Source organism: Peromyscus leucopus, chromosome 23 (genome assembly GCF_004664715.2).
Source record: "Peromyscus leucopus breed LL Stock chromosome 23, UCI_PerLeu_2.1, whole genome shotgun sequence".
NCBI lineage: Eukaryota > Metazoa > Chordata > Mammalia > Rodentia > Cricetidae > Peromyscus > Peromyscus leucopus.
This window is the reverse complement of record NC_051082.1, coordinates 38065518-38207986: the sequence shown is the minus strand read 5'-3', so window position 1 is coordinate 38207986 and position 142469 is coordinate 38065518. Positions and strand designations below refer to the sequence as shown.

The following is a 142469-nucleotide window of genomic DNA, read 5'->3' as shown; positions in this document are numbered from 1 at the left end:
CGGGAATTAGACAGAATACAGAGAAAGCCAGGCTCGAAGGGTTACACTCTATATTATTCCATTTGTATAACATCCTTTAAATGGCAAAATTGTGAGGCTGGAAAATAGATTATAGGTGGAGTGAGGAATTGAGGGTGGAGACCTGTGAAGTCAAATAGAACAGCATAAAGTTGAATCTTGGGGTACTTTGTAACTTGGTGCGTGGGATTTTTGTTTTGAAGTGTGTGTGTGTGTGTGTGTGTGTGTGTGTGTGTGTGTGTGTGTACATATACACTGTTGGGAATGAATTCAGGGTCTCATGCATGCTAGCAGAAACTCTACCACTGACCCACACTCCAGCCCCTCACTGGGGGATTCTAGGCAGGGGCTCTACCACTGAGCCACACCCCAGCCCCTCACTGGGGGATTCTAGGCAGGAACTCTACCACTGAGCCACACCTCAGAGCCTCACTGGGAGATTCTAGAAAAGCAATGTACTGCTGAACTATGCTTCCAACTTGGTAAATTCTGATATTTTGTCCTCCATGTGTCCCGAGACTGAGACAACAATAATTAAGAGAGGTAGTCCTTGCCAACACCCTGGAACTCTTTTCTTTAAGTACCACACATGTCTCATGGCCTGGCACAGGGGAAGACAGAGCTCTTCGTAGACACTACAAAGGCCCAGAGCACAAGGTCATCCAACACACCCACAACTGGAGGCTGGTGGGAGCCCTGCAAATCAGCACAATATGAACACACAAGGACAATACAAGGGCAATCTCTGGTGGCACAAAGCCAGACAGCAAAATAGCCATGTAGAGACGGGACACTTGGGGGTCACCCTTAACCACATCTTTCCCATATTTGCAAAGGGAGCATTGTGACTTCACACACAGCTGATTCCCAACAGTGCACAGTCCACTGGTGAAGTCACCATGGGGTGTGTCCCCAGCAGGAATCCCACTGTTGACCTGATGAGACTCGGAATCATCTGGGAGGCACAGCACTGGGCTTGTCTATCACGGTGTTTCCAGGGAGGCTCATCTGATGTGGGAAGATCCACCCTGAATGTAGGCAGCACACTTCCCTGGGCTGGGATTCCGGACTGAACAGAAAGAAAAAAAGCAGGCTCAACACCAGCATCCATCTCTCTCTGCTTCCTGACTATGGATGCCAGCTGCCTCATGTTCCAGCTGCCATGACTTCCTCACCATAAAAGACAGCTCCCAAACTGGCCCAAACAAACCCTTCCTTCCTTGAGTGGCATTTGTCAAGTATTTTGTCATAGCCAATTAAAAAAAAAAAAACCTAATACACCTTTCCTACTCAGAACAGACCCCATTATACCCACTTCTCTCTACAGAAATACATGGGGGCCATCTTTGAGATGACACATTCTGTGGGACTAGTGTCGACCATCCCCACCCATTACCTGCATACCACTGCCCACCTAGGGTGCCTACAGCTGAGCTGAGGTTGGCAGAGTCCCACACCTTCTAATAGTTCCTTTTCTCAGAATAGCTGAAGGGCACACGACCGCCATCAAGTCTCACCTCCTTGTCCCTCCAGCAGTCTTCAGTAAAAACGTACAGGTCCCTGAGGTCATCTCTCAGTGGGATGACAGCACACGGGAGATACGGGGAAGCTGTTGTGCTGCGTGAGCAGCAGGGAAGAATCTGACTTACGGCTAGTGGCCCCACTGGGTCAAGCAGCTCTAATCCTTGGTGGCCACTGAACATACTGTGTACTGAGGACACTATGGACACAAGCCATTGTGTCTTCCAGTATGTTAGGTGGGTCATTGTCCTTAGGTGATAAAGACTGGCTGCCACCTACCACATAATAATACCCCTCCTCATCTTCACCACCATGGTGCCTGAGGTCTCACCAAAGCCCTCGTCTAGAATCCCCCAGGGAGTGGCTATGGCGTGGCTCTGTGGAAGGGTGTCTACCTGGAATCCCTCAGGATGTGGCTTGCAGGAGATGGACAGGTGTGACCCTCTTGCTTTGGTTGACAGTGTCCAGCACTTGTGCTGGATTCTTCATCCTGTCTAGGCTGTCTGACTTGCCTCATCCTAATTGCTCTGTAGTGGGTTTCACTGCTTGCTAAAGGCATAGGCTAGTGGTTCTCAGCAGTCAGCACCAACTAGTAGGAAGAGGCCCCACCCCTTCAGCTCCCCAAACCTCACTTCTCACTACTCACTTTCTAGCTCCCCCAGCACTTGTACCTGAGTACCTGTAGGGAGCCCTGGACCTTCTGGTAGGTGGTACATGCTACAGGGGAGAAGCCTTTGCCATCCCCACTCCCTGTTGGAAACAAACAGAGAAGTCACAGCCAGGAAAAGAATGGTGTTGTGGGAGCCTCTCCTAGACCACCTTGGATGCTCATTTGATGGCTGGCACTTCAGCAGCCTTCATAACCATATGAGGATGGAAGTTGTACACTGAGTACTCAGATTGACACAGAGGCACTTGCCTAGTGTTCTTAATCCCTGGAGAGAGGGTTGGGGGAGAGGTAGAAACAGGGAGATACAGAGAGAGGAAGATGGACAAAGGTATCATATCTCAAGAGGTAAGAAACAAGGGCTGGAGAGATGGCTCAGCAATTAAGACGACACACTGCTCTTGTAGAGGACCCAAGTTTGGTTCTCAGCACTCATGTTAGACAGATCACAACTGCCTGAAACTCCAGCTCCAGGAGATCCAACACCCTCTTCCGGCTTCTTTGGACACCCCCACACAAATGCTGATACACACATATACATAAATGAAAATTTTAAATGTTAAAGACTTTATATAAAACCGGAGCTAGAGAGATGACTCAGTAGGTCAGAGTCCTTGTTCTGCAAGTATGAGGACCTGTGTTCAAATCCCAAGCACCCACTTACAAAGCTGGGCATGAAATAAAAGCAGGACACAGTCATGTATGTTTGGTAACTCCAGCATTGGGGGTGGAGACAGGTGGATCCCAGGACCTCCCTGGCTAGCCAGCCTATCCAAAATGGTGAGCTGGTCTCTTCCACCTTGGGAGAGACCCTGCCTCAAGAGACCCATTCTCAAGATGAAGACATTTGATATCCTCCTCTGGCTTCTGCAAGTGTGCATATATATGAGTGTGTACACCTACACACACATGGGGGAGGGGCGGGGAGGAAGAGGAAGAGAAAGAAGAAGAAACCAAAACTATACTCACCGAGTCATCTTGATCATAAGGCATCTCTCCTGAGTACCATGGTTGTGATCAGTCAGTGGTGCTGAAGGCAAGTCACACCCTTGCTACAGATTAGAACTAGGAGAAAGAATGTACAAGTCTGGAACATTCCTTTTAGAAGTCTCTGCTTGGAGGGTGTGCCAGCTCCTTGCTCTGTCCTGACTCCAAAGAGAAGTTGCCCTTTTGGTCACATAACCAGGAGCAATGGCTGTGTGTTCTCCATCACACAGTCCCCTGTACAAACTGGATACTGTGGGGTTCCCTGGCATCCACACACCCTGCCAACTCATATAGGTCCCTGACATTGACACTGGCAATGAGGTCCACCTCAGGCACGGAGCAGGAAGAACTACGGACCTACTCACCTCTGGCTGTAGTGTCTGATAGACAATAAACAGGAGTAGATTCATCTGGAACCCTGGCATTTCCATCATGTTGTCGTTTTCAAAACCCGAAGTATGGAGCTGGGGAGATGGCTCAGCGTATAAAGCATTCATCATTCAGTCATGAGGACATGAGTTCAGACACCCAGCGACCATAAAAAGCTGGACATGGCGGGGCACACATGTGTCATCCTGGCGCTCCCACAAGGAGATGGAAACAGAGATAGGAAAACTCTGTGAGGCTTGTGGGCCACCAAGTCTGATAGCGTGTTCTGATCCCCCCAGGAACCACCCTATGGAAGGAGGGAACCTATTCCCACAAGTTCTCTGACACCCCATTCGCACGCCAAGAAACACACGTGAATGCACACAAATAATGAAATGTTTAAAATAAAAAGTCCTTTTCACTTTTGGAAACCAAGCATGGAGGTATGTGCCTGTAATCTTAGCTCTGAAGACACGGAGACAGGACCATCAGAAGTTCAAAGCCCTCCTCAATCACAGAGCATATTTGAAAGCAGCCTGGAATACACAGGACCCTGCAAAAAACAAAGAAGAAAGTTTTTTGGAGATAAAGTCTTGCTATATAGCCCAGTCTGGCCTCCAACTGAGGACCTTCCTGTCTCAGCTTCCCTAGTGAGAAGGCTTTCTGTGAACACCATTTATGCTAAACTAAAACATCATTTTAGATCTATTAACTTTATTTTACATGTGTGAATGTTTTGACCACATGCACAGAGGTCAAAAGAGGGTGTTGGACTCCCAGGAACCCAAGTCAAGATTGTGGTGAGCCACCATGGAGGTGCTGGGAATCAAACCTGGATCATCTGCAAATTACACTTAACTGCTGAGCCATCTTTACAGTCGATGGGCAAAAACTCAAAAATACCAGAGCAGGTCCTAGTGGCAAAAGCCTGTCATCCCAGATTTTTAGGAGGCTGAAGTAGAAAGATCTCAAGATAAAAGCCTGCTTGAGCTACAGTGTGAGTTCAAGGCCAGCCTGGACCACTTAGTGAGACAGTCTCAAAATAAAAAATAAGAAAAGGGTTAGGAATGTAGCTCCTAACTACATTGAGAACTTGTTTAGACTACCCCAGTGAGGGGCTGGGGTGTGGTCAGTGGTAGAGTTTCTGCCTAGAATCCCCCAGTGAGGGGCTGGGGTGTGGCTCAGTGGTAGAGCACCTGCCTAGTTATGTGTCAGGCCCTGGATTCCATCTCTAGTGTCACAAAGAAAGGAAAGAAGGAGGGAGAGGAGGTGGGGGACTGGAATTCCATATAGATAAGATTATGCTAAACTAGTATATCCCTCCTTTGAAAGAATCCAAGTGTCTGAGTCCAGAACAGTTCTTCCCTGCAGTCCACCTAAACAATAGTAACAATCCTCCTGGGTCACATAGTGATGAATGGAATAGTCCCTGGTGTAGAAGAGTGGGTTCTAGAGACAGAGAAGCCATTCATACAAAGACAGGTCAAAGCCATTAAGGTAATGAACCTAAGGATCGTGGGAGAATTGAGAACAACTTACTAACTTGACTCTCAAGATGACAGTTGACAGCCGCAAAGATGGCTCAGTCACACTTTGGAGCACTTGTCTCGAAAGTGTGGGGACCACACCAAGAACCATGTACCATGTCATGTGCCATAATTCCAGGGATGGTGAGCTGGGAGGTGGAAACAGGCAGGTCCCTGCAAGCTCATGGGCCAGCTAGCCTTGTCTCAAACAAAAGGAAACAAAAGGGTGTTCTCTGACTTCACATGTGTCACACATACACACACACACACACACACACACACACACACACACACACGGAGGAAAATAGGGTCAGAGCCGATGTTCTGCAGAAAGTGACATTGCAGTGGGTGACCATGAAGACGGATTTAGACCAAATGGCAGAGCACTGTGAATGCCCCAACGAATTTTTGTCTGTGTGATTTTTGAGGCTTTTCAGTAGAGCAATAACATGTTTTTATCTCAGCCACAGAGCGGTGAGTAGATTGCCCCAGCGGGAGAGATTAAAGACTAGGAGACCATCGACATTTTCTGTAATCGTTCACTGGGATATGGGCTACTTTCAAGTTCGAGAAGTCAGGGACATGATGACAAAGCACGTTCCAGGGAACTACACCAGGCAGGTCTTGGTGAGTAAAAGAAACTTAGGGCTTTAAAGGAAGCTAAGGGACTTGGGAGATGGTCAGTGGGTGAGAGCTCTTGCTGAGCAAACCTGAGGACCTGAGTTCAAATTCCAGCATCCATGGAAGAAGCTGGAATCCCAGTTCTGTGAAGGGACAGGGACAGGCCGGGGCTTCTGGCTACCAGCCTCCTAGCTCCAGGTTTCAGGAGACACCGTGTCTCATGAGAATGAGGAGGCCAGTGTTTACAACTACTTGGAACTCTGACCTCAAAATGAAGGAAGAAGCAGGTGTGGTGGCACACCCCATCATCCCAGTGCTGGGAAGATGGAGGCAGGATGATTGTGAGTTCAAGGTCAGTCTGGGCTACATATCAATACCTTATCTCAAAAATTAAGAATAGGGCTGAGGAGATGGCTCAGTTTGGAAAGGTGCTTCCCACTAGACCTAACAACCCGCACAGAGGGAAGGGAAAGATGAATCCTTCAGGTTGTTCTCTGACCATTGTATGCATACCATAGCACATGTGCATCCTCACACACAGAGGGAGAAGGGGTAGAATACATATTTTTAAACCCTCTAAGAGTCATTAATTGAGTTAAATTTTAAACAGAAATGGAGACCAGGGGTGCATCTCAGTTGGTAGAGTACTTACCTAGCATGCACAAAGCTCTGGTTCCATCCTCACTATTTTGTAAAATCAGGTGTGAGGGTGCACTCTTCAATCCCAACCTTCAGGAGGAGGAGGCATGAGGATCTGTTCAAGGTCATCTTTTGATACATCTCAAGTTTGAGGCCAGCCTGGGCTACATGAGACCTTGTCTCAAAAATAATAAATAAGAGGCTGGTAAAATACCTATGGAGGAAAAGCACCTGCCACCAAGTTTGACAGCCTGGGTTTGATTCCCAGTGCCCACCTGGTAAAAGGAGTGAATCAATTCCTACAAATTGTCCTTAGGCCTCCACATGCACACCATGGCACATGCATTTGGGCATAAGCACACACATATACACACTAAATAAATTAATGTGATTTATAATATGTATATATAAATAGACCCAGGAAGATGATTCAGTGGCACACGTGTGCAGACCCAAGTTCAAATCCTCAAAACTCACATAAAAGCCAGATGTGGTAGTTCACATCTGTAATCCAAGTGCTCCTAACGGGGAGCAAGGTGGCAAGTAGAGGATCCCTGGGGCTTGCAAGCCAGTCAGTCTAGCCTACTTCTCCAGTGAGAGATCCCGCCTCAAAAGAACAGGGTGGATGGCTTCTGAGAAACAATACACAAGGTTGTCCTCTGACATCTACATGCATATGCACACACATGCACATATAAACATGTAACTGGATACACATGAAGGCACACACACACACACCCTCAGATAGGAGACATAGGTCTGTGGGTGGAGCATGCAGAAAGTACTGTGTATTAGTTATTGTTCTGTTGCTGTGATAAAACACCATGACCAAGGCAACTTATAATAGAAAGCATTTGACTGGGCTTATGGGTTCATGGTGGCAGAGCTCACATCTCAAACTGCAAGCAGAAGGCTTGCACTGGGGATGGCATGAGTCTTTGGAAACTTCACAGCCTGCCCCAGAGACACACTTCCTCCAGAAAGGCCACACCTCCTAATCCTCCCCAAACAGCCACTAACTGAGGACCAAGTATTCAAATGTCTGAGACTTATGGGAACATCTCATCAAATCACCACACTGCGGTTTTCATTTCCTGGCCATATAAGATCAAATGTAGTGGCACACACCTGTAAATCCAAGACTCAGGGGGTAGAGTAAGCAGGAGGGATCAGGGGTTCAAAGTCACCCTGAGCTACACAGTTAGTTTGAAGCCAGCTTTGGCTATAGCAGACTCTGTCTTTAAAATAAGCAAACAGGCAAACACACACACAAAACACCAATACAGTTCAAGAGCAGAGCACTTGCTTGGCGTGTATGAGACTCTGGGCTCAATCCCCATCACTCCCCAGTACTGCAAAAGACAAAGGAGAGAAAAAAGAAAAAAAAAAAAAAAACCTTGTCAGCCAGGGTAATAGCTAATGCTTGTAATCCCAGCACCTGGAAGCTGAGGCAGGAGGATTGGTGTGAGTTTGAGGTAGCCTGGACTACACAATAAGACCCTGACTCAAAAACAGTATGTGGGGAGAGGGAAGAGACAGCTCAGTGGGCCAAGCATGTACTTTGGTAAGCACAAAGATTTGGGTTCAATCCCCAAAACTAGATTTTAAAAGCCCGTGTGGTGATGAACATGTGAGCCCCGTGCTGGGGAGATGAAGACAGGCAGGCATCTGGGGTGCATTGGCCAGGGAATTGCTCAGCCAACTTGTTGAGTTTCAAGCTAGTGAGACACTCTATCTCAAAACATAAGGCAGAGGACTCCTGAATGACCCAGGAGGCTGTCCTCTGGCTTCCACATGCATACACACACAAGTGCCTACCTACACACACACACACACACACACACACACACAACCATCCTGCGATGGTTAAGAATGCTTGCTTCTCTTTGAGTTTGGTTCCCAGCACCTATAGCAGACAGCTCACAACTGTCTGTGACTCTAACCCAGGGGATCTGGGGACCTCTTCTGACCTCCATGGGCACCTGTGTTCATGAGCACATACTCCACCCACATATACACAATTAAAAGTGAAAATCCCATTGTTGAAAGGGATGAGGCAGAAAATGTTTCTGAGTTTGAGGCCAGCCTGGACTACAGAGCAAGACCTTGTCTCTAAAGAAAAAGAAGGAGAAACCTTTCTTAGATCTGTTCCTGGCCCTTGGAGGTAGTTCTTAATGGTGACCTCCCCTATCTGGGCAATGCTTAGTCACTATTTGTTTTCTGCATTGATTCTGTGTCCCCGGCACTTAGCAAACTGCCTGTCACACAGCAGGAGGTGATCAATAAGTGTTGATCCCCATGATCAAATGATTAAATGAGTGTTCTCCCTCTCCAGCCCACAACACCAGCATCCCCATCATATCCCTCCAAGCCAAGCTCAGAGGAGAATCCCTCAGGACCAGCCTTCCTCTGGATCCTCTTTCCTGTCTACCCTGGGAGCTGGAGGTCAGGACAGAAGCCTAGAGGATGCAGGCCCACTGCCTAGGAGAACTGCAGCTGGACAGGGTGGGACTCAAGAGAGGAGCTGATGAGGGGTCCTGCTTTGCTCCCTCCAGGACACCAGAGCCTCTTCAGAGCAAGCAAAGCTGCTGCAGACTCAGCTTACAGAGGTAGGGCACTACGGTCCTAACCAGGCCTTGGATCTGGATGGAGACAACCAATAGCTTATAGACAGACTACATTAGCTCATAGACAGACTACCATTAGCTCATAGACAGACAACCATTAGCTTATAGACAGACAACCATTAGCTTATAGACAGACAACCATTAGCTTATAGACAGACAACCATTAGCTTATAAACAGACAACCATTAGCTTATAGACAGACTACATTAGCTTATAGACAAGACAACCATTAGCTCATAGACAGACAACCATTAGCTCATAGACAACCATTAGCTTATAGACAGACTACCAATAGCTTATAGACAGACTACATTAGCTTATAGACAAGACAACCATTAGCTCATAGACAAACAACCATTAGCTTACAGACAGACAACCATTAGCTTATAACTATTCTCTCTTGCTGTAGCAAAAAGAAGGGAAACACCAGCTCCCAAAGCCACCAGAGACAGAGGTCCGAAGCCCAGGTGCCCACTCATGACTAGTCTCATGTGCTAGCAGCTGGAGAGACAGAGGGAAGCCTCACCTAGTGTGGGGGAGGCATTGGATCCTGAATTGTGTGGATCCCAGCACAGGATGCCACTGACGTGGCCTGTGGAACTTGAAAAAACATCATCCTGAGGCAACCCAGAAAAAAGACAAGCATGGTCTTGTACTCACTTATAAGTGGATATTAGCTACAAACTAAATGATAACCAGGCTATAATCCACAGACCCAAAGGCCAAGTAACAAGGAGGACTTAAGTGGGGACACAAGGATCTCCCTGGGGAGGGAAAATAGAATAAATTTTGAGAGTGGACTAGGGGAGGGTGGGATTGGGAATAGGAGGGATCAAGTGTGGAGGGGGATAAATACTGGGAGAAACAACTGAAATTGGAGAGGTGTTTTGGAGGGGGTGAAAACCTAATGTAATGGAAACTCAACGGAATCTATGAGAGCAATGCTAGCAAAGACTCCTAGCAATGGAGGGCACGGAGCCTGAACCGCCATCTTCTGTAACCAGGCAAAGCCTCAGTGGAGGAACTGGGACACCAACCCAGCTACAAAACCTTCGACCTACAGCTTGTCCCGCCTGCAGAGTGTTCTGGGACTGGAGGAGCCTAGCAGAATCCTCATCAAAGAGACCAGAGGGACTTCATCCAGCAACTGATGGGAGCAGATGCAGCCAAACATTAGGCAGAGTTCAGGGAGTCCTGAAGAGGACGGGGAGGAAGGTAGGAGGAACCAGAGAGGTCAGGGACACCAAGAGAACATGGCCCAGAGAATCAACTGAGTGGGACCTCATGGGAGCTTGCAGAAATCAGGGAGCCTGCAGGGGTCTGACCTACGTCCTCTGCATATATATAATGGCTGAGTACCCTGGCATTCTTGTGGGATTCCTAACAGTGGGAGCAGGGGACAGCCACCGACTCTTTTGTCTGCTTATGTGGCCCTTTTCCTCCTACTGGGTTGCCTCATCCGCCTTGATGTGGTAGTATGTGTCTGGTCTTTTTTTTTTTTTTTTTTTTAAGATTTATTTATTTATTATGTATACAGCATATATGACTACAGGTCAGAAGAGGGCACCAGATCTCATTACAGATGTTTGTGAGCCACCATGTGGTTGCTGGGAATTGAACTCGGGACCTCAGTGCTCTTAACCTCTGAGCCATCTCTCCAGCCCGTGTCTGGTCTTATAATAGCATATTATGCCATGTTTAGTTGATGTCCTGGGAAGCCTGATGTTTTCTGAGGGAGGGTGGATCTGGGAGAGAGGGGAAGTGGGAGGAGAAACTGGGGAGAGGGGAAGAAGGGGAAACCGGTCAGGATGCAATACATGAGAGAATAAACAGAAAAAAGAAAGAAAAAAGAAAATCCCTCACAGGTGTGCCCAACAGCTCAGGGTTTAGTTGATTCCAGGTGTAGTCAAGTTGACAACCAAGAATAGCCACCACAAGTCCACCGATTGTCAACTTGACACATAATCACATCTCCTTATGTTGTGATTAATTTCCAAATGAAAACAATAACCAGGTCATATTTCTGCCTAACATAACTATCTCACATACAACTGCAAAGGATTATGTTTTAGAATAGATGGCAACGTCCTTTGAGGAGTCCTTAATCTTTTAGTGTCTCATAACTTAAATGTGGTAACTACTGATACTTTCTCAATCGATATTACATTATGTGATAAGGGAAAGAAAATGTAAACATCAGTTTACTGTATGTGTACATATGCACAAACATGTTCATGGTGCTTTACCATAGCAATGGAAAGCAAATTAAGATGCACCCTCCTCAATCACTCTCCACCTTTTTGCTGAGACGAGGTCTCTCTCACTTGAACCCAGAGCTTAGTGGTTATAGCTTGTCAGCTTTCTCCAGGGATCGGCATGGCTCCCCAACACTGGATTTTGTTGGTTTTTTGTTTTGTTCTGAGACAGATTATCACCATCTAGCCCCGAATGGCCTTAAAGTCAAGGTCCTCCCTTCTCAGCCTCCAAAGTAGCTGGTATGACAGGCATGCACTATTACACCTACCAGCCAGGTTATGAGTCCTAGGATCCCACAGGAGCAATCCCTGGCCGTCACCCTGTTTCATGTGACTTGTCCCCTTGCCAACAGAGTTCTGCACCTGGCAGAGTCCCTGCCTCCCTCATCATAAGTGTACCACAAAGATCTTGTGAGACATGTTCAGCCAAACGGATAATTACAGGATCTCAGGCTTGCAAGCAATTTTTTTTTTTTTTTTTTTGCCATGGAATAAATGATTAGGCGAGCAATGTCATGTGACATCAGCAGGCATGAAGAGGTGATATCTTAATTGAAACATCTTACTTGTGAAAACTTAGTCTTACAATTCATAGTATATTCAGGATTCCTAAAACTTATTTGGGGGGACTAGAGAAACTGCCTCCTCTGGAAGGCAGAGATCAACATTGACTCTTGTTCCTTAAGCAGTGTTCCCATTGTGCATTGAGACAGGGTCTCGCTGAACTGGAGCTCATCCACGAGGCTAGGCTAGCCAACTGGTCGGTGAGCCACAAGACTCTGCCTGCAGCTTCTTCCTGGGGCTGGGATCACAAGCGTGCACCATCATGCCTGGCATTCTTCTGTAGGTTCTGGGGGTTAAGCTTGGGTTCCCAGTGTTTACATGGCAAGCACTTTACCAACTGAGCCATCTCCCCACTCCAACACCTACAGTGAGCCACTGTGCCCTGCTCATTCTGGTTTATTTGAGACAGTGTCTCATATATCCCAGGCTGACCTGGGGTATATGGCTGTGAACTCCTGATCCCCTTGCCTCTATCTCCCAAGCACTGAAATTACAGGCATGCTGCAAGGCTAGGGATGGAATGCAAGGCTCTGTGCATGCTAGGCAAGCATTCTACTGACTGAGCTACAGCCTCAGCCCAATCTTACCCCAGTGCTTTTTGTCACCTGCCATCATGAGGCTGCTTAGCCACCTGTGGATATGAGTTCTGTTTCGATAATTTTTCACAACTGAACACTACCTCTGACGAGTGACAAGTCAGGCACAGGAGAGCAGAGGGTCATCATCAGCAAAACCCAACCCTACCCAAGCCTCTCCCCATGAACCTCTAGCTCCTCTCTGTGAAACAGGTCTAAGGGACACTGCAGAGAACCCTGGGAACTTCCACAAAGCTCCTTGCATATGCTCCGCAAGCAGCTGTTTAAGAATACTGAGCCTGTGGAATGGATTCCTCATTAAATCTATTACTCACCAGTACCTCAAGCACTTACTGAGTGATGTCTGGAGGCCAGGGCCTTCACTGGATGCTGCAAATTTAACCATGAATACAGCCAGGCCCAATGGTGGGGACCAATCATCCCTGCTATTGGAGGGAGCTGAAGCAGGAAAACTGAAAGTCCGAGGCCCAGGCTGCACAACTCAGTGAGATCCTATTCTAAAACAGAAAGCAGAGAAAGGGACTAGGAGATGGCTCATTTAGTTAAACACTTGCTGCTCAAGCATGAGGCCCTGAGTTCAATTCCCAGCATCCATGTAAAGTACAGCTGGACACTAGAGAGACTGAAATGGTGGGATCCCTGGAGCTCACTGCTGTGGGATGTTCTGTATGGCAAATGTGTTGCTCTGACTGGTTAATAAATAAAACACAGGACGTATAGGTAGGACTAACAGAGAGGAAAATTAAGGGACAGGAAGGCAAAGGGGAAGACTGCAGCCGCCACCAGGACAAGGACGATGTAGAGTACCAATAAGCCACGAGCCACGTGGCAAAGTATAGATTAATAGAAATGGGCTAGACAATGATAGGCCTGAGCTAATGGCCAAGCAGTTTAAATAATATTAGTGTCTGTATGTTTATTTTATAAGTGTGCTAAGGGACTGCCAGGGCTTGGCGGGACCCAGAGAGAAAACTCCAGCTACAGCTCACTGACCAGCCAGCCTACCCAGACAATGGGGTAGTTCTCTCCTGGTCAATGAGAGAACCTCGCTCAAAAACTAAGGTGGAGAGAGAATAAGGAAGACATCAGCTTCCACCTCTAGCAAGCACACACACACACACACACACACACACACACACACACACATACACACACACACACAGCATGGGAGGAGATAAAGCAGTCTAACCACTAAGACTGCTACTCTGGAAAAGTCACAGGGACACCTTCCTGACATCCCTTCTAGTGCCCCATAGACAACCAGCACCACCAGCCAACCACAGGAAGGCACCATCTTGGAGGCCTAGCCCTATCCAGCCTTCAAACGCCTACAACATCTAATAACCATTATAGAAGACTCCTAAGAAACCCCCCAGCCGTAAACTTGTGACTCAAACAGAGTGACTGTGATTTTAACCTATTACACTGGGGTGATTTGTCACACAAATATGACAAGAGGCATGCCTGCACATTTCCTCACATGCCTCCACTTGACCTTTTTGTCTGTCCCTCAGACTCACAGGTGATCCCAGCCCTAGAGCTTTGTATATTGCTTGCTTTCTCTCTCCATGGAAACCCCCAGGAAAAACTCCAGCCCTCCCTCCACTGTCTCCTTGTGACACATGACACAGGTGTCAGCTCAAAGGAACAGACTCAGCAGATTCTTCACCATCTCCTGATCAAGGTCAGATCACAGGCCAGTGAGATGCTCAGCAGATAGGGACGATGATGACCTGAGTTCAATCCCTGAGACTCACCTGATGGAAGGAAAGAACTGACTTTTCCAAGTTGTCCTCTGATCTTCATACATGCATTATGACACATGTGTCCATACACACACAGACACACACATACTCATTGGAAGTAGGACTAGAGAAAGCAAAGTTGATGTTTAATGGAAACAGAGTAACTTCTCGGGAAGATGCACACATACAAAATGAGTCAATGTATATGCTGTAGTTGTATAACTTGATGTTTTTGTGGGACTCCTAACGGGGAGGAAGGAAAGCTGTTTCTGGTGGTTTTGCCTGCTTTGGGGACCCTTTTCCTCCTACCGGTACCTAGTCTTATTGCAACTTGACATACCATGTTTGGTTGATATTCCTGGGAGGCCTGAGGAAATGGAGGAATAGATAGGGAGGGGAGAAGGACTGGGAGGTGAGGAGGGAGGAGAAACTGCATTCAGGATGTAATATGTGAGAAAATAAACTAATTTTTTAATCTACAAAAAGAATGAAAATTTTAATTAAAATCACCCTTTCTGCCAGCAGTCACCACTTGACATTTTTCTGTCTTCATCAACAATGGCCTCTAGCAGAGTAGAAAGTCCCTGCAGGAAAGAGTCCTTATGTAACTGTATGGGTCACTTACCTCCTTGCATAATACCTAGTGTTTAGTAAGCAGGAACACAATGAATACAAACCAGAGATGGTAGAGTGGGGGCTGCTGCCCCTAGCTGGTGCTAGGGAGGTAAAAGACTGACCTAAGAAGGGCTGAAACTGGGTATTGTTTAGGGCTGGGGGGATTCAGACTGACACAGGTGAGAACCCAGCGCCAGCCTCTTAGCTCAAAAAAAGCATCATATTGTCCTTTTCCCAGTGCGACTGCACAGGCATCCGACCTGACCTACAAAACCCATGTAAGAAACTTCAGAACAGCTCTCTTTTGCTATAGTGCAAAGTAGCCTTCAACTTAGGATCCTTCTGCCTCCCTCCCCCAAATGATGGGAATACAGGCAAGCACCACCATGCCTGGCTTATGTGTTCGTGGGGTGTAATACTAAGCAAGACTCCACCTACTATGCCACAGCCCGGATACCTTAACCGTTTCTAAGAACAGTCTTGCGACACCAAGTACATTCACACTGTTCACCACCACCCATGCCCAGAACTTTTCTAACTTCCCGAGAAGGTACTCTGCGGTAACAAACACTTTCGTTTTCCCCTCCCTACTCCCTTAAGCCACCTTTCTACTTCCTATGACTGTTACTATTCCAGAGACCTCTTATAAGCAGACTCATGCAGCCTATGGCTGGTCTCGAACTCGTCATCCTGCCTCAGCATCCGAGCTGCTGAGATTTACAGATATGCGTCACCTTTTGCACAACGTCCTCGAGGCTCACATATAGTGTTCATTTCCTCCCACTTTTTAAATAAAACATGTAATATACGCGTGTTGTACTGATTCTTCAGGGTCCTTAGCCTCCAGGTTCGCTGTGGCCACTGGGACACTATGGTCAAGGGAAGTGGGCAGGATTCTGGCTCACGCGTGATCAATATTTAACCTCCCGGGCCCCACTTCCCGGAAGAGTCGCCCGGTACTGCGCAAGGACGCACTGGGCGGAGACAGCCACCGGCGCCGGGCCTCCATGCGCATGCGCGGGTGTAGCGACGGTGCGCATGTGCGGAAGCTCCGTTCCCTTGGGTGTGAATCCAGCGATCCGGGGTTTCGCGGCCACCGGGAGTTCTGTTTATAAACACACCGCGCGGCCGGCTGCGAGGGGTAACCCTAAGGCAGTGAGGTCGGAGGTCAGAGGTCAGCGGGCGCGGGGGAGCAGACGGGGAGAACGGCTTCCGCCACCCACGCGGGCTGTGGGGTGGCCAACCGGGCGACCCTGCCACGGCCCCCGGGCTGCCGGGCGCCACGTGGTGCGCACGTGGTCCCGTGCGGCGGCGCGCCCCTCCCCCACGGCATCCGCAGCGCCCCCTGGTGGTGCCCGCTGCCCTCCGCGCGTGCGCAGAGCGCCGTGCTCGGCGCCTTCCGGTGTCCGGGGCTGAGCATGCTTGCCGTTTCCTGACCCACGCGGGGAGAGGGAACAGTAGTCCGCGATCACGTGTGCGGCGGTAGCCGCGGGGTGGGCGGGGCCTCGGAGATAACCCTGCCAAGCCCGGGATGAATGGGTGGAGCCGCGCGCACTCTGCGGGTGGGTTCTGTGCCGAGCGCCGCCTGTGCAGCCAGCTACCTGCGGGTTCCGGGCCGCCACCTCGCAGTCAGCATCCGTATTCCGCGCTCAGTACACACTCAATCTTAAATGACCGGTTCGAAGAGGAAGTTATTAAAATATTACAGGCGCTTTATTATAGCACTTAGTCTTCGCGATTGTGTTTATGAGATCCGACTGAAGACTCGGCTGCTGTCCAAGTGCTCAGTGTAATTGTTAAATAGCTTATTGGTTCTTCTGTTGCTGCCTTTTTAAACTTTATGCACTATCCTAGTATTTTAACCATTTATTTATTAGTTACTGTGGATGTGGAGGTCAGAAAACAACTTGCTGGAATCTGTTCTCTCCTACCGTGTGAGTCCTGAAGTTTCAACTCAGAGCAGCAGGCACTTTTACCAACAGCCTTCTTCTCACTGGCCCTATGTACCCTATTCTGAAAAGATCTGAAGTTTACAGAGTAGATAAGCAAGTATTCCAGGCTTGGTAACACACCTGTAATCCCAGCACTTGGGAGGCTGAGGCGGGAGGATCTTGAGTTCCAAGCTGGATTGAAACCCTCTGAAACAAAGCAACAAGCCATGGTACACACCTCTAATCTCAGCATTTGGGAGGCTGAGACAAGGAGGATCAGAAGTACAAGGTTATTCTCAGCTTCCCAGCAAGAGAGGCCAGGCTTGGGATATATGAGACCATGGCTCAAAATAAAATAAACACGCGCACAGTTGTAACTTTGTATGGCCTATCCTAAGTGTGGGCCTGTGACATCTTTGTAACAAGAGAAGGGCCTGGTGGCTTGACCTTGATTGAATAACACCATATGGAATGGGTGGGAGGCCCTCACTCCCACACCTCTCCTAAGTAGTCGTGAGACTCACTCTTGGCTGGCTGGCTCCAGACCTGGGTGCTTAAACACAGGATCTTGCTATGTAACCCCCTGCTGGCTTCTAACTCACAATCCTCCTGCCTCCATCTCCTGGGTACTGGAGTTACAGGTATGTGCTGCCACGCCCAGCTTTCCTATTTAACTCCATCTAACTTCGCCACTTCTGTGTCCCTTGCATGACGATTGGTGTGCCATGTCCTACAGCGGTATCCTCCAGGAGGGAGGTAAGGATTATAAGATTCCGGAGGTAGAACAGTGTCACATGTTTGGTGAGTCGGAAGATTGTAGAAGGCCCTTCCTCAGCTTTATAGTAGCAGGAAACAGCTGGTGGGGGAGGGGACGGATCAGCCAAACTGCAAGATTTCTCAGACGGTGGAGCTGCCTGCCAGTCATCTTCTAGTTGGAGTGTGCTTTCAAAGTGACCCAGCTGCTTTTGAGTCACCCCTGCTTCTGCTCCTGCTCCTCATCCAGGCTGCTGTTAGTGGCCCCAATAAAAAACTCATTGGTTCACTAAGTTGAACTTTGGTATGCTTCTTACTTTGGTCTGTTGTGAGTTCTCTTTCTGGGATGTGGGGTGAGTAAAGTGTGTGTGTGTGTGTGTGTGTGTGTGTGTGTGTGTGTGTGTTGCATCTCTCCAGAAAATGTCTGTCGGATGTATAGTGCTATAAAGCCCCTATGTGGATCCATCCACCAGAAATCAAATGATTCCACACTGGGTCACAGATGGAGAGGCAACCATGGCTTGCATTTTGTCATGGCTGAATCCCATGAGATCTCCCTACACTGGCCTCAGTTGCTTTTCACTTAATCCTCAGAAGTGCTTTCAGTGGATGCTGTGGTCCCCAGGAACACTGTGACCAACACCACAGACATTTTTCTCTTCCCTGTTTTGCAGGCCAGAAGTCTACAGTCTAGAGAGTTGGCCCCACTGAAGCAAGGCACTCTAATGATGTCACCCTCCCTGAATCACTTCTATGGCGACCCTGTCTCCAGTTGCACTCATAGTAAACCAGGAGTCGGGGCTTCAGCATGCAGAATTTGAGCCAGTCTCAGTGGCACACTAGCTACTCTGGAGGCTGAGACAGGAGGGTCACCTGAGTCCAGGAGTTCTGGGCTGTACTGATGGGGTACCCACACTAAGTTCAACATCAGCATGGTGACTTCCCAGGAGCAGGGAACCATGAGGTTTTTCTAAGGAGGGGTGAATGGCCCAGGTTGGAAACAGCAAGTCAAAACTCCTGTACTGATCAGTGTGCAAATTTGGGGCTGAGGAGATAGGTCAGTTGATAAAATGCTTACCTTACAAGCTTGAAGACCTGAGTTCAATCACCAGAATCAGCCCACCTTCAGACAGCTTCCTGGTGTTGTGAATCATGCTTTTAATCCCAGAGCTACACAGACAGGAGCAGGCAGGTCCCTAAGGCTCCCTGGCTGGTCAACCTAGTTCCAGGCCAATGGAGAGACACTGCCTCAAAATGAAAAATAGGTGGACAGCACCTGAGGAAGGACATGAGACTTGAGGCTGTCCTTTTGTCTTTATTACACATTGTGCTGTCTAGTTTTATTTGGCACAGCTAGAGTCGTCAGAATGGAGAAGGCCTCAATTTAAAAAATGCCTCAGGTTATAGGCAAGCCTCAAGGGTATTTTCTTGGTGATTGATGGGGCAGGGCCCAGCCCATGATGGGTGGTGCCATCCCTGGGTTGATGGTTCCAGGTTCAATAAGAAAGCAGGCTGCGCAAGCCATGAGAAGAAAGCCAGTTGTTCAGAATATTTGTTTAACTGTGTAAAGATGTGTTGTATTTGTTTACTTATGTAAAGATGTGTTGCTGTTTTACCTTGCCTGCCTACGGCACCCTGATTGGTCTAATAAAAAGCTGAACGGCCAGTAGCAGAACAGCCAATAGCCAGGGGGGAGGTATAGGCGGGACTTCCAGGCAAGGAGAGTAAATACGAGGATTTAGGCTCAGGGAAGAAAGAAGAGAAACACCAGGGAGACATCAGGGAGACACCAGGGGCCAGACAGGCAGACACAGAGGAAGCAGGAAAGTAGGACATACAGGATGAAAGGTAAAAAGCCCTGAGGTAAAATGTAGATGAATAGAAACAGGTTAAATTAAGTTAAAAGAACTAGTAAGACAAGCCTAAGCTAAGGCTGAGCATTCATAATTAACAAGTCTCTGTGTCTTTATTTGGGAGCTGGTTGGTGGCCCAAAGAAAATTCCAAATACAGCCGGTAACTAGCTTCCATGGCCTCTGCATCAGCTCCTGCCTCCAGGTCCCTGCTCTGTTTGAGTTCCTGTGCTGACTTCCTTAGATAATGAACAGAACAGCACTGTGGAAGTGTAAGACAAGTAAAGTAAACCCTTTCCTCTCCAACTTGCTGCGATCATGGTGTTTTATCCCCACAATAGTAACCTTAACTAGGACACACGTACACACATTTGTAAATTCACGTGTACCCACACACAAGAACACACACATACTAAAAGGGTGCAAATACTGAGATACTTAGGAGATGAGTGAAGTATACTTCTGTGAGAGTATTCCCAGAGGACATATGGGAAAACAGCTGAGGTGGGGACCCATCCTGGCCACAGATGACAGTATTCTCTGATAGTCTACATGCCAACATGGAACCAAAGTGAAAGAAGGAGCTGGGGCTGGTGGTACAGGTCTAACATCTCAGCTCCTCAGGAGGTTGATACAAATTCAAGGTGACAGAGTGAGTTCAAGGCCTGCCCAGGTAACTCAGTGAGACCTTTACTCAAAAGCAAAATAAAAAGAGGATAAGGGTAGTTGCTAAGCAGTAGAGCACCTGCCTAGAATCCCCCAGTGAGGGGCTGGGGTGTGGCTCAGTGGTAAAGCACCTGCCTAGAATCCCCCAGTGAGGGGCTGGGAGTGTGGCTCAGTGGTAGAGCACCTGCCTAGAATCCCCCAGTGAGGGGCTGGGGTGTGGCTCAGGGGAGAGCATACCTGGCATGTGGATGCCCTGGGTTTAATCCTCAGCACTACAAAAAGAAGAAAAAAGAAAAAGAGAGAATTTAAAAATGTTCCATTTGATCTTTGCTTTCGTGGGGCCATAATAACCTTCTAGTGGCCCCTGTTCAATCGCATTTTACAGCCCCCCATGGGACCATCCCACTTACTGATTAATGTCCCCTTCCGGTCATAGGCCATCCAATCTCATCACTTCCCATGAGCCCCAAAGTCCCCACAGCTTCTACTGTGGTGTTAGGCCGACCTCATACCCTGTCTAAGGTTAGCAGTGGTCGAACTCTGTGTCTTGCATCCCATTCAGAGGCCTTCATCTTTTCTGGCACACTTCTATCACAGAAGCCCAGGGAAGGAGCCTCCAGTCTCCTTTACCTAAGACTCACATGGCGATCAGCCCCGCCCTCACCCATGATCTTCCCTCTGCGGGGTCTCACAAAAGAAATCCAGGATCTCGGTGCCCCAGCTCCAGCCCTGACCTTCCCAAGCTGCTCAGGTCGTGAGATTGGCCTGGCACAGACAGAATGAGGACCTTGGATTGCAAGTAGGCAGCCACCAAGGCTTTATCGCAGATTTCTGCGGAACAAAGGCCCTGCCGGCCCTGGGAGCTCACGCTGCGGCCCTATTGAAATCTCGAGGTAGCCTTCTATTAATCACTCCCCTGGTGCCTCAGAGGCCAAAAAAGGGGGAGGGGGACAAAAACCTCTTTTCTAAGCAGGAAGAGCTCCGCAGAGACCCAAGCAGAAAGATTTCAGCCCCACAAGTCCTTGCCAACAGGATAGATGCCGGGGCCTCCCAGACTCACACAAACAAACAAGAGAAGCCTAGCTGGAAGGAAGGGGGTGGGAGCAGGGGATGGGGGGGACGTGACCAGCAGCCCTGGGAACGCCAGGAAAGCAATGTGGATGAGCTAGGGCCCTCGCCTGCATACAACCCCTCCCTTATCCTTTTAGGAACCAAAAAGACCTGGTTGAATGATTTTTTTTAAGGTCCACAATGGGCAAAAAGAAACAAAAAAGTCCCACTTCCTAAAGAAATGAAGAAGAGAGAGGAAAATTTAAAGAAAGGCAAAATAAAGAAATAAAAATTCCATTCCTTTCTTCTTCGGATATGACCTTAAGTCACAGCTTGTTTTCGGCTCCCCTAGTGTTCAGTGTTAACTAATAACTAATGTTACATTGTCCAGTCATGAATAAATGTTATGTTTGGCTTCTGGAGGGTTATGGGGAAATGAGGTGAGTCTCTGTGTATGTATGTGGAGACCAGAGGCCAACATCTGGTATCTCCCCTGTTCTTCACCTTATTTGTCTTTTAGATTTGTTTTATGCTTAATTCATGTACATATGTTTATGTCTACATGTGAGTTTGTGCACCTGAGTACAAGGCCCGCAGAGTCCAGAAGAGGGTGTTGGGTTCCTAGATCTGGAAGGTAGGCTGCAAGCCTCCCAGTGTGGGTGTTAGGACTCAGGTCCTTGGTAAGAGGCATCTCTCCACCCCGCCATCATTTCCCTTTTAGCGCTGGAGCCAACCCTGGCCAGCTCCTTTCATTTTGCCAGAGGAGAGGCTGAGACTGGAGAAGAAAGAGGAGCCAGGCTCTTGCCCTGAACATATCACAGCGTATGCAGAGTCCTGGGCCGAATCCCTTCTCACTGACTGTGTCTCTCATATATAAGTGGGATTGCTCCAAAGTCTCCAATTCCTGGGAAATACATTTCACGATGGTCTCATGAGCCAATGAGGTAGTGTTTGCTCAGCTTCCCACGGGCTTGCTGGCCTATGGCTTTCTTGAGAGCCTGCTGCTACTATCCCCCACTGTGGCGGACTCATATCCCTCTGGAACTATAAGACAAATAAGCCCTTTCTTCTGTATGTTGCCTTGGTGATGGTGTTTCATCTCAATAGAAAAGTAACTAATACACTCATAGATGAACGCTGCTCTCAGCCTTGGCCAGGGAAGCCCCTTTCTGCAGTGGGCAGCCGTCGATTCAGAGACTAAGAACTGGTCCAAGCACTGAGATCAGCAGCTGTTGAGTACTCAGCCCTAAATGGGACATCCACATCAACCTCCTTAAGGCTTAAGGAGCATCACAGATGAGGAGGGAGAAAGAATGTGGGAGGCAGAGGACAAGGAGGGAGTGTGAGATGCTCTTTTCCAGACATGCCATGCCTATTGTGCTCGTGAACTCACTTCAGCTGTGGTCTCCTTCATAAGCCCTACACAAGCTCAAGTTCAAACCAACTAGATCAGTCAGCATTCCAGCTGGCAACAATAATTAGAGTCAGTGGGTGTCTTAGTCGATGTCCTATTGCTGTGCAGAGACACCATGACAACCGCAACTTTTATAAAAGAAAGCATTTAATTGGGCTTGCTTATAGTTCAGAGGTTGATTTCAGTATCGCCATGGCAGGGAGCACAGCAGGGGGTAGGCAAACATGGTGCTGGAGAAGTAGCTGAGAGTTCTATATCTCAGGCACAGACAGGAGGAAGAGAGAGAGCCACTGGGTCCAACTTGGGCTTCTGAGCCCTCAAAGCCCTCCCCCAGTGACACACTTCCTCCAACAAGGCCACACCTACTCCAACAAGGCCACACCTCCTAATCCTTCTCAAACAGTGCTACTCCCTGATGACTAAGCATTCCAATCTATCAGCCTATCAGGACCATTCTTATTCAGACCACCACAGTGGGTTACAAAAACATAGGAAAAGGACATGAAGGAGGGGGATGAAGTTGGGAAGGGTTTGTTGCAGGGATTTGGGGAGAGTAGTAGGGGAGCTGGAATGGAGAGGATGTATTGAATATATTTATGATTTGTTTAAAACAGTGCCTCACTATGTGTCTCTGTCTGGCATGGAATTCACTATGTAGCCCAGGCTGGCCCTGAACTCACAGAGATCTACTGCCTCTGTCTCCCAAGTACTGGGATTAAAGGAGTAAGCCATCATGCCCAGCACATATATAAAATGCTCAAAGAACAAATAAAAGATATTTTTAAACACTGATCAATTCTAGAAAGACACTCAGAAATTGTTTTACTAGCTAACAGGGCTGTGGAGTTGGCACACAAATTAACCAACCCAGGTGTGTGAATGGGCTGTCCTAGCATGTGCTGGGTCAAACAGCAGGTGAACACCCAGCCACGCTCATCCAGAAGTCCCCAAGCTGCCACCATGGAGGCTGGAGATTCATTTCTCTTTGTGTCTACTCCCTGCCTCTCTACAGTGAACATATGCTGATTCTCACTGAGAGAAGTGAAGTATTTTAAGGTGAAATTACACAGAAACCAGAACGGCTCTCAAACGTCGTTCCTCCCCATCTAAGCTCCTTTTATTCCATCCTTGACGTCCCAGCTGTTGCTTGGTAACAACCGTCTTTAATAAGGCCTTTTCCTCACTGGTCCACTTCAGTAAGGCCACATCTCAGAGCAAGCTGGCATCGCATGACTTCAGTCAAAACAATCACGCCTTCCGAATGACTGTACAAGACATGGGTGTGACTGCCCACTTCCCCAAACATCACATGTAATCACTGTACCAGAAAGAACGGCAACTTAAGACTTGGTGTCTCCTTACCTTTGGCCTGTACACCCATCTGAAGAAATCTCTCCTTCCACTGTTCCCAAACACCTACCGTTCTTAGCTTTTTGCACGTTACTCTGTATGTTGCTCCAACACAGAGAATCCAATAAAGTGCTCAGTGCACAAGCATGAGGACCTGAGTTTGATCCCAAGCACCCCACTTTAAAAAAAAAGTGGGGCACAGTGGTCCATATTTGCTGTCTTAGCACTGGGCAGATGGAAATAGATGGATCCCTGGAGCTTGCTGGCCAGCCCACCTAGCCTAAGCAAGTGCCAGGTCCCACACATTCTGTCAGTTACTTTGACCTTGACAGGAGCAGCTTAGGAAAGGAGGGGCTTATTCTGACTCACAGTAGGACACTATAGTCCCCCATGGTGGGGCAGGGACGGGGAGGAGGGGAGGCATTGAAGCAGGAGCATGACGCAGCTGGTCACAAGGCTTCCAAAGTCAGAGAGATGAACACTGGTGCTCAATTCTGCTTCCTGACAACCACAAAGCCAAGAAATTCCCCTACCACATGCTCTCAGAATATCTCCATGATATTCTGTTTAAGTGTCTGCAACCAAGCAACCATGGACAGGGCCCTTCAAGCCGAAAGCCCAAATAATCAGTAACTCCTCCCTGAAGCTGTTCCCTTATGTATTTTGGTCACAGTGGTATAAAAGACAGGTGGGTCCATCTGACAGAGGACTGATCTCCAAAGTATATAAAGAACTCAAGAAACTAGACATCAAAATACTGAACAGTCCAATTAAAAAATGGGCTAAAGAGCTAAACAGAGAATTCTCAAAACAAGAATCACAAATGGCTGAAAGATGTTTAAAGAAATGCTCAACATCCTTAATCATCAGAGAAATGCAAATCAGAATGACTCTGAGATACAACCTTATACCTGTCAGAATGGCTAAGATCAAAAACACTAATGACAGTCTATGCTGGATAGGATGCAGAGCAAAGGGAACACTCCTCCACTGTTGGTGGGAATGCAAACTTGTACAACCACTGTGGAAATCAGTATGGCAGTTTCTCAGAAAATTGGGAATCAATCTGTCTCAAAACCCAGCCATCCCACTCTTGGGCAGATACCCAAGGAATGCTCAATCATATCACAAAGATACATGCTCAACTATGTTCCTGTCCTGTAGGAAAGGAATTTATACTGTATCAAGCTGATAATAGAAAAATAAATAAATAAATGGAAAAAAAAAAAAAAAGACAGGTGGGTCCCTGGGACTCACTGGCCAGCCACCCTAGCCTAATCAAGTGCAAATGCCCAGTAAGAGTCTTTCTCAAAAACAAAGTGTGGGGGGCTGGAGAGGTGGCTCAGAGGTTAAGAGTGCTAGCTGTTCTTCCAGAGGTCCTGAGTTCAATTCCCAGCAACCACATGGTGGCTTCACAACCATCTGTAATGAGATCTGGCGCCCTCTTCTGGCCTGCAGGGATACATGCAGACAGAACACTGTGTACATGATAAATAAAATAAATCTTTAAAAAAAAAAAAAAAAAAAAAAAAAAAAAACAAAGTGTGACGCTGGAGAGATGGCTTAGCAGTTAAGAGCACTGACTGCTCTTCCAGAGGACCCAGGTTCAATTCTCAACACCCACATGGTGGCTCACAATTGTCTGTAACTCCAAGATCTGACCCTCACACAGACATACATTCAGGCAAAACACCAGTACACATAAAATAAAAATAAATAAATTATTTTTTTAAAAAACACAGAACGGACAGCTCTTGAGGAAGAATATCTGGAGTGACTCTAGCCTCCACATACACAGGCACACATGTGCACCCACATACACATATTCGAATGTGTGCATACACATGCACACAATAAAATAAATAACTTTTAAAGATCTTTCATGACAGTACAGCAACCAAAATTGAAAATTAAACCCATGGAGTGGCAGAATTCACAGCACATTATTACCGACAAGGAGCAGTCTTCCAATTCTTCAAATAACGCCCCTAAGAAAACATCATCACATCAAACCACAGCAAGTCCAGGACCCCAGGCTCCATCCTCAGCTTTGCCTGGTAAAAACAGCAGTAACATCAAAATACCCTGCAAGACCCAATAGAAAATCAGGCCAAATCCTGGAATAAACACTTTATAAAACATATATCCAAATGCAAAGCGATTAAACAACAATAGAATCATGAAAATATTCAAGAAAACCAGCATGACATGTGTTTAGAGCCCCGGGGGGGGGGGGTTAATAGACAGATAGAGAGCAAGGGGGACTTTGAAGGACCACAGCCAGGTGCAGGTCAGCTTGCACCTTGAGGATTAGTGTGTCCAAGTGTTCTTACCTGGTGTGTCCAAAAAAATGAACCCCAGCATAGAGTATGACCCAGCGGACCTGCTTCTAGACATGTGATCTAGAACAGTGGGCCAGCTTACAGCCAAGCCTGACCACCTGAGTGTGATTCTTGGGACCTCCATGATGGAAGGGGAAAACAGAAAACAAAAAACAAACAAACAAACAAAAAAACTCTTACAAGTTGCTGTCTGACCTCCACATGCGCATGCATGCCACTCACAAAGTTTAAAAGACAAAATCAAACATCATCTTGGTTGCATGGTAAGGATGCTAAGGAAAGAACCACAAATATTGGCAAGGTGATTCGTCCAGTGCAGAGAGTCAGAATCACGCCAGTGTGTTAGTTAGAGCCTCTCCCAGCTCCAAACATGCTGCTCTGTTGCAGCTCTCCCTTCCCTGGAGCTGAGCTTACACTCTTTATCTTTGTTCAGCCAATTAACTCTCTTTGGTCCTTCCAGTGGCACTAGAGAAAGGTAGGAAGGCTGAATAGAAAGGAAAGCCTTTCTGTTTCCTGCTTCCTCCCTTTGACTCTCTACCTGTTTCCTGTCTCTCAAAATTTGACATCCTCACAAAACTTTACCCTTGCCTCATCAGTTCCTTTATGTAGCAGCAACTCAATCTCGCCTGTCATTTTTCTTTATTTTGGGGAAAACAATCCTCTTGTGGCCCTTCACAATCAGCAGCAGCAGGCAGACCCCTTTCCCCTAAGAAATCCAGGTACTTAACTTTGTCCACTCCTGCTATCCATACCTAAAGAACACTGTCTGCTTCATCCAATTGCTATGCCCAACATACAGGAAGTGTTCTTACCTGGTGAGCCATCTCTCCAGCTCTTGGAATGGTCTTCTGGCTGAGCCCTTTACAACTCTGGGCGAAATAAGAGTTCCATTAACTAGGGAGAAGGGCAGGATTCATTCTGCCCTTGCAGCTCCCATCCACTATCCACGCCACAACATACCTAAGATCACACAGCCATCATCAGAGTTCTGACCAGAGGACAGGGTGTCTCGGGTGGCGGCCTTCCTTGGGACAAGCTTCCTGTATTTGTCATTTGAACAACGATTCGTATCCAGGAGGAGCATCAGATAAACTCTGCAGGTAAATGATCTGTGTGCCTGTGGGTCATATTTGCTGATGTGCTGGAGTAAGTGGAACTACTGATTAAGTGACATTTTCTGGGGAGGCACAATGACAACCAAAGAAACAGTTTCACCAGAGTCTCGTAAGAGAACTGATGAGTTGAGTTCATGGGGCTCCTCCCAGGGCATGGAGACTCAAAGGAAAGGCAGCTGCATCACTGAAAAGTCACCCCAGCACAGGTGACTCAAAAACTGAGTGCCTGGAGCTAAACCCTGTGCACCTTTCAGGCAGCTCGCTGAAGAGTCTTTTCGCCGATGAAGAGTCTTTTCTGTCACAATTTTTTACCACTTATCTAATCTCAGGGAGGAGCCTCATGAATACTGTAAGTTTCTTGATCATCCTGAGTCATACAAGTTTCCTGTGAGTTTTTTGAGCCTTCTTGGCCCCTGCCCCTTCTCTCTACAAGAGAATATTTCAATTCAGAGGAAACAACTACAGAATGTTGTAGGAGGGAAAAGCTAGGAAGGGAGGTTTCAGAGCCAATGAAGCTGTATAACTCCCTTTTGCTTTGCCAGCTACAGCTGAGGGAGTAAATTTGGTAATAGTTGCCTAGCAAGCACAGAATTTTGAGTTTGAGCCCTACCAATGCCCCCTCACATCAACAGCTGTTTTAGTTTCATAGCATTGACATAGATTTAAAAAGGAGGTTGGCGGGGGCTGGGGCGGGACTTGGGAGGTAGCTCAGTGGATAAAAATGCTCACCGGACATAAGGACTTGAGTTTGAATCCTGAGCACCCACCTAGAAAAGCCACATGTGCCTGTAACTCCTGTGCTACTGAGGATGGAGCAGGAGGATCCCTAGAACTTGCTAGCTATCACTGTCAGAGTTTGCTTTCTATTGCTGTGATAAAACTCAATGACCCAAAGTAACTTGGGGAGGGAAAGGTTTAGTTGGCTTACAGCTTACAGTTTATTATGGAGAGAGCTCGGGACAACACTGGAGGCAGGAACTGAAGCAGAGACCCTGGAGGGACACTGCTTAATGGCTTGTTCCTCCTGCAGGACTACCTGCCCAGGAGTGGCATCACCCCCCTTATCAATCATTAATCAAGAAAATGCTAGCAGGGTGTGACGGTGCTTGCTTTTGATCCCAGTACTTAGGAGGAGGCAGAGCAGGTCTCTGAGTATGAGGCCAGCCTGGTCTATAAGTGAGTTCCAAGTCAGAGCTGGATAGGGTGACCTTGTCTCAAAAAGAAAAAGAAAAGGAGAGGAGGGAGGGAGGGAGGGAGGGAGGAGGGAGGAGGGAGGGAGGGACAGACGGATGGACGGACAGGGGGAGGGCGGGAGAGAGAGAATGCCCCCACAGCCTTGCTTACAGGCCAATCTGGTGGAGGAGGCATTTTCTCAGTTGAGCTCCCTCTTCCCATCCGAGGTCTCTGCTTATGCCCATGCACACACTTGTGTGTTTATAGCCTCACACTCCCCAAAAAGAGATATTAAATGATGTCATCTAGAGTTCATCTTTTAAATTAAACCTTATGAGACTCTTAGCCAGCTTGTCCTCCCCCTCCCTGAAGCATTAATAGGCTACATAGCAGGAAAAAATAGTACCCATAGGTACAAGACATCCTTGGCAAACCTCGCCCGCCTAGCACAGCTTCCCCACACCACATGGTTGTTACAGGCTGCATTTTGTAAGGAACAGTCAAAGCAAGAGGCTGCACCTCATCTGTTTCCAATTATCTCAGTGCTCTATGTGTTTAGCACAGCTCTGCTGTTTCTAAATGGCCAGAAGCCAGGCTGGAGACCAGGCCATCACAGATTCCACTTCCTTCCCAAGGTGACATGTTTCTTTCCAGAAGTGGGCAATTCTGTGGACTTTCTGCTCACTCCAAAACAGGGCAATATGTGTGGTGTTCACATCTGCAATCCCCACATTCAGGGGAGAAAAGGGAGCTGAGGCTTCAGATTCAAAGCCAACCTGGGCTGCATGGTAGAACCTGTGGAGGCCCAAATTACTCAGGGTCAGAAAATCAGACTTGCTTTACCCAACAGGGCTGCATAAGGAGATGATTTGACCACAGGTGTGTTTACCAGTTGTTTGGAAGGGTCTGCACTTGGCTGTATGGTGCGTTTTGATCTCACAAGGGGGAAGTCTCTTGCCTCTCCCCTTGGCATGTTATAAAAAAACTTTTGAATAAACCTTCGAGGCCGTTGGGTATTGACCCAGGCCTTCCCCGAAGCCATCCTGTGTTTCTGTCTTTCTTCTCGTCATCTAGGTCTCTCTATCTGATATTTTCTTATCCCTCTCTCCTCCTCCTAAGAATCCTAGAAAGGTGGGAAAGGTAGGAGCTGGATTCCCACAGTCTCCCACAAGGACACTTTCTCAAAAATACAAAAGGAAATAGTAAGAAAAAAGGTGTTGCTGCCCTTGGCATGGAATCCACTAGCCTCTAACTCCATCTTCCCACTGTCTTTAAAGCTGCCTTTCCTGTTCCCAGTTCTGAAGGTTCGTCATTGAATTCTCCCTTGGGTCCTGTTCTTTTCATGTTTAATTTATTTTAAATTTTTATTACTTTGCTTATTTATTTTATGTGGTAGTGGTAGCACACATGCCAAGGGACATGGATAGAAGTCTGAGGACAACTTGTGGGAATTGGCTTTCTCCTCCCCTGTGGGCTCCAGGAATCAAACTCAGGTTGTCAGATTTGGTGGCAAGTTCCCTTAACCACTCAGCCATCTAGATGACCCTTCCATTTTTCTAAAACTGAAGTTTTGGTTATAACTTTGGGTTAAATCATTTGAAATTAATGCAGAATAGCCACATCTGACCAATGTTGCTGTTGCTGTTGTTTTGATACAGGGTCTTTCTGGATAGCTCAGCCTGGTCTCCTCTCACTATTACTCAATAATGGTCTTGAACTCACAATCTTCCTGCCTCAGCCTCCCAGGTGCTGGGATCACAGGCAAATGTTATCATTCCTGGAGAATTTCCCATAGTTGGACAACAGTTGTTTCAGTTTTAAATGAATAAATAATATGTATATCGTGAACTTACATACACTGGGATACTTCAGCTTCCTAGTCACATGACATCATTACATGAAATTGAGAATCTGGGATGTGCAGAAGACTAAGTAACATTTTTTTAAAGATATACTTATTTATTATGTATACAGTGTTCTACCTGCATGTGTGCCTGCAATGCAGACCAGAAGAGGGTACCTGAATGCATTATAGATGGTTGTGACCCACCATGTGGTTGCTGGGAATTGAACTCATGACCTCTGGAAAAGGTCATGCTCCTAACCTCTGAACCATCTCTCCAGCCCTGACTAAGTAACTTATGCATGGTTATATAGGTAGGGAGCCACTGGAACCCCAGGGGTCTGTTCCCAGACTCTGTCTTGTATCCCTACACCAGCACATGAGCAGCCACATTTACCCCAAAGATAGACCTCTGTGATCCACTGTGTGCATCACAAAGCATCAAGCCAAAAAGTACTATGATTACAGGCTTGTGATCCCCAAGACCCAGGATGCTGAGACAGGAGAATAGATCACAAGTTCAAGACCTGCCTAGGCCACAGAACAATTTCAAGACCAGGCTAGGTAATTTAGTGAAACCCTGTATCAAAATTAAAAAAAAAAAAAAAAATAACAAAAGGGCTGAGGATGTAGTTCAGTGGTAGAGCTCCTGCCTAGAATCCCCCAGTGAGGGGCTGAAGTGTGGCTCAGTGGTAGAGCACCTGCCTAGAATCCTCCAGCGAGGGGCTGGGGTGTGACTCAGTGGTAGAGCACCTGCCTAGAATCCCCTAGTGAGGGGCTGGGGTGTGGCTCAGTGGTAGGGCCCCTGCCTAGAATCCCCAGTGAGGGGCTGGGGTGTGACTCAGTGGTAGATCACCTGCCTAGAATCCCCCAGTGAGGTGCTGGGTGTGGCTCAGTGGTAAAGCATTTGTGCTGTGAGTTCCCTCTCTAGTGCTAAAAACAACTAGTATGTTGCAGGACTTGTTCACATATAAATGGCTCTCTCTTTCTCTTGGTGTCTATTTTTGGAAGTGACCTGAGCCCCTTTGTTCTGTTGTGTTGGGGAGCCTAGGATGCAGGCCTGAAAGAACAAGTTTTAACTGAGAGAGTCACTCAGGTGGGAGAAGTTCCCAGGAACTGTGGCTTCCAGCCCCAAGGGAAAGGTCACAGACAGGGACCTATGTTCTGCTCTTTTTTTCCTTTTAAGATTTATTTTAGGAGACTGCAGAGAGCACTGGTTGTTCTCACAGAGGACATGAATTGGATTCCCAGTGTCCACTTGGTGGCTCACAGCTATCAGTAACACCAGTCTTAGGGTGTCTGGCACCCTCTTCTGGCCTCTGCAGACACTTCACACTTGTAGTACATAGACTTAAATGCAGATAAAACATCTATTTAAAAAACGGAAAAATTGCATAGGCTATGTATATATTTATGTGAGTGCAGGTACCCATGGAGGCCAGAAGAGGGTATTGGATCTCCTTGGAGCTGGAGCTATAGGTAGCTATGTTTTATCCCATGTGGATGCTGGGAACTGAACTTGGATCTTCTGAAAAAGCAGTAAGAGCTCTCAAGCACTAAGTCATCCTTCCAGCCCCAGGACCTGCTTTCTTAAAGGGCCTCTCAGAGGGACTAGATAGATGGCTCAGCCATTAAGAGTGTTTGTTGCACAAGCATGGGTACAAGAGCTTGGATCCCAGCACTCACATAACAAGCCAGGCCTGTAACCCCAGCATCAAAGGTAGGGCAGAGACAGGAGGAGCCCTAGGCCTTATTGCCTTCCAGCCCTGCTGAAGAGCATAAGCTCCAGGTTCAAAAAGAGACCATGCCTCAAAAGTTAAGGTGGAGAACAATAAAAGAAAACAATGATGCTCTCCTTTTCATCTCCACATTCGAGAACAGGTGCGTGCACACACACACAAGTGTGCATACACCATACTCACGAATAATACACAAATGAGCCTCTCAAAGCAGGACAGGCAAGGATCATGAGATGGCTCAGTGGGCAAAGGCACTGATTGCCAAGCCTGATGACCTGAGTTCAATCCCTGATATCCACATGGTGAAAGGAGAGACATGTCTCCAGCAAGCTGTCTTCTGACCACTACATTTGCACTGAGACATCTATTATCAAAAGACTATTGTGGTTCATCCCCTAATAGTCTTTTCCCAGAGTCTGTGGAAGAATCTAACAACCAGCTGCAGATCTAATCTTAGCTATATGAAATGAATCTAAAGCACACTGAGCTCTTTAGTCCATTCACTTTATTCTTCTAAGTCAAAAATCTAGCTACAAATTCATTTCTGTTCTCATACTTAGCTCCTCTCTGTCCCTTCTTCTACTGTTCTCTCATTGTTCTATCTAAGTTTTTTCCATCTTCGTCCTTATAAGACAAATTCTCTCTGTGCTGTTGGGGCACTGGTATAATATACACTTAGAGGCAGTAATACTTTGACGATGCAATGCAAAGCATTCAGGATCATAAAGAGAGGTGAAAAGATCCACACAAAGAGCAGTGATTGTCCACTTCATTTACAACCCAAAAGGGGAGCGATTAAAGGAGGTGGGGTCAACTAAAGGCTAAAATCAGTTAAAAGGTCTAAAGGAGAATTTGTGTGCTCAAACTATATTCTTAGAAGTGGTTAGGTAAAATGTTAGGAGTTTTATGTCATTATAAGTCACGAGTAAAATAAAATTGACCTTCCCTTTGGAGCCTTATCTGTCTCAGTTTATCTTGGTTGTGCCATTTTCTGGCAGAGCAGGGGAAGTGTACTCAGTAGCTAGGTAGCCTGTGTCACAGCTTGATGTACCTGTTATGTAAAAGCCCTTTTGTTCTGAGTTAATTGTTAAAGGGGGACTTGGGCTATTAGAGAAAGGAAGGCTTAAGCTTAATTTGCACAAGAACAAAGCTTTGTACCTCACATCTACCTGGCCTTGGCAGTTGTCTCAGTATGGATATTTACCTTATTTCAGGAGACTAGCAACTCTGAATGCTTATCTATCTGCAGTCTGTCCTTGGACATTTGAGAAGTATCTCAGATTTAAAAAAAAAAATGCTTTTGTCTGGAGATGCCCCTGGTCAGATGCTTGCTAATGGAGATAATTACAGAAAGGTAGACTTCTGAGTCTAAAGCCAAACAGGGGGATCAAAAGCCTGAAAAAAGGAGGTCTTGACTGTGACTGTTGTCAACACAGTTGGGGGATGTTATCCAAATACTCCAATTGTATAGGGGAAATTGTGCCCAATAAATGATCAATCACACTGTTAGAAGTTCTTGAGAAAAGAATCAAATGAGAAAACTATATTAGCATACAAGTAATTCATTGCAGGAAACAGCTAGTATTCAAAAGCCAGAACCACCAATACTCCTTGAGTTTTGGCTTTATCCTCTGGAAGAGCCCTGCTCTGTCAGGTATTAGCTTTTGCCATTGTCAGCTGAATTCCTACTTCATATTTCTGCGACTTGCAGCAATGTACACACACACACACACACACACACACACACACACACACACAAACACAACACACACAAATATAAATAAATGTACAAAAAGGGAAAGGGGAAGAAAAAAAAGAGAAAATCCTGCATTTCACAAAGACTACAAATTCATCCTCAAGCATCCATCCAACAAAGCTTTCTGAGTGCCCACTGTGATCCAAGGTCACAGTTCAGGGGCTCTGGAACTATAGAGCTGGAAAGATAACTCAGTGGATAAGAACACTTGCTGCTCTTACAGAGGACCTGAGAGGGTAGCTCACAACTCTCTAAAACTCCAGCGGATCTATCGTCCTCTTCTGGCCTCTATGGACCCTGCATTCATGTGCACAGATACATGTATACTGGTTTTTTGAGACTGGGTTCCTCCATTTTTGAGCTGTTCCTCCAGGACAGCTCTGACTGTCCTGGAACTTGCTCTGTAGACCAGGCTGGCCCCAAACTCACAGAGATCCACCTGCCTCCGCCTCCCAAGTTCTGGGATTAAAGGTATGTGCCACCTCCACCTGGCAAGAAAATAAATCTTAAATAGAAAGAAAGAAAGAAAGAAAGGAAGAAAGGAAGGAAGGAAGGAAGGAAGGAAGGAAGGAAGGAAGGAAGGAAGGAAGAAAGAAAGAAAGAAAGAAAGAAAGAAAGAAAGAAAGAAAGAAAGAAAGAAAGAAAGGAAGAAAGAAAGAAAGAAAGAAAGAAAGAAAGAAGGAAGGAAAGGTTTCTTTATGAAGTCAAGGCTGGCCTCAAATGTACTTTGTAGCTCAGGCAGGCCTGGAACTTACTCTGTATCCTAAACTGGTCTTGACCTCTGCATCCTCCTGTTATGGCCTTCCAAGTGCTGGGAATCCAGGTATACATCACCATAACTGGGATGGAACAAACATTTGCTCTTTTTAAATTGTTTTATTTTATTACATTTTATTTATTTATGGAGGCTTTTGACATGTGTCATGTGTGGTAGTCAGAGGACATCTTTTGGGAGGTGGTTTTCTTCTTCCAGCATGTGATCAAACTCAGGTCATCACACTTCCCAGAAGGCACATTTACCCACTGAGCCCATCTTGCCAGCCCAAATATTTGCTCTTATTCAGTGTCCTTCCTCAGTACAGAAATAAAAGACATAGTGGATATAAGAAAAGAACAATGTTGATAGCCAGGCAGTGGTGGTGCATGCCTTTAATCCCAGCACTCAGGAGGCAGAGGCAGGTGAATCTCTGAGTTTGCAGTCAGCCTGGTCTACAGAGCTACAGTTCTGGGACAGCCAAGACTACACACAGAAACCCTGTGTCAAAAAGCAAAGAACAAAAACAAAGCTGGAAATAAACTATGGGACAAATATTTGGCACAAAAGATGTGGCTTCATCGCATCCAATTCTGCTCTGGTTTGTTTTTATTAGGACAAGACCTGGCTATGTAGCCCAGGCTGATCTGGAAGTCAGCATGTAACACAGGATGACTTTGAACCTCTGATCTTCCCATATCTATCTCCTCAGCAGTGAGGATCCCAGGCCCACAATTAACAGACAGAACTCATCATGTTTTTATGTTGGGGGCAATGAATATGGTTGTGGAGGTTCTCCCTCCTTTGTTTGGGCTCAGAACTATAATAGCTGAATTTGTCCAGAGGCTTTGGAGGTTATGTTTTGTGCTGATTTTATCCACAGAGTAATTCTAGTGTTTTCAGTCATTATTTACAAGTTATCCAATTTCCTTTTACTAAGCCTACTTTTATTTTGTTTCATGCATAGGTCTGAGTAAATTACCAGAAACCTTTTGTGTGCGTGTGTAGCTTAGTTGAACTCAGACACTGTGACATAACACCGAAGTCAGACTGTGGGAAACTCTTAATGAACAAATGACCCAGTTTCTTAAATAAATTGAAAAAAGGGGGATGGAAAATAGAAGAGAAACAGACTCAAAGGGATTAAGAGAATGTCGGTCCTCCATGGCTGAGAATGTCACAGCTTGCAGCCACTGGGGAAAACAGTCTGGTTATTTCTTTAATGTTAAGCATATACTTTGCATGTAACCTAGCATTCCCACTCCCTAGGAGTCTGCTAGAGAGAAACAAAACCACATGTGAAAGGCTCCACACCGTGACTCACAAAGTCAATGTTGGAAAGCAATCCATGTGTCCATCAGCAGTGGGTGGATGTTTTAGAAATCCGTGCAAGGCCAGGGAGACTGTCCAGCGGCTAAAAGCACTAGTGTAAGCCAGTGGGTCTGAGTTTGATCCTTGGAACCCACCAAACAAGCTGGACGCAGTGGTGTGCATCCTTAATCCCAACACTCCTGAGATGAGCTGAAAGACAGACAGCAGAATCACCGGGAAGCTCCAGGATTGCCTGGAGCATGCATCGTAGCAGCAGAGGCAAGCTGTGCACGTACTGTCTGCTGGACATCACGACTGCACTCACAAACTTACAGCAGCTGTGGTTTCTTGCACAAGACCTGAACAAGATGGGAGAAGGGCTCATGAGGTCCCTTCTTCCCTCAGGGGCTATTGGCAGTTAATAGTTGCTGGGGCTGGGTTGAGGGTGGTGGTGGCCATATTTCTCTGTGGTGTAGACATGGTAAGTTGTCTTTGCTGAATCAACTAACCGACCCCCACCCCCACGGCACTCCCAGCCCATGCTTAGGTCAGTAGTCCTAATTAAATGCAGTGAGCCAAAATGAAAATCAGAAAGTAGAAACAGAAGTAGGAGAGAGATTTGAGGAGATGGAAGTGTTTAGTGGAAGGGGAGGAAGGAAGAGAAGCTAACAGGAGGTGAGATTAAAGTGTGTTATATCTGCATGAAATTGTGAAAAGCACCAGTTTTTAATCTGTGGAATATTCACCCAGTAAAGTATTCTCAGCCACATAACGGATTAATTGCTAACACATGCAACATGTACGAACTCCCAAAACTTGTTCTTAGAAAGCAGCCAACAGGGACTGGGGAAATGGCTCATAAGCATGGGGAACTGAGTTCGATCCCCAGCACCCATGTAAAAACCAGGCAAGGTGGCACACATCTGTAACCCCATCACTGGAATGGGGATGGAGACAGGCAGATCCCAGGGACTCTCTGGCCAGCTAGTCTGGCTGATAAGTGAGCTCCAGGTTCAGCGAGAGGCATTGTTTCAAATGAAGAGCATGTACCACCTTTCCTTCACTGTTATGTGGGTTACAGGGATGGAGTTCAGGTCATGAGGCTGGCACAGCAAGTGCCTGTACCCACTGAGCCATCTTGTTGGCCCTCTGATATATATGTGTGTGATGTCTGTGTATTGTGTGTGTCCATGGCAGGTGTGGAGGCCGCAGATCAGTAGCGTGTCTTCTTCACTCACTTCTGGCTTCCTCACCCCACCTTGTTTTGTTTTTGTTTGTTTGTTTGTTGATACACTGTTGCTCTCTGAGCCCCCATCCGACAAGGATGCTGGCCAGTGAACTCCAGGGATCCGCCAGCCCCTTCCTCCTAGTGCCTGGTACAGACACACACCACACATACCTACCTGGCTTTTGTGTGAATACTGAGAGTCTAAACTCATCCTCAGGGGTGCCGACAGAGCCATCCTGGTCCCTACTCCTTTGGTCTCCTGTAGCACAGGTTGGCCTCTGATTGGCTGCACAGCTGAAGGAAACCTTGAATTCCAGCATCCCTGCCTCCACATCTCCAGTGTTAAGATTACAGGCCTGAGCCACCTCACTGGGCTCTTTTGTGTATTTTAAATGTTCCCACCGCTAAAGGTTTTAAAAGATGAAAAGAAGACAAAAGACGCCCTGCCAGAGCTCTCCACAGGTCACCAAGGGAATCGTCAGAACAAGGCTGTGGCCAGCCTTTCCTTTTGCCTGCTCAGCACCCCCTCCTCCTTCAGCTAACAGCAACCAGACTTTGCTTCGAGCCTGGGCCAGCCCTCTGTGGGTAGCCCGGAGGGGCTGCGTGCTAAAGCGCCTGTCCACTTTCCACCTTTGGAGGGGTCCTGTCTCAGAACCTCCACTGAGAAAAGCGGCCTCTCCCCACTGGAGACTGATGCAAGGAACGGAAACCTCGGAGCTGATTAATCCCAGAAGGGCATCCTCAGTGGCCGGCTGTGGGAATTGCTGCTGAAAATCTCACAGCAACCTTGGCTCCAGCCTCTTCCAGAGCCTGGATGTTGGCTCTTCTGTGACTACCCAGTATCAGGCCAATGAATTCCCCTTTTGTTTAAATTGGCTGGGCTGGATTTCCATGGCCCCAAACCAAAGCACCCTCAGCCATCCCCAGTTCCATGTTACCTTCCCTGTCTAGGACTCCTATAAACTCAGAACCCCTGGTGGGGGTGGGGTGGGGGCGTTCACACAAGGCAGAGAGTCTGGGAATGTGGCTTGGTTGGTAGAGCACTTGCTCAACATGTAGCACATCCCTGAGTTCAATCCCCAGCACCTATAAATCAGGCATGCCAATGGAGACTTGTAATCCCAGCTCTCAGGGAGATGAGAACAGGAAGATCCGAAGCTCACCTTCAAGCTCAAAGCCAGTCTGGGCTACACAAAACCCTGCCTCAACAAAACAAAATACAGAATAAAATGGACACAGATCAACCTGATTCACCCCCAAAGTGGGAACATATACAATGGGAGGAAGCAAGCAGCCACCTCTTAGACCCCACTCTGATAAAACACAAACGGAGAGGTGAACAAGACAGAAGCATGGATCAGCACAGAGAACCCTCATTGACTTATACCCCACTGCCCATTAGAGATAGACTGGACTGGAGAGATGGCTCAATGGTTAAGAGCACTGGCTGCTCTTCCAGAGGACCTGGGTTCAATTTTTAGCACCACAGGGTGGCTCACAACCATCTATCTGTAACTCCAGTTCTAGGGGATTCCATGCCCTCTTCTGGCTTCGGCAGGCATTGCACAAACATAGTGTATAGACACACGTGCAGGTAAGGCAGCCATAGACATTTTTAAAAAGGCAGGAGTGGTTTAAAAGAAATCAGTTGACAGGACTGATGAGATGGTGAGATGGGTAGAGGACATTGATTGTTGCCAAGCTTGATGACCTGACTTCCACCCCTGGGATCCACATGATGGAAGGAGAGAACTGACTCCCACAAGTTGTTCTCTGTTCTCTACATGTTCATGTCATGGCACGAAACAAACAAACAAACAAATAATGTAATTTAAAAAGCAAATAGCAGAAATTTCTCACTTAAAACAATAGGAACATGCCACGTGGTAGTGATGGCACATGCCTCTACAGGAAGATCTCTGTGAGTTCGAGGCCAGCCTGGTCTACAGAGTGAATTCGAGGACAGGCTCCAAAGCTACACAGAGAAACCCTGTCTTGGAAAACAAAACAAAACAAAACAGGAATATAGGGGCTGGAGAGATTCAGCAGTTAAGAGCAATGGCTACTCTTCCAGAGGACCCAAGTTCAATTCCCAGCACCCACATGGCAGCTCACAAGTGTCTGTAATTCCAATTCCAGAGAATCCATCACCCCCACACAGACATACATGCAGGCAAAACATCAATGAATATACAAATAAATAAATGCACATAAAAATAAATAAATCTTAGGATAACAATCACAGTTGGATGCCACTGACTTTTCATTTTTTTCTTTGTTTTTTTCTTAGTTTTATTTGTGCATGTGTGTGTGTGTGTGTGTGAGAGAGAGAGAGAGAGAGAGAGAGAGAGAGAGAGAGAGAGACTACGAATGAATACCACATACATACTGGAATCCACAAAGCCCTGCAGAGGCATTAGATCTCCTGGAACTGCTGATGGGGAGTCCTTGCTCCTAAAACTTCCAGCTCAGTAGCACTAGGAGCCATTCTGCAGCTGGGTCCTTCCCACTGCACCGCTGTGCCTGTGGGGTCTGCACCAACCCGGGCAGCCCAGGATACTTTGCTTCACATCTCCATCTAAGCTGAGTGTAGACTTCCTCGGGTTGCTTCCACGGTCACCATCAGTAGCATATAGTCTGGGTGCTGAGCGAGAGCATGAAACATGAACCCTGCCTTGACTCCCCTCCTGGAATCCCTGTGTTATCCCATAATGAGTTGGGCTGGACTCCTACGGTACCACAACATGGCAGAGTCCAATTTCTACATGCCCCTCCCTTCCCCGAGGTAGGATCTCACTCCTTAGCCCTAGCTACACTGAAACTTACTATGTATCTCAAACTCATGGATGACCTTCCAGTTCACCGTCCCAAGAGCGTTTTAAAATGACAAGCCCAAGTCACTAAGCTCAGTACGGAACCTGACTTCTGAGGCTGTGTCATAAAAGACCTGTGGCCCCTCTTCACTCACTTCACTACCCAATCTCTCTCTGAACGTGTGCGTGTGCGTGTGTGTGTGTGTGTGTGTGTGTGTGTGTGTGTGATATTATATAGGTATATGTTTGTGTATAATGGTAGGAACACATGTGGCATGGCAGAGTTGTGGCAGTCAGGGGACAACCTAGTGCACTGGTCCTCACCTTTCACCTTGTTTGCGACAAAGTCTCCTTGTTTTCACTGGTGCATATGGCAGGATGGCTGGTCTTCAAGCTTCTTGGGAGGCTCCTGTCTCATCTCCTATCTTGCCGTACCAGCACCGGGTTTACAGATGCACCCTATCAGATCTGGCTTTACAGAATTCTGGGGATTTGAACTCAGGTCCTCACACTTGTGTGGCAAACATGTTACCCACTGAGCCATTTCTATAGTCTCCCTCTTCACTCTTGCTTGCATTTTTCACTCAGGAGTCAGCAGCTGGCTGCCACAGTGGAGAGATCACATGGCCTCCTTCTGAAAACAACACAGCCTGTAGACCAAGCCTCCACGGTCAAGCAAACTTTAGAAGTGGGGAGCCCTGGCCAATATGCTGATTCAACTTATTGCCAAACCCACCTACCAAGGTCATTCCTGAATCCCTGACTCTTAGGGACAGTGAGATGAGCTATACTTATTGCTTAAGATTTTTGGAGCTGAATGAGGTGGCTCATGCTTATAATCCTGGCACTTGGTAGAGGCAGGAGGAGTGGACTTTAGGACAGCCATGGCCCCCATCCTGAAGTATGAGAAGGAAAAGGGAGAGGAGGATGGGAAGGGAAGAAAGTATTATTATTGGTTTTTTTTTTTTTTTTTTTTTTTTAAGACTCATTGTGTAGCATTGGCTGGTCTGAGCAAACCATGTAGATCAAGCTGACATCAAACTCACAGAGATCCACCTGCTTCTGCCTCCTGAGTGCTGGGATTAAAGGTGTGTGCTACCGTGCCTGGCAAACTTGGTGTGGTGACATGTACCTACTCTCCCACCACTCAAGATGCATAGGCAGGTGCATTGAGAGTTTCAGGCTAGCCTGTGCTATAGATCAAGACCCAGTCTCAAAAAGGAAAAAAAAAAAAAAAAAAAAAAAAAAGGAGGCTGGAGAAATGGCTCAGTGGTTAAGAAAAGGGACTGCTCTTGCAGAGGACCCAAGTTCAGTTCCTAGCACCCACATCAGACAGCTCACAACAGCCTGCAACTCCAGTTCCATGAATCCAATGAGCACATGCATAAACACACACACACACACACACACACACACACACACACACACACACACACACGGGGGGGGGGTGGCAGGGGGAGGGAGAGAGAAGAGAGGAGAGAAAAGAAGAGGAGAGGAGAGGAGAAGGGAGGGGAAGGGAGGAAGGAGGAGAGGAGGAGGATTTTGAAGTCTTGCATGGTATGGAGGGGTTGAGGTAGGAGGGTTGAGATTTTGAAGCTAAAAAGCAGAAGAAAGGGAAAAATAATTTTGAAGATAACTGTCACACAAAAACACCGACACCCAGTTCTCCCTTTGTCTGAGTTCCAACATATTCTGGCAAGGGTATTTTCCCCTCGTGCCTTGGTTTGAACACGTGTCCTGTAGCACTGGAGTCAGACATCTCTTGAGCCAGTGTTTCAAACATTCATTTGAGTTCTAAATGCAGGGTAACTTTAAAGGAACACAAGTGAGCAGCAATGAGGAACGAGCTGAATAGGATTTTCAGGCTGTTCTCTAACAGGTAAGGAGTGTTTCTGCAGTGGGTTTTTCTGTGTCTCACACATGGGGGCAGTGCACACACACCTGGGGGGGCACATGTATATGTACATGGGGGAAACATGTGCACACACTTTGACCTCTGTCTTTTTAGTAACACATTTGTCAATTCTTTACAGAAATTATTTCCCTCTGGTTTTTGTGTGATGTAACATCCTAGGGTCTCCCTGAACAGTCAGGAAGTAACACCGTACATGCCAGAAGGTTCTGAAAAGCAGGACATGACATCTAGCAGACAGGAAAAGGAGGGGTCAACAAGAAGGTTGAAGCATGGCTTCAGCTCCCCATTTTAGGGTGAGAGTATGGAGTGGTGGTTTCTAAACATGGAGGGCTCAAGCTGAGGGTGCAGCTCATTGGCAAGGTTTTTGTCCAGCATGCACAGGGCTCTGGGTCTCATCCCTAGCAACACACCATACATACACACACACACACAAACACACACACACACACACACACACACATGCGTGCACATACACACATACAACCATGTATGCACACATAAAAAATTAAAAAGCTAAAAAAAAATTAAAAAGCTGAGTGTGGCATTCTAGCACTTAGAGGCTGAGGCAGGGGGATTCTGGATTCCAAACCATCCAGGGCTAAACTCAAAGAGCCAAAAATAGAGCACTGACAACAAACTGAAGAAACCATTTTATCCAAGTCTGCCTTAGTGAGACAATGAGTTCATTGGGGTTTCCATAGGAGTACGGGTGAGAGGGGGGTCCCTTCCAAGAGCCTGGGTAAGGGGGTTCTCACAGAAACATGAGCCCTCATAAGTGTCTGGGTGGCTCAGGAAGCTGTGTCATGGAAGGCCCATCCCAGTCCATCTCTGGGCTCCCAGTGCTACACCTCTGAAGTGTGTCCTCTTCCCCAGGGAGGACTCGATGCTTATGTAACCTCTGTCAGGGAAAGGTGATGTTGGGGAGTCTGGTACCACACCACTGAGTTCTGTGAGTCTCCCCACTGCCCCCTACAAGGGACGTTTCCTTCTGAAGAAAACAGCTTTGCAACTCAGAGACTGGAGGCCTCTGAGCTGCAGGCCAGCCTGCCAGATGCAGACAGAAAATAAGGAAGAGAACCAGTCATGGTGACATATGCCTTTAATCCCAGCACTCAGGAGACAGAGGCAGAGGCAAGCAGATTTCTGGGAGATCGAAGCCAGCCTGGTCTACATAATGAGCTCTAGACCAGCCAGGGGCAACACAGTGAGACCCTGTCTAAAAAACAAAAACAAAACAAAAAAAAAAAAAAAATGGGGAGCGGGATGGATGTGGCTTACTTTGTAGAATGCTTGCCTAGCACACACAAACTATTGGTTGGATCCTCGGCACTATGTAAATTTTATGGTGGGCATGCCTGCCATCTTAGCAAGAGGGTCAGAGGTTCAGGGCTATCCTTTGCTACATAACAAGCTGGAACCTACCTAGCCTGGGCTATACAAGACTTTCTCTCAAATATGAAAGAAGAAAAGGAACATAGGTATTGAAGACGAGAATAAGGAGGAAAGGAGGGGGGAGGGTCGCAGGGCCTGGTGGGACTTGGTACAGTGACATACTCTTCATTTGTCCTGACCACGTGGCCACTAGTCACAGGTGTCTGCTGGGCCTTTGAAGTGTGGCTCATGCCATGGAAAGGTGGAATTGTTTTTGTTTTTTTTAAAAAGATTTATTTATTTATTATGTATACAGTATTATGCCTGCATGTATGCCTGCAGGCCAGACGAGGGCACCAGATCTCATTACAGATGGTTGTGAGCCACCATGTGGTTGCTGGGAATTGAACTCAGGACCTTTGGAAGAACAGCCAGTGCTCTTAACCTCTGAGCCATCTCTCCAGCCCAAAAAGTGGAATTGTATTCCATTTCCATTACAATGTCATTTTAAGCAGCGCTTTGTGGCTAGTGACGTCCGAACTTGATAGCATAGCTCTTAAGCCGTATTTGGGGTTTATCAACACATATGCTCCAGGTTCTTAAAAAGAAAAATGTTAAGTGAAGGTGAGATTTAAGTAAAGTTATTTGTGTGTGTGAGAGAGTTTTTGTTTGTTCCCCCGCCCCCACTTCCTTCCTTTCTCCTTCTGCCTCCTCTCTCTTCTTTCCTCCAGACAGGATTTCATGTAGCTTGGCTTATGCTGTTCTGGGGGAGGAACTCGGGATTTCATGCATGCCAAGCAAGCACTCTACCCTCTGAGTCTCATCCTCAGCCCCAGTAAAATTCCTTTTAGTGCAAAGCTCTGTGTGTGTTGGGGGAGGGGTGTAGTGCTGGACTTGAACTCAGAACCTTGTGCATGCCTGGCAAATGTTCTACCACTGAGCTACATCTCCAACCCCGTTCTCCCTCCTTTTGACAACTATACAAAGGTGTAAATTGTCATGGTGAATATCTCTCTAGCCCTTCCTGCCAGTTCCTAAGTGTCACTTTGTGGTCAGCTTGTCCCTAGACCTCCAGCTGATGCCAGCTGCTGCCAGCCACTCCTCTATGTCATATTGTTGTGCTTCTACCTGAAGGTCACAGAAACCACATGGAGTGCCCCGGGATTCAGCCATGCAGTTCTGAGGTTCTGTGAATCCATATTTGCTACAGTATACTCCTTTGCGTAATATGGTGCTACACTTTGTTTTTTTTGTTTGTTTGTTTTTTGTTTTTTTGTTTTTCGAGACAGGGTTTCTCTGTGTAGCTTTGCGCCTTTCCTCGAACTCACTTGGTAGCCTAGGCTGGCCTCGAACTCACAGAGATCCACCTGGCTCTGCCTCCCGAGTGCTGGGATTAAAGGCGTGCGCCACCACCGCCGGCGGTGCTACACTTTGTTAATTCAGATGTGGTTGGGTTGCTTCCTGCTTGGGGTGATTATGAATTAATAGTAATTGCAATATTTGCCTGCAGGTTGTTGGGTCAACAACACAACTTGTTTTCTTTTCTTTCTTTTTTTTCTCTTTTTGTAGTGTGGCAGAATAAGTAATCCATTACTGAGCCACACCCCAGCCCCTCACTGGGGGATTCTAGGCAGGTGCTCTACCACTGAGCCACACCCCAGCCCCTCACTGGGGGATTCTAGGCAGGTACTCTACACTGGATCACACCACAGCCCCTCATTGGGGCATTCTAGGCAGGTGCTCTACCATTGACCTACACTTTTTACCATGTTTTTTTGAGACAAGGTCTCTCTGTGCCTATCTGGCTGTCCTGGAACTCACTTTGTAGACCAGGTTGACCTTTAACTCAGAGATCTGGCTGCCTCTGCCTCCCAAGTGCTGGGTTTAGGCATGTGCCACCACCACTAAGCTATCTTTTTTTTTTAATTTTTAAGACAGATTTTTCACTAGGTAACTCAGGTTGGCCTAGAGTTTACTATCCTGCTTCAGTCTCCTATGTAACTCCAGGCCTCTACCACCAGGCCTGACTTCAGTACAAATTTTTGTTTGGCAGGGGCATGGGGGTGTGTGTGACAAATATCTTGAAATGTGAATGTTGTTTATGTGTGTGTATTTTATGTGTGTATGGTATATGGCCGTATGTGTGAAGGCATATGTGCCTGCAAATACATGGAGGCCAGAGAAGGACATCAGGCATCCTGCTCTGTCATTCTACATCTTATTCCCTTGAGATAGGGTCTCTCCCTGAACCTGGGGCTAGGCTGGCAGCCAGCAATCCCCAGGGATCCTCCTACCTCTACCCTGGCAGCACTGGGGTTATGGGTTTAAGCATGGCCACATTCAACTTTTTAAATGAGTACTGGGGATTCAAACTCAAGTCTTTAGGCTTGCACAGAAAACATTCTTATTCACTATCTCCTCTGTCTTTGACTGTAGTTATAAGAAACTGCCAAGCAGCTCACCACTGTCTGTATTAACTCCAGTTCCAGGGGATCTGACACCCTGACACAGAAACACAGGCAGGGGAGACACCAGTGCACATGCAATAAAAATGAATCTTAAAAAATTTTAAAAAATGAAAAGAAACTGCTAACTGTTTTCAAAGCGGTACTGCCTCTGTGCATTGCATCGGCAACCTGGGAATGTTCCAATTATTCCCCATTCTCATCACCTATGTCGATTTTGTGGGCTTTGGAAAGAAGTGTGAAGAGATATGTAGTAATAGTCATTGTGATTTTAATTTGCTTCCTAATGATCTTAAGCATCTCTATGCTTTTGTTTAGATTTTTGTTTAGATTTTACTTATTTTTTATTTTATGTATGTGAGCGGTTTGTCTCTATGTATGTCTGTACACCATGTGTATGCACTACCTGTGGATGCCAGAAGATGGCATCAAATCTTCTGGGACTGGAGTTACACATGGCTGTAAACCATCATGTGGGTGCTGGAAATTGAACTCAGATCCTCTGGAGGAATAGCCAGTGCTCTTAACCACTGAGTCAGCCCTAGAATTTTTAAAGATGATTTTTTTTGTTAATGTAGTTATTTCTTTTGAAAAATTTAGTGTGTGTGTGTGTGTGTGTGTGTGTGTGTGTTCCCTGTATGCATGCAGGTGCACATGCCATAGCACACATGTGGAGCTCAGAGGACAATTTTTCAGGACTCAGTTCTCACCTTCTACCCTGGGAAGGAAATTTTTCTATTGTTTCTTCTGCTTCCTGGCTGGTCTGTGAGCTGCTGGCCAGCTTGTCTGTCTCTGCCTCCCATCTCTCTAGGAATGCTGGGATTAAAGACACACACTCCCACACCAGGCTTTTTTAATGTGGCCCCTAGGGGTCAAACTATGGTGGCTAGGCTTGCACAGCAAGTGTGTTACCTGCTCCTCGTATGCCTGCTTCCTACCCAAATATCTTCCTCAAAGACATGCCTGTTCATATTCTTTGTGGGGTTTTTGTTGTTTTGTTTTGTTTGGATAGTTTCTCCAGCTACTTTACTACCTCTTTGACCCAGCCTCAAACATCTCCCTGGGCTGGGGGTGGAGGGGTGGGGGTGTAGCTCAGTCGGTAGAGTGCTTGCTTAGCACACACAAAGCCCTGGGTTCCAGCCCTCCCACCTCACGAGCTGGGTGTGGGGCCGCATGCTCGCAATTCCAGGCAATTCCAGCACTGAGGAGGTGGAGGTGGGGGGCCAATAGCAAGAGTTCAGGGTCCTTCTTGGCCACATAGTAAGTTTGAAGCCAGCCTGGGCTACATGATATCCTGTCTCAAAGAAGTGAAAATAACTAACTAACTAAATAAAACCATCAGCCAATACAGCAGTTTTCTTGTGGACAGCTCTGTAACAGGAGTTAGGTCTGCTTCTTTTGGATCCTGCTGAGAGCTCTGAGGTTTTGCTGAAGGTAAGGTGCTAGGGATTGTGGGGGCTCTTTATTGGCAGCAGGCCTTTTCTCTTTTCTTTATAGAGTGCAAGCTTTGTCAGACAGCTTAAGCAGGTCCTCTAGACCCAAAAGGATCCAGAGAAGAATTCAGCTTCCCACATTTTCATTGTTCAAGGGCCCTTTTTAAAACGGGCTCTTTTCTTGCCCTCTCTATGGTAGCTGTCAATATAGCCAATGAATCACTGTGTAAGGAAAAAAGGAATCGCAGACAATTAAATAGATGTCTAGACTTGCCAAGGTCAGTGTGAGCTGACTTTGAAAGCTCTTGATATCATTACTATACGGTTTCTTCCTCCTCGATAGAGGAGGAGAAGGAAGAAGAGAAACAAAGAGAGAGGGGTGGAGGGGGGGGAGAGAGAGAGAGAGAGAGAGGAATGAAGGAAAGAGACAGAGGGAGGGAGGGAGGAAGGGAAGAAGGAAGGAAGGGAAGGAGGAAGGGAGGAAGGAAGGAAGGGAGGGAAGGAAGGAAGGAAGAAAAGAAAAGAAAAGAAAAGAAAAGAAAAGAAAAGAAAATTATCTTTTGTTTTTTCCTGCTTCAACCTCTTCTGTTGTGTGACTGGCCTTGAACTTTTGGCCATTCTCCTGCCTCTGCCTCCCAAATACTAGGATGTCTGGCATACACCACTACATCCAGTTACCAAATCCTTATAGGACCCAACACACCCCTCCTGTCCTCTTTAGCCTTGTCTGGTTCAGCTATATTGATATAAAACATACAGAAATATGTTATATTAGCCACTTCTAAGTGTGTGGTTCAGTGGCACTGAAATGTCCACATTAGGACTGGGGAGATGGTTCTGGGGGTAAGAAGAGCATTTGCTGTACAGGAATGGGGACCGGAGTTCAAATTCCCAGCACCAAACTTAGGCATGGCTGGACACACACTTATCACCCTAGTACTGTGGGGACTGGGGCAGGAGATGGCTGGGGCTCGCTAGCCACCAAGACAGCTCCAGGTTCGGTGTCTCAAGGAACAAAAGCAGACAGTCATAGAGCAGGAGCCCCAGCGTCCTTCGGCTTCTTCCCATGAACGAGTGGGGCGGGGTGCATGCCTGCACACACAGGTATACCTACATCACCCTTCCTTCCCCCCGACACACACACAAAATAAAAATTTTAAATTCACTTTGTGGTGCAACCATCAGGCCCATCGGGCTCAGTGGCTGGTAATTCCAGCCCTGAGGAGGCTGAAGCCGAAGGATCACCATGAATTCAAGACCAGCCTGAGCTACAAGAGGAATTCCAGATTAGCCTGGGCTACAAGTTAAGACCCTGTCTAAGGAAAGCCAGATAACAACAAGCAACGACTGTGCAGCCACCAACACTATCCACCTCAACTCTCGCCTTCTACACGGAAGTTCTGTCTCCACTGAAACACGAGTCCCTGCTCAGAGCCCTTGCCTCCCACCATTCTGTTGTTAGCCTCTGTGACCATGACCAGTCTTTGGGCCCTGTTGAAGTTTACGGTAGGAGCTGGGGCTGTAGCTCAGTTGGTAGAGTGTTTGCCTAGCATGCAGGAAGCCCTAGGGTTGAGCCCCAGCACTGCCCAAACTGGGCGTGGTGACACATACCTGCCGTCTTAGCACTCAGAGGTAGAGGCAGGAGGACTAGAAGTTTAAGGTCATCCTCAGCTACATGGTGAGTTCCAGGGCTACATAAGACCCTGTGTTTTTTCAGGTCTGGCTTTATTTCACTCAGCATTGTGTCATCAAGATTCGTCCACACTGCAGCAGGCATCACATTTTTTCCTTCCTTTTTCAGGCTAACTAATATTCCCTTAGATGTATGTGCAGTGTGTGTGTGTGTGTGTGTGTGTGTGTGTGTGTGTGTGTGTATGAATTCTTTTTCTTTTTCTTCCTTCCTTCCTTCCTTCCTTCCTTCCTTCCTTCCTTCCTTCCTTCCTTCCGTTTTTCAAGACAAGGTTTCTCTGTACAGTCCTGGCTGTTCTGGCTCTGTAGACCAGGCTAGCTTAAATTCTTGACTTCATTCCACATTCTAGCTATTGTGAGTAAAGCTGTCATGAACACACACACACCTTGCTTTCAGTTCTTTTAGATATGGCCAGAAATGAGATTCAGTGTCCTATGGTAACACAGAAGTTTCACACATATAAGTGCAGGGACATTATGTATGTACAGGTGTATGTGTGTGCACATGCCTATGGAGACAGGAAGACCTCAGGTGTCACCCTCAGAAATGACATCCACCTCCTATGAGACAGGGTCCCCCCTCTAAGGCTAGACTGGCCAACGAGCCCCAGGAATCCTCCTGCCTCCACCAACCCAGTGGTGGGATTACAAGCGCATGCCACCGTGCAGGCTTTTTTCTGTCTCCTGGGTTCTAGGAAACAAACTCTGGTCTTCGCGCTTTCACAGCCATCGCCCCACCATAACAGGTGGTTGGTTGTGGCAGGCTCTCACTATGTCACCTGGGCTGACCTAGTATTCTTGAGAGATTCTCCTGCCTCTGGTTCCTGAGCAATGGAATTACAGGTGTGTGCCGAACTTAAAAGAAAAAGTGTGTGTGTGTGTGTGTGTGTGTGTGTGTGTGTGTGTGTGTGTGTTCAATATTTCTGGAACCCTTGGTTTTTCCCCATCTTTTTCCTTACACCTGCTTTACCTAGTCGAGCAGTTTCCAAATCAGCATCCCACAGCCACTTTGACTGCTATTTTAGTCAAGTTCCACGGCATCCAGTAATGAGATAATTCCACAGAATCTATTTGATGGTCAAAGGAATTTATTCGGAGTTTAACTCACAACAAGAATAAAGGAGTTGGTCAAGGAATCCTGGAGGGGTGGGGCACGGTCCACCTCGGTTCTCAGGAGAGCTCTGCCTTGATCCACAGCACCAGCATTCAAGCCCACGAGGTAGCTGAGACAGAGAGCACAGGAGCACATATGTCATCCCAGGTCTTAAGGGGTTCCCGTCTGGGCCACGCCCGGCACAGGGGGCGGGGCAGGTACCTAGCAGTTACCTGCTGCCTCACTAGGGGCAGTGCTTCAGGGTAAGGCACAGACAACACCCCCTACAAACCAGGGTGACTCCACTACAAGCATATGGTGTGCTTCTCACCGCTCTTGGGGTCCTACACAGGCCTCCTTTCCTTCATCTAGTTCAGATGGATTGGCTGTTCTTTCCCTGATGCAGTGATCTTCTGTCCATCCCTCCTGGACACAGGACTTCCAGTGTTTAGCATGCACGTTCCTTGGCTGGAAGCCATCCACCCACACTTAGTCTCCAGCCCCAGCCAGTGTCAGCTCATCCTCTGGACTCCTGTTCAAGAATCCTCCCTTTGGGAAGAGGCTCCTTAGCTCTTCTGTCCTCTGCTCTCACTGTCCTCCCCCTCAATCAGGTTCTTTTGCCTCAGTTTCTCGAAGAGCATGTCCCTGAGCCAGGTCTGGTGGCTCAGGCATGTAATCCTACCTAGCTACTATGAAGGCTGAGCCAAGAGGAGCTCAGGTTCAAGGTCTGTCTAGGTTGCAGCATGAGAATAAAGCCAGTCTGGAGAATGAGGTGAAACCTGACTGAAAATGGAAAATACAAGATGTGGTGGCAGGCTGGCAAGACGGCTCGGCGGGTAAGGGGGCTTGCCACCAAGGCTGGGGATCCAAGTCTTATTCCCCAGGCCCCACATGGTGGAAGGAGAGTTGCCCTCTGACCTACACACACCTAATTAGTATAATATAATATAATATAAAATATAATGTTAAAGGGGTGGGACATAGCTCAGAGGCAAAGCACTTGCATGCACAAGGCCCTGGACTCAACTCTAGTACTAAAAAAAGGAAAAAGAAAAAGAAAATGAAAACCTGAGCAGAGCTTGATAGTGCACACTTGTAATTCTAGCTTTTGAAGGCAGAGGCAAGAGGACCAGGAGTTCAACTTAAGCTACAGAGCAAGTTTGAGGCCAGCCTGGGCTACAAGGGACCAGGTGTGAAACAAACAAACCCAACAGATGGAGATAAAACAAAGAAAAACCAAAACCAAAAACTTCTGTCCCTGGCCTCTCAAATATGCTGATCCCTAGTTGTAGCCTTTCTAAGAGCAGTTCTCAACCTGTGGGTTGCAACCCTCTTGACCCTGCCTATCAGAGCTCTACATTATAATTCATAACAGCAGCAAGATTACAGCTGTGAGGTAGCAACAAAAACAGTGTTTTTAGTTGGTGGTCAGCACAGCGCGAGGAACTATGTTAAAGGGTCCGCAGCATTAGGAAGGCTGAGAACCACCGGTTTATAACTGGGTGATTGGCTCTCCTGTTTGGGTCCAGAGTGGGAGCTAGGTAGGCAGGGGAGCTTCTGTTAGTTATGCCCGGCGTTGCCCCTCCTGGCTGGTGGTTAAGCCTCAGCGCTGCCCCTCGTGGCTGGTCGCCGCCCGCAGCGACCATGCCGTCGGAGCATCGTGCTGATTAAAAGAATCATAGCCATGGTTACCTTTTTAGAGCTTTATTGGGGGGGGGGTGGAGAGGGGAGAAAGAGAGAGAGAGAGAGAGAGAGAGAGAGAGAGAGAGAGAAACAGAGACAGAGAGACACAAAAGGGAGGGAGGGAGAGAGGGAGCCGACAGGAGGAAGGAGCGGAGAGGAGAGGGGACAGAGAGAGCCCACAGCGGGCTCACCCTCTTTATAGGCTGGGAAGCCAGCGAAGGCTGATGATGTAATTAAGGATCAAATCCTTACAGCTTCCCATCATAAGCAGACCAAATCTCCCTTCTACCTGTCCCCCCCCCCCCCCACACTCTGCCATGCACCCTACACATGCACCCTGTCAACACATACCCTGCATGGTTGTGAGCATTAGATTGATTAGTATGGGTCTTTAATTCATATCTGTATCTTCATTAGTCCTGAAGTTCACTGAAGGCAGGACCTACTTCTCTATTCTCATGATAATTATTTTTAAAAATTCTTTTATAGGGTTTCTCTGTGTAACAGTCCTGGGTGTCCTGGAACTCACTCTGTATACCAAGCTGGCCTTGAACTCACTGAGATCCACCTGCCTCTGCTTCCCAAGTGCTGGGATTAAAGGCACGCACCACCAAGGCTCAGCTTTACCTTTCTTGTTTGTTTTTAGAGACATGGTTTCTTTGTGTAGCTTTGCGCCTTTCCTGGAACTCACTTGGTAGCCCAGGCTGGCCTCGAACTCACAGAGATCCGCCTGCTCTGCCTCCCGAGTGCTGGGATTAAAGGCGTGCGCCACCACCGCCCGGTCTCAGCTCTACCTTTTTGTTATTGTTGTTTGCGAGGTTTTGTTTTTGTTTTGAGACAGCGATTCACTATGAATGTGGAGCTCACTGATTGGCTAGGCAGGCTGGCCAATGAACTCCAGCGATCTGTCTGTCTCCACCCTAAAGCACTGGGATTATAGAAGCTCTCAATGGGTTTTGAAGTCTGTGCTGGGGAATGAACTCCAGTCCTGGAGATGAACGAATCAGGCACTTTACCAACTGAGCCAGCTCCTTCACAGTTGTTATTAAGTGTGAGAAATCGCGCATGGGTGCGCATATGTATGTGTGTGTTCCTGGAGGAAGACTTGGCTAATTAGCATCCCAATGCAGAACCTTGAAGTTCTCAAGGGATGCACATGCTGCCAAATTCACCATTTAAATGTTTTCAACTACCGTCCATCTCTAGGGTGTCCATAGTCTCTAGGAACCTGCAGAGCTGTTCACCTTAAAAGGAACAAGGGAAATCAGGTGTGGTAGTGTACACCTGTGACTCCAGCAAGCATCTAGGAGCCTAAGCCAGGAGGGTCGCCAGTTGGAAGCCGGTCTGAGCTACATAGCCAGAGATCCTGTATGAAAAATTAATTAATTAATTAATTAAAAAGGCTAGGCTTGGTGGCATACACCTGTAATAGCCACACTTAGGAGACTGGAGCAGGAAAATCATGAATTTGCGGCCAGCCTGCTCTAGGTAGCCAAACCAGGCAGCTTGGGTATGAGATAGAGTCTCGGACAACAAAACAAGAATGGCTTAGTAGGTAAAGATGCTTGTCACCAAGCTCGACCTGAATTCCATTCTCAGAACCCACAGGGTAGGAGAGAATAGACCTGAAAGCTGTCCCTTCTAATCTACACACACACACACACACACACACGGTATGGTGGAGAACCACAAGTAAATACATAAGTGAATAAAATGTAATTTGCATCATTATAAACAAAAACAAAGCAAAACACAAAAAGAACAGCCGGTGCAGAAGCGATCGGCGATGAGCTGAGACCATCACAAGCATCCTTGGGCAACTGATCTGAGCCCCAGTAGGACACCCGTGAAAACGTGGTGAGTCAAACACCATCGCACGCACTTCGGGGTGGGAGGAGGGGGCTCTTTGACTCTCTGCCTCTCTGCACCCGCCCACCCCGAGGTGGAAGCTGCGCGCGCAGCGTCAGTGGTCCCTGCAGCGCCCGGGCTCCGCTCCTTGCCGTAATCCAGCCCGGGTTTCCGCGCGCGCCGCCCCGCCCCGTCCCGCCCCGCGCCGCCTCGGCCGCCGCCGGAGCCGCTCGGTGCTGCGCGAACATGGCCGAAGTCGGCGAGGACAGCGGCGCCCGCGCCCTGCTGGCGCTGCGCTCGGCTCCCTGCAGCCCCGTGCTGTGCGCCGCGGCCGCGGCCGCCGCCTTCCCGGCCACAGCGTCCCCGCCGCCGCCGGCGCAGCCTCCGCCCGGGCCGCCCGCGCTGCCCGCTGTGCCCGGCTCCGGCCCGGTGCCCTCCACCACCGCCACTGCCACCACCGCCGCGCCCGCTCTGGTGGCCGCGGCCGCCGCCTCCGTGCGCCAGAGCCCCGGGCCGGTCCTGGCGCGCCTGGAGGGCCGGGAGTTCGAGTTCCTAATGCGACAGCCCAGCGTCACCATCGGCCGCAACTCGTCGCAGGGCTCGGTGGACTTGAGCATGGGCCTGTCGAGCTTCATCTCCCGGCGCCACCTGCAGCTCAGCTTCCAGGAGCCTCACTTCTATCTGCGCTGCCTCGGCAAGAACGGTGTCTTCGTGGACGGGGCCTTCCAGAGGCGGGGAGCGCCAGCCCTTCAGTTACCCCAACAGTGAGTGCGGCGCCACCCCCGGGTCAACCTTCTCCGGATCTGGTCTCAATCTCCTGGCTACCCGCTGATCTCGACCCCGCCCGGCCTGGTCCCTTGTCACCCCCTGATCTCGACCTTGTCCGGTCTGAACCCCTGGTGACCTCCTGAGCTTGACTCCTGGCCTGGCCTCTGGGTCGTTCCCCCATCCCATCTCGTTTTTGCTAGGTCCTAGCCCCTGGTCACTCCCTACCCCATCTCGACCTGCCAAGAACTAGCCCCTCCAATCTCGACTCCACCCGGCTCTGATTACCTAAGTCATCTCCAGTCTTGACCCCACCTACCTCTGACCCGTTGGTTATACTGATCTCGATCCCACCTGGCTCCGACCCCCTGGCTACCCGGTTTCTCCACCCAGCTAAGCCTGATCCTTAAGTTACCGGTGATCTCGACCTTCACCTGGCTCTGACCCCGTGGTTATCTTGATGTTAATCACGACCCAACTAAGCCTGACCCCCGCCTGTTAACTCACTGGGTTCTGATTCCTGGGCGGGCCCTGATTGACTGGTAGGGCCAAACCCAGACCCAACTCAGCCTGAAACCCTCTGTCACCCCGACCCTGGACAGGCCTAAACACTGAGGTCCATTCTAAACCCCCTTCCCTCTCTCTCTCTCTGTCTCTCTCCAACACACACACACACACACACACACACACACACACACACACACACACAGAGAGAGAGACAGACAAACAGACAGACACAGAGACGACACACACACACACACACACACACACACACACACACTCCTTTATTCCATCTGGCCTCCACTCCTATGCTGGAGATGGTTGCTCATGATTCCATCCCTTACTTTCTGAACCCAAGTTACCCCTAATCCCACCTGTCCTCAGTACCTGGGGTCACTCTTGACCTTTATCTTACCATCCAGGAGCAGTTGCCCCTGACTTTACTTAACCTGAAAGCCCTAGGGCCCACCCCTAACCTTTATTTCACCCTACCTACACCTCTAGAAGTCATTTCTGACCCCTGATGACTTGAGACCATCAGCTCCCCCTGATCTCCATCTTCACCAGTCTGGATTCTCTGAGTCACCCCAGACTCTTCCAGCCCTGAAATACTCCCCTCCTCCAGGGTCACTACCTGACCCTTAGCTTTCTCTACCTAAACCCCTGGTAGCATAAGACCCCACTCAACTTGAACTACCATAACTCTACCCTCACCCATGGCCCTCAACCCTGATTCCGTTTAGCCGGAACCACCAGGGCCACTTCTGACCCTTGTGGTCTGAATAACCCAGGTACACTCCTGTTCCTGACTCCCGTAGGTCAGGCCCCCAGTGTTTACTCCTTGGCCTGGACCTGGAAGGACTGATGAGCCGCCCTACCCCTGCCTGGGAGAGTGTTGCCTGGGAGGTATATGGTCCAGGGAGCTGCCTTGGGGGTGGGGGGACAGTCCAGCCCTAAGAGCATGTCTGGAGGCAGATGCTTTCAATCTAGTAGCTGGGCAGGAAGTGCTGTGCCCTAATTTACCCCCAGACATGGTGGGAAATACAGGTCCCAGGATACTGCTCCTGTGATAGTCAACAGCATGCCTACCTTACCCTCTTCCAAGCTCCTATTATGCCCAGTCCTCTGTCACCCTAGAGGTCCAGGACCTTCAGAACTTACCAGGAGAAAGCTATGTTAATTACTTCCTTCCCAGCACTTTGTTTTTCTATTCAGTAATTGCTTCTAACTCTCACTAGTGTTCGCTTGACAAGGTTCACGGCCAGGTGTGAGTGTCTGTCTCGTTACTCACGTTTACGAGCACCCCGAGTGTGGAGTTCTTGCTGGGGTCATTTCTAGGTCTGGAGTACTTGCTGTGTGTGTCTGCCTTCCCAGGGTCCAGATATGTTACAGATTCTGTACTGAATCACTTTGAACACCAACAGTGACTCATCTTGTTAGGGTGTGAGAGGGAATGTCACCTTCTTTTCCCAAACCTTAAAGCTGTGTCCCTGTAGAGTGTACGGGCTGGACTGTAGCTGGGTGGTAGAATGCTTCTCTAGCTCGTGCAAGGCTCTGTGTTCATCTCCATCACTGAAAGAAGATAAAGCCAGATTGCCTGGAGGGAGAGTTGTTCAGTCAATGGGCCATTAAATGCGTTCTTGGGCCTGAGAATTGACAGATGACCATTCTCTCCACCTTCCTAGGGTTCCTTTCTGTAACTCGGGTTCTGGGAACACATCAGTCCACAATCTTTTTAGGGTTCTTGTCCCAAATACCCCTGCCAGAATCTAGCTGACTGTATTGTTAGGGGTGGGGGTACACATGCAGAAGCCAGAGGAAGAGGCCACTGAGTGTCCTGCTCTGTCACTCCACCTGATTCCCTGAGGAAGAGTCTCAAACAGAACCTGGAGCTAGGTTGGCAGCCAGCAAGCCCCAGCAATCCTCCTGTCTCCACACCCACAGCAGTAGGGGTGCAGCATTGCAGGAAAGCACACCTGGCTTTTTATATGGGTGTTGGGGAGTCAAACGCAGGTCCCCATGCTTGTGCGGCGAGTGCTTACTCACTGATTCTCCCCAGCCCCACTCCCTGCCTTTTGGAGAAAAGACTTTTCTTTCACACAGGACTGTCTCCTCCCCACTGTAGGCAAGGTTTCAAACCACAGGGTCCTGCTCATCTACTGAATAGGCCAAGGCTGGTATTTTCGAAACGATGTTGGTGTGTGCAGTGCCTGGAAGTCTGTCTCTCAGGAGCTGGCATGTGTAGTGGGTACGTGTCTGAGCATGGTGGCTTAGCTGTCAGGGAAGTGATTTACGACTGAGCCCTGCAGCCCTATAGATGAAGTGCAGAGTGCCTGTGCTGTGTGTGTGTGTGTGTGTGTGTGTGTGTGTGTGTGTGCACCCACTCTCCCGACTCTATGTTCGTGTATGGAGGCCAGAGGTCAACTTTGGATGTCCTTTTCATTGACTCTTCACCTTATTTTGGAGGACAGGGCATTTCACCTAATCTAGATGTCTAGGTTGTCTGGCTAGTAAGTCCCAGGATTATCCCTCTCCCGGCCTCCTCAACTCTGGGCTTATGATCCCACAGCAGCATGTCTAGCTTCTTTAATGTTACTTTGAAGAATTGAACTCAGGTCTTATGCTTGTGTGGCAAACACAACTGAGCCATCTCCCCAGGCCAGCTGTGTGTATTTGACTTTAGGGGTGTTTCTGAGCATGTCAGCAGAGTCATAACCAGTGTGCGTAAGGAAAACCAGCAAATGAGTGTCATGTCTGTCCTGCTTCAGAAAAACCTGTCAGCAGGCCAGCTGAGCAGTTCTGGCAGGGGTGGGGGGTCTCCTGTTGTTTTTGACTATAGGGAGCTCCAAAAGAAACAGTCTCATGGATAGGACAGGATGTTGTCAAGTTCTGGGTTAGAGTGCTGATTAAGAACGTCCACATTGAAAGTAATCCAGATAACTCCAGCGAGTTCAGATCAAGGCAATTGCAGGTATACTCTGTGTGTGTGTGTGTGTGTGTTGGGGTCAGAGGGTGGCTTCTGGTATCACAGTATCATCCTTTATCACTCTCCACTCTATATTTTGAGATAGGGTCTCTTTCTGAACCTGGAACCTGCTGGCTTGGCTACACTGACAGCCAGCAAGTCCTGGGAAGCTCCCACTCAGCTCTGCAGCACTGGGGTTGCTGGAGAGTGACACTGCATTCACCTTTTGCTTGGTGCTGGGGATCTGAAGTCAGGTCCTCATGGTTGCCGGCATTCACCCCCAGAGCCCTCTCTCCAGCCCCAAGGCTCGCTTTCTTTTTTTAATACCCCTCAATTTTTATCTTGAAATGAAAAATTCATTAGTGATTTGGAAATAATGGCAGTTTTTTTTTTCTTCTGTGCCTATCTCCTGTTTTGTTAGCCCGTTTTGCATTAGAATTTCGTTGACTTAACCGTTGCCCACCTTCAGCAAGCTGCAGTAGCTCCAGGCTTGGTGGTTTTGTCCCTTGTGGACGCCCACACTGACTCCCAAAGCAGCCCCATCCTCAGCTGCCTTCTACTCCACCCTCAGGATAGATGACAGTGACAGCCATATGGGTGACATTTGCACACAGCACACACTCTCCCAGGCATCTCCCACACAGGAGGGGAACCAGAATCCAGCCCTGATGGTTGCTAGAGGTATGTCTTCAAACCTTCAGTACTTTCTGTTATTGTTGTCGGAAAAGTGTCTCCTCACATAGCTGGTTTTGATATGTTGTGTTTGATCCTTGGGTGGAGAACCACCCAGAGCTGCCAGGCATGCAGGTGGAGGGAGTGTACCTTTGTGGTACTGGGGATCAAACCTAGGGCTTTGTACTTGTTAAGTAAGCACTCTACCACTGAGCCACACCCCAGCCCCTCACTGGGGGATTCTAGGCAGGGGCTCTACCACTGAGTCACACCCCAGCCCCTCACTGGGGGATTCTAGGCAGGTGCTCTACCACTGAGCCACACCCCAGCCCCTCACTGGGGATTCTAGGCAGGGGCTCTACCGCTGAGCCACACCCCAGCCCCTCACTGGGGATTCTAGGCAGGGGCTCTACCACTGAGCCACACCCTCCAGCCCTCTTTTCATTTTTTATTTTGAGACAAGTTCTTACTAACTTGTCCACAGTTGCCTTGAACTTTCAGTTTTCGCCTCTACCTGCTGAGTAGCTGTGATGACAGGCCTACATCACCAGGTCATATTTGTGTCTGAGGTTTGATTCAGCCTCTTCCTTGGGTGGGCGTCAGTGCCTGTGCACGTGAGTGTCTGTGTGTCAGTGTTGGTGATCGTCTCCGTATGTTTCTTTTTACCGTTTACTTTGGAATTGATTGGACTTGAAAGCTGCTCTTCTTCTCAGCTCTTCCTGCTCTGCTGCCACAGCAGAGCACTTGCTTAGAGTTCCCCTGGTTAGGCTGAGTAAGGGGTCAGGTTTGATCCTAGTACTGAAGAAACAAAATAAAAATGAAAACGTGAGTGCTGAGCTTCCGTGTGTCCAGCACCCGGCATCTCCAGTTGCTGTCTCTCGGCCATGCCATATCTTCCTACCCAGTTTTGCTTAATCTAGATGCAAACTGTAGGTGTCGTGTTGCTCTGTGGAAGGTTAGGATCCTTTCAAATGAGAGAAAGGTCACCACAGTAGCTCATCTCACCTACAAAACAAATAGTAAGTTCTCCTGTTGGCAGTACCAACTCAAAACCCCACTGCTTCACGATGTTCTGATTTTTCATTCTGAATTTACTAGAATTAGTCCAAATAAGGTCCAGGCATGGGGCTGTCTGTCTCCTGTTTCTTACGTGCACGCATGTCTATGTAACTATGTGTGGGGCACATGTGTATGAGTAGGTATAGAGGACAGAGATCAACTTTGGGTGTCGTTTCTCATAAGTTATTTTTTATTTATTTATTTATTTATTTATTTATTTATTTATTTTATTATGTTTATTTTTGAAGAGAGGGTGTTTCACAGAACCTGGAACTCATCAATTAGGCTAGACTGCCTGCCACTGGGTCCCAGGAATCCTCCTCTCTCTACCTCCCTAGCTCTGAGATTACAGGCCCACCCTGATTTTTGTCTGAGTTTTTTGGATGGAACTCAGGCTCTCCCGCTCCCCAGTGAGCACTTCCCCACTCCATCACCTCCCCAGCCCTGCAGGATCTGTGTCCTCCATCTCTAGGCTCCATATGTCTCTCTTGCTCTCTTGCTGAGTTAGGCCTCGAAGGACCAGGGTCATTTGTCCCCACCAGGTCCCACAGCTCCTCTTCAGATCAAATTCTAGAGATACGAGCAGACATTCCCTTTTTCGTACCTGCAAATGGCTGTTGGATCAAACCCAGAGATTGGATCAAATTCCAGTTTGGTCTTTATCTTTTCTTTTTGGTCAAAACAGCCGCATAACTGGTTTTTGGTGTGGCTATCAGGAGACAAACTGTCCTCTTGATCAGATTAGATGTGTGTGTGTGTGTGTGTGTAGGTCAGAGGACAGCCTCCTGCGTTATTCATCAGGAGCTATCGCCCTTGCATTTAGAGGCAAGGTCTCTCACTGAACCTGGCACTTACCAATTAGGCTAGACCAGCTGGCCAGGGAGCCCCGGGGACTGTCCTTTTCTCTGCCTCCCTAGTGCCGGGATCATAAGCATGTGCTGCCGAGCCTGGCTTTTATACACGGGCTCTGGGGATCAGACTCAGGTCCTCTGCTTGATCGGTTCTGCCTGCTGAGCTATTCTTCTGCACCCCCACAGTCCTTTATGTTGACTAGCCCTGAACTCACCATGTGATTCAATTAGGCTGGTCTCAAACTCCTGATCCTCCTGCCTCCACCTCCAAGTGCTGGGGTGACAGAAGTGTGGCACTGTGTTAGCACCTTTTGCCAGCCACTACCTGAGCTCCATGTGTCGTCACTAGGACTTTTCATAGCTTATTTGGATGCCAGCATCTAGTAGTCAGAGGGACTGGGGGGCTTTGCCTCAAGGGGCAGGACAGATGGTCAATGTTACAGATCACAGCCATCAGACTTGCATCCTGAAAAAAATGTAACCAGTTGTAATGGCCACTTTGCTACCCAAGGAATTGCTTCAGACCTAATGAAAAGGTTCAGGCCGGATCTTTGCTGTTGCCAGCTGGTCAGTTGACACTAGCCAATTAGTTGTAAGCCATTGAGCAACTAGTTAGCAGCTGGATGTTATGTTGAATTTCACTTGAAAATGCCTGACTTTGTGAAGACAGACAGTTCCTCTGACTTCTTCCCATTGCCAAGCATCTCTAGGGCTGGTCACAGCATTCCTCTTCTCCTGGAGTCTTCCACCCTGGTCCCCTACATGCACTCCCCCAGGGAGCTGCTGGATGGGGGCAGGTTAGTTAGGAATGGATGTTGGTGAACAGCTTCATCCTGACCATTGGTATAGGAGAGGGTATCAGGTCAACTCGTCCAGGGGTCAAAGCTGGAAGATATGGGAACTGGGGTTTTGCTTATCCAGTGTCTGCATGGAGGGAACCTAGTTCAGCTCAGAAGGAAGGAGACTGGGAGGGTCAGTCTCGTTGCTGGGAGGGCAGCAGATGCCACCTGGAAGAGGAGACAGTCCTAAGGCCTCAGAGTGGGAAAGATCCAAGTGAAAAGCCTGAGGACAGGTGGAGTGGGGTGATGGTTGGTTCGGTGGAGGAGGGCTGGAGTGCAGCATGCTGGGAGGTGGGGAGGGAGAGCTGTTGCCTGTGCAGTTCTGAGGTCAGGACTGAAATACAGCCCCCTTCTGTAGAAAGGCTTTCTTGTGTTTGTTGGGAAGCACCTGCTGTTGTGTGTCAAGCTTGTCAGTCCTGCTATACTGTTGTCTGGTTACAAAGTTGCTTCCAAAAGGTCTGTGGGGGCCTGGGGCTGCAACTCAGTGAGTCGAGTGCTTGCCTGCCATGCGCAAAGCCCTGTGCTCTGTCCCAGGACGCATAAACTGGGTGTAATGGTGCACACCTGTAATTCCAACATCTAGTGGGTGGAGGCAGGAGGATCAGAGATTCACACCCAGCATTGACTACATAGTGAGTTCAAGGCCAGCTAAGGCTACAGGAGACCGCGTCTCCAGAAAACAGAAACAAACAAGAAAATTTGTAGGGATGTAGTGAATTGGGTACCAGCACAGTTCTGCACTAAAAATGTAACCCATTCAGTTTGCACTGAGGACTCGGGGTCTATTGCCTAAAGAATAAGAATGTTTTTTTGTTTTTTTTTTTTTTTTTTTTTTTGGTTTTTCGAGACATGGTTTCTCTGTGTAGCTTTGCGCCTTTCCTGGAACTCACTTGGTAGCCCAGGCTGGCCTCGAACTCACAGAGATCCTCCTGCCTCTGCCTCCCGAGTGCTGGGATTAAAGGCATGCACCACCACCGCCCGGCCCAAGAATAAGATTTTTATAGATTTTCTTTTGCTGAGAATGGGATCTTAAGGAACCCAGGCTGGCCTTCAGTTTCCTCTGTAGCTAAGGATGGCTGAATTGATCCTCCACCTCCCGACTGCTGGGACCACAGATATACACCACCACAGCCAGCATTTCATATCTATCTATCTATCCATCTATCCATCCATCCATCCATCCATCCATCCATCCATCCATCCATCATATTCAGTAGTTAGATAATATATAATTTAGAAGAGCAGTCCATAGGAAAGATGTTGGTCATGTAGTGTATCCTACCTGAGTTTGTCCTGAGCTTATGGAAGCCGTTTGGGACTGATAGAGACTACATAGAAACATAATGGGAGTTCTTACTTGGTGCTTTGGAAGAAGACCCAGCTTCACTTTAAAAAGCAGAAATGAAAGCAGAGGAGCTGGGGTTGGGAGACCGAGTGATTTGCTATTTGTTTTTGCATCTTGTGAATGTCGGAGGAATAAACTTGCTAAATTAATGACAACTCAAATTGCAGCCATGCCTCATTTCCATAATTACCCTACATTTAAAGCATTTCATATTAAAATGAGAGGATTATAGAAAAAAATGCTTTTACTTCGATTCCTGGAAATGGGCCCTGTTATAACTGGTTTAGAGATTCTGTAGTTGGTTTTCAAAGTGTCATTTCTGCCAGGTTTCCAGCTTCCTGGTAAAGTGTTGCTGGTAAATAAGGGAGCACCGGAGGGAGTGGGAGCTGGGAATGGAGTGGCAGGAGCCCAGGTCCAAGCACTGGAGAGGTAGGACATCCCTGGCTACAGAGCAACTTTGACGCTGAAACAAGTTACACAAGACCTTGTCTCAAAGAACAAAACAAGCCAAAAGGACCTTTTCCATGAAAAGAACCCCAGATGTGGTGGAATGTGGCAGTGCCTCATCATTTGGGTAGCTGGAGGAGGATCTTGAGTTGTGGGCCAGCCTGGGCTTCATGGAAGAGCCTGTCTCAATGAAACCCCCAATTTAGAACAAGATGCATTGTATGTTTGGCTGTTATCACTCTTGGATCTTTTGGGGTTTTAAAATTTATTTTATTTATTACTATTGTGTGTATGTGAGTGTATGCCTGTGCATGTGTTTGTGTGTATGTTTACAGGTGTGCATGCCACCGCACATGTGTGGAGGGCAGAGGGCAGTTTCCAGGCATTGCTTCTTTCCTCTGCTATGGGTCCTGGCAATAGAACTCAGGTCAAGAGGCTTGCAAGGTGAGCGGTTTTTACCGGCAGAGCCATCTCGCCAACCCAGTGATTTCAGTTTATTGTAAGCTTCCTAGTGTCTAACGTGCGCGCCCTCTAGACTCACAGCTGCCTCTGCTGTCACTTGCTGTGTTCTGTTATTTTGGCTGAAGGACGTGGAGAAGATTTGGCCACAGAGCACCTTAGCTGGAGACCAGAGGAGCATTCGAGTGGCTTGCCAGATAGTCATGCCTGCCTGGCTTTTATCTCTCACCAGGACTTGACAAGTGGCTTCTTTGGGGTTCATTGCAATGCAGACCCTGAGCCACATCTGTGAGCTGGCGTTCAGTGCTCACTTTCTGTTCAGACCTCACTGTATCCCATACTGGGAATCACTCCTTCACCGGCACCATGTATCGGCTGCGGGAAAAATCTTGGACTGAGTTGTGCAGACTTTTCAGGTTTCTGTATATCATACTGAATAAAGAAAAAGCTAGTTTACCCTGAAGTTCCTTGCATAAGCTTGTTTAGACAGGTGTGAGCTGCCATGTGGGTGCTGGGAACTGAACCTGGGTCCTCTGGAAGAACAGCCAGTGTTCTTAACCACTGAGCCATCTCTCCAGCCCTAATGATTTTTTTTTAAGTGTAGATCTTAATAGGAACAAGCTCTTTGATACAGCATAGTTTTGCTGTTTGTTGTTCTTTCTGAGACAGGGTCTCATGTTGTCTGAGCCTGGCCTGGGGGCTGTGGATGTGTCAGCAGGGGAGCACTTACCTAGACTCCCACGGGCTCCGAGTGGCTGGGGTGTGGCCCAGGAGTAGTGTATGTGCCTACCATATAGAAGATGCTGAGTTTAGTCTTTAGCGCTGAAATGATTTTTAAAGAAAATATACAATGTCTTTGTGTGCTGTGTGCAGCCTCTCCTGTAGGGGGCTGTGTGGTCCTGCATGGTGGTCCTGCATGGTGGTTGTGATGGGCAGCAGGCAAACCAGACTCATAGGCAGTACAGGGTGCTGCGACCAGAAAACCCTCCCAGACGTGACACCCCACCATGTGATTGGCAATGGGTGTGTGGCACTTGAGGAGCCTTCTTGTGAATTTAGCAGCACTTGGAGCTAGTGTAGAAGGAGTGAGGCTGGAAGTCACCCACCTTGGCCCTAGGTTGCTGAAAAGGGAACCCTGTGGAGGTGAGGGGGCTCCTCCCTCTCTCTCTCTCTGGGAAGCTCAGATCCAGCGTGCCTCACGGGTAGGGCCCTGCTCTGGGAATGAAGAATGACTCATAGGAGCTGGAAGAAAACATCCTTCCCCCAGGAATACCCAGGAATATCCAGCTGCCTCTGGTTTCAGCCACATCAGCCAAGAAATGCTAGCTCCTTGGTTTAGTCCCAGCACATAAAAGACTGTTCAGTGCTCAGCTTCCCTTTCCTGGGTGTTTTTCTCTAGAAATCACAGTGTAGGCACATTTTCCCCATTTACTTACCCTTAGATTGACTAGCCAGGATGCCATGGAGAATCTAGAACTTTCTCCAGCTGCATTGAGCTACAGTAAGGCACTGTTTTTTTTTTTTTTTTGTTTGTTTGTTTTGTTGTTGTTGTTGTTTGTTTGTTTTTTATTTTTTCTGTCCAGCTTTTCATTTACACTCAAGCAGCCACAGGCTCAGGCTGCTCCCCATTGTCCTTGATAGAGCTTCAGGGCCACAGGTCTCCCGGCTACTGAGCACAGCCACATCAGTTTATCCATGTCACAGCAGAAGTTTTCTTCAATGTGAGGGTTCTTCTGTCTTGATCTCCCTTCTCCCTATAGGAGCTCTGGAATTAGAGATGCCTTCTATCCACGTCTGGTGTTACATGGGTTATGAGGATTCGAACTCTGATCCTCACACTTGTGTGGCAGTTACTTTACCCACTGAGCCATCTCTCGAGCCAGGAGTTGTTTTTTACAGTGGTTTTGCTGCTCTTCCTGGGCATCTTAATTCCTTTTGAGTCCAGCTCCTCAGCATCTCATCCCTGTCTTGCAGGCGGTAAGAGTCTTTGACAGGTAGGTGGCTGTTGTGTGTCTGCCTGCCTCTTTCAGCCTGCCATGCCAGGTGCATTTATCTAACAAGCTGTTGCTGCTGCTATTGTGAGTGTGCTTGCTTTTTAGGTAGGTTCTCTCTATGGAGATCTGGCTGGCCTTGAACTCATGATTCTCCTTTACCAGTCTTCCAAGTGCTGGGTTATAGGTATGTACCACCATGCCCAGATGCCTGACAAGCTTTTGTGGTGGTACCCTTGCCCTGCCATGGCAGGTAAGTAGGTGTTGGGATGAGTATTGGCTGTTGCGTAAGAGTCTCTTGAGGTCAAGGCTTGCTGCATCTGGAGACTGTACCAGCCCCAGCTTGCCCAGTGCAGTTCAGTGGAATCTCTGAGGCTGGTGGCTAACAGGAAAGAGAGCGACCGATCTCACGTCCACTCATGACTGTGAGCAGAGCTCTGTTCCTGGCCTCTCCAGGGAAGGGCAGCATGCCCAGACAGAAGGAAACAGCAGCTCACTGACTGAGCAACTGGCCAGTCTGTCTGAGATCAGGGTGGCCAGCTGCAGCCTGGGAACCAAAGCCTGCCAGCTGCCTATGTTTGTAAATAAAGTTTTAAAGATAGTCATGGTAGCAACTGTCTGTAATCCAGTACTTGGAAAGCTGAGGTAGGAGGATGTGAATTTGAGGCTAGCCTGGGCTACAAAGTGAGACAGGCCCTGTTTAAAACAGATAGATAATCTTATCAGTGCACACTGCCTGTGGGTTTCTGACTGGCTGAGGTTGCGTAGCTGAGAGGGCCCTGTGGCCTTGGAGACACAGCTGTTTAGGATCTGCCTCTGGCTCCACCCCCAGTTGCTCTTGACTCCACCCCTATCACCATTCATTCCCATCAGGCCCGGACATTATACCAAGACTCAAAAGCCTGGAAATACAGCTTTCTTTGCACCAGCTCCCAATTTCCTTGTCCCACTTACCCAGATGTTCCATGCACTGGTTTGGGGAGACCTAGGGATCTTTGTCCCCTGACCTTTTCTTTTTTGTTATTGTTTGTTTTATTAAAAACATACTTTTCTTATGAGTACATTTAGTCTAGTATGTGCCAGCAGAGAAACATGTATGTGGGGGTCAGAAGACAGCTTTCAGGAGTCAGTTCTCTCCTCCATCGAAGACTTGGTGGCAGGCCCCTGGACCCTCTCTCTGAGCCATCTTACTGACACATTTTTTTCATCGTTTTATAGGTATTTATGTTCGTATGTGGAGAATGTAGGTGTTTGGATGTTTGTGTGTTTCTCTGGTATGTTATAATACTTTATTTTCAGAGTTCTGAGTTTGAAAACACTGGAGCTTACACACACAGTTGCAGGGTGAGTACTGATCCTTCCCTTGAGTCATCTGCCAGGATTTCTCCATGTGGGGCTTCTGCCTTGTGTCCTCCAGCATTTCCTGTGTGTGCAGAGTGAGGCATTCTGTATCCAGTGCCTTTCCCCCCTTACTATTGCAACATGTATTTTCTGCAAGACTTTTTTTATAGAACTTCAAGAAATTGAATGTTGATAGGAAACTGACACAGTAGTCTGTATAGCAATCTTTTAAGCTGTTTTATTAGCACATATCAACTATACGTATTAATGGGTGTCATTATGACACCTTCATACATGCATTTCATAAATACATTTTGGTCATATTGACTCTCCATTTCCTTCTCTTTCCCCTTTCCACTTCTCTGGACCTCCTTTCCTCTTCCCTGCTTGTCTGCTTTTTGCTTTTGTGCCTTTATTGTTTTTTTATTTGTAGTGACTCAGTGCGTTTCATTAGAGTTTTCTGTGTGAGGGAGGATGAGGGGTTGTTTACAAGAGCGTGGGCACCTTGCCGGTGGCTGCACCCCTGAGGAAAATGTGTCCCCCACAAGCAGCCAATAATTGTATAGATCTCAGGGAGGAGTAGAGCCTCATGAGTAGAGCCCCCTATACCAACTTTTTTTCAGCTGTCCCAATAACATCTTTTAGATGTTCTGACCCTGGCATTGGACCCAGGCTAAACAGTCTCAGCACCCCCCGCCGTGTGTGTGTGTGTGTGTGTGTGTGTGTGTGTGTGTGTGTGTGAGAGAGAGAGAGAGAGAGAGACAGACAGACAGACAGACAGACAGACAGAGAATTCATTCATTTGTAGTACTAAGGACTGAGCCCCAGGACCTCCTGAACGCTAGCCAGGAGACTTACTGCTGAATGGCCCCCCTTGTGTTCCTGGGATAGTAGGCATGCGCCACTGTTGTATTTATTATCTCGCACTTCAGTCCCTGTGACCCACAACAGATCCTCAACCTTTTCATCTTTATTGACCATGACATTTTAAAAACAGGAAACAGGCCACATATTTTATAGGATTGCCCTCAGTTTCAATTTTTTCTGAGTTGATAAAAATGCTGATTAGAATCAGTATCAGCATCTTGGGCTGGGAAGGAAGGGGGTCTGCACACCTCTTCTGGATGTGGCTGATAACACTGGAGTGCTCTGGGAGTGCTCACTCTCCATCACATGGTTACTGTGTCTTCTTTTGTAGTTAATAAGTGATATTTGGGTCATTAGCCCAGTGCAGAATATTTTGTATCTATCTAGTCACATTTACCTACTTCTAGTAACCGTTTTACAGCCCCTGCTTGTGTTTCCTAGTCTTTATCTGCAAACAATGATATTTTGTCTCTTTCTTCCACTGTTTCTTTTGGTAGTTCTGGTTGAATGGGCTGGACCTCCACAACCCGTTTGGGTAAACAGTCTGGCAGAAGGGACTCCTTTCTTGCAGCCGCTGGAAAAGGAATGCATGGAGGCATTCCACAGCGAATGCAGATTTCATGGCTTCAAATCTGCTTCCTGCGCTGCGAAGAAGGCTCAGTGGCTAAGGGCCCTTACCGCTCCCGCCAGACCCCCACCTGGCTTCAAAGCCCGTGAACTCACAGAAGAAGGTGGATGCAGTAGTGGGTCTGGAACCCCAGCACACCTGGGGGAAATAGAGGCAGACACAGGAGAGTCTCCAGAAGCTCATGGGCCAGCATGGGTTGTATAGTGCTGAAGAGACCCCTTCTCAGACTGGGTAAAAGGGAAAGGACCAACACCCCAAGGTTGTCCTTGGACCTCCACATCGTATGGCTCTCCACAACTAACATCCCCCCCCCCACATACACACACACACACATACACAGTTCGTTAATTGTTTAAAAAGAACATCCTAAACTGGGCTTGGTGGCAAAAGCAGGTAACAGCCCAGCACTTGGAATTTTGTGAAAGCAGGAGAATAAGGAATTCAGGGTTACCCTTAGCTACAGAGTCAATTGAGTCCAGCCTGGACTACATGAGGCCTATACCTAAAAGGAAAAAAAAAGGAAAAGAAAGAAAAACAAACCAGCAAACATAAAGCTTGCTTCCTAGTCAGTTACAATGTAACACATCTGGTGTCCCAGCTACTCACAAAGAAAAGACAGCAGGATTGCTTAAGCCCAGAGGTTCAAAGCCAGCCAGGACTGTTTGTTATACAGCAAGACCCGGTCTCAGTAATAAGTAGCCACATTCTTCAGGATGCCCTTGGTTAGATCCCATGGCACCTACCAAGCCTGGTGATGCTTTGCAGTTCCTTGTATCCGATTCACTTTTAAGCTTGAACACTGTTAAAGAACCACAGTGTTCTTGTCCACTGCAGTGGCCTGAGTATATGTATGCTGGTGTGCCTGGTAAACGGCCGGTTAGTACTTTACAGATCCTCATTGGCAGGGAGAGCTGAATGCGAAGGGGATCTGGGAAGTAGTTTGAGAGTATTCCACTTTCCTTCCTGCCTTTCAGACATAGTCTTGTAGCCTAGGCTGTCCTCAAACCCGATGATATAGCCCAGGCTATCCTTGATTTTCTGATCCTCCTGACTCCATCTCCCCCAAGTTCTGAGATTACAGGCATTTATAACCATACCTGGCTTCTCTTATTGCTTGCAAGGTCCAGCTGATCAGGGAACATTTGGGAGAGAAAGGGATCAGGAGTTGGAGGCCATCCTGGATGACCCATTTTGTATCAGACCAGCCAGAGCCACATGCAAACAAGACCCTGTCTCAAAAAAAAAAAAAAAAAAAAAAAAAAAAAAGATTCCGGTTACACAAAGCCAGGTGTGGTGGTGGTACATGCCCACAGCCCTAACATTCCAGAGACAGAGGCAGAGCCTGGGCTTGTATGAAGAACTTGTCTCCAAAATAAGATAAACTAAAATAAAAGCTGAAAAAGTAAAAACTCCGTGGTTCAGTTGGTAGAGCGCCTGTCTCGCATGTGTTAGGCTCAGGGTTCAGTCCCCAGTACTTCGGTCACTAGACTGAGAGTGTGCTGCTGTAGCCCCACTGCTCAGGCAGTGGAGACAGGGGGATCAGCCATCTTCAACTACAGAGTTCAAGGCCAACCTGGCCTATGTGAGACCCTGCCATAAAATAAAAGGAAGGAAGGATGGATTTAAGATTTGACTTAGTTGAGTGAACTGAGGTGCCCTTGGGCAAGTATCTTTACCTAAGAACCTCTGTTTCCCCCGTCTGTGGAACGGGCACACTGTCTGCTGTGAAGGCAATTACAGGAACGGCAAGAGGTGTGTTAGAAATACTAGTATCTAGTAAGTAGAAAGTGCAGCACTCCCCTGCCCACGTCACTCTCGTCACTGTTCTAACGCACCAGGAACGTGCTGAGGTCTGGTCTGGAGTAAGGGGCATGTCGCCATACTCAGTGTGCCACCGTGGGAGTCAGCTGGCAGGCGTCTGTCCTGGGTCAGGTCAGAATTCTTGGACTACCTGGAGGAGGAGCTGGGCTTCTCCCTGCTGGTGGGGAAGCCTAGCGAAGCCTGAGGAGGTTCTGCTTTCTGGTGGTTCTGGTGCAGCTTAGCTGAAGGTGGAGACTTGGAGCGCAGGGAACTTGAAAAGACAACCACAGGTTTACCCTGAATTAGTTTGACAAGCTTTTCAAAGGTTCCAGGACTGTTGGGCCTGGGTGGGATGGAGAGGAGACCAGAGGCAGTGGTGTCCCGGAGGGTTCTGATGGGTGCTTTGTGAAGGGAAAGTTGTGGGTCAGAGACAGAAACAGACTTGACTCAGCCATTCCTGTGTGTTTGAAGGCATTTTAAAACCAGCAGAACACATGGATGGTTTAGGCGTTCTGATCACCCACTAAGAGTTCATGCTGCCTTACATGTGTGCACATTTATCAAGCCCTTTGTTTTTGTTTTCTGTGAGTCTCTCTGTCTGTGAGATGTACATGTGGGCATCCATGGCTGTGCCATGGTGTCTATATGGAGACAGGATAATCATGAAGAGGTTTTCCCTTCCACCTTTACATGGGTTCCAGTGGTCCAGCTCAGGTAGCAAGCACCTTTACCTGCTGAGCCATCTGGATGGCCCTGGCCTGCCATCCTTGTGTCCTCTGGGGCGGAGAATGGCTGCCCTCTTCCAGGTTAAACTCAGAGTCCTTTGCCCACTCCAGGGCTCTGTCTCTGCCTTCTGAGTATTCTGACTCCAAGACACCTCTCTGTGGGAGCTGAACAGACTCTGAAACCATCCTGTGCTCCTTCACCCTCCCCTGCCAAGTATGCGCACATGGGCAGCTGAGTCCACCCCAGCACGTGCTTCTGGGACAGGAAATGCAGGCACTTTCTGCTCTTTATGGGGATTTCAGGGTGGGTGGGGTAGGCATCTTTGAGGAAGTGGCACTTCAGCTGAGATTTTAATCACCACCCCCAAACCCTTGGTGCATCAGAATATGGTGCCAAGGTTCGGGACACAGCTCAGTTGGTAGAGGGCTTGCCTGGAATGCACAGAGCCTCGGGTTCCATCCCCATCACTGCATAAACTAGGTGTGGGCATGCACACCTCTAATCCCAGCACTCTGGTGATGGAGACAGGAGGATCAAAAATTGAAGATTATCCTGGGCATTCAAGGACATCCTGTCTTGTAAAACAAAACAATACCATAGCAGAGGACTGTACCTGCAAAAATATGGAAATAAGCAGGCATGATGATGTAGGTCTGTGAAGTGATCAGGGAGATGATGCCACAGGAAGAGACCCTTCCTTAACAAACCAATTACTTGATAGGAGTTGTGGGATTTAATAACCTAGGGTTTAAGTAAGGAGGGGGAAGTGGCAGGGGACAGTCACAGAGCAGTAAGCACGTGAGGAAAATACACCCGGGCTCTGTGAGCTCATAGCACACGAACGCTGCGGGAAGGCCAGGTGGGCACTCGTTTAGAGAACTCAGTGCTGACTTCACAGATGAGCTGGGTCCAGCTACTCAACCCTGGTGCACTGCCTCCCTGGGATTGCAGAGTTCACCTTTGCTGTGGATTAGTGACTATTCCAGAGACTGGGAGGTAGGTTCAGGTGGCAGAGACATGGCTGTCTACCCTGGGTGAGGCTGGCCTGTGTCTTCATCTGCTCCCACCATTCTCCTCTGTCCAGCACATTTGTGGAGCCTGTAAGGTGTATAGAGGAAAGTCTAGGGTTTCTGAGACTGTTCACATGGAGGGTGGTGTGTGGTCTTGTGTGGAGTCCTAGGAGCACTGCCATCCCCACCCTGACAGCTCCACCTTTGTGGTCACTAACAAAGTAAAAGAATGTGCCTCGAAGCTGGGTGTAGTGGTGTGGGCCTGTAAATCTCAGCACTTGCAAACCAAGGCTGGAAGATCTCAAGCTCCACGCTAGTTTGGGGTTCATGTCTCAAAGGACAAAAAGAGACTGAAAGACTCTAGCTGAGAGCGATCCTCTACCCTAGAGACAGCAAGTAGCCAAAGTCCTCTAAAACTCAGGAGATGGGGTCCCTATGGTGCTCAGTCAAGCAGGAGTGTGTGCAAGGGCTAGCAGAACCACACATGCTGGAGCTGCTGGCCCTGGAGTGTGCTGGGGTCTTCGCAGAGAAAGGCACTGTTGCCAGAGGGTGAACATGCTGCAGGTAGGTACTCTTTGGCTACCAGGCCCATGAGCTTTGGCTGAGTTTTCCTGTCTCAACCTCTCATCTCACAGTAGATGTGTTGTAGTTTGTGTGTGTGTGTGTGTGTGTGTGTGTGTGTGTGTGTGTGTGTGACACACACGTGTATGCGCGCGTGCTTACACTTGTAAGCTGTACCTCACTACTCCTGGGAGGCCAGAGGTTGTCATCGTGTACTTTCTTAGTGGCTTTGCATCTTACTTTTTGAGGCAGGGTCTCTCACTGAACCTAGAACTCACCTACTTGGCTAGACTGGCTGGTCATTGAGCCACAGAGACTCTAATGTCCACCTCCCTGGTACTGACACTACAGATGTGTGATGCCCAGCTTCAGCATGGGTTCTGGGGATTGAACTCAGATCACCATGCTTGCATGGCAACCACATTACTAACCAAGACAACGCACTGGCCCTTTTCTTTGTTTTTAAGTGTTGGTAAAATTTGTCATGAATGTCTTTGGGTAGTGTGAGCCAGACTGTCCCTGGTCAGAAGCCAACAGTAGAGTGCTTGTCTAACATCTGCTAGTGAGGGGCTGGGGTGTGGCTCACTGGTAAAGTACCTGCCTAGAATCCCCCAGGAGGAGCTAGGGTGTGGCTCAGTGGTAAAGTACCTGCCTAGAATCCCCCAGTGAGGGGCTGGGGTGTGGCTCAGTGGTAGAGCACCTGCCTAGAATCCCCCAGTGAGGGGCTGGAGTGTAGCTCAGTGGTAGAGCACCTGCCTAGAATCCCCCAGTGAGGGGCTGGAGTGTAGCTCAGTGGTAGAGCACCTGCCTAGAATCCCCCAGTGAGGGGCTGGAGTGTGGTTCAGTGGTAGAGCCCCTGCCTAGAATCCCCCAGTGAGGGGCTGGGAGTGTGGTTCAGTGGTAGAGCACCTGCCTAGAATCCCCCAGTGAGGGGCTGGGGTGTGGCTCAGTGGTAGAGTCCCTGCCTAGAATCCCCCAGTGAGGGGCTGGGAGTGTGGTTCAGTGGTAGAGCACCTGCCTAGAATCCCCCAGTGAGGGGCTGGGGTGTGGTTCAGTGGTAGAGCACCTGCCTAGAATCCCCCAGTGAGGGGCTGGGATGTGGTCAGTGGTAGAGCACCTGCCTAGAATCCCCCAATGACACTAGAAGAATGGAGCAAGTTAGAGGACCTGAGAAACTTTGGAAAAATCATGACTTCTGGGCTGTGATGTCCAGGTACCTACTTTTTACAGGACACCTAGTGAGGAGGGGAATAGACACTAAGGGACAGGGGTCCTCAGGTGTATCAAACATTTGGGGGAACCTAGGAGTGGGCACTGGTAGCCAGTCTTTGGCTAGGATTTTTCCCACCAGTATTGTGGGTAGAATTCAGAGCCCCTCACTGGGGGATTCTAGGCAGGTGCTCTACCACTGAGCCACACCCCAGTCTCTCACTGGGGGATTCTAGGCAGGTGCTCTACCACTGAGCCACACCCCAGCCCCTCACTGGGAAATTCTAAGCAAAGGTTCTAACAATGACCTGTGCTCCCAGGTCTTATTTTTATTATTTGGAGATAAGATTTTATTAAGTTGCCCAGACTGGCCTTGAACTCTTGATCCTCAGCCCTATAAGTAGCTGGTATTACAGGTCTGCGGGCTTCTGGAGCTGTTTTTATTGCAGAGCAAACCATGCTGACTAATGGGCCATCAGGGATAAATCACAGGACCAAGGATGCGATTTACATAACGGTTAAACCAGTTTAGTGCATCCTGAGAAGCTCGAGCCAGCTTCTCCCCAAGCGATTATTCAGCGTTATTAATCTGCTTTATGGCCCAGTTTCCCCAAATGGGTAATTGTTCCTTCATAGTATTAAAATCTATTTAGAAACCTAGGTATCTGCAGGAGAGGAAGATGGCTTGACATCTGTTGAAGATTTTTTTTCCGGGATGCAGGGCCTCATTTGGTCCAGACTAGCTTCAAACTCTCGGCAATCCTCCTGCCTCAACCTTCCAAATACTGGGATTACAAGCATAGGCCACCATTCCATTTATTCCTTGTGCCCTTCCTTGCCAATTTGTCTCTCCGATTCTTCCCATCTTTCAAAATAAACATTTTCAATTGATTTTTTCATTATTATTTTATTTATTTCTTGTCTGGGGAGGGGATAGGTACCTTGGTTAGGGTGTGGAGATCAGAGAACAACCTTGAGGAGTCATGTAGGTCCTGGGAATCTAACTCAGGTCTTTAGTCTTGCTTGCAAGCTTCTACCCACTGAGCCATCTTGTCCACCCAGGGTCTTTCTGGGCCGTATGGGTCCAGGTGGCATCCTGTCTTGCTAAGGTTGCAGAATACTGGCTTGGTACTGGTTCTTAGGTTAGGGGCTCTTTGAAATTTGGGTTCAGGGAGACTAGTGGAGGACCAGTCAGGCCTAAGTCTTCTGTGGGACCGCCTGTGATTCCCAGGAGTGCGATGTCTGTGCTGTAGGAGAGCGGAGGTTTAAACCAATGAAGGCTCTTTCAAATTCCTGCGTGCTGATAAGAGGCTGCTTTGTTTTGTTTGGGTTTTTATCTGGGCTGGTGTAGAGGGCTCTAAGCTGGAGTCCTCCACTGCTTTGTAAACATCTCTGGCTGCCCCCTGCTGTCTCCTCCCTCAGAACTGTGAGCTTCCTTTGCCTTTGATCCGATCTTATCGATGGCTGCTGGTGTGGGCGGACTGCCTGCGGGCCCAATGGACTGGGAGAAAGGAGCTCCCTCAGGGGGAGGTTGGGTTAAACTAACCCTGACTCTCACTAGGTTACATTGGGGCAGGTCTGTAACCCCTGTGCTGGGGAGGCTGAAAAGTATCAGAGACTTGACACTAGCCTGAGCTACATAGACTAGCCTGAGCTGCATAGTAACCTTGAGGCCAGCCTGTACGTAGTTCCATAGTAAGACACAGAAGAGAGAAAACAGCAAGTGTTTCAAAGTTTCTGTTTCCTAGTAGATGGAGTTAAGAGGCCACAGTTCTGAAATGTGTCAAGGGCTGCAGTTCACTGCTGACTTGGGACCACCGCCTTGTCACCCTAAACTTGATCCCTCTGAGAAAGAAGCAGCTGCTGCTTCTCTGTGAGCCTGGGATCTGCAGGCTTGCCTGGCTGTAAAAACCCCATATCAGACTTCAGGTTTCTTTCAATGGGTCCTTGAGTTACGGATGGGTGTTTGTTTAATTTTTTAAATTCCATTTGTTTATTGTGTGTATTTTTGTGCATACGCTTGAACATGTGCATATCAAGACACAGAGGACAACTTGTGGGAGGGTCAGTTCTCTCCTTCCACCATGTGGTCCTGGGGATAGAACTCAAGCCATCAGCTTTGACGCCAGGGACCTTTTCTCAGCAGACCATCTCGCTGCATCTCCGTGGATTTCAGAGAAGTCAGTACTGCCAGAGCCCTGCTGTGTGCTCTTCGTGGTTTGGCAGATACTCCCACACTGCTCCTGGAAGGAGGAAATCGAGGGGCTGAGGGCAGAGCCGCTTCACAATGTGGGAGGCACAGGTTCCAGGCCCTGTGTGCAGGTCGAAGCCACTTTTAACAGACACTGGACCCTGAAGGAGCCCCGATGTCCACACATGAGGTCACAGCAGGTCCCCAGCTTAGGTTTCCTTTCTATATGTGTATGGTATACTTGTAGGACTGTTGCACATGCTACTTCCTGGCTCTATGTAGCTCCTGGTTTGTTTGTTTGTTTTTATCATTCATTCATTCATTGTATGGGGGGGTGAAAGTGTGTGCGAGAGCATGCACATGCGTGCGCCGTGGCACTCTGTCCTCAAACTCACAGTGTAGCTAAGGATAACCTTGAACTAATCTTCCTGCCTCCGTCTCCCAAATGCTAGGATTACCGGTGTGAGCCACCATGCCTGATTTATACAGTGCAGGGGATGGAGCCCAGGGCTTGGTACATGCCAGGCCAGCACTGTACCAGCGGATTTACTTCCACACTCTGGCCTTGAACTTGTATCCTGCTTCGGGCTCTTGAATAGTTGAGTAGCGGGAATTACTAGCCCAACTTGGAAAAGCAGTAAGGCTGCTTTCAGAGTCCCTGTGTTTATTGCTATGGTCTTGAGAATGTTCTAGTCTGTTTAATTTAGATGTGCCGTCCATCTCCCTTTCTAGCCTCAGCCTGCTACCCTTTCACTTTGCTGATCTGTCAAGTTGGGGACTTCGTTCTGTTTATACTTCCAAGCACCTTCAGATCCATTGATAATTAAACCCTGTACAAACAGCTGGGGTAGGATTACCGACAGCCGCATGGGCGAGGCTGCTGCAGGTTTGGGAGTGTGGCATGTGGCTCCTTCTCGTCTGTTCTATTTATTTCAAGTGGATGAGAAATGTTATTTAGAGATAGGCTTGCAAACACATGCCTTTCATCCCTGCACTCAGAAGACTGAGGCAGGATGGTTGCAGGTGCAATGCCAGCCTGTCTACAGAGTGAGATCCTGTGTCAGAAAACAAAACACAGCGTTTTGAGATGGACATGAGTTGCTGGAGTGCATGCCCACAGCCCTGGGTCCCATCCAGCACTGCATTAATACCAGCGCTCAGCCCTCTACACAATATTTTTTTTGAGGGGAGTGTGGACACAGATCCTCTCACTAAACCTTGAAGCTTGCTGGGTAGGCTAGACTAACTAGCCACTGAGCCCCAAGCATCCTCCTGTCTGCCTCCAGCAATGGGATTACAGGTGTGTGCTATCATGCCTGGCTTTTGACTTGGATGCTGAGGACCTGAACTCAGGTCCTAGTGCTTGTATGGTATGCACTTTACCCACTGTGTTGTAACACCCGCCCCAGTCCACTCCCACACTAGGGGCAGAGTAAAGTAACCATTACACAGTTACTATATAATTTTAAAGTAATGAAAAGAACATTTGTTTTATGTTTCATTTTAATTCTCTATAGTGTATTGTGTGTGTGTGTGTGTGTGTGTAGACATGCACATGTGAGTATGTATGTGTGAGTGTACATGTCTGTGCAATTACAGAGGCCAAAGGAAGGACCTTGGGTGCCCTACTCTATCATATTCACATCATATATATGTCTTTGGCCATCCTCCTTTGAGGCAGGGTCTCTCACTAGACTGGTGATCAGGAAGTCCAGGCTTCCTCCTGTCTCTCCCACCATGCTGGGGTTCCAGCCACATATGCATGGCCATTCCCAGCGCTTTATATGGGTACATGAATCCAAAGTCAGGTCCCCTTGCTTGAGACTCGAACACAGCTTTCTCCTTCCACCCTGTGGGACCTAGGAATCCAACTCAGGTCATCAGTTTTGGCACCAGGTGCCGTTACCCACTGAGCCATCCCACAGCCCCCTCTCCAAATGCTGGGACGGCAAGCTTGTATCACCACACCAGTGAGAAATGTTTCTCATGTGTATTATTTCTGTTCTGTTGTGCACTGGCCTTCAGGTACTGTATGGAAAAACTAAGAAAAGATCTAGAATACAGAGCCAGGCACTGTGACACACACCTATCACCTCAGTATTTCACCAAGGAAACTGAGGCAGGAGATTGTGAATTTGAAGCCAGCCTGGGCTAGTCTAGCCCACCCCACCCCACTCCATTCACACACACACACACACACACACACACACACACACACACACACACACGGAGAGAAATTTTAGAGATACTCTAGTGTCAGTCAGCTACCAAGAGGGCAGTCTCATGGCCACTGTCCCTCCTGAAGCTTGCCCACCCCATTTTAAATTTACATGTCCAGTTGTCTTACCTGCATGTTTGTCTGTGCCTGGTACCCACAGAGGCCAGAGGAGGGTGTGAGATCCCCTGGAGCTGTAATTACAGGTGGCTGTGGACCATCTGACCTGGGTACTAGGTGTACTTGGTCCTCTCAAGAGCACTGGACACTCCTAACTGTTGAGACATCAGCCCTCTGCCTCTTTTTTTTTTTTTTTAAGATTAAGTCTCTCACTATACCTGGCGCTCACATGTTCAGCTGGGCTGCCTAGCCATCCAGTCCCAGGGACCCTCCAGCCTGTCTCTCCAGTGCTAGATGACAGGCATGAACCAGCCTCCTCCATTTTTTTTTAAAATAGGGAGTTGTGATGGTCTTGTGTGCTCATGCTCGCATGACTGACAGAAACATCTCCTAGTAGTGTGCTTTCGTTTTGAGGGGTTTTATGTCTTTATTATTATTATCATTGTTATTGGGGGGGAACAGAGGACAACTTTCTGGAAGTCAGTTCTCTCCTCCTCATTGAGTTCCACAGTGGAACTCAGGTCACTAGGTTTGTATAGCAAGTGCTTTTACTCTGAAAGCTATCTTGAGGGCCTCATTTTGTTTTGAGAGGAGGCCACACCCTGGAGCCCTGGCTGGCCATGGAGTTTTCACAAGGTAGACCTTGTACACAGCGGCTAGAACACGTTCTGACTACACCACCCATTCCCACAATTCTAAAGTGTACAGTGCAGGGTTTTTCACTTCATCACACTTACCTTCCTCAGAGATTCAGATTCCTGCTTCCCTTCTCTCTGAAGGGCCAGTCATGGCCAGCTTTACACCTGCAGGTGGTGTGAGTGGGTGTGGAGATGGCCTTGGGGTAGGTAGGTGGGCTAGACTGGGCATCAGCCCCATGTCTGTAAGTGATCTGGAGTGTGTGATGGTTAATCTTGGTGTCATTTGAGTGGGTTTTAGAAACTCTGGAGGGCTCAGTTGGTAGAGAGCTTGCCTGGAATGCGGAGTCCCTCACTACATAGACCCAGGATAGTGGATTTACATCTGTCATTCAAGTACCAGGACGGTGGAGGCAGAAGGATCGGATTTCAAGGTTATCCTTGGCACTATAGAGAGTTCAAGGCCACACTAGGCTGCATGAGACCCTGTCTGAAAAAGAAGAACAAAAAGCAGTGGAATCACTGTGGAAACAGACCTGTCCGTCCACAAGGGAGTTCTACAGTGGGTTCACTGAGACCCACCCGGATGGATGGCGTCATTCCACAGGTTCCGGACTGAGTCGGCACAGAACTGAGCAGCAGCATTCCGCTCTCTGACGTCAGCCTGAGAACACCTCCTAAGCCGCAGGTCCTGGGGAGGGTTTGGTTAGCTCTGACGGTCCTGCCTGGGTCATGTGGGGTTTATCCACTCATGATCTTCAGTCTGTAGGTCAGCCTTTTCTGTCGTTGTTATCAGCTGTGGAAAGCTTTGTAGCCACCGTTTCTTTGACTATTTCCACCCCCATTTTCTGTTCTGAGGTCTGACTGCGGGTGGTAAGTCCTTGAGGTTCCGTCCCCTGTGTCCCACAGCTGTAACACTTTCAGTTTCTTTCTTCTGTTGTACTAGCTTCAAACTCATGACTTCCTTTCTTCCTCTTCTTCTTCTTACGTGTATTTATTTTGTGGGCATGCACATGCCACAGTGCATGTGTAGAATCCTCTGCTCTCTCCTTCCACCGGATGATGTAGGGATGGAGTTCAGGTGACCAGGCCTGGCCAAAGTGCCCTTACATGCTCAGGCATCTCACCAGCCAGTTTTGTATTGTCTTCTGGTGGTGCAGGAACCCAAGGCCTTTCCCATGCTAGGCAAGTACTCTTACCACTGAGCCACACGCCCACCTCTCTGGGCTGTTCATCCTTGATGTCATATTTCAATTTACCATAGTTTTTGATTATAAGATTTCCCTACAGGTCTCTCTATTTCTTCACTGAGATTTGTTTTGTTTTGTTTTTTAAGACAGGGTTTCTCTGTTTAGTCCTTGCTGTCCTGCAACTCACTTTGTATACCAGGCTGGCCTCAAACTCAGAGATCCGCCTGCCTCTGCCTCCTGAGTGTTGGGATTGAAGGCGTGTGCCACCACCATCCACCTCTTCACTGAGATTTAAAAAAAAAAACAAAAAAAAAACAAAACAAAACATGTTTTTGTTTTTTTAATTCTATGTGTATGAGTGTTGTGCCTACATGTATATCTATGCTTGATACCCTTGGAGATCTCCTAGAAATAAGATTATAGACAGTTGTGAGCTGTCGTGGGGATGCTGGGAATTGAACCTGGGTCCTCTAAGAACAGCCGTCTCTTAGATTTTTATCCTTAAGTAGCTACTCTGAGGGCTGTCTTCTTCCCTGCCAGCAGTGAGCCTGGGGCAGAATGCATTGGCATTCCCTCGTGTTTGTCTGAGCACTCTCTTCCTCCTCGGAAGGATGCAGGTTAGTGCCCAAGACCTTGGACCTATTCAGTGTCGTGCTCCAGCAGCCGTCCTTGGTCACCTGCTTCAGCCTGCCACGTGCTCACGTGGGACTTCACTGCTCCACGGCTAGTCTCAGCTGCCACACTGTGCTCCTGATCCACGGGAACAAGCTCCGCCTGTGCCGTCGTCCCCTGGGTTTCCACACAGTGCAGGACCCTTGCTCCCTGACTCCTGTGTCTGTGTTCCTCCCCCAAAGCCAAACACAACTGAATATTCCTTTTTTGTTTTCTTTTGGCTTGGTTTAGTTTTTTCGAGACAGGGTTTCTCTGTGTAGCTCTGGCTGTCCTGGAACTCGCTCTGTAGACCAGGCTGACCTTGAATTTACAGAGATCCGACTTGCCTCTGCCTTAGTGCTAGGACTGAAAGTGGCAGGCGTGCGCCACCACTGCCAGGCAACACTGAATATTCTAAAACTTCGTAAGTGGCCACACTTTCCCAACCTGCTGGTGTTTGGGAGGGGCTTGTTTGTAAGAATTGAACCCAGGGCCCCCTACAGGCTAGGCAAGCTATTCTGCTGTTGTGAGTTACACCCCTAGCATTCCCTTCCTTTTCATTTTGAGACAGGGCCTTGAACCTGCACTACAGCAGAGGCAGGCCTTGAACTTTTATCCTCTTGTATCGGCTTCCTGAGCCACTGGGTTGATAGGCATGTGCCCCAGACTCAGCTTGGGCTGGGCTGTGTTGGGATAGGAGAGGTGGACAGCCCCGTATACCTGCAGCCGTGGTTACATCTCTGACTGTTATTTCCACCGTCTGTGTGCGCTGGTGCTTTTGGCCACTGTCGTAAAGTGTGTCTGTGTCTACTGTGTGTGATTTGTTGTTGCATGTGTCATCTTGAATGTCACTGCTACCATAGCAAGTCCCGATGCTGGACAGCCTCACCAGAATCTGCCAGACTCCACCTTGGCCCATGAGGAGGCTCCTAGACACTTCCTGCCTGTTGATTGATGCACACCGTGGTTGGATTAGACAGCTTCAGTCCTAGTCTCAAACTTTCAGCTGTCATTAACCCTTAAGTGACACAATGAACTTTTCTAAAATATTCATCCACTGTTGGTGGAGGTGAAATTAGTACAACCATTGTAGAACTTGGAGACTTCTTAAAAAATTAGTGCCCAGCTATTTCACTCCCAGACACATACCCAGAGAATTGCATACTCTGTGTAGAGATACTTACAACCCATGGTTATTACTGCTCTGTTCACTGTAACTGAGAACTGGAATCAACCTATTTGTCCACAGATGAATGGATAATGAAATTTTATACACAAACACACACACACACACACACACACACACACACACACAGGAATACTACTCCACTCTAAAGAAAAATAGAGTTAAGCCAGCAGTGGTGATGCATGCCTTTAATCCCAGCACTCAGGAGGCAGAGGCAGGTGAATCTCTGAGTTTGAGGCTAGCCTGATCTACAGGAGTTCCAAGACAGCCAGGGCAACAGAGATACCCTGTCTCAAGACATGCCAAAAAAAGACAAAAGAAGAAAAATAAGGTTAAAAACATTTGCTGGGCCATGGATGGACTTAGGATATGTACTATTAAGCACGGTCACAGAATTTCAGAAAGATACTGCATGCTCTCTGTCGTCTACCTTATCTCATATTCATATGTGTAAACTAATGCACATGTGGGTGCTGTATCACATGAAGAAAAGAGAACAAGAAAGGCTGAGAGCAGGGGATGAGGAAGGACCAGATGGTAATGGACATGAGTTATGAAAGAAGATGTAAAGCTAACTTTTTCTAGTTCTAATTCGGACATGGATTGTTTGGTTTAGGTGGTGGATAAGTGCATACGATATATTTGATACTGAAAGTGTAAAATTTAATGTGAAGCGCCACAGCTTTGGTTCTGAATCCCTTTTTAACTGTGTAGAAGTTCCTGAGTTGCATAGACTTGGAGTCTGGTTAATTTTGGTGTGTGATGTTTATTATTTGTAAGGTTTTTATAATAAAATTTATAAAATTAGGAAACATCAATTCTTAAAAGATTGATTTTAGTGTTTGTTGGTGCTGTGGGGTGCCATAGGTGTGAGAGCAGAGACAGCTGTGAGGAGTTGGCTTTCTCCTTCCGCCCTTATGTGGCTCTGAAGATCCAACTCAGTTCATCAGGCTTGTGGAGCAAGCGCTGTTACCTGCTGAGCTAGCTCTCATAGATGTTCAGTACGTGAGTAATTCCAGCCTCTCGTCCATAAGGACCCCTGATGACAGTGGAAGAGACCACTGATGAGTGTGTGTGCCTGGACCTGGGGGAGGGACATGATAGGAACAGGAACAATCCCAGAGGGCAAGATGGAGGCAAAGGGCTACACTTGTCCAGGGAAGGTGATGTCAGCCTCAGGGATGGACAGGTGCTAGGAGAGATGGACCAGGGGACCTGCTAGGGGCATGGTCAAAGTGTGTGACACCAGCAGATGTGGGGAAACACAGAGGAGACCTGGAAAGGGCAGGGCTGCAGTTGTCCGGGCGAGTAGTAGTGCGCTGTCACACAGGACTTGGAGTTTATGTTTTCTTTTTCAGATAGGGTATCATGTAGCACAGGCTGGCCCTGAACTTACTGTGTTGCCAGAGGATAACTTTGGAGGTCTGTCCTCCTTCTTCCACCTCCCAAGTGCTGTGGTCACAGGTGTATGGACAGCTTTTCATTGGCTCTGTGACTCAGTTTCCCTCTGTTGAAAGTAGAAGGTGATGGAAGTTGGTTGCTGCTTCCCCACACCCAGAACACCCACTTAGTCTTCCCTTCCCACTGAATTGGGAATGAAAAGGATCTTGGGGACGGACGGGGCGGTGGCTCAGTGAGAAAGAATGCCTGCTGTGCACGCCTGGGGACCCATGTTTGAATCCCCTGCACTCAGTCCGTGTGAAAGCTACGCTTGGCTGCGTGTGTCTGTCCCCAGCCATGTGGGGAGTGAAAACAGGGTTGCTGGCTGCCAGTGTAGCTCCAGGTTCAATGAGAGACCCTGTCTCCAGGGAAGAAGATGGTGAGTGAGGGGGCAGAGCACCCATTAGCCCCTTCCCATCTCCTCTTGTGTACCGTGCACACATCACAGATATATACATATATGTGCACATACACACATGGACCTTGGCAGCCTCAGCTCCCCAAGAACTGCAGGTGCTGCCTCTGCTGGGGTGCAGTGAAGGGATGAGATTTGTTTCCACAAAATGAAATTCATTTCCTTATTGTCCATGGACCTCTGCCAACAGGGTGATGCTGCCTCCCAGGAATACGTTTGCTTTCTTTGCTTCCTGGCCCCAGCGTCTTCCATGCTGGTGGACTTAGCCAACTGCCCCTACCGATGCCAGATAGGACTGGGTGGGGCTGTAGGTAGAGCCTGGGCGCCGCTTGCAACAGCCAACCCTGTCCCACCCACCTGGGTTCCAGCTTCTGGGCTGGGCTGGGCCAAGTCTGGGCTCTGGGCAGTTTGTTGGGCCTGGCTGTCCTTTCCATATTAGGAAGACAAGCCTGGCTGGCCCAGGGCTACAGAGAGGAAGTGCCCTGGGTGCATTGAGTTGGGCTGTGCCTTGTTAGCCCAATGGAGCTGCTGTTTTTTAAATAGCAAAGCCTTCTTGCTCTTTAGATGGGATATAGGGGGAGACCAGGAGTCTCCAGCAAAAAACTGTTGTCTGGACTGTGATGCTGAGGTAAGAGCTGAAGCCATCACATGCCTCGCCTGGAACATTACTGTTCCAGGAAACACTGCTCTCATTCCACACAGACAGGCTCTGCCACTGGCCTCCCTCTGGGCTGGTTGTGTGAAGATGCCTGGCCCTTTCCGGGAGGCTCTTCCTGGCTCTGCATTCAGCTCCTGAAAGGGTTTCCTAAGCCGACTTGGACAGATTGGTCCTGGGCCTGTGGAAGTTGCCAGAATGGAGAGATTGAGTAGAGAGCCTATTTCTGCCCTGGCTCCTCCATCTCAAGGCCCAGTGACGCTTTATCCTGGTCCCTTCTTTGGTGGCCTGGCTTTCCAAGAGTGGTGACTTTTTCTGCAGTATCTGAAATACATGTTTACCCAGGAAGTACAGTCAAGGGATCCAGAGAGCCAGAATGTTTAGAGTGTTAACAAGTTTAAAGTGGTGTGTGTGTGTGTGTGTGTGTGTGTGTGTGTGTGTGTGTGTGTGGCTCACACGTGTCCAAGATATTATATTCAAATAGTAACAAATACTAGTTTTGTTTTTATAGTACTGAAGATTGAACTTGAGACTTCATACATGCTAAACAAACTCTCCCACAGAGTCTCAGTCTCCCTCCCTCCCTCCCTCCCTCCCTCCCTCTCTCTCTCTCTCTCTCTCTCTCTCTCTCTCTCTCTCTCTCACACACACACACACACACACACACACACACACACACACACGTACTCTCTATCTTTTGTTTTGAGATAGGATTTCAGTAGTTGTACTGGCTGCCCTTAAACTCAACAGCTATAAGCCTAGGCACCCCTTAAATTGGCCATCCCCCCTTTTCAGTATCCCAAGTACTTGGAATGACAGACCTGTACCATGAGGCCCAACAGCTAAATACTAGTTTTTAACTATTATTATTACATGAAATTCAAGATTTGGGCAAAAGATCCTTAATGTTGCTAATTGTTCTAAAATAAGATACACTTGACTTCCTGGGGAGTGCTGAGTGCCAGGGCAAACGTCAAGTTCCACCAGAGTGGCTAATCATCCTCATGAGAGGATCTGGAACGAGGGTGTGCTTCTTGAAGTGACATTAGCTGGAGAGCTCGGCAGTCATGTGTGGGTCTTTGAGCACTACTGAGCCCTGGGTTTGAGTCTCAGGTTTGCACGGAGAGAAGCTGCTCACAATGTACATGGGGGACCAGGTTCTTCCTGTCTGTCAAATGTTCCTGATTTATCAGCTAAGTGAGTCTATTGAACATACCCGTATTCATCCTAGGTTAACTTGGGTTTGTGTGTGTCAGGGGTTGGTTTAGATTTTCAAGTATTATGTATATGAAGCCAGGCATGGTTGCACACACCTTTGATCTCGGCACTAGGGAGTCAGAGGCAGGAGAATCTCTGGGAGTTTGAGGCCAGCCTGCTCCAGTGAGTTCTAGGACAACCAAGGCTATGTAGGAAGATGTTGTCTCTATGTATTTGCATATGAGTGTTTTGCCTGTATGTATGGATTTGTTTGTTTGTTTGTTTGTGTGTTTGCCATGGGTGTCGGGTCCCCTGAAACTGGAATTACAGACAGTTGTGAGCTGCCATGTGAACTGCCATGTGGGCGATGGGAATCATATCTAGCTCCTCTGGAAGAGCAGTCAGCTCTTAATCCCTGAGCCATCTGTCCAGCCCCCTCCTGCATGTATGTATTACATGTGTGCCTAGTACCCTTGGAGGTCAGAATAGGACAGATCCCCACTGCATTGGGGTTACAGAGGTTGGGAGCCACAGGTCCCAGGTCCTCTGAAAAATCAGCAAATGCTCTTCCTCCAGCCCCAGTCTCTCTGGTTTTTTAAGTCCCAGAGGTGCCAGGTGTAGCCAGCTCCCCCGCTCCATGTTGTCATGGCTGTGGCTGCTCCTTTGCTGGGTTTCTCCAGTGCTGGGTTTAGAGCCCAGGGCTCCATCCATGCTAGGCAGCACTCTTCCAACTGAGTGACATCCTCAGCCCTTGCTTTGAATAGTTGGTACAAGTAGTTGGTACAGTCTCAAGCCTAAGCTGGCCTCAAACTCATGACAATCCTCCTGCCTCGACTTTCTGAGTGCTAGGATTGCAGTAGGCATTTGCCACCACACCTCTGGTCTCTGAAGGAGATTCCCTTTGGGAGGGTGGGCAGACTTACTAAAAACACAGATTCCCCAGGGCCAGCCGGTTGCCGGGGTATCAAGAATGAAGCTACTGGTGTGATCACAAATCCCCCAACAATGCAGCACAAGACACCTCACACCAGTGCAGAGCTTAGCCACAGTGACCTGCCGGTGTGTGCACTTTTGAAATGCTGGGCTAACGTGCCATCCTCACCTTGGGTATGTATGCCACAGCACAGATGTGGAGATCAGAGGCCAGTTCTTTCCTTCCACCTATATGTGGTGGGTTTTAGGAACTGAACTGAGGTCGTCAGGTTTGCTTAGCAAGCACTGTTACCCACGGATGCTCTCTTTGCCTGCCTCTGACCAGCCTGGTATAGTTTTCTGGGGAGGGTTGGCATATACTTCTGTTACTGTCTCACCCTTGCAGAGCCAGCTGCTGACCAACTGAGACCAGTGGCTGGGAGCAGTGACCCTGTCTCAGGGCCTGGACCCTCCAGGACTCTTACTTCTGCTGATCGGAGACTTTGGCCATCACTCTTGATGCATAGGTTCCTCTGGTTTTCGTCTTCCTGACCCCTTTTGCATTGTGACTCAGCACCATGATAGGTACCCACGGCCACAGCCACCTTGGCTCATCTTGAGGATGTTCTGACAAAACGGATTGCCTTTTGTGTGCATGTGTGTCTGCACAAGTGTGAAGGCTGCACGTGTGTGTGTGTACGTGTGTAGAGACTATAGGCTGATATCAGGTATCCTCCTCCATACTCTGCACCCTAATTTTTTGAGACAGAGTCTTTTACTGGGACCTAGGCTGGCCAGTTTGGCTTCTCATCTCTACCTACCAAGTATGAGATTCCAGGTGCGTGCAGCAGTCAGTGCCTGGCTTTTCTGTGTGAGTTCTGCAGGATCTGAACTCAGGTCCTCAAGCCGGATTAACAGGAACTACTTGCTGAACCACATCCCCAGTCTCAACTGAAAGAAGATACTTTACACGAAATACATTAGAAATTGTGAAAATTCCTTGCTTTGGGCCTTGGTAGGTGAGGACTGCCAGTATGGGCTGGGGATTTGACTCAGTCGGTGGAGTGCTTGCCTACCATGCCCAAAGCCCTGGGTTCCAACCAGTGTTCCTAAGCTGTATGTGGAGGTGTACACTTAAATCCCGGTACTCCGGAAGATGGAGGCAGGAGGATAAGGCATCCAAAGTCATCCTCAGCTACATAGAGTTCAAGGCCAAGTAGGTTTCATGAGGCCCTGTCTCAAAAAAAGTTAAAAAGGCCACTTCCTGATGCAGCTGTGGCTGTCCTTGGCATGGACACCAGGTGAGGCCTCCCTGCCTCTGGCCTCCTGGGGACGGCACTGCAGCATGTTCGGACTGTGGAATAAAGGGGATGAAGGGACTTCCTGTGTCATCAGGTCACTGTCTTCAGCCCCCTGCTCCTTAGGCTGTCCTCACACAGAACTAGGCCAGGCCAGTGCTTCACTGGGTCAGAAGGCACGTGGCCCCACACGGACTCTGAGAGCTCTTGTTACCAAGCATGTGGCTGCTTTTCCCCTCCAGAGTCATTTGTTCCTTACAGGAAATGGCCTTTAGAGGACAGGCTGTAGCAGTGGAGGCCACTGGGAAGCCCACATTGCAGGCCATTGCCATGTTCCTCCCCGTGACTGTCATTTCATGAGATTAACTGGAATGAATGTTCACCAGTGGGGACTTCGGCTCCCCTTGTAGCAAGGGGACCTATGGCTACACAAAAAAACCAGGAAGGGGCCTCAGGTTTCTCAGTGTATTTAACCACGTGTGTGTTGTGCATGCTTGCGTGTGTGTGTGTGTGTGTGTGTGTGTGTGTGTGTGTGTGTGTGTGTGTAAGTGCTAGCCTAAATGAACTCTATATAGCTAGGGCTAACCTTGAACTTTTGATCCTCCTTCCTTCACCTCAGTGCTGGCATTCCCAGCATGCACCACATGCCCTCTTTATGCAGAGCTGGTGAGGGACTCAGGGCTCCAGCTCTTTTTCTAACAAGCTTTGCCTAATGGCAGATCCTGGCTGTCAGCTGCTCATTTTATTTCATCAGCCTTTGACAATAGTTCTCGTACTCCTTGGTGGGTCGAGAATGAAAGAGTACCTCTATGTTAGTCTCGTTGAATGCCTCACTCCACAGTGCGAGATCTTGCACATTTACAGGTACTTTGTAAGATACTCATTGTGGTTAACCCAACTGCAGGAAAGTGTCAGGCATCCTTTAAAATGGCATGGTGACGTCACTCTAGAAGATGTTTTTTTCAGCCACCTCCCTCCCACAGGCATGTCTCTAAACACAGAGGGTTCTTTGAACCACTTTGTAGTGTATTGATTTTTAAATGATACTTGTCTGTTTCGTGTGTGTGTGTGTGTGTGTGTGTGTGTGTGTGTGTGTGTGTGTGTGTGTCTGTGTCTGTGTCTGTGCCTGCATCATAGAGGGCATGAAGAGCCAGAGAATAGCCTGTGAGAATGGGTTTTCTCCTTCCATTACATGGGTTCCAGGAATCAAACTCAGGTCGTCAGCCTTGGCAGCAGGTGCCTTTACCTACTGAGCCGTCTCTGTGTCCCCTTTCTTGGTTTTTATTTATTGTTTTTTTTGAGACAGGGTCTCATGCAGCTGGGGTTTATCTTGAACTTTTGATCGCCGTGCCTCCACCTCCCAAGTGCTGGGGTTACAGCTGTGCCCACCAGTCCAGGTCCAGTTTGTATTTGAAGGAAAATCTGGTGTTCTGAAAATCCCCAAACAAGGTGGATCTTGGTTTAGTTCCAGAGGCTTCATCTGTTACTCACTGACCCATCGTCACCTGGACAAATTACCACATTATTCCTTATTTAAAAAGAAAATTTAAGGCCAGGCATGGTGGTGCATGTGTTTAATCCCAGCACTTGAGAGTCAGAGGCTGGCGGGTCTCTTGAGTTCCATGACAGCCTGGTCTACACAGAGAAACCCTGTCTCAAAAAACAAAACAAAACAAAACAAGACAAACAAACAAACAAACAAAAAAAACCCAAAGTGGGGAACATGTAGATGTAAGAGAGATGACTCAGTAAACAGCATTGGCTGCTCTTCCAGAGAAACTGTGTTCAATTCTCAGCATCAATATGACTGCTCACAACCAATTATAATTCTGGTACCAAGGGGTCTGATGCCCTCTTCTAGCCTCCAGAGGCACCAGACACACTAGTAGTGCCTAAACATATGTTCAGGCAAAATACCCATATACATAAGATTAGAAAGACCAATAAAATAAAAAGAAAATTTTAATTTTCTTTTGTTTTTGGAGACAGAGTCTTATTCTGTAGCCCAGCCTAATCTTGAATTCTCTCTGCAGTCCAAGTTAGCCTAGAACTCGCTATGTAGCCCTGATCCTCCTGTCTCAGCTTCCTGAGTACTGGGATGCTGACAGGAATGGGCTGCTCCCTCCTGCTGCAAAGTCTGCCCTCTGGGGTGTTTGCACTGCAGAGTGGGGTACTCAGGTCCCTGCTCCCGTGGATGGGGAGTCTGAGACATCCCTCACATGTGGGAAGTCATCGAATGCAGTGGTCTCACCGTGGGCGGCATCTCAGGCCAGGAGTCTGTTTTCAGAGTGGGATATCCTCCCTAATGCGGTGTCCCCTGTAGGCCCCACCTCCTCCAGCTCACTGTCCCCTCCAGAAAGTGAAGTCCTTGTTCTGCTGGGATGGAGGACCGGAAATGGGGAGCAGCTGTGTAGCCGGGAGATGTGTTATTTTTTTTAAACTTTGCCAGAAGCTTTTTAGTGTACTTCCTTGTCTCTGTGGCCAGGAGGAAGTTAACTGTCTCAGGTTGGTAAGAACTTGGTATTTCATTCTTAACTTTCCGACAGCTTGGCAGCGCCCCTGTTGTGGGAGGTGGGGCAGGTTACCAGATTCCTCCTTCAAAGATGGAGAAGCCAGGCTTTGGGCTGAAGCTGACTAGGCAGACAGAAGCAAGAAGACAGAATGAAGTTCAAGGTCTGCAGGGATGCAGAGAAGAACTTGGTGCCCCAGTCAGTTGGGGCTGTTTCTGTTTTGTTTTCTTTTTAAATCTGTGTGTGTGTGTGTGTGTGTGTGTGTGTGTGTGTGTGTGTGTGTGTGTTTTCTTATAAGTGCAGGCACATGTGTACCACCACACCACATGTGTGGAGATCAGAGGACAACCTCAGATGTCAGTCCTCTCCTTCCACTGTGTCTAGTCATTCATGAGTTCCAGTGGGCCAGCGCCCGCCCCCCCCCCACTGGAATTACAGACACCCTGCGGCATCTAGCTTTTGTGTGAGTTCTAGAGACTCCAGTGCTTATCGTGCAAACGCTTTTCCTTTGGAGCCACCTCACCAGCTCCAACCAAGGCTATAATGGTCAAGCCAACTGTGTCCTGAGTTGAGATCCAAGGCTAGATACAGTGTTCTCACCTCCTGACAAAACCAGCCCGTCAGCCCAGCTCCTGGCCTCCAGACAGGGTGGGACTCAGTCATTGGCTCTGCCTGTGAGCCTTCAGGCCAGAACTTTGGTATAATTTACCTGCCACAGAGCTAGTCATTTAAATCTCCCAGTTGAGTGGCTAGTGCTAGAATAGAGTTCTTGTTCACACCCAAGAATCCACTCCCCTCAGCACCTGTGCCCTCTCCCCAACCCAGCCAACCCAGACAGCTTTCTGTCTCCTTTACATTCGAGGACAGCTTACAGGGGCTGGTTCTCCTAATCATGGGCTTGCGAGCAAGCCAGGTCTTTTTTTTTTTTTTTGTTTTTGTTTTTGTTTTTTTGTTTTTGTGGCTACAAAAGAGCCCTGTTTTTAAAATAAAATAAATATCAAACAAACAAAACAGCAAAATTCCCCCCTAGATGGGTGCTGACTTGAGAGCCTGTCTCCATGATAGACTCCAAGATGGACAGTGAAGGATCCCTATCTGATAGGTACCTTGACTTCAGCAGGGTGGGCTAGGCATTGTGAATGGCAGGTCAGGACAAACGCCAAGCTAGGAACTAGGTATGTTGGCTCACATCTGTAAATCACAGCTGCTTGGAAGACTGCAACAGGAGGATTGCCAAGAGGTCCAGACCAGTTCTACACAGCAAGACCTTGTCTCAAAAAATAAAATAAAATAAAAATAAAAAGTGTGTTAGAGGGGTGGGGGGTTTAAGCTGGCCATGATGGCACATGCCTGTAATCTTGGCACTTGGGAACCTGAAGCAGGAGGATGAGGAGGAGTTCAAAGTCAGCCTGGGCTACAGATAAACATCAGAAAAAGAAACTAAGACAATAGCCAAGGTCCCTGACTCTAAGTGGGGATGTTGCAGGGAGGGGTGTGGTGGTGGAAGACACTGTGAGTGCCCTGGGGAGGCAGCTCTGCCAAGCCAAGGGGCTGGCACTTTATTCTCACCAGTTCCTGGTGACAGGGTGGCTACCTGGGTTGAATTTTGGAAGAGTAAGTCAGGAGCTGTTCCAGCAAGCAAGCTGAAGATGCTTATCACTGAGTGAATGTGTTTCTCGGGGTTGCCATCACAGTGGGGTGTGGTGCTGCAAAGGACCTCAGTTAGGGCTGGGAGAGATTTTTAGTAAAACAGCCTTTTCTCCCTCCCTCCCTCCCTCCCTTGGTGCTGGGGATCAAATCAGATGTTTGTAACATGGGAACACATGTTCTCAGCACCATTAATGGAAGGGAGGGAAGGAAGGCTGTTTACTAAAAAAAAAAAAAAAATCTCAATCAACGTGCACACATTCATCTTGGGTTTGGTTTTATTTGGCAGTACTGGAGGTAGACTCTGGGACCTCCATGGTACATGGCTGTTCCCTCTGAGGCACTTTGCTAGATAGCTACTCAATGGGGGGACTTGAGGCAGGGGCATACCTCTCACCTGTGTCTCCAGCTCTTAGAATCTTGGCTGTTGGGGCTGGAGAGATGACTCAGGGTTAAAGAGCACATACTACTCTTCAGGAGGACCACAGTTCAATTCCTGGCATCCACAACCTCCTATAATGCTAGCTCCAGAGGATCCAAGCCTCTTCTAGCATCCATGGGGGCTCGCGCACGCATGCTTTCTGTCTGTGTCTGTCTGTGTGTCTGTTTCTCTTTCTCTCTCTCTCTCTCTCTCTCTCTCTCTCTCTCTCTCTCTCTCTCTCTCTCACACACACACACACACACACACACACACACACACACACACACCACAAATAAACCCCTTTTTAAAGGGATCGTGGTTTCAGCTGGCGGCCCCTTTGGAGATGGTTGTTGTTTGGGCCCTCCGACTGAGTTGGCGCAGAGGAAGGAAGGACAAAGAGGCTGGAAGGGCTGCTGCCCATGTTCTCGGGTGGTCCCCATCTGCATAGCAAACCCCACTCGGAGCATTTCTTTCAGTTGTGAGGCCCCAGTGATTCAAGGTGATGAGCAGAGGGATTTAGGAAGGCCTCCAGAGTTAGTCTGATCTTTTCTCTCCCCCCCCCCCGCCCCACTGTTGTATCTATTTATTTTATATGTATACAAGCACAGAAATAGGCAGATCCTGAGCTTGCTAACCAGCCAGGCTAGCTAAAATGGCGGGCTCCAGGTTCAGTGAGAGACCCTTTAAAATTCAGGTGGAGAGTGACCAAGGAGGACACTCAGCATGGCCTCTGGCCTTCACGTGCCCACACACCTGCACACATACAAAGCTAGAAATTAGAGGTGTGCCCAGCAAATAATGTCTGTTTCTTAGAGATGGGGGAAGTTGCTCACCTTGTCTGAGTATGTGGGGTGGTCTTTGCTGTGGACGGGTCCTCCTTGGCTGTTCCAGGGTCAGATTAGTTTGTCTGTCTGTCACTCAGTAGATATGCCTGGTCTAGGCTTGTAAGTCTTAAGTTTAGTGAGAAACCAGTTAGAGAACACACTCCCCCTCCGCCACCCCCAAATGTCTCTGCAGCACCCCTCTACCTTTGTGTGGTGGCATTTGTTTATACCTTGAAGGAATCTCTCTAAGCTGGCCATGGTGCTGCTGAGTTGTCCCAGCAACTCAGGAGACAGGGACAGGAGGATCTCGAGGTCCAGGCCAGTCTGGACTCCATAGGAAGACCCTGTCTTCTAATGGGAGAATGAGTAAGTGAGTGAAGCCTGTTTTCAAATGGGGCAGGGTCCTTTTAGCTGGGTTTTGCTGGAGGAGTAATTGAGTAGTGAGTGAATGAGTGAGTGACAAGTGAATGAGATCTGTGCGTAAGTGGGCAGGATCCGTTTAGCTATTTGCCTCTGAGGGTCAGGAAGCACGGTCATTGTCACCATTACTATCCTGGTACATTGAGGCTCCATGGGTTGGTTCTCGTGGCACCTGCTGGGGACAGTTACATCTTTTGTTTACAAGCAGAGTACAGCTGATGCCAGAGTAAGACGAAGTGTGTTCCCAGGAACACCAAGCCCGAGGCTCCTGCTGCTCCTGCCATGTGGGTGGTGGGACCTCAGCCCTGCACCCAGGACCTTGTGCTTGACCAGCCGTTCTCCTCTTTGCAGATGCACCTTCCGGTTCCCGAGCACGGCCATCAAGATCCAGTTCACATCCCTGTACCACAAGGAGGAGGCCCCAGCATCCCCTCTGCGGCCACTCTACCCTCAGATCTCCCCACTGAAGATCCACATTCCGGAGCCGGACCTCCGGAGCCTCGTCAGCCCCATCCCTTCCCCAACCGGCACCATCAGGTGAGCTGCCCCTCTCTCGTGCCCAGGTTCTTCTGAATGGAGCTAGTCTCTGGGAGGTCCTCCTGCAAGGGACAGTCACCCTCGAGTGACCTGCCCAGGTTGTAGATTTGAGTTGGGGCCTCAACTCAAGCAAGTAGGAGAATGGGTGTGTGCCCCCGTCCTATAACCCCAGCACTCCAAAGGCTGAGGCAGGAGTATCTCCCGTGCACAGCCGGGCTACATGGACATTCAGGAACATCCTGGCCACTCAGTGAGAGAGACCTTGTCTCAAAAGCAAACAGGCTGGGGTGTAGCTCAGTTGGTAGAGTGTGTAGGTTCTGGGTTCGGTCCCCAGTACATCATAAACTGGGCATTGTGGTGTATGCTTACGATCCTGGATGCAGGGGCATGATGAGAAGGTCATGGTTGTCTTCTACTATATAGTGAGTTCAAGGCCAGCCAGGTTTACATGAGACCCTATATCAAAATAGAAGGGGTGGGAGTGGGGACTCAGATCTGACAGGTGCTTTTCAATAAAGCAGATTTCCCTCTCACTGCCTCTCATGTTCGTGATGCTTCTAAAAGTGCTGTGCCACCATCAGGTGCTGGGGCATGGTGCCCCTGAGCCATGTGGCTTCCACCTCTGCTCCGGGCACAGGCCAGCCCTATAGAGATGGTAGATAGTGGCCGATACTCTTGTGCCTATGGCATAGGTGTGGCACAGTCCTTGGGGGGCAGGATTTTGAGGACCCATAAAAACTTCTGAGAACAATTCTCCAGCAGAGCCAGGGTTGTACCGTCCCTGAGCCCTGGCCATGGGTCACTGCTATGGGCAACCTCACTGGGTCCCCAGAGCTATATCTCCTACTTCTCTGGGGTCTGCTTAATGCTATCTCTTTATTTAAAACCTTTTCCCCCTAGTGCTAGGAGTCAAACCCAGACTTTTGTACATATTGGTGTCTTAGTTACTTTTCTCTTGCTGTGAAGAAACACCATGACCAAGGCAACTTATAAAAGAAAACATTGAAGTGGGGCCTTGCTCACAGTCTCAGGGTGAATCCATGGCTAACACGGCAGCAGGTATAGGCGCGGCATTGGGGCAGTGGTTAGATCTGCAGGCAGCGGGGTGGGGGAAGAAGGGGGCATGGGACTGGGCCTGATAGAAACTTTGAAACCTAGAGGCCCACCCTAGTGACATACACACTTCCTAATCTTCCCTAAACATTCCATCAACTGGGCCCAGCATTCAAATCCATGAACCTATGGCAGCCGTTATTCAAACCATCACACTGGGTGAGGGGATTGTAGGCAGCTGCCACTGGGCCTCACCCCTAGCCCTTGATTAGGAGACATGGAAACTTTCTGATGCTCAGGCTGGCCTGGAACTCTTGATCCTCCTACCTCAGTCACCAGCTGGGATCACAGGTGTGCACCGCCACAGATGTGCACCTGGCTGGAGTTTACCCATTTTTAAGTTTATGTATAAGAGATTTTTGATTCTCGATTCTAGAGGTTCAGTAGTCAGGGTCACATCTGAGGATGTCCTTCCTACTGGTGGAAACCCAAGATGGTTAAAAGTATCACACTGTGTATGTGTGTGGGTGGGTGGGTGTGGGTGTGTGTGAGGGATAGTGGGAGTAGTGTTTAACCCTCGGTTTGCCTTTGTGAACTTATTTTGTTTCCTACCATGAAATGCATGCACATGGGCCCCTTGTCTGGAGTAGGTTTCCTCTTTCCTGACACCAGCGAGAGGTACAGCCTGGGAACTTGCAAGCCCAGAGTTCAGGTGTAGACCCCTAGTGTGGTCTTGGCCACGTGGATGATGGGTTGTGCCCTTTAGGGTAGGTCCCATCACAGCAGCTTCCTAGGCCATGTGTCTGTCCCTCAGGAAGGTGGTAGTGAGAGGTGACAGCCCACCTGTGCTCAGCACCTGCTACTTGTCGTCCAGCCTTGTCACTTCATCAGAGATGGCTTCCCCAGTGTCATTTCAGGCTGGGCTTAGCCCCATTCTCACACCCAGATTCCATGTGTGTGATCCATTGGATGGGGCCCCAACACAATCCTCCTTAGAGTTCACGCCTAGTCAGGGCAGTAGGGATGTTCTGTGCATGTAATTTGTTTTGATTTCATTTCATTTGTTCTTTTTTATCATTCTATTGGCTTATTTGTATTTGTTTGTTGGGGGAGGGCACTTTGGGGAGTCACTTCTCTTCCCATCATGTGGATCCTGGGGCTCAATCAAACTCAGGTGGTAAGGCTAAGGCAAGCCCCGTTACCCTCTGAGCCGGCATCTGCCCCCAGTTTTGGTTTTTGAGACAGGGTCTCACACTGTAGTTAGGCTGGTTCTGAAATTTGCAGTAATCCTCCTGCCTCAGCCTCCCAAGTGCTAAGATTTAAGATTGCAGGAGTGAATGTTTGATTAAATGTTTGAGTAAAATGATTTGGTTCCTCCATACAGTCCCTCTGCCTCAGTGGTCCCTGTCATACAACTCATCCCCAGTACTCAGGGCTCACAAACAGTTAAGAAAACTGTAGCCTGTTAGTTAGACAGGAAATCACTTGGCTACTAAAAGGCACAAGATGCTTACATGCAAACAAGAGGGGCAACCTTGAAAGTGGGATGCTAGGAAAAGCTTATGTTCAAGGCCAGCCTGAGCTACTGAGTAGGACCAAAGCCAGCTTGGGCAACTTAGTGTACCCTGTCCTGTAATAAAGAGGACTGGGATGAGTTCAGTGGTAGGACACTTACTTCCTTAGCCTGGAAGAGGCCCCGAGTTTAGCCAGGCATGATGGCCCTTGGAAGGGGGAACCCAAAGAATCGCATAGACGTTCAAGGCCAACCTGATCTACATAATGTGTTATAGACACACCAGTCCTACATAGTGAGACCTCATCTCAAAAACAAAAACAATAACAACAACAACAAAAAATTTTTTTTAATTTAAAAAAAGAAAAGAAAAAGAGGCACTGGGTTAAATATCCAGTACTAGGGTACAAAATTATGGGGTTGAATAGTATTATTTTTAGCATTGTTTGTTTGTTTTTGAGATAAGATCTCACTGTGTAGCCCTGACTGACCTGGAACTCACTAAGTAGACCAGGCTGGCCCCAAACTCAGAGATCATCCTGTTGTGTGTGCCTTCCGAGTGCTGGGACTAAAGATGTGTGCTACCATGCCTGGCTTCATAAAGTAGTTTTCATTAATGGCCCAAATAAAAACAGTAGTCGGGGTTAGGGTATTGCCGGGTTGGTAGAGTGCCTATCAAGCACACAGGAAGCCCTGGGTTTATCCTCAGCACTGCATAACACGAGGCACAGTGTTGCAGTCAGTCCCAGCTCTGGGGAAGTGGAGGCACAAGGAAGCAGTGTCATCATCCTCAGCTGCGTAGAGAACTTAAAGCCAGCATGGATTCCATGAGATGTCTCAAAAACAAACAACAGCCCCCTGGTTAAGACGCTGGGCGAGTTGGGGTGTAGAATGGCCTTTGGTCAGGTGGGACACTGGTTGTAAAGACCCTTTCCCCCTCCGCCACCCGCCGAGCAGTTGGTGCTCTGGTGGCCCCAACGCTTCCTTGGAGTCCGGTCCTTATGTCTACCGCATTCCTGATACTGCTGGGAGGGAGCAGGCCCTTGTCTCCTCAGAGTTCCCACAGGGTCCCCATGGGGGAGGGGGTCTGGGTTCTTGGTCACCTGTAGAGATGGTGGGTGGGACCTGCCCTGGACTCCTGGGCCTTTAAGTGTCACAACAAAAGATCTCTGTTGACATCCGTTTATCTCCGCACTGTGGAATTCCATTGAGCTTTTGTAAAGCTCGGAGGCCCGAGGTTCGTGCCTGCCAAGACTTTTTCAGTTTGAGTTTCTGTGTAGGGGTGGAGCCCTCCTGTTTACAAACACGCCCTGCCCTTCCTCTCCCAGGCAGCGGGAGCCAGGGCGGGGCAGGCTTGGGGAAAGGGCCTGACTTCCCAGCCAGCCGCGTGGGTCCCGCCCTGTGCAGTCAGCTTGCCTAATTTGGTGAGCTTTGCTAGCGGGTCCCTATTGGCTGATCCGGGCACTGAGGGGGACCTCCCATCTGGGGCTCCTCCCTCCCTGGAGCGGATCCTAAGCTTGGTACCTGCCGCACGTCCCCTTGCCTCCTCTCCACCCCCACCAGACCCTGGCTCCGCATTGCTAGCCGGCCTGGGCGGCTCCATGTTTCCCAGGGCGGTTTGTTCCGCTGTGGTTTTGAGTGGTGTGTACATCGTTTTTTTTTTTTTTTTTTTTTTGCGAGGGGTTGGGGTAGGGTAGGGAGTGGGGGTGGGGCCCCTTTCCCTGTCTGTAGGGCTCCGCCCAGCAAATGAATGAGCTCTTTGAAAGAAACCGCGGCTTCGACAGTGTTTTGACCTTTCTATCTGTGAAGAGCAAGTGATTTTAGGAAATGAAGGAGCTAGTCATTTGCTGAGGTTACTCAAAAGCCAGGCTCCTTGGGGGTACACTTAAACAAACTGCTACAACAGTCATGGAGATACTTGTGGATCCAGGCATGGGGATCCCTGCACTTTGGAGGCTGAGGCAGGAAGATTGCAAATTTGAGGCCAGCCTGGGCTACATATTGAGATCTTGTCTCAAACCAACAAAAAGGGCTGGAGAGATAGATAGCTCCATGGGTAAAGTGCTTGTTTGTGTTTGTGCCCAGGTGAAAATCTGTAATCGTAGTGCTGTGGGCCCACCCGCCTCTGTCTCGCTGAAACTGGGAACTCTGGGTTCAGTGAGAGACCCTATCTCAAAAATAAAAATGGAAAGGCTGGCAAGATGGCTCGGAGAGTGCTTGCTCTGAGTTCCCAGAATCCACTTGAGAATCCCGAAAGTTCCTCTGTGGGTGCAGTGACAGGGAATGGAAGCGTGGACTGCACACGGGTCTTGAGCATAGTTCCACTTGATTGCTGATAGCTCCGGTGTCTTTTGCTCTCGGAGATCTTTTGTGTTGGAGGACATCCAGTAGAAGTCTAGCGCCCCACCCCGCCCTGCCCCACCTCCAGCCTCGGTTTCACTTGCTTGTGGTTTCAGTTACTCACAGTCCAAAAATATCAAGTGGAAAATTGTAGAAAATGAACAACTTACAAGTTTTCTTTGCTCTGAGTAGCTCCGCCTTCAGGTGTGACTCCACCTAGTGTATCCAGTAGGTGGCTTGATCGCCAGATCTGCACTGGGGGCTGGGCATGTAGTTCTGGGGTAGAGCACTTCACCTGGCGTGTGCAAGGCCCTGGAGCCCATCGGTATGGGGTGGGGATCAAATAATCTTGTTTTGTTTAGCTGACAGTTCAGGTGCCCCAAAGCTCTGCTGTTACTTGAAGAGGTGGCACTTGATCAGGGGAGTGAGAATGTAGGGCTCGTCCATGGGTATATGGTTCTGTGCTGTCTGGGCCTTTAGGCACTCATGGAGGGGTCTGCACACGTGCCCTCGGAAAAGGAGCCCCTGTACTGGATGCCTGCCTGTCTTCTTGGCAAACTTTGGTTCCTCCTTCAGGGTGTTTAACCTTACTCATGTTTCAGTAGAGCTTCAAGACGACTCTGAGAGTTTGGGTCTGGACATTCATAGACACTGAGCTGTGCTGCTTCCTGTTCCTGTCTGTACCCACAGGCCTCACCTTGTTTCCTTCCCCATCTGAAAACTTGGGGGGAAATTGGTTTCTCCCCACTAAAGGTTTGGGGCCTTCCATATTCCTTTGGCTTTTCCCTACTGTCTGCATCTCCTCTGGGACCATCTGGGGTGCCGCAACATTGGGCTGAGTCCAATCTTGGTGGGGATCACCCCTAGTTCTCCTGGGATGACAGTGGCTGCATCTCAGGCATACCTGTGTGGCATCACCTGTGTTGTGTCTGATAAACCTGCTGTGTACTTTTGTGTGGTCACTCGTGTACGCAGTGTGTGCGTGCACTGGACAGCCCTCCCTCCCTAGTTCTCCCACTGGTGGGATGCCTTTGTGAAGCACAGAACTGGCCTATCGGAGGCCAGAGAGGCTGAATCCAGCATCAGATCCACTAAACTGCGGGATGGCTGCTCCCCTTTCCTGTCTTAAGTCTGCCTAAAAGTAGCTAATATTGAGCTGTGCAGATGGGTCAGTGGTGAGGACCTGAGTTTGAATCTCCAGAATCCATGCAAAGATAGATACCATATGGGCCAGCTAGCCTACATAGAATATATGTAACAACAACAAAAAAGAATATATGTAACAAGGACCAATACCTGAGGTCATCCATGCATACATGGACACACACACACACACACACACACACACACACACACACACACACCATGTATACACAGTTGGTTTTTTTCAACGAATACCTAATGTTTGGCTGTTTTCCACCTTGGGTGCTGTGCAGTTTCAGAAGCAAAGTTAATCTTTTGAAGTAGCTTCCAGGACTTAAGTAGCATGGCACTTACCTTAGGAGAACAGTCTTTTTTAAGCATGTATTTGTGTGTGTGTGTGTGTGTGTGTGTGTGTGTACTATGGTGCACATGTGGAGGTCAGAGGACTACTTTCAGGAGTTGGTTCTCTCCTGCCGTGTGGGTTCTGAGACTTGAACCTGGGTTCTCGGGCTTGCTTGCAAGCCCCTTCATCCGCTGAGCTGTCTCGCCTGCACAGAGCACAGACATCGTGAAGATAAGTCTAAAATGTTTGCCTCTGGAAAGGTTCCTTCCATGCCCTTTTGTTTTGTTCAGACTTAGCAGTAGACTGAAGGTGTTGTATCATTCGCATGGTGGAGGGGCTCCCCAAGACCCTCTCCCCGACCTCATCGTCTGCCCCAGGTCGGCATCCTTCTGAGTCACGGGTGTGGGTGACTGCTCTTCTTTGGTTTTAGAGGTCATATTTGGACTTCCTACAGGGACATGCAGGATTTCACTTTTCCTCCCTCTGCCCAATACAATGACATCATCTTTGGTCCTACGCATGTCAGATCTTCGTATTGTCATTGTGTCCTAATTATGGGGCCCAGCCACTTCCTTCCCTGTACTTTGGCTCCATTTTCCCCCTTGTTGGAGTTTGTAATTCCTCTTTTCTGTTTGGTTCAGTGTGCTCTGTGTCCTGCTCCCTTCTCTGCAGGACCTGGCTGCTGGGCCTTCTGATCTCGGGTCATCTTCCTCATCATCCGGGGACTTCTCAGAAGGACAGGGTATCTTTCCTGACTCAGAGGCTTCTCTTTCCTGCCTTTCTCCTTTGTCTTATTAAAGAATATTCTTCACATACTTCCTAAGAAAGGGTCCGGGAGAGACATGTTTTAAAAGACAGTCTACCCAGCATGGTGACTCGGTTCCTTTTTTAAAAATGTACTGGAAATTGAACCCAGGACTTAACACATGTTAGGCAAGCACTTTATCCTTGAGCTACCGCCCTTTGTTTTATATGTTTTACATTTACTTCATTTGTTTAATTAATTTATATTTTTGAGACCATCTCATGTGTATGTAGACTGGTCTTGAACTCAGTGTGTAGTCTAATTGGCCTTCAGTTTCACACTCTTACTTCAGCTTCCTGAGGAGCTGGGATGATAAGCCTGTGCACAAACTCGGGGGAGGGGCATGTTCTTGTACACATATGTGGAGATAAGAGTTCAGCCTTGTGTACCATTCATCTGGTGCCCACAGGGTCTCTCTCTGACCTAGAAATTCACCAGGGAGACTAGGCTGACTGGCCAGTGAGGCCCAGGCATCCTCCTGGCTCTGCCTCCCCCCAGCTGGTATTACAAGTGCCAGCCACCATGGCCAGCTTTTTACATGGGTTCTGGATCTCAAATTCAGATCCTTGTACTTATGTGGCCAGCGCGTTACCGTCAGCACCAACTGTGCCAACCGTGCCACCTTCAGAGCTGGCCCTGGCAGTTCTTACAGACTGTAGGCGCCCCCCCCCCCCTTATTTTGACAGTACTGTTCTAAACACAGTGGTTCTAGGGTCTCCGCTTTGGCTGTGGGACTGGCACTGGAAGAAAGTGGTCAGAGGGTCCCTGCTACTGGGTGTCTGCAGGAGCAGCAGTGGCCCCGACTAGGAGATGGGCTTACCTAGAGCAGGGGAGGGCGTGGGGTGCTCAGATTTATTGTCTCAGTTTGAAATCTGCTCACAGTGACGGGCAGCAGGGCAGCAGGGCGGAGGCAGGTCTCCTTCAACTACATAGCAATTGGACTAATACAGAGAAGATTAATGTGCTCCCCTCCCCATCCATATAAACGAGAGAAGAAAAGAAAGGGAAATAAAATAAGGAAAAGTGACTCTGCCCCTGCAGGCTGTAGGTTCTTGGCATGTCTGGGGAGTCAGGAGAAGTGAGTTCGGAGCCTGGCTCCAGGGTGTGGCTCAGGCTGTCCCAGGGCCAGTATGAGATTATCAAGGTTGCTGCTGGAACAGGCCAGGGCCAGGTCGGTCCCGAGGAGCCGACTGATGCTCAGGGCCTTCAAGCTTTCTCACGGACTCCAAAGTGTGCACACCACCCAGCCCACTGTGCCTTGTGTGTGCGAAGGTAGAATGACTTGGGGGCGTTCCTCTGTGGCTGTCCTTGGTTTTTCTGTTTGTGGTTTGTTTGAGACTGGGCCTCTCACTGGCCAATGACAATTTATTAGTCAGTGACAGTCCCAAGTTCCGACTCCATCGCACCCTCTAAGCCTACCCTCCACCAAGTGCTGGGTCTGTTCCTCCTAGGCAGAGCCAGTCAGTCTGTCTTGGAATAAGTCCCAGGGTCCCCACAGGTCCTTGTCTGGGACCATCTAAACATGAGGTGTGTGTTTCTCCCACTGTCCTGGAATTTTCCCAAATTGTATCATCACTGGAGCAAGACAACCTTGCAGGTTCATTCCTGGCTTTACTTTGTTTCTGTGAGGACGGTTTTCAGGGGCGGGTTTGTTTTGGTTTTGTTTGTTTGTGTTGGTTTGAAAGGCCGAGTCTTGCGGCCATAGGCGGGTCTGCAACTCTGCCCTCTTGTTTTGGCATCCCAAACACTGGCAGTACTCTGTGTAAATGTCTCTTTTCCAGGTGGCTTTCCCAAGTCACTCTGTGTCAGTGGCCCTCAGCCTGTGGGCTGGGACCCCTTTGGGGAGTGACCGACCATATGACAGGAGTCATATATCAGATATCCTGCTTATCACATATTTACATTGTGATTCATAACAGTAGCAAAATTACAGTTATGAAGTAGCAGTGAACAATTCTATGGTTGGAAGTCACCACAACATAGAACTGTATTCAAGTGTTACAGCTTTAGGAAGGTTGAGAACCGCTGCACTATGTGTTCTCAGAGGCTAGGAAGCCCTGCCCAAGGTCTGGGGTTCACCTGACTCCCACCTCTCCCAATGGATCATTTTACAGCTCTGAGACTGAGACGTGAGCTCCAGCAGCAGGGTGGCCCTGTCTCAGGCGCAGCTCTCTCCTTGCAGCCTTCGCAAGGATGGTTCAGTGGGCTGCTCTGAGGTCGGGAATAGCTGAGTGGTGAGAAGCACTGGTGCCCTGAGGTGCTGCTGGGAAACTGCCGTCACAGGCTGCAAGACTGAAGCAGTTACTGCATGTCCCCGCTGTGGCCACACAGAGGTCACTGGCATGAGCCAGGCTGAAGAGGCAGAGGTTGCTTCCTGGGAGAGGGGACGGGACAGGTCGGGGAAGCGCATAATGAGCATGTAGTCCAGAATCTCACATGTGCTAGACAAACACCCTACCACTGAGCCACACCCCAGCCCCTCACTAGGGGATCCTAGGCAGGTGCTCTACCACTGAGCCACACCCCAGCCCCTCACTAGGGGATCCTAGGCAGGAGCTCTACCACTGAGCCACACCCCAGCCCCTCACTGGGGGATCCTAGGCAGGTGCTCTACCACTGAGCCACATCCCAGCCCCTCACTGGGGGGATTCTAGGCAGGAGCTCTATCACTGAGCCACACCCCAGCCCCTCACTGGGCTACATTCTCAGCCTGTTTAAATTTTTTATTTTGGGACTGGGTCTCACTAAGTTTCCCAGGTTGTACTTGAACTCACTCTGTAGACCAGGCTGGCCTTGAAATTACAGAGATCTGCCTGCCTCTGCCCTCCTGAGTGCTAGGTTAAAAGGCATGCTACACTATGCCCAGTGAAACCTGATTTTTGAGTGTGTAGATGTTGAAGTAAAATCTCCACCCTGTACTTGGGTTTATATTTTAGATTCAGAAGTAAATTCAGGCTAATGTGGTGTTCATGCTTGGGAATCCCCACACTTGGCCTCATAGGAAGTTCTAGGCCATAATGAGACCTCCTCCCCCACTCTCAAGGAAAAAAAGAGAGAGAGTTAAATTCAAGCCAGATGTAGTGGCTCATGCCTGTATTTCTAGTACTCAGAAAAATGAAGCAGGAGGATGGTGAGTTTGAGACCAACCTGAGCTACATGAGAACCCTCCCCCACCTTTTTAAGAGCACCTCAGGGAAAGTTCCTTTTTACTTTCCTCCTTTCATGGTCTCTTGGTTTGCTACTGAACTTCCTGTGTGTATCAAGGCCTCAGCTGGGTCGTAGGGACATGGGGAAGGGAGGGGTACAGGAAGAGAACTCTACAAGTACAGAAATTACCAAAATTTGAGGTGATCCAAAGGAGAAGAGACTCTGAATACTCAGACTAAAACTGAAGGTCTCAGTGTGGCATGCACCTCTCTTTCCTACAGAGGGGCCATGACCCTGGAAGGAATTTATCCTCCCACTATGCCTGAGGGAGCTTTCGCTGGTCCCTTGCTCAGTCCTGAATAGCTCCCAGAAAGAGGGAGATGGACCAGCAGCCACCCATGGGGTCACATCCCAGGCCTTAGGGGACACTGTCTGTGCAGGTGGAGGTGATATCCCAGGTGAGTTTGGAGAGTCAGCAGACATAAGACGAGGCAGGGGATGGGCATGCCGAGAGCGGTGACCTTCTGTGTGTTTCCCACAGGCGGAGGGGCAGCAGGCAGTGGAAGAGAGCAGTGTCCTGATACTTGCCCTCCTGCAGCCAAGGGTTTTGGCAGCGATGACCTCACAGGTTGTCTGCAGTGAGGGCAGAGGCAGTGTGCAGGACACTGACCAGACCCCCACCCTCCTTAGTGTTTGATACATGCCATGGTGTGTGTGTGTGTGTGTGTGTGTGTGTGTGTGTGTGTGCGCGTGTGCGCGTGCGCGCGCGCGCGCCATGGTACAAGTGTGGAGTCAGGACAACTTGTGGAGTCCATTCTCTCCTACCATGTGGGTTCTGGGGATCAAACTAAGATCGTCAAGCTTAGGGCGCAGGAGCCTTTACCCACCCAGCCATCTCCCCGGCCTCTGTTTTAAAAGGAAACCATTTCTACCTCCAGGACTTTGGTTAGAGAACCAAAGTTTGTATTATTATTATTATTATTATTATTATTATTATTATTATTATTATTACTTTAAAAGATGTATCTTAGAAACATTGTGAGCGCAGGGGTCCACATAAGCCAGAAGTGGGCGTCAGATCCCCTGGAGCCATCTGACAGAGACGCGGGATCCAAACTCCAGTCCTCTGCAAGTGCACTGTGTGCTCTTAACTGCTGAGCCATCTCCCCAGCAGTTTATTTATTCATTCAGTCGTGTGTGTGTGTGTGTGTGTGTGTGTGTGTGTGTGTGTGTGTGTGAGAGAGAGAGAGAGAGAGAGAGAGAGAGACAGACAGACAGACAGACAGACAGACAGACAGACTTGGGGAGGCCAGAGGGCAACCTGTGGGAGTCAGTTAAATTCTTCTACCAAGTGGGTCCTGGGGATTAAACTCAGGTGGTCTGCTTTGGCAGCAAGCATCTTCACATGCTGAGCCATCTCACTGGCCTACTAGAGCTTGCCTTCATCCATTAGCTCACTGAAGAGCCACCCAGCTTCAGCCCTGGGAAGCAGGTGGGGCTGGCCCGCTCCTGTGCTGGCTTTGCCGGTGGTAGGTCACAGTGGAGCTGGTGACTTGAGGCAGAGAACTCGATGTGCCACCTCCTCTGCCTGCCAACAGGCCCCGCCTCCTCCTCCAGCCTATCCTTTCAGTTTCCTTGTGTGGAGTTACTGGCCGTCCAAGGCTGTTCTTAGGGTGCCATCTTGTGGTCATGTTCGCACTAGCCATGTCTTTCCAGGCGTTGAAGCCGGTGGGGGTTACTGCTTTTCTTGCTATGGATCTCATGACCTGGGGACTTGGCTTCTGTAGCTTTGGTCTTGGCCTCAGGGGAGAGAGTCATACATATTTGTCATCTCTTGAGTTCCTTGGTTGTGTTCCTTGAGTTTTCTGAAGCTGGTCACCCAGGGGTATTGCCGGTAAGGCAGAAGTAGAGCCTCCCCCACCCACCCCAGTCGTCCATGGTGGTCCAGAAACAGTGGCCCTACCCGAGGCCTCCTCCCCAGAGTCTTAACCTGTGTGTTTTTTCTTCTCTTCAGCGTCCCCAACTCCTGTCCAGCCAGTCCCCGAGGAGCTGGGTCATCAGGTTACCGCTTCGTCCAGAACGTGACTTCAGACCTTCAGCTGGCCGCGGAGTTCGCAGCGAAGGCCGCCTCCGAGCAGCAAGCAGACACGTCTGGTGGGGACAGCCCCAAGGTCTGAGCCTCAGACATGTTGTCATGGTGACCAAGACCCCACAGTAGGGGTCCTGAGGGTGACTCAGATGGGGTCCTTCAGGGTACAGCACATGGCTGTGTTGAAGGATCTACCTGTGCCATTTCCCAAATGATGCGCTTGGCCATTTGTGGTGAGCTGGAGTCCTGTCACCCAGTTCCCACTTGTTCCGACCACTGCTGGTGAGGCAGTTTCCGAGTTTGAGAATAGTCTTTCAGACAAACGACACACTTGCCTTTCTTTTCTGCCCACTCTCTTCTGACAGTACTGGGAATTGAACCCAGGAGCAGTTTGCCACCCACTAACCCTCTTGTTACCTTTTATTTTGGGACAGAGTCTCACTCAGTAGCCCAGGCTGGTTTTTGAACTTGTGACCTTCCTGTTTCAACCTCCTGAGTAGCTGTGATGACAGGCCTGCACCCCCAGGCCCAGCCACACTTTGGTCGTTGTGTCTTTGTTTCTTTTTATTTGGTTGCTGACTAGGGGATAAGAACTGTAGAACTAGGATTCAGAACCTGTTTCTCTCCTGTGAGGTGGGGCTTGGTGTTTCTTTCCTGTTCCTTCTCTCCTGTGTCTGTCTGTCTGTCTGCACACATACATATGTACAGCTGTGCTGGCCCCGCCCCATCTTCTCAGCCCTTCTCCACATCGTTTTTTCAGACTGGATCTTTCACAGAACATGGCGCTCACCCTTTAATCTAGGCTGGCCGGTCAGGAGTCACTGGGGTTACAAGTGTGACACCGTGTCTGGCATTTTGTGTGGGAGCTGGGGATCCGAACTTGGGTCTTCAGGGCTGCTACATGGCAAACACTTGATGCAGTCAACCGTTTCCCGGGCCCTCTTTGTTTTGGTTCTTTTGTTTTCTGTTTTTTGAGAGGCTCATGCTGAGGCTGGCCTAAAACCCACAAGCACCTCACCCCTGGCCAAAGGGCACTGTTCTGAATTCTTAGTGTTGTTGTTGGGGTTTTTGAGACAAGGTCTCAGCCATAACCCACACTAATCTCAGAATCAAGGCAATCCCCCTGCCTCAGCCTTCCAGTTACTGATAACAAGTGCATTCCACCGTGCTCTATGGTTCAGAGTTTAATGCAAGCATGCTAATGGGTGAGGAGGCAGGCTTCCCAGTGTGACTTAATCCGGAGTAGGTGGCCTGGCTTGGGGAGGTTCTGTCCTGTTCCCCCTGTAACTCTGTCTTCTGTGAACCCTGCCCTCTAGGACGAGTCGAAGCCACCGTACTCCTATGCGCAGCTGATCGTGCAAGCCATCTCCTCGGCACAAGACAGGCAGCTAACACTAAGTGGCATCTACGCCCACATCACCAAACATTACCCTTACTACAGGACTGCTGACAAGGGCTGGCAGGTGAGGCCCTGGGGCCTGGGCTGTGCTTGGAGGCTCAGAACAGGAAACACTTACGGACTCAGTGCGTCATGTGAACAAACAGAGATACCTGGGTGTTTTCCCAGGTGACACACAGTACCATGGTACTTCTGTGTGTGTCAGAGCCATCCTAGAGACTGGTTTTGTTTTGTTTTGTTTTGAAAAGGTCTCATGTAGCCCAGGTTGGCCTCAAACTTCTTATGTTGCCAAGGATGAGCTCCTGTTCCTGAAGAGCTGGGATTGCAGACATGTGCCACCATGCCCATTTTGTACGGTGCTGGGAATGAAACCCAGGGCTTCACGCAGGCTGAGCCACATCCCAGCCCTAAGATGATCTGTTTTTACTACTTTTCTTTCATGCCTGGTTACAACTTTCTTTCTTTCTCTTTTTTTTTTAAGTTGTTTTGAGACAGTGCCTCATGTTATAGCCCAGGCTAGCCTTGAAATCATGGCAGTCCTACTTCTTCTGCCTCCAGAGTGCTGGCGCCAGCCTTGACCCTCCCCCACAACTGCTCACCGGTGGCCTCTGTACTCCCTGGGCAGTACAGCCCGGGTGACTTCAGCAGTACAGTGCATCCATCACTTAGGGCAGCACCCCTCCTGCACGAGTTCTGTGCATTTTGTCTTCTTGGAGGCAGTGAGACCTCTGCACTGCACACAGTGGCCACAGATTATACCATTTATTCTTTTCTCTGTAATTAGCATTTTCTGTTGAAAATCCAGAAGAAACATTTTTTGTTTCTTTGTTTCTTTTATTTTGAGGCAAGGTCTCATGTAGCCCAGGCTGGCTCTGAACGTTCTTTATAGCCAACAATGACCTTAAACTCCTGATCCTCCTGCCTCCACTTCCTGAGTGCTGAGATCACTGGGGTCCACTCACCACACCTGGTTTATGTGGTCCTGGGGATGGAGCCCAGGGCTTCCTGTGTGCTGGGCAAACATTGCACCAACTGAACCCAACCCCAGCTCCACAAGGAGGTTTTCTGAGTCAAGGGCTCACTATGTAGCCCAGGCTGACCTTGAACTCATGATCCTCCTGCCTCAGCCTTCCATGTACTGAGAAGACAGGCATGTCTTCTTGCACCCAGTTTTCAGGATGTGCTTTGAACCCGGCCAGCCTCATCTTTTCTCCGTTCCCGACGAGATCCTGCATACTTCTCTGTTTCTTCCAGAAGAACAGGGGTGGATTTTACTGTGCGGAGTTTGCGTAGGAGGAGCTACCCTGTGCCCCACACCCTCCCCTGGAGGGTGGTCACCTGCAGCCACATGCCTGTCATCAGTTCCTGCTGCGTCTGTTAGGAGGTCTGCCCTCTGATGGCTGTGACCCACAGATGTCTCTCTCTGTCCCCTACAGAACTCCATCCGACACAACCTCTCTCTTAACCGTTATTTTATCAAAGTCCCTCGGTCCCAGGAGGAGCCTGGGAAGGGCTCTTTTTGGCGAATAGACCCAGCTTCTGAAGCCAAACTCGTGGAGCAAGCATTCCGAAAGCGGAGACAGAGAGGTGTCTCCTGCTTCCGCACCCCCTTCGGGCCTCTGTCTTCGCGGTAAGACCCCCGTCACTGTCCTCTTGCTCTTCTGAGAAGCTAGGTTCCCCGGGTCACAGCAGTGGAGGGACTTAGAGCTTGAGGACTTGGTCTGTTTTCTGGGCTCTTAGACAATTAAGCTTCTGTCTTTGCTGCTTTTTAGTTTCAAGGCAAGGTCTCAACTTTGTGAGCAGATTGGCCTTGAACTCATGGTAGCCCTCTGGACTTGCAGGTGTGCGTGACACACCCAGTTCTGACTCCTGTGCTGCTTGGAGCAGTTAGCGAGGTGGCTACTTGTGTAGTGTGTGCAGGAGGCTGAGCCAGCCATAACCAGTTTAAAGGGTGAGGGTCCTGAGCTTTCACTGAAGGGCCAGAGGTGCCCCTGCTGATTTGGGGACCTTGAGCTCCCTCTACCATTAATGGAGCCATGTTGGGAGTACAACTTATCTGCTGGCAGGCAGGACTGGATGGATAGACTCTCCATCCTCAACAGCTCCATTGAGCATTGCACGTACCTGGCAGGTAAAGGCCATTTGGACGGCTCTTTGGCCACATGTGGTTCTTAGGAGCTGCTACTTCTGTGGATAGCTGTTGAGTCTGCTCTCTGTGGTCACTCTCAGATGATAGACTCCTGACGGGCATAGGTCAGGTGACAAGCAAGTGGCAGGTACTCTCAGAAATCCCTCCATCTCTAGGAAAGCAGAGTCTAGTACTTTCGGTTCCAGTGTCATGATGAGTCAGGGAGGGATTTCTCAGGAATAGGAATGCCTGCATCGGCACTGGCCTCTCGTAGTTCTTAGATGTCACAGTCATTGTGGTCATCCAATAGCAGTTTGCATTTTTGTAGTACTGGGGATTCTAGGCAGGTGCTCTACATTGAGCCACACCCCAGTACCTCACTGGGGGATTCTAGGCAGGGGCTCTACCACTGAGCCACATCCCAGCCCCTCACTGGGGGATTCTAGGCAGGTGCTCTACCACTGGGCCACACCCCAGCCCCTCACTGGGGGATTCTAGGCCCAGCCTGTTCTACTTTTCATTTTGAGTCAGGTCTTGCTGACTATAGCCCAGCAGGCCTTGAGCTTAAGATCCTCTGCCTTCCAAGTAGCAAGGATGACAGGCCTGCATTGTCATTCCTGGCTACAAGCTCTTTCTTTCGACATAGGCTGAGCTGCTCCTGGAGGGTGGTAGGACATTTTAGGCAGTGCATGCTACAGGATGAACAGTTGCTAGGAGAGAGTCCTTCCTCTACCCCTTCAGCCCTTTTTAATGGAGCATCTACCCACCCAGCTCCCCACTGAGTGGAAATGGCAATGCTGGGTCTTTGTCAGCAGGGAACTTTAGATCTGGGAAAACCTTGGGGAGATAAGAGATGCCCCTGGAAGTGTGGGGCAGAGACATGAGGAGATGGGGTGGATTCCGGGAAGTATGGGGCAAAGACGTGTGAGGTGGTGCAACCTGAGGAATTGTTGGGCAGGGGTGGGGTGGGCTGTATTCCAGAAATCATTGAGTCAGATGTGGGAGTGGCCATGGGATGTACCTCAGGAATCGTTGAACAGAGGTGTGTGTGTGTGGGGGGGGTGTTTGTCTTTGTTTGTATTTTACTTTTGTTACGATGTACCACCTTGGTGCATCCCTTTCTCATCATTTCAGGAGTGCTCCAGCTTCACCCACCCACCCTGGACTGATGTCCCCTCGTTCCAGTGGCCTGCAGACCCCAGAGTGCCTGTCTCGGGAAGGCTCCCCCATTCCACATGATCCCGACTTGGGGTCAAAGTTAGCCTCTGTTCCAGAGTATCGCTATTCCCAGAGTGCCCCAGGTAAGACATGAGTTCATTCTCTTCCTGCATGTGACAGACTAGGAGGCACCCACTCAAGTAAGTCACTGTCCTCTGTGTCATCCCGCAGGCTCCCCTGTCAGCGCCCAGCCGGTGATTATGGCTGTCCCTCCCCGACCTTCCAACTTAGTGGCTAAGCCTGTCGCCTACATGCCAGCTTCCATAGTAACCTCACAGCAGCCCTCAGGCCATGCTATCCATGTGGTGCAGCAGGCCCCCACTGTCACCATGGTGAGGGTGGTAACCACCTCCGCCAACTCAGCCAACGGGTACATCCTCGCTAGCCAGGGCTCCGCCGGGGGCTCCCACGACCCAGCAGGCACCGCTGTGTTGGACCTGGGCAATGAGGCAAGAGGTAATGTGACCACAGCTGTGTTCCCAGCAGGGTCCCAGCACAGTTAGCACAGCTGGGCAGTTTTACTATGCAGGGCAGTGGGTAAAGGGAAGTGGGTCTTGGGTTACTGTCTTTTTTTTTTTTTAAGGAATTTTAAGATAGCATGGATTGTCCCTGGGTACTTCTTCCTTGGTTGACAGAGCCTTCTGATGCTCAAAGCTGTTTGCTTGAATTTTGTTTCCATTCAAGGTGACATTCAGGTTGCAGTCCTTGTTAATTTGTTTGTTTGTCTGTTTAGAAAACCTATTTTCATTATTTGTGTGGACGGGTGTTTTGTCTGCAGTGTCTGTGCACATGGGTGCAGTGCCCAAGGAGGCCAGAAGAGGGCATCAGATAACCACCTATGTGGGTGCACTTAACCACTGGGCTATCTCTCCAGCCCCTATTTATTTATTCATTCATTCATTCACTCATTCATTCATTTTTGCCAGTATTGCAATATGTATCTCTGCTGGGCTGGCTTCAGACTTACTGTCATCTTGCCTCAGCAGTGCTGAGGTCACAGGCATGCACCTGTGTTCACCTCTAAAAGAAATCTGGTCCTAGGGAGTTTGTGGGGTAGATGTTGGCAGTGCACCCAGTTTGTGAAAGGCAGCCCCAGAACTTTCTAGAAAGCATTATCTCTTGGTTGTTATTCCCACTGGGAACTCAATTTCAATGTTAACTTTGTATTTTATTGTTGTCATTATGGAAACAGGCTTGGCCTGGTGGCAGAGACCTGTCCTCCCAGCTACTGGGGAGGTGGAGGCCAGCTTGGCTGTATAGCAGGCTCAAGGCCAGCCTGGGTAACTTAACTAGACTTTGTCTTTAAAAAAAAAAAATTCAAGGGGGGGTTGGCAATGGGGCTGGGGATGTAGCCCGGTGGCAGAGACCCAGCATGCACGTGGCCTTAGATTCAATCCCTAGTACTACTAGCAACAACAAAGTAATAATAATTCTAATCATAGAAATGACATCTTGGTGAAAGAGATGGTCACAGCCCTAAAAGCAAGCTGTCTCATTCCAAACAATACATTTTGCCTCACAGATTAAATTTGGATTGGTTACAGTTGAAGGTTTACATAGTTAATTTATTTTTATTTTGTTTTTGGTGTTTGAAACAGTCTTGTGAAGCCCAATACTGACCTTGAAGTCTGTGTAACCAAGGATGACTTTGAACTCTTGATTCTCCTACCTCCACACCCAGCATGTTCTAAAGCCCTGTTAATTTAAATATATGTCCAAAGATTTTCCTGGGAAGCCCTCTCTCCCAGTAGCCAACCTTATGCTGAGACCTTGGTGGGACTTGGTGACCGGGGCCATGCGTGGTTCTGACTGGCTGCCCGCCCCACAGGTTTGGAAGAGAAACCCACCATAGCATTTGCCACAATCCCTGCAGCCAGCAGAGTTATCCAGACGGTCGCCAGCCAGATGGCCCCAGGAGTCCCTGGACACACAGTCGCCATCCTACAGCCAGCTACACCAGTGACTCTGGGGCAGCACCATCTTCCAGTCCGGGCTGTCACTCAGAACGGAAAGCATGCTGTGCCCACGAATAGCTTACCTGGCAACGCTTATGGTGAGGCCCCAGCCTGCCCTCGGCCTGAACCCTAGATGCCAGGGACCTGCCCGCAGGCAGTGCAGCTCGGGAAGCGCTTGCTTTTCCCATCCACTAGGCTCAGTGGCCTGAGCATCTAGCACGGAGCCCAGATGTCACCTAGGGTGACAGGAGGTCAGAGGAGGAAGTCAGGGCGCCTGCAGGGGTCGGGGTGCTAGTGGCTAGGCCCCTGTGTGCCAGAGTACAGTAGTTATTTTTCTTGTGCCATAGTAAAACACCTGGTGCCAAAGGCAGCTTCGGGAAGGAAGGTTTCTTTTGGCTTACTTTGGAGGTACAGCCATCGTGGTTGGGAAAGCAAAGCACAGTCAGGCAGCAGCCGAGGGAGAGGAAGCTGCTCCTCAGCTCGCTTTCCACTTTATTTAGTCTTGAGGCCCAGAGTAGGATGGTGTCACCACATGCAGGACAGGTCTTCCCTCTTCATGACCCCATCTAGAAACTTCCTCACAGACATGCCCCAAGGTTTGTTTCCATGGCACTTGTAAATCCCACTGAGGTGATAATCAAGATTAGGTAACACAGAGGGTCGAGAAGGGGAGGGAGGGATGTCCTCAGGGTGACAAGCAGCAGCAGGTGAGCAGGGCCTTGAAGTCGGGTGTTGGGTGTCTGACCTAGACTTACCATGGGTAGGGAAGAGATGTCTGGTGTAAGGAATGGACACTGTGGCTCTGCCTTTACTGCTCAGATCAATTAGTGGTGATCCTTAAGTAACCTCTTCTTCCTGCTACCAGCCCTCACCAGCCCCCTGCAGCTCCTGGCAGCCCAGGCGAGTTCATCCACACCAGTGGTCATCACCCGGGTGTGTGAGGTAGGGCCTGAGGAACCAACAGCAGCCGTCTCGGGGGCCACCAATGCCACACAGACCCCAGCAACCTCCACTACCACATCTGCCTCTTCCAGCGGGGAGCCCGAGGTCAAGAGGTCCCGGGTAGAGGAGCCCACTGGGACAGCCAGCACACAGCCCACAGCAATGGCAGCCACTGGCCCACAGGGACCAGGTACCGGCGAGTGACGTCACCTGCAGGAAGGTGGAGTGGACTCACGCCCAGGTGCCCAGGTGGCCAGCTGCTGCACTCAAGGACGGAGAGAGAGGCTGACAGCCGCCTGCAGCACGTGTGCCACCAGGGCGGCCGCCACACTTGGACAGTTTCCTTTTTATCTCTCCTGTCCTCCCATGGTTTGAAACAAAACACATAAACACGTTCAGACGACTTGATTGTATGAATCTGGGGGTTCTGTGTGTTTATTTACCCCTCCCTCATGCCATCACCTCTCCACGGTTCTTGTGGGAGAAGGTCTAGCCCAGCTCCTCAGGAACAGATCCCAGCCAGCACCCTCGAGAAGAGTGAGCCCCAGGACTCGACAGAAGTGCCACAGCGCAAACCCAGGCTGCTCTCCGTGCGAGCCACCCACAGACTTCCTATTTGTAACTCAGTGGGAATAGACCAGAGAACAGAGAATGCGTGCGGCTGAGATGCAGAGTCTTCTCCCCAAAAGTGACATAGTTTGTGGCATTAATTGGACCCTAAAATATTTCTTACAGTTAAACATGGAATTTGGGCTCATCTCAAAACCTGAGACACACAGAAGGGTTCATGTGTCTTTGGGGTTCCCTTTGATAGCCAGCTGAGCAGTTGCAGACCCAAGCACTCACCCACACCAGCCCCTGGTGAACATGCCGCCGCTCTCCCCGATAACTTCAAGAAGGATCAGCGGCTCCAACATTGATGTTGCAAAGTGCTTTGGCTGGAAAACCAGCCCAGGGCCAATGGCCGTGGCATCCATTCCCACAGCACTGGCTGAACCCAGAGTGGCAAGCTACAACGGACATCCAGGGAAACCTGGACAGCTTCGGGGATGTCAGCCAGCCCCTTGCTCAGCAGGGAGGATATTGGTATGTGCCCGTGGAAGCTAGCAGGGGATGTGTCCTGTATTTCTGGCAGCTGGAGGATCTGAGCAACCATCTGCTCACATTGCCTTCCCCTCACACATTCCAGTTTCCTGAGCACCCCAAGACGTGTCCAGTTTGCAAATGGAAACCCTCTCTTCTACCTGAAGCTGGGGGTTCCTGGCCGTTACCTACCGGAAAGGAAACTACCTCTCCGGGCAGCAGTTGGTGCCAAGTTTGATTACAGTGTGGCAAGAACCAAAGTATGGAGGTCAGCCGAGGACTTGGATCCCCAGAGGTCCCTTTGCATGCCCAGACAAGCTACCAGCAGCACTTTCAACATACACCAAGTCACTGAACGTTTCCCTCAGCTTGGGAATGAGATGGTTCTGCAGATAATAACAGCAGCTGCATGACAGAGACTTGAAGGCATCCAGGAGCTCAGTCTTGGTCCTCCTGGAGGGTAGGCCATAAGCAACAGCCACCACTCGGACAGAGCCCAGACCTATCCTTGGCATCAGACCTCCCACCAGCCCTCTTCCTCTGCCTGGGCCTGGTCAGAAGAGCAGAGAGAGCCCCGTGAGCAGAGAGCAGGCAATCCCAGGAAAGGAAGGGGCCACAGCTGTACAAGCTGCCTTTGCTGGAAGGGATGCCAGCCAGTGACCTGGAGGCTATGGAGAGCAGATGACCAGGTGGGATGAGTCCAAGCTCCACCCTACGGCTGCCACCACTGAAGCCACCAGTCCCCCACACATCAGGGAGCAGTGCGGGGTGCCTGCCCAGCCCTCTTGAGCTATCATCCAGGCCCTCCAGCCAGTCGTTTCTGTAGTACTAAACTTCAAGCAGGAAGTAAGCTGTGTTTCCTGTCTGTTGTCTGGGAGGTTTCAGAAAGCTGGGGCTGGGGTGGCAGTGGCTGGGGGAGGGTTTTCCAGGTGGAGCTGCCCCTTGGAATAGGCAAACAGCCCTATCCCACATCTCTCTGTGCCTAGCATGAACTTGTTCTCTCTGTGTGCCTGGTGTGAGCATGGGGTTAGGGAAGCGGGAATGGGCTGAGGCCATAGGGACACCTGTTGACTTTCCCTTCATTAGCCATTTACTCTAAGGCTGTGCATGGTCACTCTGCAGGGCAGGTTATTTGTGGATTGTCATGGTAGGCACTGTGTGCAGCCCCTGCATGGAACTGTGGGTCACCGTCTGTCGCATCTGTCATCAGCTCTCAGTATGGCTCTCCTGGCTCCTGAGACATCATGGTGTCCATCTTCTGTGGCAGATCCTCTCACCATTACCACAGGTGTGGAAGGATGTAGAAGGAGAGAGTGACACACACACTGTCCTAGTGTCCTGTGCCCCTGGTTGGGCAGCCTGAGCTAGAAAGGAGGAGACTAGCCTGGTGCCATTGCTCTGGAAGTGGATTTGGTCATCTACCAGGCAGCACCTCTAGCTTGTGCCAGCTTTTGCCCACGGCCCACAGCCATAGACCCCGAATAGCCAGTGCCAGGAATGCACAGCCAGCTGGAACTCGCTCCTGTGAGCTCTGGGACACCAAGTAGAGTCCAGCTAAGCTATCTGTGGAAGCCAGAGCCTGGGTCAGGGGCCAGGAAGACCCTGACCATCTACTGTGTAGACCATGGCTGGCAACCCTGGAGGACTTCACCAAACCCTGTGGTTGGGGAACAGTTCAGGGACAGATGTGAAGCCTGGGGACCTATTCCTCAGGGTACACAGGGGCTCCCATCTCTGGCACACCTTTATCTGTGCTTGCCTTGTTTTGGAAAGTTCCCTGGCAGATCAGGTGCCTGGCTGTCCACACATCTACTGTCTTCTGTTTCGAGTCTGGGACTCGCCAGACTCACAGGTGCTGCGAGCATAGGAAGTCACCATGGTGACTGGAAGTGAAGAGACCCTGCCTGAGAGCCTGCCTGCCTGCCTGCCTGCGCTCTCTCTCTGTTCCTTCTCCCTTGCCCATCTCCTTCCTCCTCCCCCTCCTCCCCCTCCCCCTCCTGCTCCTCCCCCCTCCTCTTCCCCCCCTTTACTTTCCCTCTTCTATTCCTCTTTCGCTCCCTCATCCTTGCCTCCTCTGTCTTCTCCCCACCTTAGCTTTCAGCCTGGCACCCAGGGCATGATAAACATGTCTGTCATCAGCTTCTGGAGCCTTGCCTTTGTGCAAGGTGAGGTATCTGACTCCCTAGCCATGAGGAAGCCCCACAGACCCTTCCCCTGCTTTCCACATCCTTATAATCTAGAGATCTACCACCTCCCCCTCCTGCCCCTCGCCAGGGTCTGAGATTAAAGGTGCCACCCAGCCTACCACAGTAATGTGGGAGAGCCGGAAAGGGGTGCATCCAGGTGATGGGGTCCGTCTCTTCCTTTAGAGAGACAAGGGCGGCGGTAAAAGAGTTCAGGGCTCGCAGGAAGCTTTTCCCATAGAGAAGAAGCGGTGGTGGAATGGAATGCTACTGCTTTTCCTCAAAAACCTCAAATTCCACAATGCACCCATGTGACGTCGCCTACTCTGGGATGGGCGCCCCCACCTTGCTGACCAAGCCTCTCCCTCCCCATCTGAATAGCTCAGTGCCTGCTCTAGCGTAAGTCAAAAGGTGAGTGAGTCTCTATTCTGGTGAAAGACCCCTTGTCTGGGGAGCATCACATCCCAGTCACTAGTGGTAAAGTCACCACAAGTGACAACAAGGTAGCCCCTTGTTTTGGCTCAGAGTGACAGAGCGCTTGCCTGTAGCGCCTCACCTCAGAATACCTCTGCTCAGAAGCAATATTACAAAGGGTAAGTCAAGTTGTTCCCAAGATCACCTCTGCTGACTCCAGCTTCCTCGAGAGCAAGACCTCTGACATGCACTTTAGCTTGGGGGAGGCAGGTGAGGGCTGGGAACAGACAGTAGCCAAGGCCGCCTCCATTCCACCTGCCACTTCAGTCCTGTCCCCAACTGAATGTCCCCTTTCATCTGTGAGTCCCCTGCCCAGGCCTTGAATTTAGGGTGGTTCCTTCTGGGACTCTGTTTTGTTTTGTTTCTTGTGGTACTGCAGACTAAACTCAGGGCCTGGCACGGGCTAGGGAAGCCCCTAGGCAAGGGTTCTGCTGAGCCACACTCCCAGCCCTTTAGATTTTTTAAACTTGAGACGGGGTCTCTGGAAGCTTCCTAGGCTGGCCTTGAACTTGCAATCCTCTTGTCTCAGCTTCCTGAAATGCTGGGCCTATGTGCCACCATGGCCCAGTGCTCTTGTCTTTTTGGGTTTTTTTTTCCTTCCTTCCTTCCTTCCTTCCTTCCTTCCTTCCTTCCTTCCTTCCTTCCTTCCTTCCTCCTTCCTCTCCCCCTCCCTCCCTCCCCCTCCCTCCTCTCCCTCTCTCTCTCTCTCTCTCTCTCTCTCTCTCTTTCTTTCTTTCTTCTGTACCAAAAGCTGCTACATTGGTAACACAGAGCAAGGTGTGGCCTAGACGCCCCACAGACTAGCACTTGGCACCCACTTCCCATAGCCTGTGATTTGAACAGTTTGGAATGTCATTCTTGGGGTCACTGCTTCCCTCCCTCTGCCCTCCCCATTACTAACCCCTGAAGTTACACCTGCTGGGCAAGTGGCGTTCTGTGACCCAGCCTCAGGCCCATTTCACTGACTTTGTTTAGGGAAAATAGTTTTCTACTTGTGTTTAAAAAATACAAAAGCTACTTGAGTGCTCCTAGCTTCTGGTCCTACCTGCTCCTCTGCTCTTCTTTCCACTGCTCTGAGCTTCTCTCTGGCAGTCTTCAGCTCCGCTGCTGCAGGGAACATTCTAGAACTACCCTCCAGGCAGCTGGCGCACAACACCCTGGCAGGGCTGTCCCACAGATGAGGCCAGCCTTATCCACAGGCACCCCCTGGGTGTGCGGCAGGATGGAGGGTCCCCCGAAGTTCTTGGTGAGAGGAAGTGGCCAGTCAGAGGGCAACAAGGCAGGGGCTAGGGGGAGGTGAGCCAGCAGGATTGGAAGTTGAGGCTGCCCTCAGCTCAGTCTTAGCCTCACAGCTGGTGTAGGCGGGGAAAGAGAGCAGATCTCTTAATCCTGGGTATCTCTCTCCAAGAGGAAACTTCACTGGAGGGCTTCACTTACCATGAAAAGCGTTATATGTGCGTTTCTGTACTTGGGCTCAACTACCAAACACAGGCTTCCTGGGACCCCCAGGACTCGCTCCCCGCAGCCTTCATCTGCCCCTAACCCCCGCTTTGTGAGAGTTAGAGGGGCGAGAGAGCTTGCTGCCTTACCTCTGGAAATCTTGCTCCTCTGACTGCTCACAAGGTGAACCGTGTTGAGGAACCTGGGCCCCAGGAGCCGAGGAGAAGCTTGAGGGTGGACAGTGGCCAGGCTTGCTTCACACCCCCTGCATCTGAAGCACTTGCCCCCATCAGAGCAACCTCAGCACTGTCCCCTGAGTCCCTGGGACTGTGCTGATCCTGCTAGAGTGACCCCCACAATCCACTAAGTATTCATGTTCTCTGTCCTGTATGTATCCACATGACAACATGGCTTCTTGAGTCTGAATTGGCTGAAACTTTAATTTTCAATTGGTAAAATTGGGAATTAAAAAAAAAAAAAAAATCTAACATCTTCATTTTTGCCCCTCTCTCCCATCTTTTTAACATCCTTTCGGGGGTGGGGGATATCTGGGATCCCTGATAATACCTTAGCTTGATTCCTGGGCTGGGAAAAGGTGGTGGGGCAGGAAGGAGAGACCCAAACTGTCTTCCAGGTCTCTCCTTGAATTCTGCTGTGTCCTTGGCGGGGGCAGCACTGTGCACGTGTGAGGGAGGGGCTAAAGCCAGTAGTGAGGTCGTTCTCTTTCTTAACTGAATGATAATTCTGTAAAAGTAATTGGGGGGAGGGTGTTCAGGGAGTATGTGTGTGTGTGCGCGCGCGCATGTGTGATTTTGTTTTTGTTTTTTACAGTGGCTGTCTAAAGTATTTTCATGATATGTTTAACACGTAGTGCTTTAAAAGCAGTGGTATCCTATGCGCTGGGAATCCTGGTTCCAGAGATGTGGCCCACCTTGGTGGGTGAAGGTCCCACCCAGGAGGCAGGGGTAAGGGCTGGGGTCAGAAAGGCCTGTGGACCCACATCCCAAGCAGCACCACCTGGGCATTCATTTCAAACAGGATACAGTATTTTTTTATAACAGAACCATCCTTTTTTTTAAAAAAGAGTTTGACACCTGAATGTGATTTCTAACTATTATTAGACGTTAATGTTTTAAAGCTATAACAAAGTGGAAATTTTCTACTTCTTTTTCATCCATTTGAACTGTTCTTTTATCTATTCAATTGTTGTATGTGGCTGGGGAAGCTCTGTTTTCTCCTCTTAGCATTTGTTTCTATAACCAGAAATAAAAATTATATATTAAAGAGATGTACCCAAGGGTGTGAGTGGTCCCTGTGAATGGCTGACTATGGGGGGCAGACAAATTAACAGATGCCCTGGTCCCTGCTCTCGGCATCAAGAATTGACCCCCAGGTGTTTCAGAGGAGGCAGGGAAATGACGGGGACTCTGCTTCCTTCAGGGTTTCCTGGGTGACCAGTCCAGGAAGAGATGGGATCAGGGAGAGTCCTACAGGTGTCGTCATCTGAGGACATGGGTCCCCTGTGAGTCATCTGAGCCCCAAGGATATGGAGATGGTTCACAGACAGCAAGGGAGGAGCTAGCCAGTGTCTCCCTGACTCATGACACAGGTCCAAAGCTGGGCCAGGGTGTGTCTCCAGGTGTCTGTGTGTCTTGTTACTCGTCTGTTGCTGTGAGGAGACACCATGACACAGGCAACTTACTAAACACAAAGAAGGCGTTGAGTTTGCAGCTAACAGTTAAGGGGGTTAGATGGGGCTCACATGGCAGGGAGCACAAGCAGCCGACAAACAGACATGGTGTGGGAGCAGTAGCTGAGAGCTAACTGGGAAATGGTGTGGGCTCTTAAAACCTCAGAGCCTGACCCAGTGACACACCTCCTTCCAACAAGGCCACGCCTCCTAATCCTTCCCAAACAGTTCTACCAAAGGGGACAAAGCATTCAAGTATATTAGCCACTGGGAGTCATTATCATTCAAACCACCACACCATGGCTGCCTCAGTGGCTCTGGCAGACATCTGACACTCAGCCAGGTGAGAAACTTCATTTCTCTCCTTTTCTGTGTACATGTGTGCATTTGTATGGAGGCAGAGGACAACCTCGGGGGTTCCTCAGGTGGTGTATGTGTGTTCACATGTGGAGGCACAGGCATGTCAGGCACTGGCCACAGGAGGCGTAGGCATGTCAGAGGACAACCCTCGAGTACCTGCCCTCACCTTTCCACCTTGTTTGAGACAGAATCTCTTTGCCACTGCGTAAGCCAGGCTAGCAAGCCCTCTAGTTTCAGGAGACTCTCCTGCCATCTGCTGCAGGTGTGCTGGGATTACAAATGCTTACACTATTGTGCATAGCTTTTACACAGACTCTGGGGACCCAAACACTGATTATCCTTCTTCCCCGCCCCACCTTGTCCTTTGAGACACGGGTGCTCACTGGCCTGGGACTTGCCAAGTAAGCTAGGCTGGCGCTTCCCCAGTGCTGAATTACAAGTGTGTGCTTTATTCTTACATGGTTCTCATGCTTGCAAGGAAAGCACTTACCAACTCTGCTTCTGCCCATTTATCTGACACCTTGCTCATTCTAGGTCATAGGCACTAGGCCAGACAGACAGACATGGGTCCAAGTTCCCACCATGACAGCTCCTCAATCTACCTGAACACGAGTGAGAGTGAGTGAGTGGTGTGGGGGCCTCCTCATCTCAGAACCCCAGGCTAGCAAGACACTGGGTGCCTCTGACAGAATTCATAAAAATGTGTCTGTCACACAGGTAACTGTGTGTGTGTGTGTGTGTGTGTGTAGTGCCTGGATATTTTTATGTGGTGCTGGGAACTCAAGCTCTGGTCTTCATGCTTGCATAGCAAGCAATTTACTGACTGAGCCATTTCTCCAGCATACACACACACACACACACACACACACACACACACAACTATTTTCCACTAATGAGACCTTCAGACAACCTGCTACAGATTTTTTAAAAACAGGTCAAATATTATGCATGGTAATATTGTTTACCAGCTGTGCATGTATGTGTCGAGAAAGGGGAAATGATCAACCCTTGGCACACTGGTTTGTCTTGCTGAGGATGGAGCCCAAGGCCTCACACAGGCTAGACAAGCACTCTACCACCAAGTCACGCCCCTAGCCCCTCACTGGGGGATTCTAGACAGGCACTCTACTGCTAAACTATGTGCCTAGTCTTCTCTCCAGGCCCAGAACCTTCCACTAGCAGTTCCGGAATCAAAGGGAGCTGTTCCGGGGCCAGGAGGTCTGGGTTCCAAGAACTACGGTTCCAGGGTTCCTTGGCTGACGGCTGACATGGATAGATGCCCGGGAGCTGGCCCGGAACCGGCTTCCTCACGGCAACTGATTGGCCCATGGCCTCCGCCCCGCCCACCTGACGCAATACCGGAAGTCTATCTTTCGCTAGCAGGGTCCTCCCACGAGATGTGGCACCGGAAGCCGGCCGCTCGTGCTTCAAGTTCTCCCACGTGACGCAGCCGGGGCGTGGGAGGGATGTGCTGGGGCGGGAGGGAGGAGTGAGAGCGAGACAGACGTCGTTCGGGCACATGACACATCATGTGACACGACCCGGAAGTCCGCGACACGCTTCGGGCACGGGTGGCCTCTAAGCTGCATCAGGATGTTCTCGGCGGGCGCGGAGAGTCTGCTGCACCAGGCCAGGTCTGCAGATCTGGGGCCGGGGCCACGGGGCGAGACAAAGCTAAGGAGGGCCGGGGTGGCGGTGGTCCCGCTGCGCGGCTCGGGTGCCCGCGTAGCGCCGGGTCCCGGCCTCGGGACGCCTACGTGGAGTGTAAGTTGCACAACCTAACTAAGAAGTCCTCCCCATCGTGTCTGGTGCCAGGCTACGCTGGTCCTGCACTGAGCACCCTAGGTTGCGCCTTCCTTCCCAACTAGCGGCTCCAAGACTTGATGGCATTTGATCAGACGAAGGGAGCGGCTGCCAGAAGCCCAGATCTGGTGCATTTGGTAAACTTAAAAAGCAGAGGGACAAATCTGGACTCTGAGCTTGGGCCACTTGTGAGAGATTAAAATGTAGATAAGGTCTCTGGAATGTAGGGGAACAACAGCCTGAAAGAGCGTTAAAGTCTGGAGTCTGCAAACAAGACAGAACTCTGAGGAGGGCTCAATGGGTAAACGCCCTTGCAGCCAAGCCTGACAGCCTCGGTTCGACCCCTGGAGAAAATCAACTCCCTCAGGTTGTCTTCTGATCTCCACTCGAGCGCCCCCACATGCACATAAAGAAATACATGTAACAAATTAAAAACAAAAACTCCCAAGATAATTATCGAAGATCTGTTAGAAAGTGTTTGGTGACCGAGCCACACAGTCTGCCCGCGGGCCCACCGCCCTCCTAGCAGAGGGCATAGTTTTCATTTTAAGCAGTGTGTTTCATGGAGACTTTAGTGTTGGTCAGCATGTCACCTCATGCCAGCACGAAAATAACGTTTCCCACTCAGATTCTGCTCAGGGTCATGGGGCAGGTGGATAAAAGGACTCATTGAAATGATTTTTGTCCTGAGAGGGGTCCCCAGGAGCAGTGGGGAGTTGTGGGAAAATTGGGTCGGCATTTTAAAGCTGTACTGAAGCTGTAACCACACGGTGCAGAGTATCTCTAGTTTGGTCATTTCATTCTCTGACTCATAGTTTATCACTGTGCCCGGGTTAGGGGTATCTCCCTTTCCTCACCCAGCCTCTTCTGTAGTACCTTATATGACTCTGGGTGGAGGATGTAGAAAACAAAATAGGCTAGGGTGGTGGCGAAGTCGTTGGAGATCATCCTGCAGCCTTCAAAGAGACTAGGACGTGCAGTAGCTGCAGAGAGGCGGCTACCTGTCTGTTTTTGGTTCCCAGATGCCAAACAGCTGACAGGTCCAAAACGGGGCAGTGTGCAAACTGTAAGTAAGCCCTGTCTGGAGACCACAGTGGGCTGTCAGCCATGGTTTAGGAAGTCGGAGGCCCCTCATCCAGTAATTTTTTTTTCCTCTTTTTTTGAGCGGGGAATAATTGAGACAGAGTCTCACTGTGTGGCCCCAGGAACTTGCTTTGTAGACCAGACTGGCCTCAAACTTAGCAGAGATCCACTTGACTCTGCCTCCCCAATACCTCCGCACCAGGCAATTCCTTCATCGTGGGTCTTTATTTTGTGGTGTTGGGGATGGAACCCAGGGCCGCATGGTCTAGGCAAGCGCCCTTCTGCCCTGCTGCCGTCCCAGCCCTCCTTTCCTTGCTGTTAAGCTTGGAAGAGAAGCTGAGAAACTGATTTCCACACTGGTGCTTAGTTTAGTCTCAGCATTTCGAGTTAAGCCAGCAACATACTATATCAGGCTTATCTTACCCCCTGCTGTAACCTTTGCTCTTCAGTGTAGCTTTTAGATTCCCTTTTCAAAAGCAGGAGGCTCACTGAAGCATGTCTGAAAGGCAGCTTGAGCTCAGAGATAATGGAGCTCAGAGGTAGAGTGAGTGCTTCCTTATCATGTGCAAGGCCCTGGCTTCAAATCCATCACTGCCAGTGAAGGTGGGGCCTGGGAGAAGTGGGTCGTGGTCGTGCACACCCATACATCTTGGGAGGACAAGGAAGGAGGATGAAGAGTTTGAGTCCGGGCTATGTAATAAGTTCAGCCTGGGCTATATAGCAAGACTCTTGGGGAGGGAGGGGACTTAGACTAAATAGTTTTGACTTTTGAGAGGCCCATAAAAACCTTTTACTGAGTGTGTTGGCTCACTCTTGTAATGTCAGTGCTTGGAAGTGGAGGCAGGAGGATTGCTGCAAGCTCCAGGCTAGCCTGGGCTACAAAGTGAGGCCCAGTCTCAAAAGGGAAAAAAGAAGAAACCCTTAAAGTAGTGTTTTCTTTTTACCATTGGAACAACAGAACAAGGATGGATGAATCACCTTTATTAAAGGGTGTCACTAGGAAACTGGGGGTGCCGCATCTCAGTTCCAGGGGAGGATCCTGTCTACACTCCAGTTCCTGTAATCCTCCCTCCCAAGCACTGTGAGCCTGGACGGCTCTTCCCTACTTTCTCTGTGCTGGTTAGAGATAGTCCCCCTGGGGGACGTGCTTGTGGCTTAGGGCAGCACCATGATCTGTGGTGTATTTTGTTTGTGTCTTAACAAATAAAGCTTGCATGAAGATCACTAGATAACCACAGAGGCCAGGCAGTGGTGTCACACACCTTTAATCCTAGCACTTGAGAGGAAAAAGCAAGAAGATCAGGAGTTCAAGGCCACCCTGGCTACTCAAGATTGAACCAGTCTAAAAGAGAAACAGAGCCGGGTGGTGGTGGTGGTGGTGGTGGTGGTGGTGGTGGTGGTGGTGGTGGTGGTGCACACCTTTGATCCCAGCACTTGGAATCTCACATCTTTAATCTCAGCACTAGGGAGGTGGAACCAGGAAGTGAAATGGCTGGGCGGAGAGAGGAATATAAGGCAGGAGGAGACGGGAGCTCAGCTTCCTTAACTAACCTTCAGTAGAGGTTAAGTCTCTCTAGCGTCTGGCTCCTTTACTGATCTTCCAGCATTTACCCCAATATCTGGCTCCGGGTTTTTATTATTAAGACCAATTGGGATCCATGCTACAGTGGTTCCCCTTCCTTCCTTAGGGAGATACAGGATGAGGAGCTGCAGCGATTCTGCACCCGGGTCACTAAGCTGCTGCAGGAACCCCCTGGGCCAGCCACCATGGATGCCCTGCAGAGGCTCTCGCTCATTGTCTCAGCCACCAAGTACCCCCGGAGGTGAGTGCACTGTGAATCCTTGTGCATCCCCCAGACAGTCCCAGCCAGCTTCCCTGGGGTGTCAGTGTACTTGCCAGAGGCCTGACCTGTCCCCTGGTGGGTCTCGCCCTCCAGGCTGGAGAAGATGTGTCTGGACCTGTTGCAGACCACCCTCTGTTTGCCCACAAGCCCCGAGCAGCTTCAGGGGCTCTGTGCCGCTATCTTGAGAGAGATGTCACCTTTTGATGACCTGGCCCTGTCCTGTGATCACACCCAAAACACCCGTCAGCTTAGCCTCGTGGCCTCTGTGCTGTTGGCCCAGGTAACACAGTTGTCACCGTTGGGGATGAGGTGGTGTCGATGGCGGCATCTGTTTCTGGTGGTTCTGAGATCTCAGGAATACAGCAAGCTGGTCTCTGTCCCCCAGTGCATCCATGTGCTGTGAAGACCCACTCTGCCCAGAGCCCACTCCCTTGGATGCTCTAATGACTATCTCAAGTGTGCATAGCACCCCCATAGCCTGTGCACACACCCCAGGTCTCTGTTGATAGCTAAGTCAGACTTCAGGCCCTGGCCCACCAGTGTGATGTTCCTGAGCATAGGATTCCACACGTAAAGAGCGACTGCAGTATGCTTTCCAGATGCTTTCTGGGGATCGAACTCAGGTCCCTGTGCTCAACTACCTGTCCTGCTTTGAAGGGAGACAGAAAAGGAGAGATCAGATGTGTGAGCCAGCGCATCTTCAAGATCCTTGAGAACCGGCAGCCCGAGGGCCCCAGTGTCAGGCACCTCCTCCCTGTCCTGTCCAAGGTCATTGGCCTGGCCCCAGGCACCCTCATGGAAGGTACTGGACACTTCTTCCCAAAAGGCCTTCTTGGCTCCTTTCCCACAGCAACTGTCATCTAGGGTGTGGTGGAAGGAGGGTTACATTGTTGGAGAACCCTGAATAGCTTCCCAGCTTGTACCCATGGTGTGGGGGGTCTGTTGAGCCCCATTTTCTCTTGAGCAAACCTGGGAATCTGGAGGCTTAACTTTCCATCACTGCTCCCCTGCCCTTCCCTACAGACCAGACCAACCTGCTCAGCAAAAGGCTAGTGGACTGGCTGCGCTACGCCAGCCTCCAGCAAGGGCTCCCGTACTCAGGGGGCTTCTTCTCTACACCCAGGACCCGGCAGGTGAGTCGCAGCCGCTTCAGGTTCGCAGGGAGCTGAAATCACAAAAGCTGTCACAGGCTGGGGACGAGGCTCAGTTGGTAGAGCATTTTCCTAGTGTGCATGAAGCCATGGGTTCAAGTCCCAGAACCACGTAAGACTGAGTGTGGTGCTGCACACCTGCAGTCCCAGAACCTAGGAGGTGGAAGCAAGAGAATCAGGAGTTCAAGGTCATCCTCAGCTACACAGCAAGTTTGAGGACAGAATGCTGTGCACGAGACCCTGTCACAAAAACAAAACAACACGACTATCTCCTCTGAGAGTGCTCATTCCCTGTCTCCCATGCATGGACACTGCACATGCCAGTCTGACCAGACGTGTTCCCATGGCAGGCCTTCCCCTTGGTTCCAGTCAGGTTTCTCATTGCTGTCTCTGCCTCTGAGTAGGGAGTGCCCAGGAGGGGGAGTGCACTCTGGGTCTGTCCAGCTCCTCAGCGTGTGTGGCTCCTGCTCAGTGCCTACAGAGAATGTGGACACATCTGAGCTGCAGTCGTACCGTGTGTCTTTAGGTCTTGGGGTAGGCCTGCTGGATCTAGGAGTGTGGATGCATCCTGCAGTGCAACCTTGGAGAGGGCAGGTGTGCAGGCCCCTGGGCCGTGCTAGAGCTCACAGCCTCACATGATTTCTGTACTGAGTAGTTCGTGAGCCCACCAGGCTCGTCCTCAGCCCTGTCCTTCCTCCCACAGCCAGGTCCCATCACTGAGGTGGATGGAGCAGTGGCTTCTGACTTCTTCACGGTACTCTCCACCGGCCAGCACTTCACAGAGGACCAGTGGCTGAACGTGCAGGCCTTCTCTATGCTTCGGAAGTGGCTGCTGCACAGTGGCCCTGAGGACCCAGGCAGTCCAGATGCAGGTGTGCCCAGGGTGGGACAGAGGGGTAGAGAGCACAAGTACACTGTGACGTGGGTGCAGGTCAGGGGTGGGCAGGAGGCAGCTGAGCCCTATAAGGACACCACAGGTGTCTATAGGCCAAACAAGGAAGGAGTGTGATCAGTTCGGAGGCCAGCACCAGAGGCACTCTGAGCCCAGGAAAAGCTGAGAACACAGCCCAGCACCCTTCGCAGGCATACTGATGTCTCCACAAGGTGCTCCCAGAGAGCCAGATGGATCATCCAGGGCAGCTACTCACAGGCCTGTCTGATCTTGCCCCATCTGCAGACTTGGTTTACAGACAGTCAAACTCAGCTGTTCATGGTGGTACATGCTCATGAGCCCAGAACTTGGAGGTGGAGGCAGGAGGATCAGGGAATTCAAGGCCAGTCTCAGCTATGTAGTTTGAAGCCAGCCTGGGCTACAACCCAGGCTGTTTTGAGGCCCTGTCTCAAAAACACAAAACTAAGCTAAGTATAGGGATCCGTACCTATCCTGCCGGCACCTGGGACTCGCAAGAAGAAGGATTATAAGTTTGAGACCAGCCTCAGCTACATAGCAAGACCCTAATTCATATGCTCAAAAACAAACAGAAAACCAACTAGTAACTCAGACAAATCTGTGCATCTGGCTCCGTGACAACAGCCTCATACCCAATGACGTGAGCGACCTTGAGCGCTCCAGGAAGCTGCTGGGCCGTGTGTCTGTCCTGCAGATGTGTTTTCTCCTACAGATGACAAGTCGGAGCTGGAGGGATCCACCTTGTCTGTCCTGTCCGCCACCTCCACTGCCAGCCGCCTGCTGCCCCCTCGGGAGCGGCTGAGGGAGGTGGCCTTCGAGTACTGCCAGCGCCTGTTGGAACAGAGTAACCGGAGTGAGTCCCCAGGCTACCACCACCTGGCCCCAGCCCACATTGCCCTCCAGGGTGGGGTCAAGGCAGCCGAGCTAACTGAGTATCTGATTTAAAAGAGCTGGCGGGGAGTGGGGGGAGAGAGGGCCCAGCAGCTAAGAGCACTTGCCGCTCTTGCAAAGGACCTGGTTTTGGTCCCACAGGGTTTCCCAGAGTAACTACAGTAAGAGAGGATCTGATGCCCGCTTCTGGCCTCCTCAGACACCAGACACACATACATAATATGTAGAAAAAACACCCATTCACTTGAATTGAAATTAAAAATAAAATCTTGAAAAGAGCCGGGGGTCTCAGCTCACTGTGGGGTCAGGACAGTGCGTCCTTGTGTCTGAGGACAGGCCCTACCTGTGTGTCTAGCTCCTCACCTCTGGCATCTAGGGTCCACCCATCTTGTACACATCTTATGGGCACCAGTCCCCGACCCCTGTCTTGTCACGTGACTACTCATTGTCCTGGCCTCAGCTTCTAGGACACAGGCTGCCTTGTTATGGGGCTGTTTTGAGACAAGTCAGTTTTCTCTTTTCCAGGAGCCTTGAGGAAGGGGGACTCCGACCTACAGAAAGCTGTAAGTGGCCTGCAGGGTGGCTGGGGCAGCTGCTGCCGGGACCCCTGACCCAGCTCAGTGTCCCTGCAGTGCCTGGTGGAAGCCGTGTTGGTGCTCGACGTGCTGTGCCGGCAGGACCCCTCCTTCCTTTTCCGCACCCTCTCCTGTCTGAAGGCCCTGCAGAGGAGGCTGGGTGAAGACCCTGGCAGCGAGCGGGCACTGGTGCCCCTTGCTCAGTTCTTCCTGAACCATGGTGAGTCTGGATACATGGAAAGTTTCTTCTAGGCACTCAGAGGCTATCACATGTACAGTTTTGTTTTGTTTGTTTATTGGTGGTGCTGGGCATGGAACCCAGGTCCTTCATATACTAGACAAGTGCTCTGCTGCTGAGCCACACCCCAGCCCCTCACTGGAGGATTCTAGGCAGGTGCTCTACCACTGAGCCACACCCCAGCCCCTCACTGGGGGATTCTAGGCAGGTGCTCTACCACTGAGTCACACCCCAACCCCTCACTGGGGGGGTGGTTCTAGGTGAGTTTAATCCCCAGCCCTCTTTTTGATTGTTTTGTTTTTTATGAGTTTGGTTTTTCTTTGTTTTGAAACAGGCTCTCATGTGTAGCTCTGGCTGACCTGGAACTCATGGAGGTCCACCTGCCTCTGTCTCCCAAGTGCTGGGTTTAAAAGAGTGTGCCACCACACCTTAGCCTCTCATTTATTTCAGAATGGGTTCTCTCAAACTTGCCCAGGCTGGTCTTGAACTTGGGATTCTTCTGTTTTAGCTTCCTGAGTGGCTGAGATTACAGTTCCCAGGCAAGCTCAGAACTCTGCTCTACCATGGGCCCATGAAAGTCAGACATTGCGGCCTACCCCTTTCCCGACAGTGTCCCCGTGGGTGGTGCTCTGAGGCCTAAGGGAGGCCGTGCGCACCTGGAGGTTCGGCCACACTCTGAGTTCTTTAACCCAGGTTACACTGCAGGTGCTACCTTCCGCAGCGCCTAATGCCCTGGTGGCCTCTGGTGTCTTTCAGGGGAGGCAGCCGCCATGGATGCAGAAGCCATCTACCAGCACCTGCTCAGCAGACTCCCTTCTGAGCGCTTCTACAGCCCGACCCTGGCCTTCGAGGTCATACACTTCTGCACACACAACCTGGCTCTGTTCGACCCCCACTTCCTCAGCCTTCTCAGGTTGAGCTTCCCTAGTCTGTTCAAGGCACGTGTGGGCGTCTTTGCAGGTGGGCCCAGGGCAAGGTGTTAGGGCTGGGAGTCTCCGTGTATCCTAACATACAAACAGCATCATCTCAGACAGCCACATGGCAGCCAGACATGGTGCTCCGTACATGTAATCCCAGCACAAGGGAGGCTGAGGCAATCAGAAGTAGAAGTTCAAGGCCTGCTTCAGTTACATAGCAGTTCCAGGCCAGCCTGGGCTACGTGACACCCTGTCTCAAAAAGCAAACAAAGCTGGATGTGTCAGCACACACCTTTAATCCTAGCACTCAGGAGGCAGAGGCAAGAGGATCTCTAAGGAGTTCAAGACCAGCCTGGTCTACATAGGGAGTTCCAGGATGGCCAGAGTCCCATAGGGACACCTTGTCTCAAAAACAAACAACAGAAAGAAAAACCTAAGGGCTGGAGAGATGGTTCAGTGGTTAAAAGCACTGGCTGCTCTTTCAGAGAACCTGGGTTCAATTCCTAGCATATGGTGGCTCACAACCATCTGTTACTAATTCCAAGGGATCCAGTGCCCTCTGCTCGCCTCTTCAGGCGCTTCATGCACACAGTGCCCATACATACGCGCTGGCAAACCACTCATACACATGAAATAATATTTTAAAAAAAAACTAATGTCATGCACAGGCAGGAGATGGCTTGGCTGACTTTGAGCTAGCCAGTTTCAGATTTGAGATACCTCTGCTTCAGGAAGCCAAGCCTCCTGGGTGCCAAATTGTAGGTATGTGCAGTCATGCCTGGCTTGACCCATGGCATTACTTCTGGCTGGTGCATTCAGTCCATTACTACAAGCTTGTGATGGATCTGTGGGAGGTGTGTGTGTGTGTGTGCGCGCGCTTCTGGAGGCCAGAGGTCAACCTCAGGTGATGTTCCTAAAACAATGGGACCTCTCTTTGATCTGGAACTCTCCAAGTGGACTAACCTGTCTGTAGCAAGCCCCAGAAATCTACCTGTCTCTACCTCCCCAGTGCAGGGCATGCACCACCACACCTGGAATTTAGGGTTCTGGGGGCTAGAACCAAGGTTCCCGTGTGTGCACGGCAAGTACTTTCTTGACTGGGCCATCTCCCTACCCCAGCATTCAGTCCTTTTCCTAAAGAGTGATTCAGGAATGGCTAACTTCATTGCTGGCACAAAATTGGCTACAAAGGACGAAATAGAAGAGCAGACGTGGCCAGAGAGATGGCTCCAGCTAGTAAAGACACTTGATGCTGACAGGTGGAAGTTCCGTCCTTGGGATCCACGTGTTAAAACGAGAGACCCAACTCCTGCACGGTGTCCTTTGGCTTCCCACTTGTGTGCGTGTGCACGTGCTCACATTAACAGTAGTCAATGAAATCCTCAGAACATGGCCCAAAACGCACAGCCTCATCTTGGGCAGTGTGGGGAGGAGGGGGAGGGGTGGGTCCAGCTGCCCCGTCTGAACAGTGTCTCAGTGGTGGGAGTGGGCAGTAGGAGGCCACTGGCTGAGGCCATGGCCAGCTAGCGTCCTCCCGCCCTGTCTGAGCCACTGTATATCGCCCACAGCTCCTGGCTTGGAACAGCCCTCCCCTCACAGCCGAGTTCGTGGTACTGCTCCCAGCTCTGGTGGATGCTGGCACGGCCGTGGAGATGTTACACGCACTGCTTGACCTGCCCTGCCTGACTGCTGCCCTGGACCTACAGCTCAGGTGGCCACTCTGCCCTGGGCAGCCCTGTCCCCTCCCCTGCAGCCAGCACCAGTGCTGCTCTGCTCACTGCTCCCGACCCCTGGACCAGAGCCCCTGCAAGACTCCGGACCGCAACAGCACATCTCTGGTCCCTTCACCACCCACCCAGCACAGCGCCCGAGCCCCAGGGCTCCTCAGCACTTCCGTGGCCAGCAAGGGGAGTCTCCCCTGTTCTGCGGCCCAGATTGCCTCCCCAGCCCTGCGAGCCTGTGGTGCTACAGCAGGTGCCCCTGGTGTCGGGACAAATAGGACCGTGGTTGACTTGTGCTGAGAGTAGCATCCCAGCCCAGCTTCTGTCCTCTTAGGTCCACACAGACCCCATCAGAAAGGCCACTTTGGGATGTCTCCCTCAAGATTCCTAGCTGCCTGGAGGCCTTCCGGGACCCACAGCTCCAAGGACTCTTCCGCCACCTGCTTCGTACCAAGGCCAGCCGCTCCACAGAGAGGTGGGAGCCCTGGGCCAACCAGCACAGTCCATGATGTGGGACTCTGTCTTCTCACCCTCAGCCTGGGGAGGGAGCCTTGGGCCCCATCCCTGCAGCCCTGGGCATGGAAGGGCTCCTGGGCCCAGAGCCTGGGCTCCACTGCTTGACCCAGCCCTCAGTTGATGCTGTGAGCAGTCCACTCTATAGATGGGAAAACTAAGGTCTCGCAGATTCGGGGGAGTAAAAGGACCAGGAGTGGCCTGCAGGCCTCTCAGGTCAGCGGGTACTGACCTGTCCCTGGCTCTGTTCTCCTGGAGCCCCTGACATCTCCTGGCCTCCTTGAGCCCCGTGGAGCAAGTGAACCATGCCTGCCTGTGTCTGGCCACAGCATCCCTTTTTCTGGTTGCTGTGGGGTCACTCAGGAAGTAACAGTGAGTGAGCACTCAGGAGCCCCGCTGTATCCCCAGACTGATGCCACTTCACCAGCTGCTGAAGCCCATGGCCAGCTGTGCCCGGGTAACCCAGTGTGCAGAGGCAGTACCCGTCCTGCTTCAGGCCTTCTTCTCAGCCGTGACCCAGGTGAGCCCACCGCCTGGGATCTCTCCCCTGTAGACCTCATATAGCCAAGAGGAACCAGGCCAGAGTGTGACCTGACCCCACGCGAGGTTTGTCTTGCCGCACCCTCCATGGCTTCTCTGAGTAAGAGACAGGGAGAGGACTGCTCATACTTCAGTCCTCAGGGTGGGCAGGCACATGACCCTCGAGGCTGGCACCACAAGCTAGGGCCAGAACAGCATGAGCCCCGTACCCTGGGGCCCCATGGCCCATGGTTCCCTCCCGGCTGCTGTTCACAGGTCGGATGACTGCAAGCCCACAGAAGCCCTTGAGGTAGGCTAGTAACAGAACGGGGCCACTTGGGGTCACCCAGATGGACAGGACAGAACCTTGGCCTCGGGGAACAGGCTTATTTTTTTGTTCTTGTTTTTGAGACACTGCCTCTGTATAAAGCCACTGGCCTGGAGGTCTCCATGTGGACTAGACTGGCCTCAAACTCTCATCCCCCTGCCTCTGTCTCCCAAGTGCTCGGGGTAAAGGTTTGTGCCACTGTGCCCTTCAGCAGAGCAGGGTCCTAAACGGAAGATCCAGGGCAGGAGCAGGGCTGGAGAAGCTGGGGCTTCCATGTCCTCTCCTAGCCCCACTACACGCCCCCCATCCCTCAGGTGCTGCGGGAGGGAGGAGATTCACCCCTAAGTCATGCTCCCACTTTGTGGCCTCAGCCCTCCTGAGGGTAGAAGATAACAGTGCCCACTGCCCAGGACTGAACCCGCCTCTTGTTCTCGACCCCAGTTTGCTGACGGGGCCCTGATCAACCAGCTGGCGCTGCTGCTCCTGGACAGAAGTGACTCCCTCTACCAGGTCCCTCGGTATGAGGCCCGTGTGCACAGGTAGGCTCAGCCCTGGCAGGGGCACCAGGGTCTGTGGCACACAGACCGGATCCCTCTGCCTCTCCTGTCCTGCGCACAGGCCAGGGGTCTCGAGCACTCTGCTATGCTGCCGGCCCCTCCCTCCTTCATCTCATCTCCCATTCAGGGCATTCTGGTGCTGCCCTCCTCCAAGACTCTCTGTGCCCCTTCAAGGTGGCCTCATGTCTCTATTGCAGAGGCCCCTGTCCACCAAGGTCCTTTTTCTTTAGGGCAGAGGTTCTCAGCCTTCCTAATACTGCGACCCTTTAGTGCAGTTCCTCATGTTGTGGTGACCCCAACCATAAAGTTATTTTCATTGCTACTTCATAGTTGTAATTTTGCTACTGTTATGAATCATAATGTAAATATCTGATATGCAGGATTTCTGGTATTTGACCTCAAAGTGTCACAACCCACAGGTTAAGAACCACTGCTTTAGATCATTTATTCTCAGACACATACACACACACCATCCTGGGGATTAACCCTAGGGCCACCTGAGTGCTAGATAAGTGCTCTACCACTGAGCCACACCCCAGCCCCTCACTGGGGAACTCTAGGCAGGGGCTCTACCACTGAGCCACACCCCAACCCCTCACTGGGGGATTCTAGGCAGGGGCTCTACCACTGAGCCACACCCCAACCCCTCACTGGGGGATTCTAGGCAGGTGCTCTACCACTGAGCCACACCCCAGCCCCTCACTGGGGGAGTCTAGGCAGGTGCTCTACCACTGAGCCACACCCCAGCCCCTCACTGGGGGACTCTAGGCAGGTGTTCTACCACTGAGCCACACCCCAACCCCTCACTGGGGGATTCTAGGCAGGTGCTCTACCACTGAGCCACACCCCAGCCCCTCACTGGGGGATTCTAGGCAGGTGCTCTACCACTGAGCCACACCCCAGCCCCTCACTGGGGGATTCTAGGCAGGCCATCTACTCTTCAGTTTTATGACAGGTCTCACTCCAGTCCAGGCTATCCTAGAACTCAGCATTCCGCCTGCCTCACTGTCTCATAGCCTGGATTTCAGGCAGGCATGTCCCCAGTGGAGTGAAAAGCTTTCAGTAGGGGGCAGTTCTTAATCTCCTGACTTCAGCTGACTGCTCTGGCTCTCTCGCATCAAATAGGCTGGGGTCAGATCTGCCCCGAGCACACACAGCCTCACAGGGTTCCCTCTATCCTGGCAGGGTGCTGAGCTCCCAGCTCCTGGTACTGTGTAAGCTGAAGCCGTCACTGGTGGTGGAGCTGTCCCGAGAGCTTCTCGAGTTTGTGGGGAGCGTGAGCAGCATCTGCAGCCGAGCCAGCATGTTCACCTGTGTGGTAAGAACATGCCTGCCCTCCCACCATCGGACGGGAAGCCCGCCCTCCCACCACCATCGGACGGGAAGCCCGTGTGGGGAAGCCCGCCCTCCCACCACCATCGGACGGGAAGCCCGTGTGTGCTGAGCCTCTGCTCTGGGCGTAGGTGTGGGCCATCGGCGAGTACCTGTCGGTGGCCTGTGACAAGAGGTGCACAGTGGAGCAGATCAACAGGTTCTTTGAAGCCCTGGAGGCCCTGCTGTTCGAAGTCACCCAGTCCCGTCCCTCGGCCGACCTGCCCTGCTGTCCCCCACAGGTGGTCACTGCACTCATGACCACGCTGACCAAGCTGGCCTCCCGGAGCCAAGACCTGATCCCAAGGTATCCCGCTAGGGAGCACAGAGCAGGAACCCATAGAGGGCGGCTCCAGGCAACTGGTCCTTGGCAACTAAATAGCCGAACCCTTCTCCCCCCAGGGTGTCACTGTTCCTGTCAAAAATTCGGACCCTGGCCCAGAACCCAGCCACCAGCTCTGTGCACAGTGAGGAGGACGCAGAAGCCATCCGTACCCGGGCCACAGAGCTACTGGCTCTCCTGAAGATGCCCAGTGTGGCCCAGTTTGTGTTCACACCCACTGCAGGCGTGTGCCAGCCCCGCTACCACCGAGACACCAACACGGCCCTGCCTCTGGCCCTGCGCACCGTCAGCCGGCTGGTGGAGAAGGAGGCTGGCCTCTTGCCAGGTTGAAGGGACAGTCACCACCTGAACACTGGCTACAACTTAAGAGCCTGAGTGGTCAGCCTGATGTCGGAGCTGAGCTGCAAGCTTGGGTGACTAGAGGGGGAGGAAGTGGACATGGCCCTCAAAACGACATCACTGGCTCCTGGGGGTGAGTCATCCAGCCTTGTCCCCGTGGCTGGCTGCACTCAGCCTTGAGCAGCTCAGAGATGGCTGAGCAGAAGCGGCCTGGTCTGCTCACTGCTATTAACTCATTTCTGGAGTTAGGAGCAAGGATCAGTACAGGAACAATAAACTTCATAAAATTGCTTATGCTGGGCAGTGGTGGTGCAGCCCTTTAATCCCAGCACTGGGGAGGCAGAGGCAGGCGGATCTCTGAGTTTGAGGCCAGCCTGGTCTACAGAGTGAGTTCCAGGATAGCCAGGGCTACACAGAGAAACCCTCAAAAAATAAAACAATCAAAACTGTAACTATGTGTAGGTGCATACACACACCACAGCACACACACGGAGATCAGGAGACAACTTTGGGGAGTCCTCTTCTTCATGGGGTCCTGGCCGATTGTGTGGCTTGGTAACAACCACTTCTACCTACTGAGCCATCTTGCCCGCCCCCAAATAAACCTTTAAAATGCTATGTACAGCTGAAATCCTCAGACTGAGAACCAGGGAGCCTGAGCATGGCCTGGAGCCCGGCTGTTGCCCTTCCCACCCTGCCTGTGTATAGGAAAATCCCTGGTTCTCCTATTTGGCTCCAGTGTCCTGGATGTGACGGAAGTGACATGCTCCGGAGTCGAGGCTGTAGCTCAGCCAGTGAAGTGTTACTCAGCAGGCACAAAGCCCAGCGTAACCCAGGCATTGTAGTGCACACCTGCAATCCCAGCACTCGGGAGGTGGAGGCAGGAGGGTCAGAAGTTCAAGGTCATCCTTGGCTATGCAGCAACCTGGAGGGCAGCCTGGGCTACAGAAGAAATTGGGCCTGGAAGACGACTCAGCACATAAAAGGCTTTGCCACATAAGCCTGATGACCCACGTTTGACCCTGGACCCCAGGTGTAGAGCCAGGTGCTGTGGTGTGTGCGCACCTGCGGAGACAGCGTCCTTTTAAAGCTCACAGGCCACTAGCCTGGGGTATGCAGAGCAGCGGGAGAACAAGATGGAAGGCAAGAACCAACTCCCAGAAGACATGCTATGCCTTTGTATGTGGATAAGACGTTTTAAAAGCCAAATAAAATTCAAGTACTCAGGAGGATGCAGTGTCCCCCGGGTACACCTGCAGTGATGTCGCCTAATCATGCTGTTTCATAACGTAAGGCTGTGGGGAGGCACGGAGGAGTCCTATGTGCTCCGGTAGTCCTGCACAGAAGCACCCAGGCTTCATGCTGGTGCTCAGGGCTGCAGGGCCCCCGCCTGAGCCTTTTTGCAGTTTCCCTGAGCTGAGCTAGAGAGCTGCTTAGCAGGAGCCACTCAGGTGCTGGCAGTATATGGCCACCAGAGGGCGCCATTGCCTTTAGTCTATTGCTGGGCAAGCATTTGACACTGCCCACAGCTCCACCCTTCACTTTCTGCTTCTGGGCTCTGCACTGTACTCTCCCTGTGTTGGGGCTGGAGCTCTCTAAGGAAACACAGGCTTAAGGCTTAAGCTGAGCTCTGTGGCAACATGGGGTACTCCTACCCAGGCCACAGGGGTGCTGCAGCCCACGTGGGCCTTTTGTCTAGGTTTATGTTCAGGGAAACCTTTGCTTGTTGTCACGAGGCCTGCTGTGCCCTGACCAAAGCCCCTCCCTGAGCTGTGCCTGGACAAATGTGCTCACAGAGTGACCCACACTGTCTGTCTTGTGCCACCTGTTCCCTGTGAGGGCAGCTAGCCCTAGAGCAGGGGCAGAGGAAACAGTGGTATTGCAGTGATCTTCATTCAGGAACACAGGTGGTTTAAAGAACTTAACCTTTTATTTCACGTGTGTGCGTGTTTGGCCTGCACGTGTGTCAGTGCACTGTGTGCGGGCATTGCATGCAGAGGTCAGAGGGCATCAGACCTCCTTGGAACTGGAGTTACCAGTGGGTTACCATGTGGGTGCTGAGAACGGAACACATGTCCTCGGGAAGAGCAGCCAGTGCTCTTACACTGACCCATCTCTTCAGTTCTGAACACTGGTATCCTTCAGTCCTGAGCAAGATTCAGATGGCTCCACTGTGCACTGCACGCAGTTGATAAAGCCATGCCAGCGTGAACAAGGGCAGAGGTGTTGGAGAACACACCGCCTTCTTCCTGGTGGACACCACTCAAAGATAAGTGCCCACTCGGATGGCAGAGGCTGCCCTGGCTACTCTACTCTCAGAGTCTAGCCGCCAGGGGTGAGGGTCACATGGGTTCAGCTGCTTTTCCCACCTTCAGCCAGCCAGAGAGCAGGACTGGCCTGGGCTCCAAGCTCCCAGGCACTCGTGGACCTGTGAAGCTTTTACATATTCACACCTGCTTTTTAGCACTGTTGTAATCGATCTTTCGCATGAATGCTTGACAACACATACCATGGGTTTTTTGTGTGTAATATGATTGTGTATACAGTGTGTGTGTGTGTGTGTGTGTGCGCGCGCACACACCTGGATGTAGAATGTTTTCCTCCGTTGTTCTCTACTAATGTAAATTTTTTCTTATATTTTATTTGGGGGCGGGGGGGGGGGGGGGGTGTGCCACAGCAGAGCATGTGTGGTGCTCAGAGGCCAGTTTTAAGTTAGTTCTGTCTAGGGCTCGTTCTCAGGTCGTCAGGCTCTGCTGCGAGTACTCTTGCCTGCTGAGCCATCTCACCAAACCACCTTTTTAAAAAGCAATTTTTTATTGAAAATAGTTATTTTCATACAATTTATTCTGATCAGTTTCCTCTCCCTTATCTCCTCCCACTTCCGAACCTTTCCAACACCACATCTTCTTTCTCTCTCCCTTAAGAAACTAAACAGGCAGCCTGGTGGTGTCTCACGCCTTTAATCCCAGCACTAAGAAGGCAGAGCCAGGCAGATCTCTAAGTTCAAGGCCAGCCTGGTCTACAGAGTGAGTTCCAGGACAAGAACCAAAACTACACAGAGAAACCCTGTCTCGAAAAAAGAAGGAAGGAAGGAAGGAAGGAAGGAAGGAAGGAAGGAAGGAAGGAAGGAAAGAGAGAAAGAAAGAAGAGCAGGCAAATAAAAAGGACAAACCAAAAAAAAAAAATTCTCAGAAAGCAGGAGAAACACGTGCAATATGAGACAAGAAAAAAAAATCCAAAAATACCTGTGAGTTTGTGTTAGCCATCTGCTGCTGCTGGGCACAGGGCCCTCCCTTAAGTATGGTTTGTATACCCAATGAGACTTTCTTGGAGAAGCTAATTTTTCCTTTGTGAATAGTTGGTAATTGGAGAAAGTTTCTTGGTTGGGGATGGGAGCTCATGGCTACTCCCCCATCTCAGTACTCGGACCGACTGTGCATGCTGCCAGTCTCTGTGGGTTAACATGTCAGTCCTGTTGTGTCTGGAAGACGCTGTGTCCTTGGTGTCCTCTATCCCCTCAGGCTCTTACAATCTTTGTGCCTCCTCTTCAGTGTGGTTCCCTGAGCCCTGATGGGAGGGAGTTGATGGAGACATCTGTTAGGACTCAGAGTTCCAGGGTCTGTCGCTGCATGTTGTACAGTTGAAATCACAAGGGTCACTCACTGAACCCAGAGCTCACAGGTTCAGCTAACCTGGCGGGCAGATCCAGAGATGTTCCTAACATACACACGTACACACACACACACACACACAACAGCACACACACAAGCACACACATAAGCACACACACACACACACACACACACACACAACCAGCACACACCCCAGCACATGCTCACATCAGCACACACATACACCCCAGCACACAACACAACTAGTATACACACATACACACACACACACAATCAGCACACACATAACCAGCACACAAACAACAGCATACACATATCAGCACTGCACATATCAGCACACACACACACCAGCATACACACTAGCACACACACACAAGCACACATACCACCAGCACACACACCCCAGCACATGCTCATATCAGCACACAATACACCCCAGCACACACACACTAGTACACACACACACACACACACACACAAACACACACTAGCACTGAGGTCAGAGGCACACATTGTGCTTTTACGCAGGCAATGGGAATGTCTCCGTAGGCTTGGCAACAAACACTTTGCCACCTGAGCTTTACCTCCTATATTGTGCTCTTTTGTTTTTATTAATGACAGAATAAGCATGAAGGAGCCCACTATCCAGTATCAGAATTGCAGTATTGGCTACACCCCATTTCCCTGTGAGCTCCTAGTCCATGCACTCTGCTCCACTGTTTAGCCCTAAAGGCTGTCCTAAGTGAGTTGCTTGAAAAGCAGAATTCTCTCCCTGTGTCAGTAGGCATCCCTTGATAGGTTTCCTCACTTTGTTGTGAGGGTCATGCTGGCTCATCGCAGGCCTCTTGCTGGACTTCTTCCAGTAACGCTACTCTGCAGGAATGTGGAGCCCCCTAGTCTGCTACCTAGCATGGGGCTTGTTACCAAAGAAATAAAGTGAAGACCAAGACTTGGCCCCTGCACCAGCTGCAGCCCGCCAGCTCAGTTCTGGGCTGTAAGCATTTCTTTTCTTCTGGACAAAGCCATGTGTTTTAATTCTTTTAAAAATACACTTAGGGGTGGGGGACTGAAGAGATGATGGTTCGGTAGTTAAGAGTGCCTATTGCTCTTGCAGAGGACCTGGATTGGGTTCCCAGCACCACATGGCAGCTCACAACCGCATGGAACTCTGCTGCAGATCTGGCACCCTCTTCTAGCCCCAGCAAGCTCCTGAATGTGCACTGTACACATAAGCTCATATAAGCACACACATAAACACATTTTTTACAATCTTGAAAAAAATAGATTTAGGGGCCCGCAGGATGACAACTCAGCAGGTAAATGCTCCTATGCCGAGCCTGCTGACCCAAGTTAAAGCCCCAGGACCTATGTGGTAGAGAGAATGGACCCCCAGAGGTGTCCTCTGACCTCCATATGCACACCATGGCATGCATGCACACCTCAACAACTCCACTGCATGCACACAAAATAAATCAATAAAAATATAGTAAGGTTTTTTAAAAATATACTTTATCCGTCATCTTGGGCATCACCAAGTTGGGGCTGCCTATCCAAGCTGGGTGGAAATATGCAGCAACAGCAGCAGCTAGAAAGGGCCTGCAGCAGACACACTGCAGCTCTTCATGGCAACCAGGAGGGGGCAGCATGGAGAATCATGAGAGCAAGTAATAGGGCCAATGGAGGACATGGCTACAGACGGCTATCCCCTCCACAAAGATCCATTTCATGTGGAGCGTTTGCAGCTGACTGGGACCCCCACGTCCCCACAGTCTCTATTCCTGATAAAAAATATGAGGACCTCGGGCTGGAGAGATAGCTCAGTGGGTAAAGCCCCTGACACACAAGCATGTGTATCTGAGTTCGAATCCCCAGAACCTACACAAAGCTAGCTGCAGTAGCATGTGTCTAATCCTCATGTTCCTACAGTGAGATGGGAGGAACAGAGAGAATACTGGAGGCTCTCAGGTCACCCAGCCTGGTGCATACAGCAGCAAACAACAGAAAAACATCCTGTCTGAAACAAGGGGGAGGCGGGGCTGACAACTGAGGTTGTCTCCTTATGTCAACACGTGCTGTGCACATGCGTGTGTAAACACACACACACTCCCCAAACTCTTAAAAGACGAGGACCTGGCCAAGTTCTCCCACTGGCTCTGTGCACACCAAGGACATGGATAGAGCTGCTGACCCCACTGAAGATGTCGAGCGGGGCCAAGTTTGTTCACACCCGGTGTGGGCATGTGCCAGCTGCTATCCCAGTATACCCAGACCCTGCTGGAGGAGGAGGCTGGCTTCCCAACAGTGTAGAGGGACGTGGGCCAGGGAAGAAAATCTTAAGTGTCCACATTGAACTTCCTGCTTTGGTGACAAGTGACAAGTGGGGAAGAGCAGAAGTCATTTGGGCAGGGAGGGAGGGCTCAAGGCTGGCTCAATCATCCGGCTTCTCCAGGCCTGTAGACGCCTTTCTTTGGAGAGATACTAAGCAGTGATTTAAAATGGAGACAGGCACAGGGATCCCACTGTAAGCCCCGAAGCGGATGGCTGAAACCAGACTACAGTGGGTGGGGAGCCGCCCCGTACCACCTCCTCCACA

At 49.8% G+C, this 142469-nt stretch overlaps 2 protein-coding genes across 5 annotated transcripts; both read left to right on the top strand.

The window, feature by feature from the left end:
- Window positions 1-53565: 53565 nt before the first annotated feature.
- On the top strand, window positions 53566-114328 carry Foxk1 (forkhead box K1). Its single transcript, XM_028887410.2, has 9 exons — window positions 53566-54100; window positions 93651-93836; window positions 106195-106351; window positions 107586-107732; window positions 109105-109298; window positions 110931-111097; window positions 111186-111470; window positions 112843-113067; window positions 113835-114328. Exons 1-9 carry the CDS (start codon window positions 53583-53585, stop codon window positions 114113-114115), a joined length of 2160 nt encoding a protein of 719 aa, XP_028743243.1. The 5' UTR covers window positions 53566-53582; the 3' UTR covers window positions 114116-114328.
- On the top strand, window positions 114145-137506 carry Ap5z1 (adaptor related protein complex 5 subunit zeta 1). Of its 4 annotated transcripts, none has more exons than XM_028887409.2 (17): window positions 114145-115840; window positions 125716-125850; window positions 125965-126151; window positions 126529-126673; window positions 126895-127004; window positions 127726-127894; window positions 128645-128785; window positions 129349-129386; window positions 129456-129618; window positions 130393-130574; window positions 132122-132264; window positions 132609-132749; window positions 133196-133307; window positions 134076-134173; window positions 135377-135509; window positions 135655-135869; window positions 135965-136545. In XM_028887409.2, exons 2-17 carry the CDS (start codon window positions 125795-125797, stop codon window positions 136233-136235), a joined length of 2304 nt encoding a protein of 767 aa, XP_028743242.1. In that variant the 5' UTR covers window positions 114145-115840; window positions 125716-125794; the 3' UTR covers window positions 136236-136545. The 4 variants fall into 4 exon arrangements, with proteins under 4 accessions (XP_028743242.1, XP_028743240.1, XP_037054328.1 ...); XM_028887407.2 differs by lacking the exon at window positions 114145-115840 and adding an exon at window positions 122579-122775 and having other exon boundaries at window positions 135965-137506; XM_037198433.1 differs by lacking the exon at window positions 114145-115840 and adding an exon at window positions 122671-122775 and having other exon boundaries at window positions 125726-125850.
- Window positions 137507-142469: the final 4963 nt, after the last annotated feature.

Excerpts from the sequence above, each read along its gene's own strand:
- Foxk1 (XM_028887410.2), top strand. The coding sequence starts at position 53,583 with ATGGCCGAAGTCGGCGAGGACAGCGGCGCCCGCGCCCTGCTGGCGCTG. Across the intron at positions 54,101-93,650 it reads GCCCTTCAGTTACCCCAACA|ATGCACCTTCCGGTTCCCGA; the intron begins GTGAGTGCGGCG and ends TCCTCTTTGCAG. Across the intron at positions 106,352-107,585 it reads CTGGTGGGGACAGCCCCAAG|GACGAGTCGAAGCCACCGTA; the intron begins GTCTGAGCCTCA and ends CCTGCCCTCTAG.
- Ap5z1 (XM_028887407.2), top strand. The coding sequence starts at position 122,735 with ATGTTCTCGGCGGGCGCGGAGAGTCTGCTGCACCAGGCCAG. Across the intron at positions 126,674-126,894 it reads CCCAGGCACCCTCATGGAAG|ACCAGACCAACCTGCTCAGC; the intron begins GTACTGGACACT and ends CCTTCCCTACAG. Across the intron at positions 133,308-134,075 it reads TCTTCTCAGCCGTGACCCAG|TTTGCTGACGGGGCCCTGAT; the intron begins GTGAGCCCACCG and ends TCTCGACCCCAG.